Below are 139,691 nucleotides of genomic sequence, written 5' to 3'. Positions count from 1 at the left end.
TGTCGGATCGTGGGGTACAGTTCACCTCACGCTTCTGGAGAGCCACTTGTAAACTACTAGACGTCACCCTGGACTTCTCTTCCGCTTACCACCCACAGTCCAATGGTCAAGTGGAGCGGATCAATCAGAACCTGACCAGTTACCTCCGGCACTTCGTTAATGCCCACCATTCTGACTGGGTGGATCTCCTACCATGGGCCGAGTTCTCTTACAATAATCACGAGAGCGAATCCTCCTCCAAATCCCCGTTTTTTGTAGTCTTTGGTCAGCATCCTCGGATTCCTTTTCCTGTCTCCACCTCGGTGGACAACCCGGCTGCGGAATCTCTCGTTAGCAAATTTTCCTCCATTTGGGAGAGTACCCGATCCGCACTCCTTCAGTCGTCCGAACGGATGAAAAGACACGCTGACAAAAAACGCCTGGATCCTCCACAATTTCGTCCAGGAGATAAGGTCTGGCTCTCATCTAAATATGTCCGACTCAAGATACCTTCTTACAAGTTAGGGCCTCGGTTCATCGGCCCCCTGGAGGTCATCAGTCAGATCAACCCGGTGGCCTATAAATTGAAACTCCCGGCCAACTTACGGATCCCTAACTCCTTCCATGTATCTCTCCTCAAACCCGTGGTGCTTAACTCTTTTTCCAAGTCTACAGGTACGCCTCCTGCTCCGGTTTCTGCTGAGGACGAGTTTGAGGTAGAGAACATTCTTGCCACCAAAAGGGTAAGAGGAAAGACCTTTTTTCTGGTAGATTGGAAGGGGTTTGGTCCTGAGGAGAGAACGTGGGAGCCCCGGGAGAACATCCATGCCCCTCTCATCCTAGCTAAATTTCTGTCTGGCCTAAAAAAGGGGGGGCCTAAAGGGGGGGTACTGTAGTGCCGGCGTCCCTGCCCTCTGCTAGGCAGGGACGCTGCTCCCCTCACCGCTCTGCTCCGTGCCCGGCGTCCCTCTCCCGCTCTGCTGTCAGCGCGCGCTCCTTCCCGGCGTCCTCCCCCCGCTCTGCTCTCAGCGCGCGCTCCTTCCTGGCCCCTGTGCTTAGGGCGCGCGCGCGCGCGCTCCCCTCCTCTTAAAGGGGCCGCGCGCGCCGTCCTAAGGAGTCCCCGGCCTATGGCCGGAGGACTTCATCATATATAAGGCACCTCCTCCAAAATGGAGGTGTCCGAGCAATGTTGTTTGCACCAGTGTCTCACCTGTGCTTCAGCCCTCAGGTCCCGTTGCCAGTTACCTGCCAGTTACCTGCCAGATTCCTGCCTGACTACTTGTTACCTGCCTGCTAGTCCGAGGTCCGACGGTCTGCCTTACCATTCCTGTCAGTCTGTCTAAGGACCAGCCTGTCCGCTCACCTGGGAGCGCACATCAGCAACCTGCCTGCTTGCCTGAGGTCCGACGGTCTGCCTTCCAAACTCCTGTCAGTCTGTCTATGGACCAGCTTGCCCGCTCACCTGGGAGCGCACATCTGCTACCTGTCTGCTAGCCTACCTGGAGGCTCCGCCGTCACGTGCTGTGACCACCCGCCTGTCCAGAGACTTCTGTCCGCTCACCTGGGAGCGCTCATCTGCCGCCTGTCTGTTGGTCTTCCTGGAGGCTCCACCGTCACATGCTGTGACCACCCGTTCATCCAGGGACTCTCGCCTGCTCACCTGGGAGCTCACGTCTATCATCAGCCGCCACAGGTCGTACCAACCCTTTACCTAGAGACTTCCCCGGTCACTTGCCGTGACCACCAGCCCGTCCATCCAGAGACTGCCTCGGTCACTTGCCGTGACCTCCAGCCCGTTCACTCAGAGACTGTCCTGTTCACCTGCTGTGACTTCCAGCCCGTCTTCCCTGGTCGCCACCCGCTCCCTTACAAGGACCGCCCCCTTGTATAGAAGCTCAGAGGTCCCGCCTCCCAGACCCGTTACATAAGCCTAATGCCTAACAAAGAGAGTGAATCCCTACAATTGGTGGAGAATGCGGGTGTGAAATCCCAGAGAGCACAGTCGATTGCAGTGTAAAGATTGAATGTCCTGGGTAAAGGCAGCTACAGCATTGTGAACACAGTGTGAAAGCATGGAGGAGCTTGTTAAGCAATTAGTTCAGGTGCACCAGCAAACCTAACAGGAAACCAACAAACTCTTGATCCAGCAGTATAAACAGCAGCAGGAGTTAAAGCAGCAGCTTATACGGCAGGTTCAGCAGCAGCATCAGAGGGCTCTCCTGGCAGAAACTATCCAGGCCAGGGAGATGATATCATCCACCAGCCAAAGTGAAGGTATCCGGGTGAGGCAAACGATACGGGAGGCCTTGCAGAAGATAACTCTGGAGGATGACGTTGAGGCTCTCCTGACTATATTTAAGAGGTTGGCAGACCGAGAGAAACTGCCCCCAGAGCAATGGGCAGAGGTCGTAGCTCCATACCTTACTTGGGAACTGCAGAAAGCGCACTATTCCAAGGAGTATGACAAGCTGAAGGCAGAGATTATGGCACGTGTGAGCATCACCCTGGCTTTCTGAGCGCAACGGGTGCACCTCAGCCACTACCAAAGGGACAAGCCTCCCCGATCCCACATATTTGACCTGTTAAACCTGGTGAAAAAATGGCTGCAGCCCAAGACCTGTTCTCCAGCACTGATGGCGGTAGTTATACTATATAGAGGACTATGGGGAGTACATTATACTATATGGAGGATTATGGGGAGTGCATTATACTATATGGGGGAGTACATTATACTGTATGGATAACTACAGGGAGTGCATTATACTATATGGAGGACTATGGGGTGCATTATACTGTATGGAGAGGACTATGGGGATTGCATTATACTGTATGGAGGACTATGGGGCCTATTATATAGAGGCTATGTGAGAGACTTGATACTTTATAGAGAGCTATGTGGGTGCCAGTATACTGTATGCAAGCAATCCTACAGTGGCAGGGTTTGTGTGGGGGCCATTATACTGTTTGGAGGGCTATTGGAGGCCATTATACAGTGTGGTGAGGTGTGGGGCCATTATACTGTATGTAGTCCCATTATACTACATGGAGGGCTGTGTGGGGGTCATAGTTGAGGGATCATACTGTGTTAGGGTCACCATACTTTGTCGGGGAAGTTGAGGTCGGGTACAGTAGGGTCATCTTACTGTGCATGAGGAGAGTAGTGTGGAGGAATTCACTGTGGGGGTATCATACTGTGTTTGTGTGGCACTTTTGTTGGCATCATACTTTGGCTAGGGATTTATGTTTAGGAGTTTGTTTTGGTGCTGTGGAAAGCAATAAAAACTGCACGTGTTTGGACCAAAACTGTATTGCCTGTGTGAACAGTACTTAAGGCTTACCAGAGAGAGTGAATCCCTACACATATTACAGTATTTCAACCTTCAGTGATGACAAAATACTGCTCTGGAATAGAAAATTTGCCCATCAGCCAAACACCTATCTACTCATGAGCTCAAATTTTAACACCAGAAGGAGTACCTAGAATTTATTTACCCCAGTGGTAAAATCAAGAGACTGTAAAAGTCCCCCCCCCCATCTACTTATACTCACTATGAACATTTTCTACATCATCAAGTCTCTAGTTATGTGGCTCCTTCTCCCAATTTGTGTTGATCGATATGAGGGGGCCCATCAGAGGTCTTTGAATTTGTGACTCCGCAGCTGTAAATTTCCACCTACTGCTACACTACAAATCCCAGCGTTTTGATTTCAAACTCAGCCATTAAAATACATCTGTTCAATTTTAAATATAAACCTATATCGGACTTAAAATAGCCAGAAATAAAAGGGAGGAGACATAAAAGAGGTAAGAAAATTCTTCAAAACAATCCAAGATTCAAGGTCTATAGGTCTATAGACGGCCAAGCCTGGCGGGGAGGTCAGCAAGTGTCACAAGAGACCTACTACCAGGGTGTGAGCTGATTCGGAGCCGTCATTGGGGATAAGTTCTAAATATAAAGGCAGTTCTCATCTTGAAAAGGTGCAGTTAGAAAAAGATCCTGTTTCCATGCCAGGCAGCACAGATGGCTGCTCAGTATGAGATACAGTGTGGATGAAAAGAATATCTCTTCTGGGGAACAATGTGGAGATAAATATGGTGGGTCTGTTCCCCAAGCCACGGAGCTACATGACGTTTCTGGTCTATGGATGTCTAAGGCTATGTTCACAGTTCACATCAGTGGCTCCATCGGGGCTTACATTAGAAGCCATTGAAAAATGGGATTCAGGCGTTTGCGTCTTGGAGCCCGTCTCAAATAGGCGCATACACCCGAAAATGATGCCAGTGAGAACTCAATGTGACTCTGTCTGCATCATTACAGTCAATGGCCCCGTGAGCGTAAACATCCGAATCCCGTTTTCCAGGGTTTCAGAGTCCAATTCCTTGATTTTTTGTTTTATGCACCGGTCAACTATTATCAGAAAGCGAGAAGCTTGGTGGTGGTGACATAAAGAAGGCCACCGTTATGTGTAGGATGAGAGGCACAAGCTATCCAAGTTGATTTACATGCCGAAAAATTATTATTTAACATGGATTTCGAAGTATTAATTTTTTTTTTTTTGCTATTATTATTTTAATGGTTTAAAATAACAAATGTGAAATGCGTAGTACAGGTTAGAAAATGCTGGCACATCAAAGAAAATTGCGCTAATTACAGAAGCTTGAAGCTTATCTGTTTAACCAAGTGACATTAACTACAGGGTGATAGATGAGGAAAGCTGGAATATATCATCTAGATCAGGGGTGGGCAATTAATTCTCCCAGGGGCCACATGAGAGACTGTGACTGTTGTGGAGGCCGAACCAATAGGCTGAAATTAATTTTGATAAATATTAACATTAATTATAATTTTTATTTTATATTAATATTGTGTCACTTAATTTTAGCAGAATTAAATATGCTGACATCCACCTATATACACAGTGTGAGCCCCCACATAGCCCCCTACATACAGGATGAGCCCCTACACAGCTCCTCTACATACAGTATTATCCCACTCACAGCCCCCTATATACAGTAAGAACCCTCACACAACCCCGTATTTATGGTATAATCCCACACAAAGCCTATATGAGCCTCATGCCCACACAACCATACACATCCCTCTATATACAGTATGATCCCACAAACAGCACCCTCTATATACAGTAAGAGCCCACACACAGCTCCCCCTATATATAGTATGAACCTACACAAATCCCCCTATATACAGTATGATCCCAGAAACAGCATCCTCTATATACAGTGTGAGCGCACACACAGCTCCCCCTATATATAGTATGAACCTACACAAATCCCCCTATATACAGTATGATCCCAGAAACAGCATCCTCTATATACAGTGTGAGCGCACACACAGCTCCCCCTATATATAGTATGAACCTACACACATCCCTATATATAGCATGAACATACACACATCTCCTATATACAGTATGAGTCGACACACAGCCTTCTATATTAAGTATTACCCCACATATAGGTCCCCCCCTTATGTATGGTATGAGCCCGCACATAGCCCCCTATATAAAGAACGAGCCGACACACAGCCCCTATATAAAGTATGAACCCACACACACAGGCCCCTATCTGCGGTATGATCCCACATAAAGGTCCCTCCCCCCTTATATACAGTATGCGCCCCCTCATAGCCTCCTGTGGATGCAGATAGCTGTGAAATCTGGACTCTGGGCAGCCGCATGGTGCGGCCCTGGGGCCAGTGTGTTCAGCCCCCCGGCTGTGGCCCGCAGGTCGCAGTTTGCCCAGGTCGGATCTAGATAATAAAATACATGAGGAGCACCGGTCTCGCAGATGGACACCCCATAATAGAATCAAATACATCTCCCAATGCTTTCCAACACAAAACCTAAATGACAACCTGCGACAAAACTACAATTGCAAACTCTAGGAGCTATACTTTTATCACGGATGGAGAACCACAGGTTGGAGCCTACTGCCCTAATATGACGAGACGCCTAAATTGGCTGGCCTGTGGATTATTACGCGCCTCCTACTGCCATCACGCAACTTGGGGGTTGAGCTGGATTATGATCCAGTTAGAGGGGCAACAAAAGGCAACGTAGCCACATGACTTGTTTCGGAAATGTGGAGTCCTGGTGCCTTAGCAACTCATAAGGTAAAATTATTTTTTATAACCAAATCCATAATTTTTTTCCTGTACTTACAACTATTTAGAACTTGTTCATGTATCCCTTGATGAATCTTCCAGACTGGCGATACGTATGGCAAATCAGAACCCACATGGAAATTTGGAAATACCCTCAAGCGGGGTCGGACAGCGGCACCGGGACACCGGAGAATTCTCCGGTGGGCCCCCGATCACAGCGCACGCGGGCCCACTGGTTAACATGGCCGCAGGTGCACCTTCACCGGGGGCCTCGCTGTGCGCCTGATGAGGGTACTCCACTGCTGACAGGAGAAAATGGCAGCGGAGCGGAGGGATCTGTCCTCTGCTTCCTGCCTAGCGCTTCCTCCGTGACACAGGCTCATCATGCAGCGTGGGCCTCTGTCAGGGAGAAACATGCAGGGCAGGTAGCCGAGGACGATGTTGCGGGGGAACGAGCAGACAGTGTAGGTTTTTTTTTTTTTTTTTACCTAGAGCGATGGTGCTGGAGCAGGTGGGGGGAGAAGGGGAAGAGCAATGGTGCTGGAGGAGGTGGGAGATATGGCAATGGTGCTGGAGGAGGTGGGGGGAGATATGGCAATGGTGCTGGAGGAGGTGGGGGGAGATATGGCAATGGTGCTGGAGGAGGTGGGGGGAGATATGGCAATGGTGCTGGAGGAGGTGGGGGGAGATATGGCAATGGTGCTGGAGGAGGTGGGGGGAGATATGGCAATGGTGCTGGAGGAGATGGGGGGAGATATGGCAATGGTGCTGGAGGAGGTGGGGGGTGATATGGCAATGGTGCTGGAGGAGATGGGGGGAGATATGGCAATGGTGCTGGAGGAGATGGGGGGAGATATGGCAATGGTGCTGGAGGAGGTGGGGGAGATATGGCAATGGTGCTGGAGGAGATGGGGGGAGATATGGCAATGGTGCTGGAGGAGGTGGGGGGAGATATGGCAATGGTGCTGGAGGAGGTGGGGGGAGATATGGCAATGGTGCTGGAGGAGGTGGGGGGAGATATGGCAATGGTGCTGGAGGAGGTGGGGGGGAGATATGGCAATGGTGCTGGAGGAGGTGGGGGGAGATATGGCAATGGTGCTGGAGGAGGTGGGGTGAGATATGGCAATGGTGCTGGAGGAGGTGGGGGGAGATATGGCAATGGTGCTGGAGGAGGTGGGGGGAGATATGGCAATGGTGCTGGAGGAGGTGGGGGGAGATATGGCAATGGTGCTGGAGGAGGTGGGGGGAGATATGGCAATGGTGCTGGAGGAGGTGGGGGGAGATATGGCAATGGTGCTGGAGGAGGTGGGGGGTGATTTGGCAATGGTGCTGGAGGAGGTGGGGGGTGATTTGGCAATGGTGCTGGAGGAGATGGGGGGAAATATGGCAATGGTGCTGGAGGAGATGGGGGAAATATGGCAATGGTGATGGAGGAAGTGGGGGAGATATGACAATGATGGAGAAAGTGGGGCAGAGCAATTATGGGGAATTATTTGGACGCTGTATGCTGTTAATATCTGGTCTGGTCACGGTGTGGTGGTAATATGTGGTCTGGTCATGGTGTGGTGGTATTTCTTCCTTGTATGTGGTATTATTCGGTCACTATGTGGTGGTAATATGTGGTCTGATCATGGTGTGGCCGTATTTTTTCCTTGTATGGTACTATTGGTGTTGTTATAGTGGATTGTGTTGTGTATGGCGGTCATTTGCTCTCTCTGATATTAATTAGAAGAAGATTCTTTATTTCCATTAGTGATTAAATACTTGGAACAAGATGCACTTACAGGGGTTCTCCGGGGAAAACAAGTGATCACCTCTCCACAGGATAAGTGATAAATTATTGATTAGTGGGGGTCTGACTCCTGGGACCCGCACCGATTGGTAGAATGTGGAGCTTTTATCCCCATTAGACTGGAGCTCATGTGCGACGTGACCACTGATCCATTCATTCACTCAGTGGCTGTTCTTGTTTTTTTTTCTGGAAGACCCCAAACAGAATGAATGGAGCTGCGGTCAGACGTCCCACCTGCCGCTGCATTTTAAAATGGGGATAAGTGTCCTGACAGGGATAAAACTTCCCCATTCTTCTGATAGGTGCGTTTTCCAATGTTCGGACCCAAAAGATCAATAAGTTAGCAACGATCCTGTGGATCGGTGATAACATGTTTTAACCAAAGAACCACTTTAAATACAAATTACCGTAATTGTACATCCCAGTTATAGCATGTGCACATTTTAGTGCAGGAGCCGCCTGTGATTTAAAGTCGACGCTCCACTATAAGGCCATGTGCCCACGATGCAGAAATGAACCAGAAAATTTCTGCATCTCCCTGGCAGAAAAAACGCATGAAGATTGTGCATGCGGATTGTACATGTGTTTTTCCTGCCAGGGACATGCGGATGTGAAGCGTTCTTCACATGCATTTCTGCATGCGGGTTGACAAGCGATTTTAGCATCACTTGGAAAGTGCTTGACAACTAGGTCACACTATATAAATCCATGCAAATAGCATGGATTTATATAGTGTGACCGTAAAAGAATGTTTAAAAATAAAAAAATAAACCTATACTTACCCTCCGATGGCCCGGGGTGTGTAGCTGCGCTCGCTCCTGTCTGCCAGCTGATCGCAGGACACTGCACTGAAGGGCCTGCAGTCACATGACTGACATCACCGCAGGTCCTTCAGTCTGCTGGCAAGCACAGGGAAGGAGACCGGGGGCCGTCGGAAGGTGAATATAATCTTTTAAAATTTTTTTTTTTTTTTTTCCCCCTCACAGGTACAATGGTACCCAGGTCTGGATGAGAGTCTTCTCTCCTCCAGAACTGGGTACCATCCGCACATTGAAACGCATATAATCCGTGAGTAATGTACAGACACGGATTATGTGCGTCTCAATGCAAGTCAATGGCGGCGATTACGCCGCGCTTCCGCAAATTTAATGGACATGCTGCGGATTTTTGAGCGCAGCATAAACGCTGCGGAAAAAGCCGCAGCATGTGCATTGACATTGTGGAATTGCATAGGGGGCCATGGCAGAAGGCTTACCATGCGTTTACGCTGCGGAAATTTCCGCACCAAAAACGCATCGTGGGCACACAGCCTAACAGGGATAACGGCTAACAGGTATTTGCATATAGCTGTAGGGTGGGCCGCAGACACCCCGCTCTGACACTGCCCTCAAGTCTCGGTCAGGTCTTCTCATCAGTACATTGAATTATTTTAACAATTTTGTTGCCGAAGTTTTATCACTTGCAGAATAAGGCCTCATTCAGATGTCTGGGTATCATGGTCCGGGTATAGACCACCTACAGGTCTCCTAAACCAAACGTCATAGTCTCACGAGGCTGCCAAGTTCTGATCAGGAGATCCGCAGCCAGTTAGTACTCGGATGGTGATATAAAGCCTCCTTCAGACGTCGCTGTACGTATTTTACATGTGGGATCTTTCTTATACGAGTATTACTGAGGTGTCTTCTTTTGGGGGCAGCTTGACAGCATTATATCCTCAGCTAGGCGTTACTGGCACATGTCCTCTTCTAGACTATTTGTCAAAAGTCCTGTAAGTCCTTGACCAACAGTGTCTTCAGGTCCTGGGCCGCCATTACCAAGTTTGTGAATTAATTTTAGGAAGTGAAATGGAGAGGTTAGTATCAGAGAATGTAACCCAATTGGACATGCACGCCTTTGAAATATAAATCTATCAACACCTTTGTATCTTCTATCTGTTGCTGCATTCCTGAGTAATTAGCATTTAAATTGAAGTTTAAGTGAGGTGTTACGTGCTCTGGGTGTGACTGAGCACTCACTTTTCCCCCACACAGCACCCAGCACCAGACTCTTTAGCTTGATCGATCACTCATTGTCCGGCAACTGATGTCACAGACAGAATCAAGCTAAAGAGGATGGTGGTGGGTGGGGAAACAATGGCTCAGCAAGTGCTCTTCCATGCCCTTAATATCGCAATCGGTAATTAGTCAGGAAGGCAGCAACAGATAGAAGATATAAAAGGCATCGATGGATGTACATTTAAAAGACCTACACGCTCATATATGCGCTTTACACATCCCCTTCCCTCTGGCTATTGGTCATTCAGACATTTGTGATTTATATATGATTTCTAGCCTTAAGTTTCACGCACACCCTGCCTCTAGTCGATGGGGTTCTTGACATGACCGCTTGCTGAGGATCAAGCAACACTATTCCCAACACACACGTGTCTTATTCTTTATTTAAATTGTGTGCCTGTATTGAAGGGTCATGCAATTTTGAAAAAAAAAAAAAAAAAAAACGCCTTTTGGATTATATAGGGCAGTTCATCAGAAACCGCTTAAAGGGGTTGTCCGGTCCAAATCGATAAAAGTCTGCAGTCACTCTGTGTGACTGCACACTTATGAATCCCCCCCAGCGCAGGCACTTTGCACTGCAGAGATTCACTGGTTTCTGAGCCAGGACCGCAGGGTATGTATGAGTTATACATACTCCCGGCCAATGGGGGCACAGTCTCACTTCCATACACTTGTATGGAGTGAGGTCATGGCCTCTAGCCAGCCATGCCCACTGGAAGGCCGCATCTCTAGATGGGGCGCGGCCTCGCTCAATATAAGTGTATAGAGTGAAGCCCTGCCCACATGACTGCTTCTGCCCGGGAGTATGTGCAACTCATATATACCCTCGGGTCTCTGCTCAGAAACTGGCAAATCCCCACAGAGCACAGTACGTGCACTGGGAGTGGGGTGGGGAGTCATAAGTCCGCAGTGACACAGACTTACCGGTTTGGGACCAGAAAATCCCAAAAAATCCCTTTAAGTGACTAATCAAAAAAGCTGGTCTCCAGCGGCTTTTCCCCGCCTGCTCCCTTTGAGTGACAGGTCTCTCCATATGAATGCAGAGACCTTTCAGCCATTGGTAGAGGGCAGGGAGGAACTCCTGGGACCATCCTTTTCGACCCATGTGGCTTTTAAAGATTGTTAACATAAACACCCCCCCCCCCCCCCCCCCCGAGACCCCGCATCGTTCTGGAGTCATACAGCCAGTGTCTGATGCATGTTCCCCGTGGTGTCAGGTTCCTTTAAATCCTAAGTCAGCTGCAGTAATGTCATTCCATATGTACATGACCACTGCAGCCAATCACACTGCAGTGTCACGTTTAGACATGACATCACTGAAACCAAGTAAATAAATAACAGTCGGGGGAACACCAGCACATCTTTTCCTAGTTCTCAAATAGTGGGTCTTTCCCCCCCCCCCCCCTTGATCACAGAAACCTCCTTGATAGAACTTGGGGAGTTTTGTTAAGACAGCTACTATGTTCCTGTTAAATATGGAAAATTCACGATGCATTACAGCAAGTGACCGAGCATGAAAGGAATCGGATACATGAGAAGTAGGTTATTTATCAAACATTTATTGTGGTCAATGATGGTAGAAAAAAGTTCTACATAGAATGCACATGACCAGTTTGTTTTGTTTTTTCTTCAAATAAATAAAACATCTGAGCAACTTTTAAACTGCACCGTACCCTCCCTCCTCCCAAAAAATTCCTGAGCCCACCCCCCAGGGGAAGAAACCGAACAAAAATAAATGATCCAAGTGAACAACTGCTAATGAAAAGCAGTAAACAGCCATAATGGCTTATTGTCTCCACCGGGAAGTGAAGAATCCACAAGAACATTAGAGTTTTCTGCGTTCCAATATTCTCACAAAGTTCTCGAGTCCAGTATTTACAGAATTTTAGCAGCTAAAGATCGCTCCCACGCCTATAACTCATCCTTCTCAGTCTCCTCTCCTTCAGGAGGAGGTCCTCCTGCTCCACCATATAGTTTGCCAACAATCGGTTGTACAATATCTTCTAATTCCTTCTTTTTAGCTTTGAAATCTTCTATGTCTGCATCTTGGTGGCTTTCCAACCATTCAATCTTTTCTTCTACCGCTTTCTCAATGGTTTCTTTATCTTCAGAAGACAACTTGCCGCCAAGCTTCTCCTTATCACCTATCTGGTTTTTCAAGGAATAAGCGTAGCTCTCAAGCTCATTCCGAGAGTCGATCCGTTCTTTGAGTTTCTTATCGTCTTCGGCGAATTTTTCAGCATCGTTGACCATCCTCTCGATTTCCTCTGGCGTTAGCCGGTTTTGGTCATTTGTAATTGTGATCTTATTTTTGTTGCCAGTGCCTTTGTCTTCCGCTGTAACTCGAAGGATACCGTTTACATCTATTTCAAATGTTACTTCAATCTGAGGGACACCACGAGGAGCTGGAGGAATACCTGTAAGATCGAATGTGCCAAGAAGATGGTTGTCCTTTGTCAGTGGACGCTCACCTATAAAAAGATAAAGAACATAGTCTTTATTGACCTGTCAAAAAAGCTTGGGTGCCTGGATACCCCAACTAAGAGGTTAAAGAACTCAAATGATCGTCAAAGCAAACACTCAATGTGGATCTGCCCTTTTGTTTCAGAGCAAGATCAGGGAGGTATGTTAGGAACCAGACATCAACATTTCTAAATGTTACTAGGAAAACGTTTCCCGAAGTTTAGTCAACCTTTAACATTATGTGACCCAGCACCCCCAAAAGCTATTATATGGATGTTAATAGTTGTAATATTTATCATGAACTTATGTTGAAGGCTGGAGAATAAGACTGTCCATTTAGGTGTCAAAATGGTTTACCTTCATAAACCTTGATGGTGACCGTAGGCTGGTTATCAGAGGCTGTAGAGAAAATCTGGGATTTCTTTGTAGGTACAACAGTATTTCTGGGGATCAGCTTAGTCATGACTCCACCAACAGTTTCAATACCAAGAGTCAGAGGGCACACATCAAGCAAGACCAAGTCACCTGTAAAGAGATTATATATTTCAGTGATCCATCCTGGGCAACCTGGACTGGACAAGCATCGAATGGAAAATAATCTCAAATTTTCTTACCAGTGTCTTGGTCTCCAGAGAGTACTCCAGCTTGTACGGCAGCACCATAAGCTACAGCCTCATCAGGGTTGATGCCACGGGATGGTTCCTTGCCATTGAAGAATTCCTTCACTAGTTGCTGGATTTTGGGAATACGAGTGGATCCTCCAACCAATACGATTTCATCAATGTCAGATTTCTTTAGGTCAGCATCCTCCAGAACCTTCTGGACTGGTTTCATTGTGGAACGGAAGAGGTCCTACAAGCAGTAAGAAGTAAATTAGAGAGGTCCAACAACTTTCTACGTTCAACATACAATTGTATTTCTGGAATAAACTTTTCTTACCATGTTCAGTTCCTCAAACTTGGCACGGGTTAGAGTTTCAGAGAAGTCTTCTCCCTCAAAGAAAGATTCAATCTCAATTCTGGCTTGATGTTGAGCAGACAGGGCTCTCTTTGCTTTCTCTACTTCACGACGCAGCTTCTGCACTGCTCTGTTATCCTTGCGAACATCTTTGCCAGTTTTCTTCTTGTAAAGCTTGATGAAATGCTCCATGACACGCTGGTCAAAGTCCTCTCCTCCCAGATGGGTATCTCCATTGGTAGCGACTACTTCAAAGACACCGTTATCGATGGTGAGTAGGGACACATCAAAGGTACCACCACCAAGATCAAACACAAGGATATTCTTCTCTCCTTCCTTCTTGTCCAGACCATAAGCGATGGCAGCTGCAGTTCTGAAAACCAAAACATCCATTTTAGTACATAGGAGTCGGGGCGAAGCAGTAATAAACCAAACATGAAGACCATCAAGAAACAAGTAAAAAAGGAGACGTACGGCTCATTGATGATCCTCATCACATTCAACCCTGCAATGGTACCAGCATCTTTCGTGGCTTGACGTTGGGCATCATTGAAATAGGCAGGCACAGTGACAACAGCATGAGTAACCTAGTAGACACAAATAAAAACAAAGTTAGAAACAGCTGGAAAGAGGCAAACCCACCCACACAAGCTTGTAGACCCCCACACACCAAATTTCAATAGTTTATCTACCTTTTTGCCAAGGTACTGTTCAGCAGTCTCCTTCATTTTGGTCAGAACCATGGCAGAGATTTCCTCTGGGGCAAAGGTCTTTCTCTGATCTCCTATATCCACGTCGATGTAGGGCTTAGTCTTCTTTTCTGCAACCTAATCGGGATATAAACTAGAATATTCAATATTTTGTATGTGAGATTAAGAAAAAGTCAAAAGCTGAAGTGGCTGCTCCCGTTTACTTCCAAAGGCTTTAAGGATAAGATTATGTGTCAATTCTCTACCAAGGCACTCATGGTTTCAGGATTGGTGAAGGTCCAAGAAGTGATCAATCACTTATTGGTTTATCGAATCAATATGCCTTGAAGGTCTGTCATAAGGAAACCCCCTTTAAATGATTCAGTATACAAGGCCCAGATATGAATTACCCCCTTTTGGTCAATATCAGTCGGTGACTAGTTGTATGAGAAGCCTTGGACCCCCTTGTGATGAGTAGGGTAACATTTGACAACACTTACCTTGAAAGGCAGATATTTGATGTCCTGTTGAACGGACGGGTCATTCCATATGCGACCAATGAGACGCTTGGCATCAAACACCGTGTTTTCGGGGTTGGACGTCAGCTGATTCTTGGCAGCATCTCCGATCAATCGCTCACCTTCTGGGGTGAAGGCCACATAGGATGGGGTGATTCTGTTACCCTGGTCGTTGGCGATGATCTCCACACGCCCGTTCTTGAACACACCAACACTGGAAAACAAGAGCAAAAGTTATCAATAAAGTGGTCAAAATGTAATAGTCACCAAAAAAAGATAAAACATTCAGGAATAATTATTATGAAATGCAGGAGATGTAAATGTTCTACACATCATTAGTTCTGCCCATAGTATTTGGGAGAGGGGTTATTGAAATAGATTAGGCCTAAAGGGATTGTCCACTACTTTGACAACTTCTTAAAACGCAATAGTGCCCCACAGAAGATAAAAAAAAAAAGTATTTTGCGGATTATAAGATGCATCCTACATTTTGGGAAGGAAAATAGGAAAAAAAAATTTAATGCGTCAAATGGGGGGTCTGTCTTATAGTCCGAATTTAGCCTACTTGGGAAAGGGGAGGGGGCAGAGTAGGGTCGCTGATGCAGGAAGCCGGCGGCAGCAGATCAAGATCCCTGCATGCGCTGCCTCCGGCGGCCATTTTCCTAAAGTCTACCACTGAGAAATCAATGAGCAGAGCAGGGACTCCTCGTTGACATTTTCTTGAAGCCCAATGACCGCAGCCTAGCACCGCCAGGACAGTCCCTCCTCTCAGCCCAGGGCCTACAGCAGCTCCCCACTCCTGCCACCGTCAGCTTCCTGCAGCAGCTAGAGTTGGTGCAAATAGATTTTCAGGACCCGGTCCAGCAGCCAAGTCAGTAGTCTATGGCCATTGGGTGAGAGCCCTAAAAAAAACACATCTTACACTACAAAAGCTGCAGCTCTTCCTTTGATTAGCCAGCCTGGTAGAGCGTCATATGTGCGCACAAGGCTGGCGAATCAAAACAGAAGCCATGGATGCAGTCAGGTAGGAGCCGGATCTCAGGGGTCCTGTTCAGCGGCCACAGATTACAGACTGGGTCCTGAAAATTGAGTCACACCATCTCTAGTTGCAGCGCTCACATAATTATTATTATGCAATTTATTCCATGGCGCTTTACATGTGATATGGCCTAACATCATGCCATAGTCAGCAGACCCAGGGTCAAATTGCTGCCAGTGTGGAAGGAGAGTATCAGTTTTTCGGTTTTCTATGGGGCACTACTGCATTTAAGAAGGGATTGTCAAAGTAGTGGACAAACTTTTAAAGAGATACATGGGTGCAGTTTTACTAATAGAGGTTTGCCACTTTTTTTGTGGCAAAAGTTGACACCAAAAGTTAGGTGAAAGCTCTTTGAATGCAAAGACATACCTGTGTCTTTATGGAAAAGTTTTCAATGTGCTCGAGGCTTTTCAAAAGTGTCCCCTGGGGTGTGGTGAAAGGGTGTATAACTTAAAAAAATGACAAAAATGCACTCAAGCTTTGGTACTTTAAATTTGCCCATCCCAGGAGAGGATGTGCCACTGGTGCAAACTGTGCAGCCACCCAAGAGCCCACAGGAGGCAAGGGGACCTACATCCACCCCCAAAGCAGCATGTGTCACAGTGGTGCATTATGAGAAGCTACCGGACTGCAAATGACCCATTTACTGTTCTTGCACAGGGCCCTCCTCTTAGGTCTGTGTCCACCCCTGGCCGACACAGAGAGAAAAGGGCCCCTATGAAGAACAATATATGGGCCTTTTGCAGTACAAGAGATCCTATAAATGCAAAATGGCACCTGCTTTGGGTGTGGTAGTGGCCCCCTTACCTCTCGGGCCCCTGTGCGGCTACACAGGTTGCACCAATGCTATGTCCGCCCCTGCCTGGCCCATCTAATAGGTGGAGAAAAGCAAACCAAAAATGCATCTGCAGAACACCATCACTGCATGAGCCGCAGTTATAAGTATTGGAGTTTTGTATTGCAGCTCTAGTCAAGACGGGCCTCTTTTTTTAGCAGAGAATGCTTCTTTAAATTCCTATTTCCATGCAAACTATATTCAATGGGACAGGTATTCTAATCCTGCACGTCAGGTTTTCAGATTGCCTAGAAAAGTTTCTGCTACATAAATGTTACAGGATTAGACATCCTGTCCCATTGAATACAGTTTGCATGGAAATAGGAATTTAAAGAAGCATTTCTCTGCCCAAAAAAAAGGAGGCCACTCTTGAATAGGAGCTGAGCTGCAATACCAAACTCTGCCCATTAACTTAAGTGGCGCTGTTGCTAATCATAACTACACTACAAACAAATCATAGATCACAAATACAGAAGTGGGAGATGCCATATATAATGCCAACGTGTAAAAAAGTTATAGGCCACATCCAGTATTTGTAAGCCATCACTTACCACGAGTACGTCGTTCCCAGATCGATTCCGACCACGGTGCCGACATCTTCCCTCTTGTCGTCATCGTCAGCATAAGTGCTGGCCACCACCAGCAATACGACCGCCAATAGCTTCATCCTGACCATCAGATGACGTCCTCTAAACCAAACCGAGAAAATCCCGCTCTGAACAATAGTATCGCCCTGTAGAAAGAATAAAAAGCGATGCTAAATATCTCCAGCAGATCGATCCTATAATAAACCCTGCATGGATGCAGCAGGGAACCTCGCCACCGGACAACAGGAATAAAGCAGGGTGGTGCCACGCTGACAGCCCGCCTCCCCCGACCAATGGGGACGCAAGCTGGTGAATCATGGGCGGCAGGAAGGAGGGAGAGAAGCTTCTAGAGAGACAGCACGGTACCCATTCTTCCTTTGCAAAGAAGGGTGAGACCCAGAGAATAGTGTCCACGTAGACTGTGAGGCCACCCCCGAAAATGAAGAGTGCACGAATAACACTGTAGGATCTCATGGGAGGGGACAGGATGAGAGACTAGGCAAGAAGAAGTGTCCACCCGCCATATAATGTAACAATAAATAATCACTAACATAAAACAACCGCACATCTATGTATCAAAGGAAGACATAAAGGTAAGAAGCAAGTGACAGATGCAGAATGATCATTAGCCACAACCGATGCCCCATACAGAGGCCATACAGTCTACTGCCCCATACAGAGGCCATACAGTCTACTGCCCCATACAGTCTACTGCCCCATACAGAGGCCATACAGTCTACTGCCCCATACAGAGGCCATACAGTCTACTGCCCCATACAGAGGCCATACAGTCTACTGCCCCATACAGAGGCCATACAGTCTACTGCCCCATACAGAGGCCATACAGTCTACTGCCCCATACAGAGGCCATACAGTCTACTGCCCCATACAGAGGCCATACAGTCTACTGCCCCATACAGAGGCCATACAGTCTACTGCCCCATACAGAGGCCATACAGTCTACTGCCCCATACAGAGGCCATACAGTCTACTGCCCCATACAGAGGCCATACAGTCTACTGCCTCATACAGAGGCCATACAGTCTACTGCCTCATACAGAGGCCATACAGTCTACTGCCTCATACAGAGGCCATACAGTCTACTGCCTCATGCTATAACATGGGGGAATAATAAGCATAAAACCAACAGATCCGGTGTCAATGAATGAGATATCAATGTCTAGTCACCGCCTGCACCCACATAACGCCACCAGGGGGCATCAGCATGCAAAATCCCAATATTAAATCAGCCTTATAGTCACTGCCAAGGACCCAGAATCCCCCAGCAGCCATTGTAGGCACATACCGATCGCAGGCCGCTCCCAGTTCTCTCACTTTTTCTACGTTCTGTGCTCGCCGGTTGCTGTCAGACTGACGTACCATGCGCCGCTTCCCGTCTTTTATACCTTCCCGGCCGGCCAAAGTCGTGGAGGGCCGTGATTGGTTGGAGCGCCACGCGTTGGACTTTTCTAATTGGTCTGCTCATCCTAAGCTGTCGGCACCGGATTCGCACACGTTCTGATGACGTCACGCCTCCACTCTGACTAACAGCCCCGCCTGGGTCTTTAGGGATGCAGCCAATCAGAAGGCTCGTAGTGGCAGCTCGAGCGGCTGCGATTGGCTGGGCGGATTGTCAGTCGCGGGGTGGGTGCCACTAGTTTCTGGAGGAGCTCGGCGTCTCCCCAGGCCCCCCACCTCCTGGTCTGCCAGTATCGTCAGAATGTCGTCAGATTGCGGCCCGCTGGTGTACGCAACACGGCTGTAATGTGAGGGGCGCCGGTGTGTGAGCTGTGGATGGGGCGGCACACAGTACTCCCTGTAACTGGCGCCTCTCTGCACACCGTGCCCATTCATTCCTACTGTACCTACCTGAAGAGGTTAACTCTCTGGCAACGTCTACCACCTACCAGTCTTATAGTACCCTTCACACAGTATGATGCCCCCACAGTGCTCCTCACACAGTATGATGCCCCCATAGTGCCCCTCACACGCTATGATGGCTCCACAGTGCCCCTCACAGGGTATGATGGCTCCACACTGCCCCTCACAGGGTATGATGGCTCCACACTGCCCCTCACAGGGTATGATGGCTCCACACTGCCCCTCACAGGGTATGATGGCTCCACACTGCCCCTCACACGCTATGATGGCTCCACACTGCCCCTCACAGGGTATGATGGCTCCACACTGCCCCTCACAGGGTATGATGGCTCCACACTGCCCCTCACAGGGTATGATGGCTCCACACTGCCCCTCACAGGGTATGATGGCTCCACACTGCCCCTCACACGCTATGATGGCTCCACACTGCCCCTCACACGCTATGATGGCTCCACACTGCCCCTCACACGCTATGATGGCTCCACACTGCCCCTCACAGGGTATGATGGCTCCACACTGCCCCGCATACGCTATGATGGCTCCACACTACCCCTCACAGAGTATGATGGCTCCACACTGCCCCTCACAGGGTATGATGGCTCCACACTGCCCCTCACACGCTATGATGGCTCCACACTGCCCCTCACAGGGTATGATGGCTCCACACTGCCCCTCACAGGGTATGATGGCTCCACAGTGCCCCTCACAGAGTATGATGGCTCCACACTGCCCCTCACACGCTATGATGGCTCCACACTGCCCCTCACAGGGTATGATGGCTCCACACTGCCCCTCACAGGGTATGATGGCTCCACACTGCCCCTCACAGGGTATGATGGCTCCACACTGCCCCTCACAGGGTATGATGGCTCCACACTGCCCCTCACAGGGTATGATGGCTCCACACTGCCCCTCACAGGGTATGATGGCTCCACACTGCCCCTCACACGCTATGATGGCTCCACACTGCCCCTCACACGCTATGATGGCTCCACACTGCCCCTCACAGGGTATGATGGCTCCACACTGCCCCTCACAGGGTATGATGGCTCCACACTGCCCCTCACAGGGTATGATGGCTCCACACTGCCCCGCATACGCTATGATGGCTCCACACTGCCCCTCACAGGGTATGATGGCTCCACACTGCCCCTCACACGCTATGATGGCTCCACACTGCCCCTCACAGGGTATGATGGCTCCACACTGCCCCTCACAGGGTATGATGGCTCCACACTGCCCCTCACAGGGTATGATGGCTCCACACTGCCCCTCACACGCTATGATGGCTCCACACTGCCCCTCACAGGGTATAATGGCTCCACACTGCCCCTCACACGCTATGATGGCTCCACACTGCCCCTCACACGCTATGATGGCTCCACACTGCCCCTCACACGCTATGATGGCTCCACACTGCCCCTCACACGCTATGATGGCTCCACACTGCCCCTCACACGCTATGATGGCTCCACACTGCCCCTCACACGCTATGATGGCTCCACACTGCCCCTCACACGCTATGATGGCTCCACACTGCCCCTCACAAGCTATGATGGCTCCACACTGCCCCTCACACGCTATGATGGCTCCACACTGCCTCTCACACGCTATGATGGCACCACACTGCCCCTCACAGGGTATGATGCCCCCACAGTGCCCCTCACAGGGTATGATGGCTCCACACTGCAAGTCACAGAGTATGATGGCTCCACACTGGCCCTCACACGCTATGATGGCACCACACTGCCCCTCACAGGGTATGATGGCTCCACACTGCAAGTCACAGAGTATGATGGCTCCACACTGCCCCTCACACGCTATGATTGCTCCACACTGCCCCTCACAGGGTATGATGCCCCCACACTGCCCCTCACAGGGTATGATGGCTCCACACTGCCCCTCACACACTATGATGGCTCCACACTGCCCCTCACAGGGTATGATGGCTCCACACTGCCCCTCACAGGGTATGATGGCTCCACACTGCCCCTCACAGGGTATGATGGCACCACACTGCCCCTCACAGGGTATGATGGCACCACACTGCCCCTCACAGTGTATGATGGCACCACACTGCCCCTCACACGGTATGATGGCTCCACACTGCCCCTCACAGGGTATGATGGCTCCACACTGCCCCTCACAGGGTATGATGGCTCCACACTGCCCCTCACAGGGTATGATGGCTCCACACTGCCCCTCACAGGGTATGATGGCTCCACACTGCCCCTCACACGCTATGATGGCTCCGCACTGCCCCTCACAGGGTATGATGGCTCCACAGTGCTCCTCACATGCTATGATGGCTCCACAGTGCCCCTTACAGGCAGGGGCGTACATAGGAATCATGGGGCCCCATAGCAGAAGTTCTAATTGGGCCCCCCCCCCCAAAAAAAAAAATGTAAATAATTGTCGGGGTCACAGAAGAGCAGATCTCACAACTTTCCAGCCTTTGCATAGCAATTTTCCTCCTTGCTGAACTCCTAGATTCCTCTTTCATTGCCCCATAAAATGTGATGCCAACAAAAGTGTCCCCCACCTTAACACAGTATGATACCCCCATGGTGAATTCCTCCTCATTAGCCTCCACATGCACAGTGTAATGACCCTACTATCAGGGCTGTGGAGTGGGAGTCGGTATAAAATGGACCGACTCCTAAAATATATAATAAATTGGGTACAGTAGTTCAATGCAGTTTGTGGGGAATATTTTTTTCATAAGAATTTGGGAAAGTTATGAAATGTCCTATAAATGTCTGTCCTATTCCTGATCTAAGGGTCTAGACTTTTAGCTGAGATGAATCTGCTACAGTAAATTTATCACTTAAACATGAGCCGTGTATGAGGGAGTCGCAGTTGGAGTCGGTGTCATGGAAATTGAGTAGTCGGAGGTTTGGCTTACTGACTCCACAGGCCTGCCTACTGTACCCCACCTCAACTCTCAGGGCAAAGTATGGTGACCCCAACACAGTATAATCCCCCAACTGTGACCCCCACACAGCCTTCCATGCAGTATAGTGGGCCTACATACAGTATAATGGCCCCCACACCTCTCCACACTCCACTGAGTATAATGCACTCCCCATGGTCCTCCATACAGTATAATGCACTCGCTAGGGTCCTCCACACAGTATAATGCACTCGCTATGGTCCTCCACACAGTATAATGCACTCGCCATGGTCCTCCACACAGTATAATGCACTCGCCATGGTCCTCCACACAGTATAATGCACTCCCCGTGGTCCTGCACACAGTATAATGCACTCCCAATGGTCCTGCACACAGTATAATAAACTTGCCATGGTCCTCCACACAGTATAATGCACTCCCTATGGTCCTTCACAGTATAATGCACTCCCCATGGCCCTGCACACAGTATAATGCACTCCCCATGGTCCTCCACACAGTATAATGCAGTCCCTATGGTCCTCCACACAGTATAATGTACTTCCCATGGTTCCGTATGCAGTATAATGCAGCCCACCATAGGGTAAAAGGCAGCCCCCACCATAGGGTAAAAGGCAGCCCCAGTCCTCCTGTATTATCAGCACTCACTGTTTTACAAAAATAAATAAATACATACTTACCGCTCCTCGTTCCCCGCTGCTTCAGTCTCTGCAGCGCGTCTCTCTCATCACCTCAGCAGCTGCCAGCTCCACTGTCTGACAGAGTGTGGAGCGTCATCACACCACTGCGTCAGAAGCAGAGGAGCAATGATGGGAGATGGACTGTCACATGACGTTCCCTCCTCCATCATTGCTTTCAACCAGGGCCGGCTCCAGGTTTTTGTGGTCTGGTTGCCACAGTGGTAGTAATGCCATGTCAGAGAGCAAACAGGGGTTTCCTGGTCAGGAACACAGTACATGCAACACCTCCTGCTCCAGACCAGAAAGGGGAGGATCCTGCCCTTTATAACTGGGTCCGGAGGCGGGGTTAGGTTAGTCAGAGTCTAGTGTCAGAGTTGAGTAGTAGACACCCAGTAGCAAGGGCTGAGGACTGGAGCTGGAGATAGCTCGTCCTAGCCAGAGCATACACGGAGAACCGGACACCGGAGTCCGAGGCTGTGGGGATTGCATACCCAGCAGCAGATACCTTAGGGCAGGAGATTGCAGGTCTCCTGGCCCCATCAGAAGCCCGGAGGCTCAGCAGCACCAAGGGACCAGTACCGCCACAGAGGAGCGAGGAATCCACAAGGCCCGAGTTGCCAGCCATACGGGTGAGCACAGCACGTTACACTCAGGGACGTGGGCTACAACACAGCTGCAAGCAGAATAGTCAAAAGAGTATAGTCAGAACGGCAGACCTACAACTCCACCTGGCCAGGAGGACTCTATGCTTGCTCCTAGACTGACCAGGCCCTCATCACTAGCCAGTACTCCCGTTGGGGCCTGTATAATTGCCACCAGTAAAAGCCCTGGGACTTTACCACGTTGACTCCGTGTGATTACTGACTACCTGCACCATAACCACCATCATCTACACACGCTGCCCTGAAGCTACACTCTTCCTGTGGGGAGTTACACTACCTTAGCTGCTATACCACCAGCTTCACAGGACTGTTCCGCAGCGGCGGTTTCTATTGACCGCATTCCACAGGTGGCGTAGTCGGACATTAACACTTATATCCAAATACTACCCCTTTGGTTTGACCACCTGGGTCACGGACCGGGTCACAGCCACTGTGACTACAACCCCCAGCATCTACCGGCCCGGCTCCGGGTATCCCACGGCCCAGGGGGCGCGTCAACTTTGGCGTAGTTGGCAGGATTTCGTGCCCGTTGCCACCAGGTACTGTGCGCCTTCACGAACTGTGTCGCATACCGTGGTGAAGTTTTCCCGCCAATTGCCGCTGTTTCCCGCCATTGTCCGCCATTTTAGGGTCGCCGCGCGGGAAGACGCAGCGCCAGGACCTGGAAGGAGCCCCAGCGAGCGCTGACGTCAGACGCGTGCGACGCCAGGTCCTACAAGGAGACCATCACCTGCGGAACTGTGGCCTACGGAAGAAAAGTGAAAGAAGGTAGGCCACGGTTCACTAGGGGGGAAGAAGACGCCCAATATGGAGGGAACCTCAGCCGCAGGCGTGGCCTATGCCGCGGTAATGCCATTCTCCATGCCATATATACCGGGGGCTGCGTGGTTGCCCCAGTACTCAGGAGAGTCACACACCCTGAGTGACTTTAAAGAAAGACTGAGCAGCTTATTTAAAGTATACCCCCTGCCCGAGGAGCAGAAAGTGAGCATCCTCATAGGCCAGTTGATTGGTGCAGCCCAGAGAGAAGTATAGTCCTGGTCAGCCAGGGACAAAGGTACTGTAAAAGAGATACTGGCCCGCCTAAATGACACTTTTGACACCCGCACTACGGCCGAGATAAAAATGAAGTTTTACGGGTGTAAACAGCGGGCGCAGGACAGTGTACGGGACTATGCTTTAAACCTGCAGGAGGCGCTGAAGGCCATCAAACAGGTAGACCCCGACAGTGTGCGTGATGAAAACAGACTATTAACTGAGCAGTTTATTGAGGGTCTACTGTCCAGCACCCACCGGACACAGCTGCGCATAATGGCTCTGCAAAACCCTGATCTGGACTTTGCTCAATTTAAGGACAGAGCCATCCGGGTGCTGCGAGAACCGGCACCAGGTGGCGCTATATCTCACCGGCGCCCAGCTATCACCTACCACCAGGAGGTGGCTCACTTTTCCCCAGAGCCTATAGGAGCTGATGCACAGACTCTGGACAATGCCCCGTCTACAGACCTGCACCATCAGGTCCAGGAGCTAACTAAAAGTGTCGCTGCGCTAACCAAAACGGTGCAGTCCTTGCAGGTGTCTCCCAAAGGAAAGCTCCAGCTGGCTTCCAGTCCTGAGGACGTCCCGTGGTGCCGACAGAAGAGGATTCCACCATCCAGAGGGAGGAACAGCGACCACTACGACCAGGACGGACAACCCATCTGCAGCCGCTGTAACCAGCCAGGACATTATGCAAGGTACTGTAATTTAAATGAGCAAAACCTGGGGCAGAGGGCCAACCCCCAGGCATAAGATCACCAGGCCCACGCAGCTGGCGAGACAAGTACGTGGGAGGACGACCGGTCCTACCAGTCGTGGTTGATGGCTTCCCCATGAGCGCGTTGCTGGACACTGGATCACAGGTGACCACTATCCCCCACGTTCTTTACCAACGATACTGGACTGATTCAGATATCACCCGCCGTCCAGATGAACATTTGAGTATTTATGCCAGCAATGGTCAGCCCGTACCTCAGGTGGGGTACAAAGAAGTGACCATAAAGGTTGGCAAAGTGGAACTGCCACCGCAAGGAATGATAATTGTTGACATTGATCGTCGAGAAAGTCATCCCATGATAACCTTAGGCATTAATGTCATTGAAAATTGTCTTTCAGAAATAATTGTATTGTTACAGCAGGTTGCGGAGACCGCCAGATCCAGTCAGCAGCGGGTTCTACAGAGAGAGATCAGAGCCCTGATGAAAAGACAACAGGTAGAACTGTCTGGTGGTCAAATTGGCAGTGTTAGGTTGAGTGACCCATTCCCTATTGCCATGCCCCCAAGAAGTGAAATGCTGGTATGGTGCCGTGCAGCCATTGGCCTCAGAGGTAGAGATTACCAGGCCCTGGTAGAGCCCGTCTACTCTGACAGTAGGCCCACCATCTTGACAGCCCGGGGGGTGGTTGATGTCCACCATGGAAGAGTGCCCGTCCGCATCCTGAATATTGGGGAAAGAGAAGTCCATTTGCCCCGGTATGCTACCCTGGCCAAACTATTCACTGTCAGTCAAAATTCTATAAAAACAGTGGAACCCTTGCCTCCATCCAAACAGGTGGAGGATAATGGCTCCAAGGGACAGATGGAGGACTGGTGTCAGAAGCTGCATGTGGACACTGACTCTACCCCTCAACACCAAAAACATGGAGTATACCGGGTGTTCTAGGAGTATGAAAGGGTCTTCAGTAAACACCCATTAGATTTCGGGCAAGTAAAAGGGGTTCAACACCATATCCCCACGGGAGACCACCCACCAATCAAAGAAAGGTACCGGCCTGTACCACCAGCACATTACCAAAATGCCAAAGGGATGTTAAGAGAGATGAAGGAGACTGGGGTAATAAGAGACAGTTGTAGCCCCTGGGCAGCTCCATTAGTTCTTGTAAAGAAAAAGGATGGCACAATGAGAATGTGTGTAGACTACAGGCAAATTAACTGCATTACACATAAAGATGGATACCCATTACCCAGGATTGAGGAGTCACAAGCTGCATTAAAATCTGCTAATTGCTTCTCTACTTTGGATCTTACTAGTGGGTATTGGCAGGTTCCTGTAGTAGAGGCGGATAAAGAAAAGACCGCGTTCACAACCCCGATGGGCCTCAGCGAATTCAACTGCATGCCGTTCGGGCTCTGCAACGCCCCAGGAACCTTCCAGCGTTTGATGGAGTGCTGTTTGGGACATAAGAACTTCGAGACAGTCCTGTTGTACCTGGATGACGTTATAGTATACTCCAGGTCGTATGAAGATCATCTGAAGCACCTGGCAGAAGTGTTTGAAGCCCTAGCTGGTTTCGGCCTGAAGGTGAAGCAGTCAAAATGCCACCTGTTGAAGCCCAAGGTACAGTACTTAGGTCACGTGGTAAGCGCTGAAGGTGTAGCACCAGACCCTGACAAGGTCACAATAATCTAGGACTGGCCAAGATCCTCCACGATCAAGAAAGTGCGGCTACTACCGAAGATTTATCCCAGGCTTCACCAAGATGGCAGCACCCATGCAGGACCTCCTAGTAGGACAGTCCAGGAAGGCTAAAAACCTGAAGCCTCCATTCAAGTGGGACAAGCTGGAAGATGAATCCTTCACCAGACTGAAGATGGCCCTCACAGGAGAGGAGATCCTGGCCTACCCCAACTATGGTCAACCCTTCATCCTCCATATGGACGCGAGCAACGTGGGACTAGGAGCGGTGCTGTCCCAGATCCAGGAAGGCAGGGAGAGAGTAATTGCCTACGCCAGCAGGAAGCTCCGGCCTACAGAAAGAAACCCCGAGAACTACAGCTCCTTTAAGTTGAAATTCCTTGCCATAGTCTGGGCTGTGACAGAGCACTTCAAGCATTATCTCGCCTCCTCCAAATTCACCGTCTTCACAGATAACAACCCGCTGACACACCTGGACACTGCAAAACTTGGTACCCTGGAGCAAAGATGGATGGCCCGACTGTCTAATTTTGAATTCACCATCAAGTACCGGGCTGGGCGCAAGAATGCAAACGCTGATGCGCTGTCCAGGATGCCTAACCTACCAGATGGGGGAGAAGATCTGGAGGGGCTGGAGGAGATAGAGATCCCCGCTTTCCACCGTCATGGGGTAACTCAGTGCTCCCACTGTGTGAAGAACAGGTGCTCTGCCAACAGGGAGGCCACATTTAATCCATTGCCCCACCATGGATGGGCAGAAACACAAGACAGTGACCCGGCTGTCCGCCTAGTCAAAGAGTTGCTGATCCGAGCTGACGCACACCCTGATCCAGATGCTCCTGAGGAGACCAAACAGCTGTGGAAAGATAAAGGCAAGCTGTTCATCTATGAAGGGAAGCTGTGTCGAAGAGCCATCAACTCCCGGACACATGAACTGCTCTGACAGGTGGTAGTCCCGAGGCGGGATGCGTCTATGGTCTTGGAAGCGTACCACGATGGAGCAGGACACTTCGGATGGAAAAAGCTGGAAGTCCTGCTACGTGAACGGTTCTATTGGGCTGGCATGAGGAAAGCAATCGAGAGGTGGTGTCGGGAATGCGGACCATGCAACCTGAGAAGAAAAGACCGTGACAGCCAGAGGGCTCCCCTGCAGCCCATCATCACCAAACAGCCACTCGAACTGGTAGCCTTGGACCACATGAAGCTAGCCCCAAGCAGGTCAGGCTATGTCTACGCCCTCACCATCGTAGACCACTACTCCCGGTTTCTGGTAGTAGTGCCAGTAAAGGACCAGACGGCTCAGACAGCAGCCAGAGCTTTCCAGCAGCACTTCTGCCGCCAGCATGGTTACCCAGAACGTGTGCTAACTGACCAAGGTCCGGCCTTCGAAGCGGAGGTGCTCCAGGAATTCTGCAACCTGTACTGGCTGCAAGAAGATCAGGACAACGCCTTATCACCCCCAGACCAACGGGTTGTGTGAGAAGATGAACCAGGTGGTGATAGACCTGTTGAAGACGTTGCCCCTGGAAGAACGCAGTCTGTGGCCGGAAAAGTTGCCAGATCAGGTGGACCTCTACAATCATATCCCAGTGAATTCCACCAACTGCACACCTGCTTACCTGATGAGAGCCAGACCTGGTAAGCTGCCCATTGACCTGGATATGGGAGTCCTAACACCAGAGACCGTCTCACCAGATGCAGATTGGGATACTGAGCGGCAGCAGCAATACCGCAAGGTACAGGAAAGTGTTGAAAGAAGTCTGTCTCAAGCAAGACAAAGGCAGGGGAAGACTTACAATCAACATGCACCTGCTGTTCCCCTGTCACCTGGAGAGCAAGTCCTAAAGAGGAAGAGGCGACTCCACAAATTGGATGACCAGTGGGAGGAAGAACCGTACACCATTCTACCCTCAAGCCATGGTAACCCCAAGGTGTACCTCATTAGTAAGGATAGAGGAGAAACATCAACAACAGTTTCCAGAGACCACCTGAAGAAATGTCCCGAGCAGCTGCAACATCCTAAAGAAGACCAAGATAGCCCTCAACCCGCAGAGGAAGTGGAAGAAATGGTCAGCACGGTACTCGGAGAATTTCCCCGGTCATGGACACAAGTGAATAATGCAATAGTTGTGCCAGTCCTTACATTTCTCCAACCAGCCCCTCAGGAAACTGCAGAAGTCCCAGTAGAGTTGGAAGAACAGTTGGCCCCGGAGGCAGAAGATTCCTCATCAGCAGACCAGGAGAATCAACCCTCTGCTAGTAGTGAACCTGTCGTACCCACGGTAAGCCAAAGAGTACGTAGGAAGTTGCCCAACCTACCAGTGTCACCTCAAAGTACCTGTAGTGCAGTTCATGCAGAACCCACTACACCAGGGGTAGATACAGGGGACCAAGATAGAACACAGACAGACAGTGTGTTACGTAGGTCTACCAGAATTACCAGAGGTCAGATCCCTGCTCGATGGAGAATTTAAAGTGTAATGTATAACTGTATTATTGCAAATGTTGAAATGTTTATGTGTGTACTAAATATGTTTTTCCAGTTACCTGACAGGGTTCAAAGACTTTCAGTTTATGGACAGTTGATAACCAAAAACTTTACCTGTAAATAGTTGCACCTGTAAAGTGCCCCTTTGTGCTAGACCACTGAACAAAAACACGTGGAGGTGGCTGAAGACGTGGTCCAACTTCCGGATCATCAATGCCCTGCAGCCACCCCAGGGCCCCCGTGGAGGGTTTGGGACGGGTCCCTCAAATTACACTTTGCCCAGTGGAATGGACACCTGGTTACGGATTATGTCGTGACCTCTAATGATTATAATGCCTTGTAAATATTTCTAATGTATCCTCATTGTTGTTGTTACCTGTTATTTTGAAAAATGTGCTCAGTCCCGGAGTACTGAAATTTACTAGGGGGGAATGTGGCACCCCAGAGGGTCTGGTTGCCACAGTGGTAGTAATGCCATGTCTGAGAGCAAACAGGGGTTTCCTGGTCAGGAACACAGTACATGCAACACCTCCTGCTCCAGACCAGAAAGGGGAGGATCCTGCCCTTTATAACTGGGTCCGGAGGCGGGGTTAGGTTAGTCAGAGTCTAGTGTCAGAGTTGAGTAGTAGACACCCAGGAGCAAGGGCTGAGGACTGGAGCTCAAGATAGCTCGTCCTAGCCAGAGCATACACAGAGAACCGGACACCGGAGTCCGAGGCTGTGGGAATTGCATACCCAGCAGCAGATACCGTAGGGCAGGAGATTGCAGGTCTCCTGGCCCCATCAGAAGCCCGGAGGCTCAGCAGCATCAAGGGACCAGTACCGCCACAGAGGAGCGAGGAATCCACAAGGCCCGAGTTGCCAGCCATACGGGTGAGCACAGCACGTTACACTCAGGGACGTGGGCTACAACACAACTGCAAGCAGAATAGTCAAAAGAGTATAGTCAGAACGGCAGGCCTACAACTCCACCTGGCCAGGGGGACTCTATGCTTGCTCCTAGACTGACCAGGCCCTCATCACTAGCCAGTACTCCCGTTGGGGCCTGTATAATTGCCACCAGTAAAAGCCCTGGGACTTTACCACGTTGACTCTGTGTGATTACTGACTACCTGCACCATAACCACCATCATCTACACACGCTGCCCTGAAGCTACACTCTTCCTGTGGGGAGTTACACTACCTTAGCTGCTATACCACCAGCTTCAGAGGACTGTTCCGCAGCGGCGGTTCCTATTGACCGCATTCCACAGGTGGCGTAGTCGGACATTAACACTTATATCCAAATACTACCCCTTTGGTTTGACCACCTGGGTCACGGACCGGGTCACAGCCACTGTGACTACAACTCCCAGCATCTACCGGCCCGGCTCCGGGTATCCCACGGCCCAGGGGGCGCGTCATTTTCATGGGCCCGGGCGAAAGAGTCTCAGTGGCCCCTTTAATACATACACCATTCATGATGCACAGATACGGCAGAGAAATGTAGGTATACAACACAGTGCCCAGCCTGCCCCCTCATCCTTCACATATACAGACATGCACGTACACGCACAAACATAGTATGCAGACATGCACGTACACGGACACAGCAAGCAGACATGCACACACACATGCATGCACACACACAGTACGCAGACACGCACACATGCACACACACACAGTACGCAGACATGCACGCACAGTACGCAGACAAGCACGCACAGTACGCAGACATGCACGCACAGTACGCAGACATGCACGCACAGTACGCAGACATGCACGCATGCACACAGTATGCAGACATGCATGTATGCACACAGTACGCAGACATGCACGCATGCACACAATACGCAGACATGCACACACACAGTATGCACACATGCACACACACAGTACGCAGACATGCAGATGGTACACAGATATGCACACAAACATATGCAGACAAGCACATACATTGATACGTACATATTTGAACACATTCTTAAAAACACATAAAACAGACATAAATATATATATATATATATATATATATATATACACACACAGTCATACACACTGACATACACACAAGACACATTAGAAATATATTTAATATGGGGATTGGGGAATCTGGCGTCAAGCCTCACTCACCTGCCCCTTGGCCTGTGTCCGGTCCAGCTGTGCAGGGCCGCCGGCTTGTCTGATGGCCATCACAGGCCCTGGACCATCAGAGGGGCCAACTCGCCGTAGGGGCCCACACCGCTTCCCCAGCATCTCCGCAGGGAGGACACTGCGGCACTTCATCAGGGCCCCCCTCCTGCTCCACAGGCGCTGCTTAATTGATGGCACTTCATCAGGGCCCCCCTCGGGGCCTCCCTTCATCAAGGCCCCCCACGGGGTCTCCCTTGAACAGGGTCCCCATGGGGCCTCCCTTAATCAGGGCCCCTCACAGGGCCTCCTTTCATCAAGGACCCCCACGGGGTCTCCCTTGAACAGGGCCCCCATGGGGCCTCCCTTCATCAAGGACCCCCACAGGGCCTCCCTTCAACAGGGTCCCCCCGGGGCCTCCCTTCATCAGGGCCCCTCACAGGGTCTCCTTTCATCAAGGACCCCCACGGGGTCTCCCTTCAATAGGGACCCCCTCGGTGCCTCCCTTCAACAGGGACCCCCTCGGGGCCTCCCTTCAACAGTGACCCTCTTGGGGCCTCCCTTCAACAGGGTCCCCCCTCCATCGGGGCCCCCCTCCTGCACCCCCCGCTCCGCTGTTTGATTGCCGCTGCCCGCTGGCACTGTGCTCAGGCATGGCCGCGCGCAGTGCGCTATGCGGCTGTGTCTTGTAGTAATGACGAAGCAGGGGCGACACAAGCACAATTAAAGGTGCAGTGTGGCCCCTGCCGTCATTACTACAAGACACAGCCGCACAGCGCATGGCCATGTCTGAACACAGTGGCGGTGGGCGGCGGCGGCAATCAAACAGCGGAGCGGGAGTTGCAGAAGGGGAGCGACTGCTATGGGGCCCCCCCGGCTCACGGGCCCCATAGTAGTCGCGTGGTCTGCCACTGCTCACAGGGTATGATGGCTCCACAGTGCCCCTCACACGCTATAATGGCTCCACAGTGCACCTCACAGGGTATGATGGCTCCACACTGCCCCTCACACGCTATGATGGCTCCACAGTGCCCCTCACACGCTATGATGGTTCCACAGTGCCCCTCACAGGGTATGATGGCTCCACAGTGCCCCTCACAGGGTATGATGGCTCCACACTTCCCCTCACAGGGTATGATGGCTCCACACTGCCCCTCACACGCTATGATGGCTCCACAGTGCCCATCACATGGTATGATGGCTCCACACTGCCCCTCACACGGTATGATGCCCCCACAGTGCCCCTCACACGGTATGATGCCCCCACAGTGCCTCTCACAGGGTATGATGGCTCCACGCTGCTCCTCACAGGGTATGATGGCTCCACGCTGCCCCTCACACGCTATGATGGCTCCACACTGCCCCTCACACGCTATGATGGCTCACAGTGCCCCTCACACGGTATGATGGCTCCACACTGCCCCTCACATGGTATGATGCCCCCACAGTGCCCCTCACAGGTTATGATGGCTCCACACTGCCCCTCACACGCTATGATGGCTCCACAGTGCCCCTCACATGGTATGATGGCTCCACAGTGCCCCTCACATGGTATGATGGCTCCACAGTGCCCCTCACATGGTATGATGCCCCCACAGTGCCCCTCACAGGTTATGATGGCTCCACACTGCCCCTCACACGCTGTGATGGCTCCACAGTGCCCCTCACACGGTATGATGGCTCCACAGTGCCCCTCACAGGGTATGATGGCTCCACAGTGCCCCTCACACGGTATAATGGCTCCACAGTGCTCCTCACACAATATAATAGCTCCACAGTGCTCCTCACACAGTATAATGGCTCCACAGTGCTCCTCACACAGTATAATGCCCCCCCCCACAGTGCTCCCCTCACACAGTATGGTACCCCTCACACAGTATGACGCCCCCACACTGCCCCTCACACAGTATGATGCCCCCACAGTGCTCCTCACACGGTATGATGGCTCAACAGTGCCCCTCACACGGTATGATGGCTCCACAGTGCCCCTCACACGGTATGATGCCCCCTACAGTGCTCCCCTCACACGGTATGGTGCTCCTCACACAGTATGATGCCCCCACACTGCCCCTGACATGGTATGAAACCCGCACAGTGCCCCTCACACCGTATGATGCCCCACACTGCCCCTCACACAGTATGATGCCCCCACACTGCCCCTCACAGGGTATGATGGCTCCACACTGCCCCTCACACAGTATGAAGCCCGCACAGGGCCCCTCACACCGTATGATGCCCCCACAGTGCACCTCACGTGGTATGATGCCCCCACAGTGCTCCTCACACGGTATGATGCCCCCACAGTGCTCCTCACACGGTATGATGCCCCCACAGTGCTCCTCACACGGTATGATGCCCCCACAGTACCCCTCACACGGTATGATGCCCCCACAGTGCCCCTCACAGGGTATGATGGCTCCACACTGCCCCTCACAGGGTATGATGGCTCCACACTGCCCCTCACAGGGTATGATGGCTCCACACTGCCCCTCACAGGGTATGATGGCTCCACACTGCCCCTCACACGGTATGATGGCTCCACACTGCCCCTCACACGGTATGATGGCTCCACACTGCCCCTCACACGGTATGATGGCTTCACACTGCAAGTCACAGAGTATGATGGCTCCACACTGCCCCTCACAAGGTATGATGGCTCCACACTGCCCCTCACAAGGTATGATGGCTCCACACTGCCCCTCACATGCTATGATGGCTCCACACTGCCCCTCACACGCAATGATGGCTCCACAGTGCCCCTCACACGGTATGATGGCCCCCACAGTGCTCCTCTCACACGGTATGGTGCCCCTCACACAGTATGATGCCCCCACACTGCCCCTCACATGGTATGAAACCCGCACAGTGCCCCTCACACCGTATGATGCTCCACACTGCCCCTCACATAGTATGATGCCCCCACACTGCCCCTCACAGGGTATGATGGCTCCACACTGCCCCTCACACAGTATGAAGCCTGCACAGGGCCCCTCACACTGTGTGATGCCCCCACACTGCCCCTCACACAGTATGATGCCCCCACACTGCCCCTCACACTGTATGAAACCCGCACAGTGCCCCTCACATCGTATGATGCCCCACACTGCCCCTCACACAGTATGATGCCCCCACACTGCCCCTCACACGGTATGATGGCTCCACACTGCTCCTCACACGGTATGAAGCCCACACAGGGCCCCTCACACCGTGTGATGCCCCCACACTGCCCCTCACACCATGTGATGCCCCCACACTGCCCCTCATACCATGTGATGCTCCCACACTGCCCCTCACACAGTATAGTGTCACTCACACAGTATGCTGCCCCCACAGTGCTCCCCTCCCATAGTATGATGCCTCCACAGTGCCCCTCACACCGTATGATGCCCCCACAGAGTATGAAACCCGCACAGTGCCTCTCATACAGTATGATACCCACAGGTGCCCCTCACAGTCTGATGCCTCCACAGTGCCTCTCACACAGTATGAAGCCCCCACAGTGCCCCTCACACAGTATGAAGCCCGCACAGTGCCCCTCACACAGTATGAAGCCCGCACAGGGCCCCTCACACAGTATGATCCCCCCCACAGTACCCATTACACACTATGATGCCCACACAGTGCCCCTCAAACAATATGAATCCCGCACAGTATTATGCCCCCACAGTGCCACTCACACAGTATGATGCCCCCATTGCATCCCTCACACAGTATGATGCTCCCACAGCACCCCTCACACGGTATGATATCCCACAGTGCCCCTCAAGCAGTATGTAGCTGTCACGCACGCAGGTGAAGCACATGGTTCGCGGACCTACTGTGCCACTGGGCCAGGCTTACCTAGGAGGGGTTTACCTAAGCAGCTATCTGGTGTTCACTGGAGCTCTTGATGGTGAAATCAGACTTGAGCTGCAGGTAGCCGCCAGGTTCCACTCCTAGTCAGTCCCCGTTACTGCAGCTGCTGACCACAAGGGTCACGCACGCAGACATGGAGTCGGGCTCCGTTCAGACTACTCCTCTAGCAGGACAGATACTGACACAGAGTCATAGACAGGACAGCTATAACTGTCGGGATTCACGAAGTACACGTTCAGACACATGGGTCTCAGGAAACTGATTCAGGCACTGGCCAAACACAGACCAGGGGAGCAGGTTCAGACAATGGCTGCACAAAGACCAGGGTTCGGGGTTCAAGCACTGGCCACACAAGGACCAGGGGTTCCGCTTCAGCCACTGGCCGCACAAGCAGTGGCGTACCGCCAACGGCGGCAGGCCTCGCCACTGCTATGGGGCCCGGTATCAGCGCCCGCACCAGGGTCCCCCCCGTCGGCACCTGTACCACCCGCACAGAATGATGGGGGTGGAAGCGTCTGCTGACGCTCCCTCCTACATCATCATTGCTCGTAGAGGGGGCCTCCGGTCGTCAACTCGAGCAATGATGATGGAGGAGGGTGTTAAGGATCCGGATGGTGGAACCTCTGTGCTGCGGTGCAAGGAGGGACCAGAGGGGCGTAACTAGGTATCAACTCGGACTGACCAAGGTCGCACGGCGGCTCAATCGACTCCGTGAACCAGGGAAGGACCGAGCAGAGGGACTAGGTGCTACTCTGGACCAGTCCTTGTATGAGAGCAGGTGACTCCCACGGGTCAGAAGGCAGGAACTGACCGGTACAGCAGATGAGCGCGGCAGGAAGGCTGACGGGTGATCCGGGTAGATGGACAGGCAGACACCACGGGTAACTGGCAGGAGTCTCCAGGTAGGCAGGCTGATAGGCACGGCTGGTAACTGGTACGTTCTCCAGGTAGGCAGGCAAGCCTGGCCCATAGACTGGCGGGTTTGGACCGTAGGCAGACCGTCGGGCTGGAGAGTGTACTTGACTGGCGGACTGGACTGGTAGTCAGGCTGGCGGGCTGGACTGGTAGTCAGGCTGGCGGGCTGGACTGGTAGTCAGGCTGGTGGGCTGGACTGGTAGTCAGACTAGCAGTGGGACCTGAAGGCTGAAGCAGAGTTAGTACACAGTGCTACAACCTTGCACGGGCACCTCCATTTTGGAGGAGGTGCCTTTTATATGAGAAGTCCTCCGGCCGTTGGCCGGGGACTCCTTAGGACGGTGCGTGTGGCCCCTTTAAGAGGGAGGGAGCGCGCGCGCCCTAAGCACAGTGCCCGGGAAGCTGCGCGCGCCGGCAGCAACAGCAGCAGGAGAGCCAGAAGACGCCGGGCCAGGAGCGCGGCGGTAAGGGGGACGGCGTCTCTGCCTGTCAGGGGGCAGAGACGCCGATGCTACAGAGGGAGCGTTAGCTGACGCTTTCACCCCCATCTTTCTTCCTCGGCGTCTGATGTGTGGGGTGCATTATATTGTTTACATGACCATGGGGGTTGCATTATATTGTATGGAGGACCATGTGGGGCGCATTATATTGTATGAACGACCATGGGGGCGCATTATATTGTATGGAGGACCATGGGGGGTGCATTATATTGTATACAAGACCATGGGGGTGCATTATATTGTATACAAGACCATGGGGTGCATTATATTGTATGAAGGACAATGGGAGGTGCATTATACTGTATGGAGGACAATGGGAGTGTATTATATTGTATGGAGGACCATGGGGGCTGCATTATATTGTATGGAGGACCATGGGGGGGGGGTCACCCCCTGATGAAGGTACGCACTGAAACGCGTGTCGGGGTGAGCGCCAAACTCTCTGCAGGACTGCATCATTTCCAGGTACGATTACACCATTTTCTATAACCATGATGGATCAATGCATTATATACTAACACTGGTGATAGGTTGGGCAATACTTTATATGTGGATGTGCAATATATTCATGAACACTACTGTGATTTTCCAATAGGCTAAGGGTTTTTTCAATTATTCACAGCATACTACAGGTTAATACATTACTTACCATATATAAAGATATGCAAAATATCTTTGAACATTACTGAGACTCTCCATTAAGCTAAGGGGTTGTGCAATTACTTCATAGCACACTATAGGCGTATACAGTACTTGCCATATACTTAATAGTCACTCATTAAACGTTTGCAAATTTACTCTTGCCAAAATGTAGGCTATACACTCAGCCCAATATTCCTAGCACTCTATGTCCCAATTGATTTACATACATGCATTCAGGTCATACCTTATCAACAACTTTTGCTAATCAATTGATTTGCCATGGCCTTGGGCCTTGTTTCTACCCCTTTTTGGGCTTTTTGTTACTCAATTCATAGTGTGTGTACACACTCTTTTCTCTTTGCCACCATGTACCCACTTATAAATTATAATAACGGTATTTTATTTATTATTATTTATGTTTAAACCACTCTTTCGGGCTATTCAGTTTTGGTTGTCCTTTATATTGTATAGAGGACCATGGGGGGTGCATTATATTTTATGGATGACCATGGGGGTGCATTATATTGTATGGAGGACCATGGGTGGTGCATTATATTGTATGGAGGGCAATGGGGGGGGTGCATTATATTGTATGGAGGACCATGGGGGTGCATTATATTGTATGGAGGACGATGGGGGGTCCATTATATTGTATGGAGGACCATCGGAGGTGCAATATATTTCTATGGAGGACCATGGGGGGGTGCATTATATTGTATGGAGGACCATGGGGGGTCCATTATATTGTATGGAGGACCATCGGAGGTGCAATATATTTCTATGGAGGACCATGGGGGGGTGCATTATATTGTATGGAGGACCATGGGGGTGCATTATATTTATATTTTATGGGGGGTGCATAATATTGTATAGAGAACCGTGGGAAGGTGCATTATACTGTATGTAGACGCATTATACTGCATGGAGGGTTGTGTGGGGGTCACAGTTGGGGAATCACACTGTGTTGGGTCACCATACTTTGCTTTGGGAGTTGAGGTGGGGTTCAGTAGGGTCGTTATACTGTGCATGTAGAGGCTAATTTGGAGGAATTCACCATGGCGTATCATACTGTGTTTGGGGGGGCACTTTGTTAGGATTATACTTTATGGGGGCAATGAAAGAGTAATCTAGGACTTTAGCAGGAGAAATATTACTATGTAAAGGCTGGAAAGTTGTGAGATCTGCTCGTCTGTGACCCCGACAATTATTTATTTAGTTTTATTTTTTCTCTTAGGAACTGAACTGGGTTGGAGAAGTGCTATTGCAACCACTACGGGCAGCACTGGTAGGTAGCGTAGTCAGGGAAGCAAGGAATCGGTACACAGAAACAGCAGTTTAACTTGAATGGTGTGGCAAGTAGCGTTGTCAGGGAAGCCATGAATCAGTACACAGGTAAGCAGTATAACTTGTATGAGGAAGCAGGAGAAGGGAGAGCTTGACTATAGGCAGGCAGCACAATAATGTTGCAAGGAAGGAGGTGCCAAGTCAGGTTTAAATAGTTTGTTCAATCAGGATGAAGACAATCAGGAACAACATAGGGTGGAGCTGCACAGGAACAATACAGATACTAGAATCTATGTTAGCCGGGAACTGTCCAGCGAGCTGAATAGCTCAATGAGAAGAGCTGTCACCTGGTGCACCAGAGCTGCTGGGTTCGAGTCCTGACAACTTTTGATATGGAGCCCCATGATTTCTATGTACGCCCTTGCGCATGAGGACCAGGGTTTCGGATACCAACTAATGGAGAATGTGCCTTTTATACTCAGAAGCCTCCCTGCTATTGTCTGAGGGTATTTTAGCATGTGTACGCGCTGCCCCTTTAAGAACAGGAGAGCGCAAACACTAGGTGCGCCGCAGGCAAGTGTGGCGAGCACAGACACAGGAAGCAGGTAGGACGCCGAGGACCAGGTCGCACGGCCGGGGCGCTGAGTATGCCAGCGTTCCTGCATGGAGGGAGAAGGGGAACCATGCTGAAACGCTGGCATTAGCATTACAGACATTGAGCATCAGAGCAAAATCATGGAGTATTGGACAAAGGTTAACTGGCAGGTACCTGAAGAAGAGATGGCACCAAGACGTGCTATGGAAATAAGGCAAATCAGGGGTTCTAACATTCGTGTGGATGCTACTTTGACAAGTACCACCCAGCCTAAACATTGTACAGTAGTGTTCAAACTAATAGCTGTGTGTTAAAAAACATGAGTTAAACAAAAATCTTTATACTAGTTTTTATGATAATGTATGTAAAGCGCTGCGGAATATGTTGGCGCTATATAAAAATAAAGGTTATTATTATTATTATTATTTCCAAGCATTGGGAACATTGCACACTGTTTTCTAATTCAAAACATGAAGAGAAATGTAGATAATTTTTAACTACTTTACAGAAAATAACTAAAAATGAACATTGGGCTGTTCTAAAAAATAGCAGTGTCTGCATTTGACTTTACAAACTCACAATAGGTCTCTCTTTTTGAGGATTTAGCATTCCTGGGAATCACTAACCTAATATTTAGTTGTTACCCACAGTTTTTAAGAACTGCTTCACATCTATGTTGCATAGAGTCAACCAATTTCTGGCTCCTGTCAACTGTTATTCCAGCCCAGGATGCTTCACTACTTCCCACAATTTTTTTGCCATTTGTTGGCTTTGCCTCAGAAACGGCATTTTTGAGGTCACCCTGTTAGGGCGAACATTTTGATATGTTCACTAGTTGCCTGCTCCTGGCCTAATGGATATGATCAAGTGCATGCAAGAAAGAATAGCATCAGACACACACACAGTCGGATGTAAGCTCTCCTTGATCAGCTATGGCACAGCTCCAAGTGTCCTTTATTCAACTCCAACATAGATTTATATAAACTCTGTATATGGGCTCGGTTAGCCCCAGAATGTGAGTAACCAGATGTATTGATTGGTTAATCCATGGGCACATCCATGAGGTCATCAGGGTGGGTTGGTCCATGAGGTCATCAGGGGGCGTGATCCATGAGGTCATCAGGGAGCGTGATCCATGAGGTCATCAGGGGGCGTGATCCATGAGGTCATCAGGGGTCGTGATCCATGAGGTCATCAGGGTGGGTTGGTCCATGAGGTCATCAGGGGGAGTGATCCATGAGGTAATCAGGGGGCATGATCCATGAGGTCATCAGGGGGCGTGGTCCATGAGGTCATCAGGGGGCGTGGTCCATGAGGTCATCAGGGTGGGTGTCTCCAAGCGATGTGTCGCTCTGTGGTTGGTTACTCCTTCTATAGAATTCAGCTTCCTCTTGGAACTTCCTTGTACGACAGGATGTAGTCATAAATAAAGTCTCCACCTTTGCCACATGTACAACAGGATGTAGTCATAGGTCCAGTTGCTATCTTGCATAACAGAGCCTGGTGTGATGAAACAGGAAATGGCAGCCATCTTTTGATCTAAACAAGCTTATGTAAGGTGAAATAATACACTTCATGGGTCTTTTCTCTCAATTTCCTATGTCTTAAGGTTAATTAAGTATTTGATCCTATGGCTTTCCTCAACAACCCCAACAAGTGTTCTCTCGGATTAACGTCTGGGGATTGGGTTGGCCACTCCATAACCTCAATTTTCTTGGACTGGAACCAAGATTTTGCTTGTTTACTGTTGTGTTTAGGGTCGTTGTCTTGTTGAAACACCCATTTCATGGGCATATCCTCTAAAGCCTAAGTGTCACGACTCTGTTGTCGGGTATCCCGGGACCAGGGGCTCCTTCCCTGTCCTTAACGCTAGGGGAGCTCCAGCCGGTCCTGTTCACTGTATTACTTGTGAAGGTGAAGTCGTCAGTGCCACGCACCTTGTGTGAGCTCCTCAATCCGCTCTCAGTCTGTTCCCTTCCCCCACCCAGGAAGAGGGGAGTTGTAGTGTATGGCAGTACACCAACCAGACTAAAAAGGTAATACAAACGGGGCTAAAGGAAAATACCAATCATACAAATATATGCACACAAACAGCAGCGGTTAACACCGGGAAGTGGAGGATGGGGAAAAACCAAAATAGGAGAACACACAATCTAAACTACACAACAGTCTTAGCTTAAATCCTCCAAACTCCTTCTCAAACAACAACTCTCCACAACACTCCTAGCACGATGCAGCATAATCTAGCTCTGGCAATAACTCCAAGCCAAAGCCCAGAATATATAGAAGTGGGAAGTGGCTACCACCGGACAGCTGAGAGCTTTAATGCTGGTAAGCTTCCAGGAACACAAAACTGAGCAGATTAACCTCTGCACTGCTGAAAGAAATCTGCATCATTTAATATGAAGCTGAAAGGCTTCTAGTGAGTGCAGGAGTGAGAGGAATCAGATGCTGCAGTCTTCTGGCTCCTCTCTGTTGCAGTAAACCAGTGACAGTAAGGCAACATGACCTCTTCCAAGTATTTTAATATATGCAAACTGGTCCATGATCCCTGGTACGCGGTAAATAGGTTCGACATCATAGTAAGAGAAACATGCCCATATCATGATGCTGGCACCACCATGCTTCACTGTCTTCAGAGTGTATTGTGGCTTAAATGCAGAGTTTGGCGGTCGTCTGACCAACTATCTGCGGCCCTTTAGACCCAAAAAGAACAATTTTACTTTTATCAGTCCACAAAATGTTTCTCCATTTCTCTTTAAGCCACTTGATGTGTTCTTTTGCAAATTGTATTCGCTTCGTACATGTCTTTTTTAACAGTGGGACTTTGCAGGGACTTCTTGCTAAGATATTAGCTTCACACAGGCATCTTCTAACTGTCAAAGTACTCACAGGTAACTTGAGACTGTCTTTGATCATCCTGGAGCTGATCATTGGCTGAGCCTTTGCCATTCTGGCTATTCTTCCATCCATTCGAATGGTTGTCTTCCGTTTTCTTCCACATCTCTCTGGTTTTGCTTTCCATTTTAAAGTCTTGGAGATCATTTTAGCTGAACAGCCTATCATTGTCTGCATTTCTTTATAAGGTTTACCCTCTCTAATAAACTTTTTAATCAAAGTACGCTGTTCTTCTGAACAATGTCTCGAACGAACAATATTTCTCAGGCTTTCAAGGAGAAATGCATGTACAACATGTGCTGGCTTTACCCTTAAATAAGGGCCACCTGATTCACACCTGTTTCTTCACAGAATGATTGACCTCACTAATTGAACTCCACACTACTATTATTCCGAACACACTTCCTTTCAAATAATTATTCAGATACACAGACTCAAAAACATGCGGATCATGAATGCAGATTCTGGTGGTTTTCTGAGAATCTACTGCACCAACTGGTAAATTGATTGGCATGTGGTAATATAATTTACACCAAAAACAGTGATACTGCTATTATTTTGAACACTACTGTACAGGCCAAGTACACCCCCTTCATGTCAGCGGTATTCTCTAAGGGCAGTTTCCTCTGTCACCAACATAATGTCCCGCTCCCCAACTGCAAAAATTAATCAAGGATGGTTTGAGGAACATAATAAATAGTCCAAGATATTCACTTGTTTACAAATTCACCAAATCTCAATCTAATACAGCATCTGTGGGATGTAGTGGGAAAACAAGTCCGATCTATGGAGGCCGCACTGAGCAACTTACAGGACTTATTAGATCAGCTGCTAATGTCTTGGTGCTAGATACCATAGGAAACCTTTACAGGTCTTGTGGAGTCCATGGATCGAAGCCAGAGCGGTTTTCGTGGCACAAGGGACCTACATAATGTTAGGCAGGTGGTTCTAGAATTTTTGTTGATCGGAGTTTAAAAAAAAAAATAATATCAAGATGTTATTTCTAGTTGTAAAACATTGTACAATAGCTTAATGTAAGTGTTTTTTTACTGGATACCATTGTTTGGAAAAGTATAGTCGAATGTGATTTGCAAACAGCGAAAGCCAGTAAAAAAAAGAGTAACGTAAATGGATTCCTATGCTTACAGTTTACATGCATCCGAGTATATATGTTAAACGCGTGCATTAAATTTGTACATGGCCTAGAGATAACTTTGTATGACATTCATGTAAGACAAATGTGGCCCCTCTATCATGCAGGTGGTGGTGAACATCAGAAAAACCCTAAAATGCTAAACTTAAAGGGGTTGTCTAGGCTTGTAACAAAAGTCTGCAGTCACTGTTTGTGATTTGCACACATGCAATACAAGAGAATTGAGTGAAGCCGGACAAGTCTAGTTGGAATGTGGAGGGAACTATACAAATCGCATATTTTCGGTCACATGACCGCCCACTCCCCGCTTCTGCCACTGGAGAATCCTGACAGCGTGCATGCTGCATAAAAGTTTGCAGGCACAGAGTGACTGTAGAGCGTAACACTAGTGATAATGCCCCACCATGGTCGCTCTTCCCCCTCCATGCAGGGATGCCGACATACTCACCGCCCCGAATGCACGGTGACCTCCCTGTCTCCTGGGGACACACAGTGTGCGTGCCCTCCCCTTTTCTTAAAGGAGCAGCGCACGCACCTTGTAAATGCCCCCAGCTAATAGCTGGGAGGCATCTAGTATAAAAGGCACCCTCCTTAGTTGGGAGGTGCCTGAGCAACCCCTGTAGTTTCCCTACAACTCTTGTGTGTGCAACTATATGTTACCAGGTCCCCTGTGCAAATCCATTGAAGTTAGTTTGTTATCCTTATTCTGTTCCTGTATAGTGTGTACGTTACCCTGAAGCAGATCCGGCGGTACTTGAACTCTGTAGCTACACCGGCGAACCCTGAACCTGCAGCCGCGCCAGCGGTATCTGAACCCTGAAGCCACACCTATCTGAACAGGTTCCGAATCCAGCGTTGTCTGTGACTCCGCGTCGTGGGGTCGGCAGATGCTGTAACGGGGACTGCCTAGGAGTGTTACATGGCGGCTACCTGCAACTTAAACCTGACTCCATCAGGAGCTCCAGTGAAGACCAGATAGCCGCTTAGCTACGCCCCTCCTTGGCAAGCCCAGTCCCGTGGCACAGTAAGTCCACAATCCATGTGCGCCACCCGCTTGCATGACAGAATTGTATTCCAAGCCCAGAAAACCCCTTTAACATTAAATAAATATACCAGTTCCTGTGCTGCTTAGCAAGCGTGATTATAAAGGGTCTTTTTTTTTTTTTTTATTTACAATTAAAGCGTGTACCGTTATTTTAATGCCTGAAAAACTTATTTAAAAAATTGAAACATGCATGGAGTCTGCACAGCAGAACAAAGCATCAAGTATACAAAAGTAATGTAACGGTCCATATACAAAATATAGTCATGTGTAAGGGTCCGCATGTGACCCTCACACTCTTTTTTAGAGTTGTAAAATGCTTGTAAAAAACAATTTTCATAGCGTTTGTATCAATGTTTTTCAAATCCCATAGAGTATCCTATAGAATTTAAAAAAAAAAGCAAAAATGCCGCACATGGAGCATGTCACATAAAAAAATGAGTCAATAAACCTCACTAAAAGTCCACAAACCATAACACTATAGAATTCATAGTAACATAGGAGTGCACCAATAAACGCTAAATAAAAACAGCCTTTAAAAACGCCATGTAAAGTGTGGAGATTTACAAAACGCACTGTAAATCCAGAATTAATAAGATGACAAATGCAGTCAGGTGGCAGCAGGTTACTTTCAACTATCTGAAAAAAAAACAAAAAAAAAACTTTCCCTTTCCAACCATAGAGTGACAGCGGTGCGAAACCAGCCTGGCATCATTATAAGCGGAGGTTTCTCTTATTACACTATCATGTAAGTGGGCATCCAGCAGGTGGTGCTTGTACACCAGGAAGCAAAATCATTGCCGGGTTTTACAAAAGCAAAGCCAATCTGGAGTATAGTCAGTGTGATGTGTTACACAAGAGGGACGTATGACGAAGACATAATCAATGCACAGCATAAGGTTAGGAGGTTAAGCCTTCCACTGTATGTCAGGGATACTATTTTCTCAAATCACAGCATTAGGGCATAAACTAAAAAAAAAAAAAAAAAATCACAAAAACAGTCATATTTGCCAATATTAATAATATTAGAATATTTTATTTGAGCTAAAAGTTCTGGATGGTTGATATCACTGGATCAGAAAAATTGCAAACTCTTAAAATGGAACCTGTCACCAGTTTTGTCACAGAGCAGCTAAAAATATCACCTTATTCAGCGTCTGCGCTGCTTTCCCTAAATCCTTATATAACCCCCTGACTCCCCCCGTATGGCCCCGAAAACCCCTTTTAATTTCTCTTGCGCTGTATGCTAATAGGGTCCGATGGGCGTGGCTTCAGGCCTCTCCACCCCTCCCCCCAGCTGCTGCCTCCTGCGTCATCCTCATCGCCTGCACAGACAACTGACTATATATTAACACACAAAAATTGTAAGGCTCGTTTTGAGTTTGCTAAAAGACATATGGGAGACTCCACAAATGTACAGAGGAAGGTGCTGTGGTCAGATGAAACCAAAATTGAACTTTTTGGCCACCAAGGTAAACGCTATGTTTGGCCAGGGCTGTGGAGTTGGTGTCCATTTTGGTGGAGTCAGAGTCGGTATAAAATGGACAGACTCAGACTCCTAAAATATATAATAAATTGGGCACAGTAGTTCAATGCAGTTTGTGGGGAATATTTTTTCATAAGAATTTGGGAAAGTTATGAAATGGCCTATAAATGTCTGTCCTATTCCTGATCTAAGGGTCTAGACTTTTAGCTGAGATGAATCTGTGTTACAGTAAATTTATCACTTAAACATGAGCAATGTATGAGAGAGTCAGTCGGTGTCATGGAAATTGAGGAGTCGGAGTCGGAGGTTTGGCTTACCGACTCCACAGCTCTGTGTCTGGCGCCAAACCAACACAGCTCATCACCCCACGAACACCATCCCCTCAGTGAAACATGATGGTGGCAGCATCATGCTGTCTCTGGGGGTGTTTTCCGGCAGCAGGGACAGGGAAAATGGTCCGAGTTGAAGGGAAGATGGATGGTGTGAAATACAGGGATATTCTTGAGAAAAACCTGTTTCAGTGTGTCAGTGATTTGAGACTGGGATGGAGGTTCACCATTCAACAAGACAAATATACAAAGCCTACTGCTAAAGCAACACTTGAGTAGTTTACGGGGAAAAGTGTAAATATTCTGGAGTGGCCAAGTCAAAGCCCAGACCTTAATCCAATTGAGAATCTTTATTCAGACTTGAAGATTGCTGTTCACCAGAGGAAACAATCTAATTTGAAGGAGCTGGAGCAGTTTTGCCTTGAGGAATGGGCAAAAATCCCAGTGGCAAGATGTGGAAAGCTCCTAGAGACTTATCCAAAGCGACTTGCAACTGTAATTGCCGCAAAATGAAGTTGACTTTAGGTGGGTGAAGCGTTATGTACACTGAAGTTTTCAGTTACTTTGTCCTATCTATTGTTTGCTTCACAAAATATGAAAAACAAAATGTTCACAGTTTGTTACTATACTGGCATAGTACTGCTGGAAACCAGTGGCCGAAGTATCACAAGCAGGAACAGCAAGCGGTAGTAGAAGTTCTTGGAGTTAGCAAAAGGAGTTGTAGGAAACAATCTGTAGATAGGTGAGAACAGTCTAGGTAAGAATGTTCAGGAGCTGGAGATTGGAACTAGACTAACAGATAGACACAATAAGTAGGCCCAAACAGGAAACAAGATGGATCCCACAGGTTCAGAATCTGCCATCTTAGTAAAGGGCAGAACACAACAGCAGCCTCCAGTAGTAAGGAGTGGGATTGCAGCACAATTATTAAGGTGAACAATAGCAGCCACTAATGGTCAAACTGTAGAAGGACAGCAGGAATTCTCATTACTCTCCCCTTTCAATAGTGGCCTCTGGATGATGCTTGGCTTGGTTTATGAGGGTATTTTTGGTGAAACTCTTTAAGCAGTCGAGGAGCATTGATATTTTCTACAGGTTCCCAGGGCCATACCGTGGCCACTTTATTAAGTACTGCAACTTGTTTCTGAATATTCTGGAATCCAGGACGACACTGTCACGCAAGGTGTGGGAAAGACTTAGAGCAACACAAAGTGAAGAGGGAAAGGGAGCCCAGACTCTAAGGAAAGGGGGAAGAGGAGACCTCCTAGGCTGATTTACTATCACCCTGTCTCCACTAACGTCCCTGTATTGGCTCTTCACCAATCGCCGAACGCGAACCTCGCCTGTATTTCCCGGGCGTTTGGCCCTGGCTATGGAAGAGAGGGGGATGAGCGCTAGTCGATCCCCACTGACCACTAAAGACAACAAGGGGGAACAAACAAGGGAAGATAGTTTAGCTTTTAGTCAACTTCAGAGAGATTAAACCCGTCCTCATAGCTCTAGAGAGGATGAAGTAAATGCACTTGCTCCGAGCCTTCACAAAGGGTAATGTGAGTATCGCTGGCACCTTCCTCCAGCAGACAGCAGGTATTTATACACCCAGGCCAGGGTGTTAATTAGCCAGAGGAAGGTAGCCGCTGGATCTTAGAGAGACAGCCTCTAAGAAGATGTCTGTAATGCGAAACGTAGAGATCTCCAGCAACCAACTGCAGTGCGACTGTTACTTCTGACACTCCCGTGACAGACACCCTGGAAAAGGATTTGGAACAAATGGCTTTAGTAAGGAGACATGGAACACTGAATGTATCTTCATTGTTCTGGGCAGTTGAAGGAGAAAAGCTACTGAGCTAACTTGTTCAATTATTTTAAAAGAACCAATACATTTTTGACCCAGTTTTGGTGAGGGTATATGGAGTTTCAAATTCTTGGTGGAAACCCATACTTCATCACCCACTTGGAAGCTTGGAGAAGGTCTGCGAGATTTATCTGCTGCTTCCTTATAGTTCTCCTAGGCAATTCTTATAGTGTCTTTTAGTATTTCCAGATTCAGTTGCAGGGACTGTATTCTGTCGGTGACAGCAGGGATAGGCGTTTCTCTGGGAAAATTAGGAAGGATACTTGGATGATACCCAGAATTTGAGAAGAATGGTGTTTGGTTGAAGCATTTTGAGAATTCTTGTATGAAAATTCTGCCATAGGAAGCAAATCAACCCAGTCATCCTGGAGATGAAAAATGTAGCATCTGAGATATTGCTCTAAGGTTTTGTTTGTCCGTTCAGTCTGACCATTAGATTGGGGATAGAATGCAGAAGATAAACTGACATCAATGTCCAATGCTGCACAAAAATTCTTCCAATGTTCCAAGTTCAGAGACAAATTCATCTGGAACCCCATGAAGACGAAACACATTTTGAATTATAAGATCAGCAGTCTCTTTAGCAGATGGTAAACCAGTGTAGGGGACAAAATGTGCTGCTTTGGTGAGTCGGTCTACCACTACTAGGAATGAACTCTTTCCCTTTGAAACTGGTAGTTCCACAATGAAGTCCATAGATATAGAGCCCCAAGGATGAAATGGAATTTTCAGAGGCTGCAATAATCCAATTGGTGATGTGCGGGGAATTTTATGCATGGCACAGGAGTTACAGGAAGATACATATTGTTTAACATCTTTTTGGCAATTGGGACACCAAATGAAACGAGACAAATTCTTGTGTTTTTTTAATTCCTTTGTGTCCTGCTAACTTGGAGTAATGGATTAGTTTTAATACTTTAAGTCTCACAGTTTCTGACACATAGATGCAATGATTGTGAGTCATTACTTTATTTTGAAAGGTAATGTAGTGCCGGCGTCCCTGCCCTCTGCTAGGCAGGGACGCTGCTCCTCTCACCGCTCTGCTCCGTGCCCGGCTTCCTCCCCCCGCTCTGCTGTCAGCGCGCGCTCCGTCCCGGCGTCCTCCTCCTGCTCTGCTCTCAGCGCACGCTCCTTCCCGGCCCCTGTGCTTAGGGCGCGCGCGCGCGCGCTCCCCTCCTCTTAAAGGGGCCGCGCGCGCCGCCCTAAAGAGTCCCCGGCCAATGGCCGGAGGACTTCATCATATATAAGGCACCTCCTCCAAAATGGAGGTGCCCGAGCAATGTTGTTTGCACCTGTGTCTCACCTGTGCTTCAGCCCTCAGGTCCCGTTGCCAGTTACCTGCCAGTTTCCTGCCAGTTTCCTGCTAGTTACCTGCCAGTACCTGCCAGTTACCTGCCTGATTCCTGCCTGAATACTTGTTACCTGTCTGCCAGTCTGAGGTCCGACGGTCTGCCTTATTACTCCTGTCAGTCTGTCTAAAGGACCAGCCTGCCCGCTCACCTGGGAGCGCATATCAGCTACCTGCCTGCTTGCCTGAGGTCCGACGGTCTGCCTTACTACTCCGGTCAGTCTGTCTATGGACCAGCTTGCCCGCTCACCTGGGAGCGCTTCTCCGTTATCTGCCTGCTTGCCAGCCCGGAGGCTCCGTTGTCACGTGCTGTGACCACCAGCTACTCCAGACTCTTGCCTGCTCACCTGGGAGCGCATCTCCGTTACCTGCCTGCTTGCCAGCCCGGAGGTCCCGTTGTCACGTGCGGTGACCATCAGCTATTCCAGAGACTCTTGCCCGCTCACCTGGGAGCGCTTCTCCGTTACCTACCTGCCTGCCAGCCCGGAGGTTCCGCCGTCACGTGCCGTGACCACCTGCTATTCCAGAGACTCTCGCTTGCTCACCTGGGAGCACACATCTACCACCTGCCTGCTAGCCTACCCGGAGGCTCTGCCATCACAGGTCGTACCTACCCCTTACCCAGAGACTGCCCTGATCACTTGCCGTAACTCCCTGTCCGTTCACCCAGAGACTGCCACCCGCTCCCTTACAAGGGCCGCCCCCTTGTATAGTAGCTCAGAGGTTCCGCCTCCCGGACCCGTTACAGTCCGCCTCCCGGACCCGTTACAGGTAAGAGATATATCATTTGGTCATCAACATGGTCATCATCATGCTGGTATATGATCTGGTCATCAACATGCTTCAGTATATCTTCCAGCAAGTCTTTGTTATGGATCACCCCCAGGAAGTTGGACTCGTGCAGAATAGTTGTTGGTGGTGCAGCTGTAGAAGGATCTTTGGAGAAGATCCTAGATAAAGCATCAGCCTTACCATTACGGGAGCCAGATCTGTAAGAGATAAAGTTAAATCGCTTAAGAAAGACTCCATCAAGCTTGGCAGGGGGACAAACATTTGTCAGACCTGAAAAATTCAAGGTTACGATGGTCAGTTAGAACAACAATTTGTAGAGCTGCTCCTTCTAGATGTCTCCATTCTTTGAAAGCAGCAATGATAACTAAGAGCTCTTTGTTCCAAACATCATAATTCTTCTCTGACATGGTCAAACTTCTGGAGAAATAAGCACAAGGATGAAGCAAATCTTTTGTTCCTGTTCTTTGTGATAGAATGGCCCCTACTGCACCATCTGAAGCATCCACTTCTACAATAAAGGTATGTTCAGGATTGGGATGAATTAGTATAGGAGCTGTGTTGAACTTCGTCTTCAGGCAAGAAAAAGCATCTTGTGCTTGAGGAGACCAAACAAACGATATGCCTTTCTTTGTTAACTCGGTGATTGGTGCAATTATAGCTGAAAAAATCTTAATGAAACATCTGTAAAAATTTGCAAAGTCCACAAATCATTGGACTTCTTTCACGTTTTTTTGGCATTGGCCACTCAGTGATAGCTTGAATCTTGCTAGAGTCCATTTGCAATCCTTGAGTAGAGATTATATTGCCCAAGAACTGGATCTCTGTTAGATGGAACTCACAATTTTACAGCTTAATGTAAAGATGATGGATTCTTAGATGCTCTTGCAGTTTTCACATGATTCTGATGCTCTTCTGCAGAATTAGAAAAGATTACTATATCATCTATATAAATAACTACAAATTGATCAAACAAGTCTCTGAAAATGTCATTAACAAAATGCTGAAATGTTGCAGGAGCATTGCACAGTTCAAATGACATGACTAAGTACTCATAGTGTCCATAACGTGATCTGAATGCAGTTTTTCATTTATCACCTGGTCTAACACAAACCAAGTTGTATGCCCCTCGAAGATCCAGTTTTGTGAACAACTTTGCATGACGAACTCTGTCCAGAAATTCAGGGATCAAAGGCAGAGGGTAATGATTCTTTGCACTAATTTTATTCAATTTTCTGTAATCAATGCAGGGTCATAAGAAACCATCTTTCTTTTTATCAAAAAATATAGGCGCACCTGCTAGTGATGGAGATGGACGAATAAACCATTTAGCTAAATTTTCATAGATGTATTCCTTGAGTGTTTTTAATTCTTGCTCTGCCAGTGGGTAAATGATTCCAAAGGGTATTGCTGCTCCAGGCAATAGATCAATTGGACAATCATATGGCCGGTAAGGAGGGAGTTTGTTGGCGGTTTTTTTGTCACATACATCATCAAATTCCCTATACATAGATGGTAGTTTAGAAGATTGTTCAGGATCCTCTACAACCTCTTCATTTGGTGAAGCCTGTGGGAAGTGTACAGTAGATGGAAAAGACACTTCTTTGGTTTCCCAATTGATAGTGGGATTCTGAGTCTGTGGCCATGGCAACACTAGGATTATTTGAAAATTCGGAGATGAGATTAGTAGGAAGGATAAAACCTCATGATGATTAGGTTCCATAAATATCTCTAGGTGTTTAGTCTCTTGATTCACTGGTCCCGAATTTAGTGGAGATCCGTCAACAGTTTCCATGATAATGGATGAAAATCTGTTTTGAATTTTTACCCCATGTTCCTTTGCGAAAGAGATGTCCATAAAATTTACGTTTCCTCCTGAATCAACCATAGCAGATGTGGAAATCCATTAAGAATCAACTTGAAACTTGATAGAAACGAAGCAATGAAAGTACTTGTTTTCTTTTTTAATGTTGGGTGCAATAGAAGAAATTCAATGGATGACAGCATTCACTGTTGGTGCTGGTTCAGACAAGACTGATTTTTCATCGGAAAAGTTGGGATCCGCTACCACTGCCATTGTTTTACGTAGTCAAAAAGGACAATTGACGAGAAAGTGGTCAGTCTTGCCACAATAAAAACACTGATTTTCCAGAAGTCTCCGTTTGTTTCTCTCAGCACTTTCACGTTTAATAGGCTGTCGACCTGCATCGATTTAACTTCAGATATGTGAGGACTCTTTATCTCAACATCTGGGACTGGTGGTTGAAACAGGTGGATAAAGATTACTGTTGCGGGACCAGTTTGAATTCCACTTTTCCAATCTTTTCTCTGATAATCGGTTGTCTATACGAAGACATTGGTGAATGAAGTCATCAAGATTTGTGTGAGCATCGACCCGGGCTACTTCATCTTTGAGTGCGCTGGAGTGTCCGTTCTTAAAAATATATATAATTTTGCAGCATTACAGTTACTATGTTACTATTCCATTTGGTATCAATCACCCATCATCTGAATTTTGTTACGTACTCTGTATCAGAGCGTTTACCCTGACATAGCGCCATCAGTGTAGCTGAAGCTGTTGCACAACGATTAGGGTCATCAAACACCTGGCTCATAGCTGCTAGGAAGGCCTCCAGATCATCATGAGTTTCAATAAGAGGGCTGGCCCAAGCCAAAGCTTTATATGTCAGTAGCATAATGATATACAATACTTTTCAGAAATAAGTTTCAGTTGATTCTATAAATAAATTAAAGGGATTTTCAGCCTTCTGGATAATAAAGAATCAATAAACTTTTCTTCAACTCCAGAGTCCACAAAGACTTGACTTGAAAACTTTGAATATTTAAAGCAAGACATAGGTACAACAATTTTATCTTTAGGATTAAGGTAACTTCAAAGTCATCCCTTCATTCTCAGCCAGGGACTGGGATTTCTCTGTTTGGCCTTAAGCTTGAAATATTCCCTTATAGACTAACTACTTTCTCGAAAATATAACAACAATGCCTCTGTCAGGTGAAGGAATCTATCAGAAGAAGACAGTTTTTTACAGCCATTTTGAATAGGCTCATGTGCAGTTGCTCTGAAGGAAAACTTAGAAGGATCTCTGGTTTAAGGAACTTGAAGATCCTGAACCTACTCCATTGGTCTCTCCTTTGAAAGTAAATCCACTCTGGTAGCTGGACAAATCAAGTGGTCCAAGGAAGTTGGCAAATTCCTACCAGCAAGTTTATCCAGCTAGACAAACTGGCATAGTAGTTAGTCAGTAAGGTTTTGCTGCTTCAAGCTAACGCGGATGCCACGGTACCGATATTTAATGTGACCAACTTTTGTCTTCAAAACAGCATCAAAGCATCAATTCTTTTAGGTAACACTAGCCTACCGTTTTCAAAGGAACTTGGCAAGTCGGTTGTTCCATCCATTACATCTTGGAGAACTAACCACAGACCTTCTGTAGATGTCACTTGTGCAAATGCTTCCTTCTCTTTAATCCCACACAGACTCGATGATATTGAGATCAGGGCTCTGTTCTTCCTTATGCTGAAGATAGTTCTCAATGACATTGGATGTTTATTTGGGGTGCTTGTCCTGCTGCAGATTAAATTGGAACCAATAAGACACCTCCCTGATGGTATTGCATGATGGATAAGTATCTGCCTGTATTTCTGAGCATTGAGGAAATTACAGGAGAGCACAGTAATAGCAAAGCTGGATTTGATAGGTAGTTCAGTTAGGATGACCACATGTGGTAGAGGCGTGGGCTTACTACCTCAATACTCATGCAGCGTGCTGCCACCTGAGGTGCCATTAAAAGGTCTGAAGCAGAGAATGCCGCATGAAACAGAAGTAATTAACAGTAATAAAACATCCATATTCTCTGAAGAAAAACATTTTTTTCTTTTCCTCAGTTAAACCCAGAGTTACTAGTTCTTCATCTTCTAAGTTATCGTCTGAGTAGTATGAGCCACCTTCAACCTCCCCAGAACTGGAATCAGTCTTGGTCTCTTCTGACTTGCCACCGTGGTCTCGAGCTCTTCTCTTATTACTGCTCTCATTTTGGCCATAAAGGAGGATTGTTCCTCTTTCATTAGTTTAGTTATACAATCAATGGATAACTGCTTCTTATATGACTCTGAGAGCTTCTTGCCACATGCAGTGCATTTCTTAGCTTTCTTTTTAACATTAGAAGATGACTTCTGAGAATTCTCATAATCCTCCTAAAGTAAAGATGAAGAAATAATGTAATGTAATGTAATGTAATGAGAACCTACAGCCAAGATAAATAGTAAAATCATCCATGGAGAGTTCAGAATCGCCAGGTTTTTGCACATCCATGATGACCCTATAATCTGGACACTGTAGGTGGCGTAAATAGAAGCTTATATAGTCTAATTGCATCCACCCACCATGGAACTTGCTTTCACCCTTTTCCATGGGAAGAAGTTCCCAGCATTTTTCCCCCATGCCTGTGCACCTGGAGTGACATTTTCCCATCTTGACATGATCTCTGCTATGCACAGAACCAAACAGAAAACTGCAGAGGCCAGATCAAGAGCCTGTTGCTCCTCCTGTATCACTAGATGCTGCTGCCTTGGTTGCAGCAGTTGATTCACGTAGAAAGACCTGCAGCCAATCACTTCCTTCGGTTGATGGTGCCATCAACATCGGCAAATCAACTGCGTTCAGTGATTGGCTGCAGTGCTGTTGATGTGAAGTCACCTCTGCAGAAAACAACAAAGTCTGGAGCAGTGAGTAAGACATAGCAATGGACCCAAGGAGTTCTTTTTGTTTTGCACCTGAGGTTTGTTGAAAGCGGACAAAAACTTATATTTTTCCTTTGTTACAAGTGCTTTACATCATTCGTGGAAGGGGACAGGTCCTGAAACTCCCTCTAATCACTGGAAATTAAGAACTCTATTAAAGGCATAGTTAGAATTAAAGATCTTTCTGCTGCTCTCTTCAGTAGATACTCTGTATCTGTTCCCTTGTAGACTGATGAATAAATGGAATGTTCTGATGGTGAAATTTTTGTTTATCTTCCTTATCATCCTTTGATGAGTGTGAGAGAGGTTGTTCTTTCTTTTTTTGTGGAAGACGTGGATAAGTTGGTGAAAGCTGTCAGATACACCATGAACATTTAAGAGCAAAAAGCCCCTAAATCCATGCAGGATTATTATGTTTGGGACATCGTAAACGCAGACCTTTTCCAGTTCATAAAAATGTTTTCTCATTAATTATGTGTGAGTAGAAAAAAAAAAAACAAGAAAGGTTTTTTTCCCAGAAGCGTAAAAAATAAATAATCTTTTTGAAGAAGAAACATCAGTAAATTGAGATAGACCTTCAAAAATTGATGTAGCGGTTTTCAAAGTGTCTTGGAAATTGTTGCTTCCTTTTTGATGATATGGGCCTATTAAAAGATCCCCTAGACAGGAAAGCAGGCGGGTTGCTGAAAAAAACGTGGGAAGACTCGGCTGCTATCTTTAAACAATCAGTTGCAACAACTAGTATGGATACATCTTCAATTGTTTGACTTGAACAACTAGAAGCTCAGATTATGGGTAAACCTATTAAGAGAAAATATTCTAACACGTCTACTTATTATTCAAAACGCGGCTGATTTCCATGCTGATGCTTCTGCAGATACGGTCCACTTAGCAGATAGATCTTTGGCTGTCTAATACAGTCCGTCAAGCTTTATAGCTAAAATGTTTATCAGAGGACATTTAAACAAAATCAAGACCCTGCACATTTCCGTGTCATGGTGAAGATCTCTTCTGTCCAGCTATAGATTAAATTTTTGGAAAAAGCGGGTTTATCCCAAGATTCAGATGATCATTTTGGTCCTGGAGAAAAATTAGTCAAAGAAAGTGGTCCAAAAATAAAGAAATTAAATGGAAAAGTTTCAGGATAAATAATAGAATTTATTATTGATGGTTCCACTTAAGAAAACAAAAAGTGTAACCAACAATGATGCCATCCTCAAGGTGGGTGGAAAACTGAAGTACTTTCTCTCTGCCTGGACAAATTTTTTTTTTTTATAATCATTGGACCCTGGACACAATAGATTTAGGCCTAAAACTAGAATTTCTCTCAGCTAAACCAGACACACTTGAGGTCGCAAAAGATCAGGATTCTTCTTTAGATCAGTTCGCATTAGAAAAAGAAGTATTAGACCTAGAAGACAGAGCAGTATTAATCCTGATCCCAAAACAAAAGGAAGGGACAGGATTCTATTCACCTCTCTTCCTGGTGAAAAAAATGGGATCACTCCTTCAGTATTATCATAAACCTTAAAAGTCTAACATTTCTAAAATTCAAGATGGAATCCATAACATCAATAAATCTCCTGTACCCAGATTGTTTCGTGGCAGTCATACATCTATTATCACATCCTAATTTTCAAAGATCATCAAAAATAAATAAGGGTAGGTGTAGTGCTATGGCCAGCACCCCTGCATGGTGTCCCCTTCCCCCTCCATGCAGGGAAGCCGGCTTACTCACCGTCCCGCCCCCCTGGCGTGTTCCAAGCGTACTTCCTGTCTTCCTCTATGCACGCTGCTCTGTCTCCCGGCGGCGCGCCTAGTGCTCCCCTGCTCTAAAAAGAGCAGCGCACGCATGTGGACAGGTTCGCACTATGCAGACTGGACGGCCACTGGTTCGGAGTGTGCAGACAGGACGGACACTGGGACAGGTTCGGAGTGTGCAGACAGGCGGCCACTGGGACAGGTTCGGAGTGAGCAGACAGGAAGGCCACTGGGACAGGTTCGGAGTGTGCAGACAGGACGGCCACTGGGACAGGTTCGGAGTGTGCAGACAGGACGGCCACTGGGACAGGTTCGGAGTGTGCAGACAGGACGGCCACTGGGACAGGTTCGGAGTGTGCAGACAGGACGGCCACTGGGACAGGTTCGGAGTGTGCAGACAGGACGGCCACTGGGACAGGTTCGGAGTGTGCAGACAGGACGGCCACTGGGACAGGTTCGGAGTGTGCAGACAGGACGGCCACTGGGACAGGTTCGGAGTGTGCAGACAGGACGGCCACTGGGACAGGTTCGGAGTGTGCAGACAGGACGGCCACTGGGACAGGTTCGGAGTGTGCAGACAGGACGGCCACTGGGACAGGTTCGGAGTGTGCAGACAGGACGGCCACTGGGACAGGTTCGGAGTGTGCAGACAGGACGGCCACTGGGACAGGTTCGGAGTGTGCAGACAGGACGGCCACTGGGACAGGTTCGGAGTGTGCAGACAGGACGGCCACTGGGACAGGTTCGGAGTGTGCAGACAGGACGGCCACTGGGACAGGTTCGGAGTGTGCAGACAGGACGGCCACTGGGACAGGTTCGGAGTGTGCAGACAGGACGGCCACTGGGACAGGTTCGGAGTGTGCAGACAGGACGGCCACTGGGACAGGTTCGGAGTGTGCAGACAAGACGGCCACTGGGACAGGTTCGGAGTGTGCAGACAGGACGGCCACTGGGACAGGTTCGGAGTGTGCAGACAGGACCGCCACTGGGACAGGTTCGGAGTGTGCAGACAGGACCGCCACTGGGACAGGTTCGGAGTGTGCAGACAGGACGGCCACTGGTTCGGAGTGTGCAGACAGGACGGCCACTGGTTCGGACTGTGCAGACAGGACGGCCACTGGTTCGGACTGTGCAGACAGGACAGCCACTGGTTCGGACTGTGCAGACAGGACAGCCACTGGTTCGGACTGTGCAGACAGGACGGCCACTGGTTCGGACTGTGCAGACAGGAAGGCCACTGGTTCGGACTGTGCAGACAGGAAGGCCACTGGTTCGGACTGTGCAGACAGGAAGGCCACTGGTTCGGACTGTGCAGACAGGAAGGCCACTGGTTCGGACTGTGCAGACAGGACGGCCACTGGTTCGGACTGTGCAGACAGGACGGCCACTGGTTCGGACTGTGCAGACAGGACGGCCACTGGTTCGGACTGTGCAGACAAGACGGCCACTGGTTCAGACTGTGCAGACAGGACGGCCACTGGTTCGGACTGTGCAGACAAGACGGCCACTGGTTCAGACTGTGCAGACAGGACGGCCACTGGTTCAGACTGTACAGACAAGACGGCCACTGGTTCGGACTGTGCAGAAAGGACGGCCACTGGTTCGGACTGTGCAGACAAGACGGCCACTGGTTCGGACTGTGCAGACAAGACGGCCACTGGTTCGGACTGTGCAGACAGGACGGCCACTGGTTCGGACTGTGCAGACAGGACGGCCACTGGTTCGGACTGTGCAGACAAGACGGCCACTGGTTCGGACTGTGCAGACAGGACAGCCACTGGTTCGGACTGTGCAGACAGGACGGCCACTGGTTCAGACTGTACAGACAGGACGGCCACCGAGACAGGTTCGGAGTGTGCAGACAGGACGGCCACAGGGACAGGATCAGAGTGTGCAGGCAGTGCAGCCACTGGGACAGGTTCAGAGTGTGCAGACAGGAAGGCCACTGGGACAGGTACAGAGTGTGCAGACAGGACGGCCACTGGAACAGGTTCAGAGTGTGCAGTCAGAACGGCCACTGGGACAGGTTCACACTGTGCAGACAGAACGGCCACTGGGACAGGTTCAGAGTGTGCAGACAGGAAGGCCACTGGGGCAGGTTCAGAGTGTGCACACAGGACGGCCACTGGGGCAGGTTCAGAGTGTGCAGACAGGACGGCCACTGGGGCAGGTTCAGAGTGTGCAGACAGGACGGCCACTGGGACAGGTTCGGAGTGTGCAGACAGGACGGCCACTGGGACAGGTTCGGAGTGTGCAGACAGGACGGCCACTGGGACAGGTTCGGAGTGTGCAGACAGGACGGCCACTGGGACAGGTTCGGAGTGTGCAGACAGGACGGCCACTGGGACAGGTTCGGAGTGTGCAGACAGGACGGCCACTGGGACAGGTTCGGAGTGTGCAGACAGGACGGCCACTGGGACAGGTTCGGAGTGTGCAGACAGGACGGCCACTGGGACAGGTTCGGAGTGTGCAGACAGGACGGCCACTGGGACAGGTTCGGAGTGTGCAGACAGGACGGCCACTGGGACAGGTTCGGAGTGTGCAGACAGGACGGCCACTGGGACAGGTTCGGAGTGTGCAGACAGGACGGCCACTGGGACAGGTTCGGAGTGTGCAGACAGGACGGCCACTGGGACAGGTTCGGAGTGTGCAGACAGGACGGCCACTGGGACAGGTTCGGAGTGTGCAGACAGGACGGCCACTGGGACAGGTTCGGAGTGTGCAGACAGGACGGCCACTGGGACAGGTTCGGAGTGTGCAGACAGGACGGCCACTGGGACAGGTTCGGAGTGTGCAGACAGGACGGCCACTGGGACAGGTTCGGAGTGTGCAGACAGGACGGCCACTGGGACAGGTTCGGAGTGTGCAGACAAGACGGCCACTGGGACAGGTTCGGAGTGTGCAGACAGGACGGCCACTGGGACAGGTTCGGAGTGTGCAGACAGGACGGCCACTGGGACAGGTTCGGAGTGTGCAGACAGGACGGCCACTGGGACAGGTTCGGAGTGTGCAGACAGGACGGCCACTGGGACAGGTTCGGAGTGTGCAGACAGGACGGCCACTGGGACAGGTTCGGAGTGTGCAGACAGGACGGCCACTGGGACAGGTTCGGAGTGTGCAGACAGGACGGCCACTGGGACAGGTTCGGAGTGTGCAGACAGGACGGCCACTGGGACAGGTTCGGAGTGTGCAGACAAGACGGCCACTGGGACAGGTTCGGAGTGTGCAGACAGGACGGCCACTGGGACAGGTTCGGAGTGTGCAGACAGGACCGCCACTGGGACAGGTTCGGAGTGTGCAGACAGGACCGCCACTGGGACAGGTTCAGAGTGTGCAGACAGGACGGCCACTGGTTCGGAGTGTGCAGACAGGACGGCCACTGGTTCGGACTGTGCAGACAGGACGGCCACTGGTTCGGACTGTGCAGACAGGACAGCCACTGGTTCGGACTGTGCAGACAGGACAGCCACTGGTTCGGACTGTGCAGACAGGACAGCCACTGGTTCGGACTGTGCAGACAGGACGGCCACTGGTTCGGACTGTGCAGACAGGACGGCCACTGGTTCGGACTGTGCAGACAGGAAGGCCACTGGTTCGGACTGTGCAGACAGGAAGGCCACTGGTTCGGACTGTGCAGACAGGAAGGCCACTGGTTCGGACTGTGCAGACAGGACGGCCACTGGTTCGGACTGTGCAGACAGGACGGCCACTGGTTCGGACTGTGCAGACAGGACGGCCACTGGTTCGGACTGTGCAGACAAGACGGCCACTGGTTCAGACTGTGCAGACAGGACGGCCACTGGTTCGGACTGTGCAGACAAGACGGCCACTGGTTCAGACTGTGCAGACAGGACGGCCACTGGTTCAGACTGTACAGACAAGACGGCCACTGGTTCGGACTGTGCAGAAAGGACGGCCACTGGTTCGGACTGTGCAGACAAGACGGCCACTGGTTCGGACTGTGCAGACAAGACGGCCACTGGTTCGGACTGTGCAGACAGGACGGCCACTGGTTCGGACTGTGCAGACAGGACGGCCACTGGTTCGGACTGTGCAGACAAGACGGCCACTGGTTCGGACTGTGCAGACAGGACAGCCACTGGTTCGGACTGTGCAGACAGGACGGCCACTGGTTCAGACTGTACAGACAGGACGGCCACCGAGACAGGTTCGGAGTGTGCAGACAGGACGGCCACAGGGACAGGATCAGAGTGTGCAGGCAGTGCAGCCACTGGGACAGGTTCAGAGTGTGCAGACAGGAAGGCCACTGGGACAGGTACAGAGTGTGCAGACAGGACGGCCACTGGAACAGGTTCAGAGTGTGCAGTCAGAACGGCCACTGGGACAGGTTCACACTGTGCAGACAGAACGGCCACTGGGACAGGTTCAGAGTGTGCAGACAGGAAGGCCACTGGGGCAGGTTCAGAGTGTGCACACAGGACGGCCACTGGGGCAGGTTCAGAGTGTGCACACAGGACGGCCACTGGGGCAGGTTCAGAGTGTGCACACAGGACGGCCACTGGGGCAGGTTCAGAGTGTGCACACAGGACGGCCACTCAGACAGGTTCGGACTGTGCAGACAGGATGTGTTAGAACCCTCCTGTTTGTTTTTTTTTCCATCTGGTGTTTTGCGGTCACGTGACCATCTGCCTTTATATTCCAGCTCTGCCTTTTTTGCTGTGCTGAACTTCAGTGTTGTTTGACTGTTTTGCTAGCCAGGCGCTTCGGTGCCTTTATCTCTCAGTTCGCTTGGTCCTTTGGGACCTCTAGTACCTTTTTGTCAGTTTATCTTTTGTTCTCTGCAACAACTTTCTCTGTTCAGGAGGTGTCCCATTTTTGTTCCAGTCCTTAGTTCTTTTAGGGACCCCTTCCCTCTATTCTATAGGTCTTCGTTCAAACTAGCCTAGGACTTAGGCGGATCGTAGGGATTCAGCTTAGTTTTACTATAGGGAAAGCTTTCCCCTTGTTTCCTTAGTTCTTGTTTGCAGATCATAACGGGATGGCCACTGGGACAGGTTCGGACTGTGCAGACAGGACGGCCACTGGGACAAGAACAGACTGTGCAGACAGGACGGCCACTGGGACAAGAACAGACTGTGCAGACAGGACGTCCACTGGGACAAGAACAGACTGTGGAGACAGGACGGCCACTGGGACAAGAACAGACTGTGCAGACAGGACGGCCACTGGGACAAGAACAGACTGTGCAGACAGGACGGCCACTGGGACAAGAACAGACTGTGCAGACAGGACGGCCACTGGGACAAGAACAGACTGTGCAGACAGGACGGCCACTGGGACAAGAACAGACTGTGCAGACAGGACGGCCACTGGGACAAGAACAGACTGTGCAGACAGGACGGCCACTGGGACAAGAACAGACTGTGCAGACAGGACGGCCACTGGGACAAGAACAGACTGTGCAGACAGGACGGTCACTGGGACAAGAACAGACTGTGCAGACAGGACGGCCACTGGGACAGGTTCAGACTGTGCAGACAGGACGGCCACTGGGACAAGAACAGACTGTGCAGACAGGACGGCCACTGGGACAAGAACAGACTGTGCAGACAGGACGGCCACTGGGACAAGAACAGACTGTGCAGACAGAATGGCCACTGGGACAAGAACAGACTGTGCATACAGGACAGCCACTGGGACAAGAACAGACTGTGCATACAGGACAGCCACTGGGACAGTTTCAGAGTGTGCCGGCAGAACGGCCACTGGGATAGGTCTTGACAAAGAACGCAAGTCCCACGTGTTGCCCTGGCTATAAAACATGACTGTGGAATCTGATTTTAAAAAGTTTTTTTCTACAATAAAAGAATTTTGGACTATTCATGAAGCTGGAAATCTTCTTCTTTCATGCCTTGTGGAATTACTGCGAGCAGTTCCTCGCATCCGTGCTTCAAGACGGTCTTGCTCAGGTGAGCTGGTGAAACTTCCTTCTTTCTATCAAGAACAGACTGTGCAGACAGGACGGCCACTGGGACAAGAACAGACTGTGCATACAGGACAGCCACTGGGACAAGAACAGACTGTGCAGACAGGACAGCCACTGGGACAAGAACAGACTGTGCATACAGGACAGCCACTGGGACAGGTTCAGAGTGTGCCGGCAGAACGGCCACTGGGATAGGTTCAGACTGTGCAGACAGGATGGCCACTGGGACAGGTTCGGACTGTGCAGACAGGACGGCCACTTGGGAAACAGTTAGATGCGGATGCGGCCACAGGGTACAAATACCACAGACACGGTTTCAGGATAACGTATAACCTAGACAGGACTACAGGGACAGTACAGGATCGGGAATCACTATAATAGACTATGGGAATACAGGATACGGAAATATCTTTAAAGTGGTTGTCCGGTCAAAAATGATAAGTCTGCAGTCACTCTGTGGACTGCAGACTTATTAATTCTCCAAGCACATGCACTGTCCTGGGAAGACAACCCCTTTAACAGACTAGGGATTGGGGACCTGTCAAAATACAGTTGCACACACCAAATGACCTAACAGTAATTATAGGGGTTGCTCAGGCACCTCCCAATTGGGGAAGGTGCCTTTTATACAAGATGCCTCCCAGTTATTGGCTCGGAGACATCTTGCAGGTGTTCATCCTGACCTGTCTAGGAATTTGAGTTAACATCTCTGACCTTTGGGGTCCGCTGCTACTACCAGACGCCATCCTGGAGTGGCACCTGGCAGCTACCTGCCGCATAAGCCTGACCTCACCACTAGAGTCTCCACTGAACACCAAGGTAGCAGCTTAGTCACACTCTGTGGCACAGTGGGTCCATGAACCACATGCGCCACCTACGAGCACAACAGTAGGTATCAGGATGAAAGGGGTGATTCATCATTTTCACTACCAGTACTTACCCTTAGAAATTTCCATGGAATTTACAAAAAATATTACTAAAACGTCAGCTCATTTGAGAAGAGAAATATAGTTTATAGGAAAATAGTTTTAGTATAGACTATAGTATACAGGAAAATAGTTTTTATCCCTTAACTTGATGACTTTCTGGTAGTGGAAAAGTCACCTCTTGATTGTCAGATTCAAGTAGATTCAGTCCAGACAGTTCTGACCCAGTTTGGGTGGACTGCCAATCTAAAAAAAATCATGGTTGTACCCAGAAAAAGTTCAGACCTTTTTGAGGGTTAGATTAGACTCAAAAATGTTATTTGCCAATACAAAAAATAGAAAGTCTATTCTCGAATTTTTGGCTGTGTTTAAAATCCCCAGGTGTCCTTAACATGTCCTTTTTGGTCACCTTGACATCTTCCATCCCAGCTTTCCCATGGTCCCAAGGACATTCTTATTCTCTTCATTGGGAAGTTCTGGCAGCTGATGAGGAACTTCAGGGCCATTTGGAGAATAATCGTAAAATATCTTTCAAAAACTCTGCACAAGTCTTCACTGGTGGCTAGTAGAAGAAAATCTTTCCAAGGGGATTGCCTGGAGGAATGTCTATCCATTAATTGTAACTGCAGATGCAAATCTACATGGTTTAGGCACATGTATGGGAGACATTTTCGGTCTAGGCGCTTAAGATGTCTTGGAGTTTTCAACTTGAACAAATCTACAGTTGCTTGCGAAAGTATTCACCCCCTTGGCTTTTTACCTATTTTGTTACATTACAACCTGTGAGATATTTTTTTGTAATCCGATTTGTGTGTGATGCATCAGCGCTAAATAGTCTAAGTTGGTGAAGTGAGAAAAATATAGGCATAAATTAAATGTATGGGATTAAATAACTATAAATTGGCATGTGCAAATGTATTCATCCTGTTTGCGATTAAGCCCAAAAAAATTCCTTGTGCAAGCAATTAACTTCATAAGTCCCATGCTTAGTGACAGGATGTCCTCCTGTGTGCAATCTGTCACATGTCTGTCAGTATATACACTTTACCTCTTCTGAAAGGCCACAGAGGCAGCAACACCATTAAGTTAGAGGTACCACTAACCAAACAACACCATGAAAACCAAGGAGATCTCCAAACAACACCATGAAGACCAAGGAGATCTCCAAACACCACCATGAAGACCAAGGAGGTCTCCAAACAACACCATGAAGACCAAGGAGGTCTCCAAACAACACCATGAAGACCAAGGAGGTCTCCAAACAAGTCAGGGACAAAGTTGTTGAGAAGTCCAAGTCAGGGTTGGGTTATAAAAAAAATATCCCAATCTCTGATGATCCCTCAAAACACCATGAAATCCATCATCATCAAATGGAAAGAACATGGTACCACAACAATCCTACAAAGAGAGGGCACCCACCAAAACTCTCTGCCCAGGCAAGACGGGCATTAATCAGAGAGGCAGAGACCCTGAAGGAGCTGCAGAGTTCCCAAGCAGAGACTGGAGTATCTGTCCATAAGACCACAATAAGCCGTACACTTCATAGAGCTGGCCTTTATGGAAGAGTGGACAGAAAAAAAGTCTTTACTTACAATTTTTGCGTGGAAGGCTTGTTTTGAGTTTGCCAAAAGACATGTGGGAGACTCCCAAAATGTATGGAGGAAGGTTCTGTGGTCAGATGAGACCAAAATTGAACTTTTTAGCTATCAAGGTAAACGCTTTGGCTGGCACCTAACCAACACAACTCATCACCCCAAGAACACAATCCCCACAGTAAAACATGATGGTGGTAGCATCATGCTGTGGGGATGTTTTTCTGCAGCAGGTACAGGGAAATGGTCCAAGTCGAGGGGAAGATGGATGGTGCGAAATACAGGGATATTCTTGAGAAAAACCTGTTTCAGACTGTCAGTAATTTGAGACTGGGACAGAGGTTCACCTTCCAACAAAACAATGACCCAAAGCATATTGCTAAAGCAACACTCGAGTGGTTAAGGGGAAACGTGTAAATGTTTTGGAGTGGCCTAGTCAAAGCCCAGACTTTAATCCAATGGAGAATCTGTGGTCAGACTTGAAGATTGCTGTTCACTAGAGGAAACCACTTAACTGGAAAGAGCTGGAGCAGTTCTGCCTTGAAGAATGGGCAAAAATCCCAGTGGCCAGGTATGGAAAGCTCATAGACTTATCCAAAGTGACTTGCAGAGGTAATTGCAGCAAAAGGAGGCTCTACAAAGTACAGACTTTAGAGGGGGTGAATAGTTATGCACACAGAAGTTTACAGTTACTTTGTCCTATTTGTTGTTTGCTTCACAATAAAAAGAAAACCAAATGTTCACAGTTGTCATGTCCTTTATATGAACTGATGTCAACCCTCAAAAAAAAAAACAGTGAAATTCCAGGTTGTGAATAGCAAAACACGAAAAATGCCAAGGGGGTGAATAGTTTTGCAAGCCACTGTAAGACAACTTTCATTAGTAAGATATGTGCTATTAGAATTGCATCTCTTTGTAGTTTGGAGACATGGAAAGATTCCATCAGACAACAAAATCATTCTTTCTTGTTTGTAGTATACAATGGGGGATGTGGCCCCCTCCAGGGTACACTTATCTACACATCTATCCTAGACAAGGTTTTAATTGCGTGCAATGCCTTGATTTCTTGCATTCCCCATTCAGATGAGGCCTGGTTTGGCACATGGAGAGGTATAAGTGGTATGGTCCATCCATATTTAGGCACACCTCAATGTGGTTGGATGGCGTTTGCGCTCTTTGATCAAAAAAACATTAAGTACCTTACATTTTTATCATTTACAGCAATAGTGGAGTTCATGTATTCATTAATAGCAGTGTGCTAACACATAAGGAAGATCAGAGAATATCAAGTGAGAATTATACTTATTGGCCCTTCTAGCCAAGGATAACTCGTTCTTCGGGGGCGATAACTCTCTCTGTCTCCTACTCTTGGATTCTTCCAGAACTCCAGGACCTGTTATCTCAGGGATCAATCCTTCATTCTAAAATACCCAGTCTGCATTGACCAGTCTGGCATTTGAAAAGGACATCTTAGCATGGATTTTTTTCCCAAAAATCTTATCTTTACCCAGCAAAACACTAACCCCTCATATCTATGGTAAAATTTGGAAGAAATGTCTACCCTTTTCTAAATTAGAGCTTAGGGAAGTGCAGACTATCCCTCTGAAGCTCATTTTAGAATTTTTTCATTGAGAGGTCGAAATATGGATTGGCTACTAGTACTCTCAAAGTTTAAGCTTCTGCCCTAGGAGTCTTGTTTGACTATAACCTGGCAGATATCCCCTGGCAAGTGGGGTTTTTGAAAGCATGTTCCATTGTCAGGTCCACAAATCCTTCCTTGAGACTTAAAGAGTTTGTCCAGTAACTTGCTGATCCCTCCTTGAAATTTAAAGGGTTTGTCCAGTAACTTACTGATCGGTAAATGTCCCACAAGGGACCCGCACCGATCAGTACATCGGAGAACTTTTATCTCTGCTACAAAACAGAGCATCAGGTTGGACACCCCATGACCATTCCATTCATTCTCTATGGGGCTGCTGGAAAAAGCTTGGCATCCCCATAGGGAATGAATGGTGCAGCAGTCAAACAAGAGGACAGTCGATAAATGTTCCCTGTTCAGCTGATTAATGTTAGTCTCTCCTATCAATAAGTTATCACCTCTTCTGTAGATCAGTGAAAACAAGTTATCACCGAGCATCCACTTTAACTCTAGACCTGGTGGCTCTTAGTAAAGGTCCATTTGAGCCTTCGAAATTTGTCCCAATCAAAACCATTTTTGCCATGCTCCACCAAGGAGCCAGATGGCGCACGGTGAGGAGGATAGGAAGAGGAGCACTACCACTAGGGGAAGATAGGGGGGGGGGGCAACCCCTAAAACTTGACCTGCGCAATCCTGAGCTCCCTGACATCCCTAGACGGGTTATTTCACCCCGTGCGGCGATAGCGTTCCTATCCCTGTCTAACCCTAAGCTCGGCCCTGACTAGAGCGTGGAGCAGCAGGGACACTAATCTTGCTCTATGATAAAGACACAAAGGGAAACAGACAAGGGTAACAGAAAGCAGCAATCACTCAATGCGCATCCAGACTACAGAAAGGTATAAAGGGAAAGGAAGGGAGAAGAAAACTAAAAGAGAGATAAAGAAAAGGAAGACACCAAACAAACTTCCAAATAGCAATCGCGGGTGACGTCTCCTAGAGGACTTCTCTTTCCAGGGCTCACACTTCCATACCAATATCAAGATATAGCAAGCTATAGAGGTGAGTATTATACCAGAGGGGAGTGGAGAAATCAGAACAGCTGAGATAACTCAGGACAGAAAGCTTTAGAAGACAAGCAGGAGTGTTTAACCCTTGCAACAAAAGAACAAGGGAAATCTGCACAGCTAAATGGAAAGCAAGGTAGATCTGACCAGTGCAGACATGCGTGTAGCCAAACACTGCAATCTTCTGAACCCTGACCACTCTCTGTCACAGTATCCCTGTGACAATTTTACAGTTAGCTCGATGATCTTCTGACCACCACCAATACTGGAGAACATATATATACATATATATATCTATATATAGATATTGATATACATACACATACACACACACACACACACACACATACAATAGATGATACTCTTTTAAAGTGGCTATCTGGGTATTTAATACTAATGACCTATCTTCAGGGAATTAGACTATCTGATCTGTAGGGTCTCTGACACCCCCACTGATCACCTGTTATCAGCTCTGACCCGATGTAAACAATGAATGGCGCTCAATTGCATGCCTCCGCTCACAGTCTAGCATGGCTTCGCTCAGTCTAGCATGCCTCCGCTCACAGTCTAGCACGCCTCCGCTCACTGGCTCAGCTCACAGTCTAGCAGCATCTGCTGACGAGAATAGGAGCTGGTATACAGCTCTAGGCAGTGGTCACTACACATTGAATGAAGCCGTGGTTTATATCTGGAGCCCCCAGAGCTAATAATAGCTGGTCGTGAGGGTGTCGGACCAGAACTGATCTAATTCTCTGAGAATAGGTGATCAATATTAGATGCTATGGACAACCCCTTTAAGGGTAACACTAGATTAGTGGTTGAACCTCCACTGCCCAGAAGTGGCCACAAATAATAGCAGGTGGTCGGAGTTTTGACAGCAGGCGTCCAGTCGTTGCGTTTGGGAGAGAAGATATTTAAACCAGACGATTAAGGTGACATCCACACAGAAAAATCTGCAAAAACTAAGTGTGAACGTGCTGCAGATTTTCTGCCTTTTTATATAGTGTCACACAGTCATCCAGCAGACACTGTATACTGCAGTGGCCTCGAACCTGTGGCTCTGAGAAACTACATGTCCCAGAATGCAGTGCAGGCTGGTAGTTGCAGTCTCACACACGCAACTCTTACAGTACTAAATTCATACTAATTATAGAACCGCGGTGACAAGTGCCTCTTATGTATGACATAATGTTAGTACGCATGCGCTTACCACTTGGCCGACTACTTCCGGGTTACCGTGCCCTCTACGCTATCGAATTTCCGTCAGGATGTTAATTGCGCGCATGCGTAATCGCATAAACACTAAGCAGCCGTACTGCGCATGCTCTCGGAGTATACGACTCTTCTGCACATGACCAACGAGTAGTGCGGCGCTTCCCATCTAGCGCATGCGTCATGCGGTCTTTGCCTTTGGTTCCCGCGCATGCGCGGAGCACCGTGTCTGGGAGGTTGCGGCTGACAAGGATTCCGGCAGCACCGGAGGGCGGAGATCGGGCCAGAGAGATCCGTGTGAGCGCTGCTTGTTGGCTCGGGCTGACTGCGGGGGGCATTGCTGTAGTTTTGGTAGCTGCGGTGCTTGTGTTTCCGTGCAGGGGCAGGGTGTGTAGTGATGGGACACGGGTGTTGTTAGGGCAGGGCACCGTCAGGGTTGTCATAGGGCAGTGACCAAGCTCCATATGTGAGCACAGGTGCCTGGTTACAGTGTATATAGCCGGGGACTGTGTATTCTCCACCCTCCGCTGTCTCCTGTGCCCTGCGGATGATGGGGGTGGTAGTGGGGAATGATTTCTGTGTGCACCGCTGCCTTATAACGCCCTGACTGCAGTGTGGGTCGCTCCATCTGCCCCTCCTGGAATATACAGGGCATAGCTGTTCCTTACATAGCGCCACCATAGTCTGCAGCGCTGTACACTGCTTGTGTAGTCGCCATAACTATATATCTGACCTGATACGGCGGAGAAAGCTGCGGATTTTACCTGCAGGTGATAAAATCCGCAGCCGAATCCAATAAAAGCCACATAGATGGGGCTGTAACAACCATACGTTGACCTGCTTTCTTTTTTTATTTGTTAAAAGGGCTTTTGGCTTTCCCCAAGCTTAATGGAGCTTTATTCACCCTCCCCAGGTCCAAAACTTGAGTCTCAACCTCTGCTCCCTGTGTCTGTTATTGTCTGCAGCTCTGACCTCACACTGCCTAGCTCATGCCGTCTGCTCGGGAAGAGCTGCTGAGCTCACTGATTGGCTGCAGTGCTTTTGACGTGACGTCAGCACTGCAGACAATAACAGGCACTGGGCGCAGTGGTGGAGGCTAAGCGCTGGACCTGGGGAGGGCGTATAAACAGTTTTTTCACCCCTTTTAAATCTGCGGTATGACAATGTGTGTTGTGGGTTTCGCCTCCTTTAGTGTCACAGAGGTGAAACCTCATGTGGGGTTCTGGTCACGTGTCCGCTCGGAGTTGCCGCTTTAGGAATAAGTGATGTAGACGGGACCCATGGATTATTTTGGGGTTTGTCTTTGTTTTTCTGTTTTAGAACGGAAGGAAAAGTTCTGCATGCAGGATGGTGGACCCTGTAATAATCAGGGCAGCTCCTCTGCTTCCGCTTGCAGAACTGATCCAGCAGATCGCTTATTTCGGGTCTTAATGGAATGTCCAAGTGAACATGAGAACGACGAGCAGGGGGAAGGCCTGGCGTATATGCACCCCCAGACTAAGGACGGGGAGCCCCTCTGAGTGCGGTTAGATGGCAGCTTTATTACTTGACTGGTTATTTGTCCATACGCGGGGGCCATGTAATAACAGGTCTGCAATGTCAGACCACGACCTCCAGAGTAGGGACCAGCTGCTCACTGGGGGTTCTGTCTGATTGCTGTCTGAGGTCGCGCTCTTTGCATTAAAACCTCTTTTGGTTGTAATAATTACATGGTTTTCAGCTCTGCGGTGCCAGATCTGCTGGGGGCACTTGACTTTTATATCCAAGTCAGTGATTATTTTCGCATGCAAAAACTGACCGATTTTCTTCAGTGTGTCAGTTTCTACTTTCAGTATTTCATCAGTTTTTCTTGTATGCAGGAAAAGTCAGTGAAAAACAGACTGCTCACAGGCTGGCATCCAAGTGTTGCATTACATATTATATATACCGTGTTTAAATCTATTTTTCCCTGTTTTGGTGCGGACCACTCGATCTACAAAAATACACGGACATGTGAACAGCCCCATAAACTATGACTGATTACAAGTTGTATCTGTGAAAACCGCAGATAGAACTCATAAGTGATGTAAGGTCACACTTGCTAAAATTTTAGCTACAAATCTGGGGAAAGCTGCAAAGAAATCTACACTAAAATGTGCAGGTTTCTTGGGCGTGAATCTGAGTGACTTATAATTAAAGGGAATCTGTCCCCAGGTTTTTGCTATGTAATTGAAAGCAGTGGGGTGTAGGGGCAGAGAGCCTGATTCCAGCGATGTCACTTATTGGGCTGCTTATTGTTGTTTCAATAAAATTAGTGTTTTATCAGCAGGAGATTATCTCTACAGGACTAGGTGTCTCATTCCATGTAGTCTTCCTGCTTTGCTTTCTGCCTATTCACAGTGTACACAGAAATCTGCCAATCAGTTTTGTGGGCAGGGTTATACACAGCTCAGCATTTAGAGAACTTCTACAGCAAATTTTATCAAAACTTCACCAAGAAGCCCAATAAGTGACACATTGCTGGAATCAGGGTCTCTGCACCTACATCATGCTGCTCTCAGCTGACATAGCAAAAATCTGGTGACAGATTCCCTTAAAAGAAAAAAAATGCCACCAAAGACTGTACACTGTGCCCCTGGCTCTCCAGTGGCCATTGCTCTCCTGGTCCCCCGCCGGTCTCTGTACACCCTGTATTCTGATATAACCACTGCAACAACATGTCTTTGCTGTAGGTCGGGTTACTCAAACCGGTGGAAGATCGGGCTTGTGTTAGCAAGGAAGCGACAACAGGTGAATAATGGATTATTTTGCCCTTGGGATTCATCGGGTGGACTAGCCCCATAACATAACACTCTCTTTGGAGCCAGTGCCATTTTGGGACATCCTGCTCTGCTCCTGCCTTGCGCAGTATATTGGAGTGATTTGCTTTTGGGTTGTATTTTATATATTTATTACAATGTTGCACTTTTTTTTTTCTTTCTGGATCTCTCGGTTTTGCTAGTGTTTTTGTTGCAATCACAATAGTTACCCTTGTTGCAAACTTCAGAGAAGTGTTCTTCCTGCAGAAGTTTGAGAGTCTGCGGTCCATTATCATGGAGAGGAAGCGGAGAATTCCTCTGCTCTAGCAGCGGTCACGTTTCCAGCTCATCCATTATTAATAATGTGCACGTGAAGGGCCCGGATTTCGCTTCTCTGGGAATCGGCTGCATGTTGGGGAGCCGCTGTTTTGGCTTCGGACTGTGTGACTTGTGGGAGCGCTGGGCTTCTTTTTGTTTTTTCTTATTTTTGCAAGTTTGTTACGTGGGACATGGGATACGATGGGCTGAGCAACTTCAATTACTTGGAAGGAAAACATCAGTTTGTGGAAAAGTTGCAGCTTTGTCATTTCTGCTGATGTATCACAACATAACAGAACTTTCTTATCGTATCGTTTTATAGAGTACGGCCAAATGTCTGATAAGGCAGCGTTCACATGTCCAGTTATCTTTCCTGTTTTGGACAAAAGAAAATTTAAACAGTTTTAGTGTCTTCTGAATTCCTAATTCAAACAGGCGCGGAGGGGTCCCTTGATTTATTTGGAGATCGGCTGTTTTTGTTTTACTTTTAGGTTATGTTCGCACTAGGCTTTTTGTTAACCTTTTTCTGCAGCAAAAGCTGCTCTCTTGGCAGAAACAAGCAGGTTTTGCTTGGTTTTTCTTGCAGTTTTTGTCATGCTACATTTGTCTCTTGTGCATGCTGATAAAAGTTTAGTGCCAAAAAAAAAAAAAAAAAAAAAAAAAATATGATTCTATTTCATCAGGTTTCGGCACAAAAAAATGCTGCAAAACCTAATACCTATGTTTTTTTAAGTGTTTTTTTTCACCACCCATTACTTTCAGTGGGTGAAAAACGCTGGAAGAAATGACATGCTCTATTGTGGAAAAAAAAAACATGCAAAGCACCAGTGTGTGTGTGTATGAGATTTCTGAAATCTCATAGACTTTGCTAGTACTGTAAAACGAAGCTGAAACTTTGCATTAAAAAAAAAAGCTTAAGGCTATGTGCCCACGATGCAGAAATGCTCCGGATTTTTCCTGAGCGTTTCTGCATCTCCCTGGCAGAAAAAAACGCATGCGGATTTTACATGCGGATTGTACATGCGTTTTTCCTGCCAGGGACATGCGGATGTGAAGCGTTCTTCACATGCATTTCCGCATGCAGGTTGACAAGCGCTTTCCAAGCGATTTTAGCATCACTTGGAAAGCGCTTGATAACTTGGTGACACTATATAAATCCATGCATCCGGTATGGATTTATACAGTGTGACCCGAGAGAATGGTAAAAAATAAATATATACTTGCCTTCTGATGGCCCGTGGTGTCTTTATTCGATCCATCCTGGCTGCCGGTAGCTCTTGGTAGACTAAAGGACCTGCCAACGTCAGCGGCCGCGTGACCCGTCACATGACTAAATGACATCACCGCAGGTCCTTCTAGTCTACCGCGAGGTACCGGCAAGCAGAGACAAGGATACCGGGGGCCATCAGAAGGTAAGTATAATGTATATTTTTTATTTTATTCTTTTTTTTTTTTTTTTACAGGTACTATGGTACCCGGGTCTGGAGGAGAGTCTCCTCTTCTCCAAACCCAGGAACCATCCGCATATTGATATGCATGATATCCGCATGTGTACATGTAGTCATGCGGATTCCATGCGTTCCAATGCAAGTCAATGGCGGCGAAAAGGCAGCGCTTCCGCAAAATAATTGGTAGTGCTGCGGATTTCTCCGCAATGATAATCCGCAGCGGAAATTTCCTCAGCATGTGCACAGCACATGCGGATTATCATTGGGGGACATGGCAGATCTTCTACCAAGAGTTTTTTTTAAGCGTTTCTGCAGCGGAATTGCTTAAAAAACACATAGTGGGCACTCTGCCTTAAAAAACGCCTAGTGTGAACTTAGCCTCACCAACCGGACATATGAACAGAGCCTTGAATCTGCTGTACAATAAAGCTAATTTTACACCAATCTCTCCAATAATGATGGATCCTCCTGGCAAATGACAGGCTACCTGTCCATATACTGTTAAACCTTATTTTATCTTTTGATATGACTTTTACATACTTAACGATAACAATCCTCTAGTTTGAGTGCTTGTACTATATGCTGCACAATCACATATTGCGGTATATTGTAAAATGGCTAATGATCTATGAAGCCCATCCTGCAGCTGGGTTTCTTAGGAGAAATAAGATGGTGTTGGTGGGGGCCCCCAGTAGGCTCCTGGCTTCTGTGGCAATCTGTTGGCTCCCCGCCAACTATTTATGGGGTGGGATGATGGCCGCAGGAATTACTGGGCCACAGAATTGCGCCATTTAAATGCTACCGACATAGATTGACAGCAGTGCTCAGCTGTTAGAGGCAGGTTCTGGCTGTATAACACAGCCGGCACTTGCCTATTACTGAGCGGGCTCAGCTCCTACCCAAGCATGACGTTTAGTAAAATCTGGAACTATACGTTTATGATCACAAGTCGGGTAATACAAATCCAACTATGCAGTCTTCACCATGTCCAGGATGGATGTGGTCAGTCGTGGTACTAGTCAGCGACACCTAAGACCAGTGGAGGCTCCATATGAGAACCATTGATGACTGTTCCCGTAGCAGGAACTAGAGGAACCTTCCCAGGAAGAGAGAGTCCTCCGCACATTGATTATGATGGGGCTTCACAGGAAGGTTTTGTTTATCATAGGAGATATAATCTTCATGTAAATCTCCTCCCCGCGGTAAAGAACATTTCCTCTCGGAAATCCATTGTAAGAGTAAGTGACGATTGAGCACCAGTACTCAAGTCGGGCCAAAATAGCAATGTTTTTTTGCAAGATGTGTGTGTGTGTGTGTGTGTGTGTGTGTATAGTAAAGTGCAATACCTGTATCATGGGCTGTATGAAGCACAGGATCAGAACCGAAGCTTCATCAACTGCTCTGTGTAACATGCAGTTATTGCTGCTAATGAAAAATTTAAAGGGTTTTTTCCCACAATGGAAATGGTATCTGCATGACTCTTAATATTCAGTACAAGCTCATGTACCTTTTGTGTCCTATTTTTTCATCTTTCCTCTTTGTTCATCCAGATTCACATGGCTAAAGTGAGTCCTGTTCTTAGCTACTAAAATGAAATTTTCCAGCAGCACCCTGCTTCTCCTTTGTGCTGCATGCCCCTCCCTATGCTTTTCTATAGGTTTAGTAATCGAGATAGACAGATTTCAACATGGGCAATTTATATGGATGAGATGACCATTGATAGTTTTGAATGTACTGACTGTGACCCAATATTGCTGGTTCATGGGGCCCTTTAGCTTAGTATCGCAGATCTGTGATACAACATGGCTGGTAATGCTGTGAGAGTGTCTGTTTTATTTGACAGGGTCATGGGTGCATCTGTTTTTTTATGAATTGGATAAGATCATTAGGTGCAAATGTCATGATCGGTGGCATCTTCAGAGCCTATCCTAGCTGAGCTTGTTTTGTCAGATGTTTTATTAGACAAGGTCATTAGGTGCATCTGAGCATGTTGGACCCACAGCATTAGCACTACTTGAAGATGTTAAAGCAAGGCTTGGGGTATTAGTGGGGGTGATGGCTGCAAATCAGTGCAGATTTAATAGGTTGTAGTGACACGTGTAAGGCCCCCTTCAGGCGGTTAATCCAGCTCGGCACAATCCACTTCGGGAGGTGATCAGAGCCAGTTATGCCTTTTCGTGGTTACATCAGGGGCATGTATAGAACAGACTCACGCAGCCCCGCAGGTATCTGTAGACATGAGTGGTGCTGGATTACTGCTTTGATGCCGGCCATACACATTCGATAGCGGCAAGTTTCTGAATGGACCCTGTTGTCTCCTGCTCGTGTGACCTCATATGTTCTCCATGTGCTGGAGCAGAGGAGAGCTCCCTTTTTAGATGGGCCATTTTTGGCGAGTTAACTAGCACAGATTGACTGTACACAAGTTGATAAGCCAACAAATACTAACTGGAACAGAACAATTGTTAATGCGATTTTTCTCTATCCCCATTCAGCATCGTGTTTTCGGCAGTGCATGGCCTGTTAACACCGTGTGATGTGAAGCTGATATCAATGATTTTTTTTTTTCTTTTATGCCAGCATAAACGAACCAATTATTCAAGCTCCTCTGTTCAAATGATTTATCTGACTCTCTGGAGCCAGTGGTCAATGATGAATATTGGGATTTGCTTTGATCTGATATTAATGGGAGATATATTTTCGGCGTCGTGGCGAAAGGACTAACGTAATGTATTCGCGCACATCACCCTAAGGCCAGCCAACCTAATATTGGTCGGATAGATGATGGTATCCATGCCATGTTTCATCTCCATAGAAAGGTAAAATCGTGATAGGAAACATGACAACGATATCTCCCACCTGGGACCTCAATAGGCGAAGATATCCTAAAAGTCCTAGCACATCCCACAACCAGCCCCTATATGAGCTCACCAAGGGGAGGTATGTTCGCATAACCTTGATCTAATAAAAATCAGAGTTTGGGTTTTTGTCATTCCTGGAAGGTACAGCTTGCTATAGTTCTGTCGGTTTCCTAACGTAGTACCTCCCTCTGCTAAGCGCGGAGACATTTCCGTGACACAGGTTTAGTACTTTTTCTATTGTTATCCCTTTTATACTATGTAATTGAACACTGTGTTGTTTTGTTCCCATTTTGTATTATATATTTTTCTTTTTTTTTATAAAAACTGCGTACCTTTCTGGATTAAATATATAGAATTTAATAGCTCCATTCCTCTTGCTCTGTAAATCGCACCCCTAATATCATAGGCTACCTGCTACCTGTAATGGGTGTCCAATCTGCCTGTATAAACGATTGGTGGTGTCAGCTTTATAGTTCTTTTTGTTTTTGTGGAGTTGGCAGTGAACTTATCAAAGTATGTGTGATAATATATATTTATTCTCCATGCATTGGAATCGGAGGTGTATATACCATACGCTCACTGTGAGTTCACTAATAACCAACCTAGTAGTGGAGGCTGCTGCGGCCTCGTCCATCACTTGTCGATCAATTGGGTAATTGCCCTAACGATTTGAGGCAGCGGAGTTGCGTCCCCTGACAGATTGGTGAGATTTGTGTGGTCTTTCTAACAGGTGGTGACAAAAGGATTGGGCATGTTGAAATCTGCCTGATCCTTATATCACCTGACATTTGTTGTTGGGTGAAGAGTTCGAAGGCCGTTCTAATCGGTATGCCAAATATTTGCGTCCAGAAGGATAAGAATGTATACCAGGCGGGAATCTTTGTGAGACTGATGGTGCTGTGTGATTGGAGCCTAATATGGTACTGTGCAGTGACGCTGAGCACATGCACACCTCGCTACTATGTTCACCATCTCTTATTTTCCGCCTTCGATCAGAATGCTTGGTATAATGAGGGCAGGTGATATATTACTAAGTTACACCCTGTCCGGGCTCCATTCTTTCAGCGTTGTTTTATAGTATAGAACCCCTTTAATCTGACTAATAATCACTGGAGGAATTTGCTTGTGAAGTGTTGTGTGTGCTCCAGGCTGTTACGTGGGTTGGGTCATATAATGATCTGCTTGGGGATGCTGCTTTGTCATTGATTGTGTGTGTTTGAAGCAAATATTTTAGACTCCTGTGTAACTTGCTTTTAGGGTACATCCTGACCTTCAAATTTTCTGCTGCTGATTTTGCTGTTACATGCTGATTTCTAGTGTATTTTTGGTTTGCAAAGGGTACAATCTGCAGTGGAAATCCATTTAGTTTTTTAGGAGTGTGTGGGTAAGATTTGGTAAAAATCTCATCTATACTGCTGTTATAACACTCCGTGGACTTTCCACTCCAAAATCTGGTCATAAACTCTGCCGTGTATCCACCAGGTGTGGACGTAACTCTACAGCCGGACATCACATTAGATGACTGTCGGCTGGACTATGCTTCTGCCAATCACTTGACCGTCCGCCATGTCAAGGAAGATAAGGATCCGACTCTAGATGAGAGGATCTATTCCTGGGATTCGGGTCCTGGTCAGCGCTACCTGGCAGCTAGACGATGGGAGACTCCCAAATCTCCTACTTTTCGGCTTCTGTGGGGCACCTTTTGATTAGCTGGGGTCGGCACAACATCCTCGGTGCCCCAGTCCTGACAAATCATATGCCACGGTGGAAGGGAAGAGGTTCACTGGCCTCTCGCCTAGCTGCCAGGGACCACTGACCTGGACCTGGAGTCCAGGGAATCAATCTGCTCATCTCTAGATCTGACTTGTCCAACTTCTTGTTCTCAGCAAGATTAACGACCATCATCTTTCCCAGGAGCGCGTAGCAGAGAGAGCACCGTTGGCAGGACCATTGTTTTGCATTATTCATTGCTATTTTTGCTCCAAATTCTTCAAAAATGGTGCATGCAGGTTCATTTTTGCACAAAATTAACATTTTTATTTTCATTTTTTTTTTGTACTGTTTTAGAGCAAAAATTCACATTTTAAAATATGCGTTAATCTTCAACAATGCAAAAAATAAAATGAGATATTTGTACTCTTATCATGGTACTGTAGTACAATTGCACAAAAATTTTGTAACATTTCAAACATTCGCAATTAATGAATTGGGCTAAAACATCTGAATAAGGGAAAAACACGTTGTCAAATAGAAACAAAACAAAAGCGGACACCCAAGTAAAAAGTATTTAAAAAAAAAAAGGTGCAAATTAAATAGTAAGCATAAAAGTCTGAGCCTTGCCTACTCTGCAAAAGAAGGCGCAAAGATAATGATGTATCGGGAACATGATCTCCTTCAGGGGCAATATATATATATGTATATGTATTTTTGGCTAAAAATTCATACAATTGGGTTTCCTAAAATATCATGCATAGTTTGGCTACTATAGTTTCTCTATTCAATTGTCTATTTCTGGCTGCGGAATGAGTTGACTGAAAATCTGTCAGAGAGTTAGTTTAGGATAAGAATGTTTAGAACTTTTTTTTTTTTTTTCTTCTGATCTCGTCTTAGCGGAAGTTGAGCTGAACTTTGTGGTCCTCATTCTTCTGAGTGAAGCTTGGACAAATTTTATAAATCTACCCTTTAGAACCAGCTCACTGATGGATTATAAATTAACTCATTCTGCAGCCAGCAAATAGTCTTCTGAGCATACATAAATTTTATGTTTTTGTTTTTTTTATCTATTTATTTATTTTCTTCTTTCTGAGACTACCATTCCTGCAAAATTGAGGGTGTGCCCAAGATACTTAATGGAATTGCTCACCAGGTTTCTGTTGCCCTGTGTGAGGGTAACATAAAGTTACCATGATTGCAACACTGGATCACTTTTTTTTTTTTATGCACTATTTATCATGAAATCGCATCGAAAACTGAGTAGAGTCCTTGTAATCATGATCCGCCAGTCGGCCCGCCCTTCCAACGCTAATTGACATCCTTCTCCATATACTGTACTTGGGTAGTAAGCTGTCAATCAACAGGAGGTGGGTGTGGCAACTGCAGCTCATGAATTTAAAGGTATCCAATGCATACAAAGCGCTCGGCTGATGCTGTAGCTTTTAAAAAGAACTTGACACCAGAAAATTCCCAGTTTTTGCTCTTATTTTATTACCGCTGCTCCCCTGAGTATTCAATTTTTTGTTGTAAAATCCTTTCTACGGTTCCAGGGTTTAAATTGGTTCTGCTTTTTATGGCCATTGCCAAGAGGGCGTGGCTCAGACTAATTATGCGGAGACGCTTAGACACGCCCCTGAGGATCCTGTGAGAATCTCCCTCTTTGGTAAACCATAAAAATGAGTACAAAAAACCCCAAACAACTGAACACAAAAATAATCAGCGGGAATAAAATAAATAAAACTCACCACTGTTGATCTGGTGACGAGTCATTTTTTTGGGGTGTAATTTTATGAAAAGTACTTTGAGAACACAAAAAAAAAAGTGACGGAGTTGGGATGTTGTCACTACTTCGTTGCCCTCGGATGGAGCAGCGTGAACTTGGTGGCAGATTCTTCAATGTTTGTCTACCTGTAATGTGAACGCTTTTATTTTTATTGTGTTTCAAGAAGCTGAGATCTGCGCTGCTGTTTAGCAGATTCTTTTTCTTCGTGGGTCGCACATCGTTACCTTAATGTCACTCCATATTGGTCACAATAGTGGGGAGTATCCAGCAACCGTTCCAGGAGAGCGTGATTAAAAACTTTTTTATTTATTTTTTTTTTAATTATGAATTCATTAAAAGACAAAAAAGTAACAAATTTTGCGACTGTCCCGTTACTGCAGTAGATCTGACGCGTTTCGAATTAGGTAGTTCTTATTCATAGTCTGACATCCGTACCTAGTCCGAAACGCGTCAGATCTACTGGAATATCTGGGTATCTACATGTACAATACTGTCTAAAAGTTTTAAAGTAAGAATGCTCTCAAAAATAGAAGCGTTGTTAGTTTATTTTTGGTAGAAACCAGGAGATGATTGTGGACTTGTACACGCTGCTGATCATAGAAGACGCCAACTTGTATTGTACACTTCTGACTCAGGAAAAAAAAAGCAACCATCGTTTATTTTTATCAATTAACAGACTATAAAGTGAACCAAAGACGAATCTAAATTGCATTAATATTTGGTGACCACCCTTTGTGTTCACCACTTCTCATTACTTCTACAGTTTTTGAAGGAACTCGTTGAGAGGTTGTTCCAAACATCTCGGAGAACTGACCCCAGATCTTCTGTGTATGAGGATTGTACTAATCCTTCTGTGTCTTCATGTGATCCCAGACTGGATGATGTAACATCAGGGCTCTGTGGGGTCGGATCATCACTTCCAGGACTTGTTTTGTACTCTTAAGACAGCTAAATACCAGAACTGATGTGTCGCTGACATTTCAGGATTTTTTTTTTTTTTTTAAATGAGCATTATACCTTATGACATTTATTACTACTTTGTACAGGCGCTAATGGTATGAAGCAGCTTTATGCCACTCGTGGGTATTTATCGGGTCATGCAGTACTTTTGTGTGAAGATTTGCACGCTTCATTGGATTTTGTAGCACACATGTAAAAGCTCAGCTCCTATTCCTGCTGGCAGTGTCCAGTGCACAATGTACGGAGCTGTGCGGTCCAGCTCCATGCTCTGTCTACATCCAGCTGATCGCTGGGGTTCTGCGTTTCAGACCTGGACCGATCATTAGGCAGGATAGCTTCTTTAAGCCACACAAGCTCTTGAGAATTATCTTGTGTATCATATATACCCATATTTCTGCGGGGTCCTGACCAGACCAGTGAACACTTCGCCTCCCGTCCTAATGACCTCCAGCATTAGGCGGGCACAGGAATAGTGGCCGGGCACAGGAATGGTGGCCTGGCCTAGTCCTGGGGGGGAAGCGGGAATCCAGCTCCAGCTTTGCTTGTCAACATTGTGACTATTGGATGAGACAACGTGTTTGTATTAGCCCAATGCTAAAGACGTATCGTACGCTCTCAAGGTAGGGGAACTGTTCATATTGCCGTTGCTCCCATGAATAATCCGGTTGTTGTTTCTTTAAAATCCACCATATAGTTTCAGGTATATGGGCTTTTGTTTTAGTGAATTTTTATGGTAATTACAAGGTCAGTATAGCCCACCGGGTCCTCTGGGGTGTGGCTTTACGCTGCTTTGCATAATTACCCTGTGAATCATCGCCCCCCCTTGAAAAAAAAACGAAATTGAGTAAATTCTGCTTCACCTGCTGCGGCAGAACACTGCGCAGTTCACAGCGGCACAGTGACGGGCACTGCCCGGTAGTGCGGATTGTTTCCCTGTTATTCTGCATTTTGACACACTTCAAATTATTTCAACATCTTATTATTCTCAGCATTACTAATTGCTTTGTAGTAGGGGTTGCATTACTGAAAATGCAGAAATACAACCACCCTCTGCTTGGTCTGAAAAAAATTACCCTTACTGTGTACCACTTTTTTTTCTTCTTTATTTCTTTTAGTGTTTCTTAAAGCCCTAAAGTTGCCATTTGAAATGACTTTGTGCCAGGTCTGTGATCTGCTTGAATGAACATCCTCCGAGCCCGGTGATTCCATAATTTTTGCCAGGGGTTGTATGTGCTTGCTTCTTTGGTAAAAGGTTTGTCTCGCTTTCTATCTTCTGGAGCACACCGATCACCTGCCTCGGGCTTGCTGGGAGATGGTGCGCTCCTGATCATGGCCTATTGTGGGGGAGTTCTCATGATCATGGCCTTTTGTGGGGGAGTTGTCTGAATAGTGATGAATTGTTTGTGTTTGTTTCTTTTGTTGAAAGGTTTGCCTGCTTTCAATCTTCATGAGCGCACCGCTCCCCTGCCTCTCTGCTTGCTGTGAGATGGTGTTCTTCTGATGATCTTTTTCTGGGAAGGGAAGGAGGGTTCTCTGATTACTGCAATGTGTTATTGGATTTTGTCGAAGTATACCAGCCCCAGGGGTCACACTGATCCCACCACTGTTACCACTTTGTCACAGATGACACCGGAGAGATCACCTAGATCCCACCTTTGCCACCTGTTTGTCAGGGGAAGGAAAGCAACTCCGCTGCCTCCAATGGTCAGTCCAATTACGCATTTGACTGACGAGTGATGGTCGGGGCCGCGGCTGCTTCCCCTGCTAGGCCAATTATTGGGGAACTCTGTGAGTGTATGGTATGTACAACTCCAATTCCAAAGCATAAAAAATTATATATCTATATATTTACACACACACGTGTATCGTCACTGCCAGCTCCACAATAACAAAAAGAACGACAACCTGCCAGCACCAATCGTTTATACAGGCCGATTGGGCAAATGGACACTCACCTCGAACTATGACATACACAATGAACAACAACCCAAACCCAAATACCACCACATACCTCCCCTTGATGACGTCAGGTGGAGGCTGATTGTGGGATTTGCTATGTCTGTTAAAATTTTATGAGATCCCCCATCTTACAGGATATCTTCGCCCCCTGAGGTCCCAGGCAGTAGCTATCGTCATCATGTTTCCTACAGCAATTTTCCCTTTGCGATAGAAATGAAATATGGCATGTACAGTGGGGAAAATAAGTATTTGATATGTTGACGATTTTGCAAGTTTTACTACCTACAAAGAATGGAGAGATCTGTAATTTTTATCGTAGGTACACTTCACCTGTAAGAGACAGAATCTAAAAATAAATTCAGAAAATCAAATTGTATGATTTTTACATAATTAAATTGCATTTTATTGCATGAAATAAGTATTTGATCCCCAACCTACCAGCAAGAATTCTGGCTCTCACAGACCTGTTAGTTTTTCTTTAAGAAGCCCTCCTACTCTGCACTCATTACCTATATTAATTGCACTTGTTTGAACTCGTTACCTGTATAAAAGACACCTGTCTACACACTCAATCACACTCCAACCTCTCCACCATGGCCAAGACCAAAGAGCAGTCTAAGGACACCAGGGACAAAATTGTAGACCTGCACAAGCTGGGATGGGCTACAGGACAATAGGTAAGCAGCTTGGTAACAACTGTTGGCACAATTGTTAGAAAATGGAAGAAACATAAGATGACTGTCAATCTTCCTCAGTCTGGGGCTCCATGCAGAATCTCGCCTAGTGGGGTAAGGGGTATTGTGAGAAAGCTCAGGAATCAGCCCAGAACTACACAGGAGGACCTGGTCAATGACCTGAAGAGAGCTGGGACCACAGTATCAAACATTACCATTAGTAACACACTGCGCTGTCATGGATTAAAATCCTGCAGGTCACAAAAGGTCCACTGCTCACGCCAGCACATGTCCAGGCCCATTTGAAGTTCATCAATGACCATCTGGATGATCCAGAGACGGCATGGGAGAAGGTCATGTGGTCAAATGAGACCAAAATAGAACTTTTTGGTATCAACTCCACTTGCCATGTTTGGAGGAAGAAGAAGGATGAGGACAACCACAAGAACACCTTCTCAGCCGTGAAGCATGGTGGGGGAAACATCATACTTTGATGGTGCTTTTCTGCAAAGAGGACAGGACTACTGCACCGTATTGAAAGGAGGCGGGATGGGGTCATGTATCACAAGATTTTGGCCAACAACCTCCTTCCTTCAGTAAGAGCATTGAGGATGGGTTGTGGCTGGGTCTTCTAGCATGACAATGACTTGAAACACACAGCCAGGGTAACTAAGGAGTGGCTCCGTAAGAAGCATTTCAAGGTCCTGGAGTGGCCTAGCCAGTCTCCAGACCTGGCCCCAATAGAAAATCTTTGGAGGAAGCTGAAACTCAATGTTGCCCAGCGACAGCCCCGAAACCTGAAAGATCTGGAGAAGATCTGTATGGAGGAGTGGGCCAAAATCCCTGCTGCAGTGTGTGCAAACCTGGTCAAGAACTACAGGAAACATCTGACCTCTGTAATTGCAAACAAAGGTTTCTGGACCAAATATTAAGTTCTGTTTTTCTATTGTATCAAATACTTATTTCATGCAATAAATGCAAATTAATTATGTAAAAATCATACGATGTGATTTTCTGGTTTTTTTAGATTGTCTCTCACAGCTGAAATGTACGTACGATAAAAATTACAGACCTCTTCATTCTTTGTAGGTGGGAAAACTTGCAAAATGGACAGTGTATCAAACACTTACATTCCCCGCTGTATAGCATCATCTATCGGACCCAATATTAAGTTGGAGGGGTTAGAATGGCCTTACGGTGATTTGTCAATGCGTTCTCTTCAACCCTTCAGTACGACGTCGAAAATATATTTCCCATAAATATTGGATCGATGTAAACCAGGATATTCATCACTGGCATCGGCCAGGCTGTGAGCGAACCTTTGATCAAAGGAAGCTTATGCCTTTGCATAATGAATCCTAGCTTTACTGTCTCTCCTCACAGCATTTATCTGTTGTAATTACCTGGTCATTGCAGAATGTCCCTACTTTAAAGGAGGTTGAAGTATCTGCTCTTCCTCAATTAATTTCTCTCTTCCCTAGTTGTAATTAATTCCATATGTTCAGTGTGAGAGTGACCTGTCCCCTCCCTGAAGATGTCTGATGGATTTTTAATTTTCCTCTATGACAGATTTCAACCAGATGATAAAGAATATTGGATTTTACTTTCTCTAGTGCTCTTGATGATTGACAGTTTGGACCAACAACATTCATGAGCCACCGTCCCAAACTGTGCGTACTCCAATGACTTGTCAGCCAGGCAATGCTCTATGAGTACAAGGCACACCTGACAAACCTAAGTTTACTGTAGGTTTAAGGGGTACTATTTCTCCTTAGAGACAGCCAGCTGGTGTAGGGAGACTTATTGGCCTGGTAGTACGCCCCAGGCTTGCAAAATAGCTCTCCACCAGGAGGGAGGAGGAAGTTTGCTCTCTAATGCTACGTATTGAACTCTTCTCCAATTTTGGAATTTTTGGATATCCTAAGATTCATGATTTTTTTTTTTTTTTTTTATACCAAAAGGCCCCGTAGGCCTTTTGGTATAAAAGGAGGAGTACCACTTCTTATTGGCATCAGAATCTAAAGGGAAGCGGTGCCCGGCAAGAGTTTCCCGTAAGCTAAAGTTTACTTACTGACTGATTCATGAGAACGTTTGGTTTCTGTGGAAGTGATGAAAATAGTTTTCAGTTTTTGTAAGTGACCAATTTTAGGAACATTTAAAGCAGGTTTTTAATGTGCAAATCTTCACATGCACAAAGAGACCTTACATTACGTAGTCGAAGTATGAAAACCGATCCGTCTCCGGGGATCGTGATTCTGTACCCGATGATCATGCGCCTTCAGAGAGTGCAGACACTCATTATTCTCATTGCTCTATGAACATCCTTACAACCTATCAAAGGATATTAATTGTGATCCAGAAACTCGTTGAAGATTAAACCATTCCTGCCATTTCAGGTGACTTTTCAAAATAAGCTGCCCTGTGTGTACTTGAGGAATAACACTATGTCTGGCCATTATGTTACTTGCATCCTGCCTTCTTGTAACGGGTCTGGGAGGTGGAACCTCTGAGCAACTATACAAGGGGGCAGTCCTTGTAAGGAAGCGGGTGGCTCCCAGGGAAGGCGGGCAGGTAGTCACGGCTAATGACGGGGACAGTCTCTGGGTAGAAGGGCTGGAGGACACGGCAGGTGACGGGGACAGTCTCTTGACAGGCGGGTGGTCACGGCAAGTGACAGCAGAGCCTCCAGGTAGGCTAGCAGGCAGGTAGCAGGTGGTCACTCCCAGGTGAGCGGGCAAGAGTCTCTGGACTGGCCGGTGGTCACAGCAAGTGACTGCAGAGCCTCCAGGTAGGCTAGCAGGCAGGTAGCAGAGAGGCGCTCCCAGGTGAGCGGGCAAGAGTCTCTGGACAGGCAGGTGGTCACGGCAAGTGACGGCAGAGCCTCCAGGTAGGCTAGCAGGCAGGTAGCAGGTGAGCGCTCCCAGGTGAGCGAGCAAGAGTCTCTGGACAGGCAGGTGGTCACAGCACGTGACGGCGGAGCCTCCAGGTAGGCTAGCAGACAGGTAGTAGGTGAGCGCTCCCAGGTGAGCGGGCAGACTGATCCATAGACAGACTGGCAGGGCTGGTAGGCAGACTGTCGGACCGCAGATAGATAAGTAACAGGCAGGTGACTGGCAGGTAACTGGTAACGGGACCTGAGGGCTGAAGCAGAGTTGAAAGGCTTTGCAACAACATTGCTCGGGCACCTCCATTTTGGAGGAGGTGCCTTATATATGGGAGGTCCTCCGGCAATTGGCTGGGGACTCCTTAGGACGGTGCGCGCGGTCCCTTTAAGAGAGGGGAAGCGCGCGCGCGCCCTAAGCACACTGCCTGGGAAGGAGCGCGTGCCGGAAGCAGCGGGGAGAGAAGCGCTGGAGGACGCCGCGCCAGGAGCGGGGAGGTGAGAGGGACGGCGTCTCTGCCTAGTACGGGGCAGAGACGCCGATGCTACAGTACCCCCCCCTTTAGGCCCCCTCTTTTTTTGGCCAGAAAGAAATTTTTCAAGGAGAAGCGGGGCGTTTATGTTCTTCCTGGGTTCCCAAGTTCTCTCCTCAGGACCAAACCCCTTCCAATCTACCAGAAAAAAGGTCTTTCCTCTTACCCTCTTGGAGGCCAGAATACTCTCTACCTCAAAGACATCATCAGCGGAAACCGGAGCAGGAGGGGCACCTGGATTATTGGAAAAAGAGTTAAAGACAACGGGTTTGAGGAGAGATACGTGGAAGGAGTTAGGAATCCGTAGGGTGGCCGGGAGTTTTAATTTGTAGGCCACAGGGTTAATTTGCCTGAGGACTTCGAGGGGACCGATGAATCGAGGGCCCAGCTTGAAGGAGGGTACTTTGAGCCGCACATGTTTGGACGAGAGCCAAACCTTGTCTCCCGGACGGAATTGAGGCGGATCCAGACGTCTCTTATCAGCATATCTCTTCATCCGCTCAGAGGACAGAAGAAGAGCGGACCTGGTACTCTCCCAAATAGTAGAAAATTCGCTGACAAGAGACTCCGCAGCAGGGTTGTCCACAGAAACGGAGGCAGGAAGTGGAATCCGGGGATGTTGGCCACCGACTATAAAGAACGGGGATTTGGAAGAGGATTCGCTCATGGTTATTGTAAGAGAACTCGGCCCAAGGTAGGAGATCCACCCAGTCCGAATGGTGTGCATTAACGAAGTGCCGGAGGTAACTGGTCAGGATCTGATTGATCCGCTCCACTTGACCATTGGACTGTGGGGGGTAAGCGGAGAAGTCCAGGGTGATGTCTAGCAGCTTACATGTGGCTCTCCAGAAGCGTGAGGTGACCTGAACCCCACGATCCGACACGATGTGGAGGGGCAGGCTATGGAGACGGAAGATGTGGCGGATAAAGTCTTTAGCCAGCTCGGGTGCAGATGGGAGACCAGGCAGGGGAATGAAGTGGGCCATCTTAGAAAAGCGGTCAGCGACAACCCAAATGACTGTACAACCGGCAGAAATCGGAAGATCGGTGATAAAGTCCATAGCAATGTGCTGCCAAGGAGAAGCAGGCACGGAAAGGGGCAGGAGATGGCCGGCTGGTAGATGTCTGGGAACTTTGTTACGGGCACAGGATGAGCAAGCCGCGACGAAGTCTACCATGTCCTTACGCAGGGTAGGCCACCAGTAATGCCGGGTAATGAGTTGGAAGGTCTTCTTTTGGCCAGCATGGCCAGCTAGTTTAGAAGAATGTCCCCAGCGAAGCACCCTCTCCCGATCTGGTACAGCTACAAACGTCTTACCGGGTGGGAGATGAGTCAGATCCAAGGGGGCCACATTCATCACCTTGGAGGAGTCGATGATGTGCGTAGGCTCTTCCTCTTGATCGGAGGACAGGAAGGACCGGGACAAGGCATCAGCTTTGACGTTCTTGTCCGCTGGACGGAAATGAAGAATGAAGTCGAAGCGGGCAAAAAACAACGACCACCGGGCCTGGCGAGGATTGAGTCTCTGGGCATTTTGGAGATATGCCAGGTTTTTGTGATCCGTGTAGATAATTACCGGGTAGAGAGCCCCTTCAAGCAGATAGCGCCACTCCCCCAGTGCCAATTTGATGGCTAGCAATTCACGGTCTCCTATGGAGTAGTTGCGCTCAGACGAGGAGAAGATTTTGGAGAAGAAGCCGCAGGTTACCATTCTCCCGGTAGAAGATTTTTGGGTGAGTACCGCTCCGGCTCCGGAGGAGGAGGCATCAACCTCCAGGTAGAATTGTTTATTACAGTCCGGACGGTGTAGGACGGGAGCAGAGGCGAAGGCTTTCTTTAAGGAAAGGAAGGCCTCCTCGGCTTCAGGCGACCATATCTTGGGATTTGCCCCCTTACGGGTAAGCGCAGATATGGGAGCAGTCCGAGACGAGAAGTGTGGGATGAAAAGACGATAGTAATTAGCGAAGCCCAGGAATCGCTGTATCGCCTTCAAACCTTCAGGACGAGGCCATTTTAGAACGGAAGAGAGCTTCTCGGGATCCATTTGCAGACCTGTCTGGGAGATGACATAGCCCAAGAACGGTAGGGAGGTCTGGTCGAAGAGGCACTTCTCGTATTTGGCATAGAGGTGGTTCTGCCGAAGCCTAAGCAGGACATGACAAACATCCCTTCGGTGTGTGGGGAGATCCGGAGAGAAGACCAAGATATCGTCCAGGTATACCACTACGCAGGAGTACAGGAGGTCACGGAAGATGTCGTTGACCAGCTCTTGAAAGACAGCGGGGGCGTTACAGAGACCAAAGGGCATCACAAGGTACTCATAGTGACCGTCCCGGGTATTGAATGCCGTCTTCCACTCGTCTCCTTGACTGATACGGACCAGGTTATATGCTCCTCGTAGATCCAGCTTGGAGAAGATCCTGGCGCCCTTGAGACGGTCAAACAATTCGGAGATGAGCGGCAGGGGGTATTTGTTTTTCACTGTGATGAGATTGAGTCCTCTGTAGTCAATACAGGGACGTAGCGAGCCGTCTTTCTTTTTGACAAAGAAGAATCCGGCTCCAGCCGGGGAGGTAGATTTTCGGATAAATCCCCTAGCCAGATTCTCTTCAATGTACTCAGACATGGCCCGGGTCTCGGCTGCAGACAACGGGTAGATACGCCCACGGGGAGGAGTGGTGCCTGGTACCAGGTCGATCGGGCAGTCATATGGCCTATGGGGTGGCAGCGTCTCTGCTTCCTTCTTACCGAAGACGTCCGCATTGGGCCAGTAAGGAGCCGGGAGACCTGGTAAATTAGCTGGAGTAGGCGGAGGGCGAGCTGGGCGGACCGGAACCAGGCAGGTCCTATGGCAGTCTGGACCCCATCGGAGTACTTCACCGGATCGCCAGTTCAATACGGGTTCGTGTGTCTGGAGCCAAGGTAGACCTAGCAACAGGGAGTGAGAAAGTCCGGACAGCACATGGAATGAGATTTCCTCAGAGTGCAGCATTCCCACCTGCAGGGTTATGGGTTCAGTGACGAGCAGGATGGTCTCCGAGAGAAGTCTTCCATCCACGGAGGCGACTGACAATGGTTCAGCCAGGGACTTGGTGGGAATACAGTATCTCTCTACCAGAGACTGGGAGATGAGGTTTCCAGCAGCTCCAGAATCCAGGTGGGCGAGTTCAAAGTGACGGTTTTCTCCCCAAGCAATAGAGACCGGTAAAGTCAGAGACGGAGAGGGCTTACTTTTGTCTAGGACGACCTCTCCGAGCGGTCCTAGACACTGGCGTTTCCCGGCTTTTCCGGGCAGGAATGGATGAAGTGCTCCATACTGCCACAATAGAAACAGCTTCCCTCGGCTCGGCGAGATTCTTGGCGAGATCTGACCATCTTGGTCTGGTCGATCTGCATAGGTTCAGGCGAGTGCGCCCGTGGAGTGACTGGTTGAGAGGCAGGTCTCAGGGAAGTAGGAGCAGAGCGAGAAAAGTCTTTCTCCCAGGCAGTCTCTTTGGCACGTTCTTGGAACCGGATGCCAATCCGGGTAGCTAGTGACACCAGGTCATCCAGAGTGGTAGGAATGTCCCGACCAGCTAACTCGTCCTTAATCCGACCGGAAAGACCCTCCCAGAAGTCGGACACCAGAGCCTCATTTTCCCAGGCAAGCTCAGAAGCGAGGGTGCGGAACCGTATGGCATATTGGCCCACGGTGAGACTCCCTTGGCGGAGACGTAGCAGAGAGGAGCCAGAAGAGGTTTTCCGTCCAGGTTCATCGAAGACTTTCCGGAAAGCAGCGAGGAAAGACGGAAGGTCGGACACCAGGGGATCCCCTCTCTCCCACAGGGGATTTAGCCATGCCAGTGCCTCCCCAGTGAGATGGGACATGATGAAGGCCACCTTGGCCCGGTCGGAGATGAACTGGTATGCCAATAGCTCAAAGTGCAGGGTGCACTGGTTTATGAAACCCCGAGCTAACGTAGGTTCGCCAGCAAAGCGTGGAGGTGCCAGAAGCCGAGGTCCATAGTCGGGTACCATGAAGGGACTGGATTGCGGTACCGCAGGAATGGGCACGGCTGGACCAGAGGTAGACAAAGACGAGTCACACAATGCGCCTAGACGAGAGTTAACGGACCGTAGATAGGACAGTACCACCTCCTGCTGAGTTTTCTGACGTAAGACTTCCTGGTGCAGATCGGAGATCTGGGGGCCACCGGGTTCCATGGCCCGAGCAAACTGTAACGGGTCTGGGAGGTGGAACCTCTGAGCAACTATACAAGGGGGCAGTCCTTGCAAGGAAGCGGGTGGCTCCTAGGGAAGGCGGGCAGGTAGTCACGGCTAATGACGAGGACAGTCTCTGGGTAGAAGGGCAGGAGGACACGGCAGGTGACGGGGACAGTCTCTTGACAGGCGGGTGGTCACGGCAAGTGACGGCAGAGCCTCCAGGTAGGCTAGCAGGCAGGTAGCAGGTGGACGCTCCCAGGTGAGCGGGCAAGAGTCTCTGGACTGGCCGGTGGTCACAGCAAGTGACGGCTCCAGGTAGGCTAGCAGGCCGGTAGCAGAGAGGCGCTCCCAGGTGAGCGGGCAAGAGTCTCTGAACAGGCAGGAGGTCACGGCACGTGACGGCAGAGCCTCCAGGTAGGCTAGCAGGCAGGTAGCAGGTGAGCGCTCCCAGGTGAGCGAGCAAGAGTCTCTGGATAGGCAGGTGGTCACAGCACGTGACGGCGGAGCCTCCAGGTAGGCTAGCAGACAGGTAGTAGGTGAGCGCTCCCAGGTGAGCGGGCAGACTGATCCATAGACAGACTGGCAGGGCTGGTAGGCAGACTGTCGGACCGCAGATAGATAAGTAACAGGCAGGAATCTGGCAGGTGACTGGCAGGTAACTGGTAACGGGACCTGAGGGCTGAAGCAGAGTTGAAAGGCTTTGCAACAACATTGCTCGGGCACCTCCATTTTGGAGGAGGTGCCTTAAATATGGGAGGTCCTCCGGCAATTGGCTGGGGACTCCTTAGGACGGCGCGCGCTGTCCCTTTAAGAGAGGGGAAGCGCGCGCCCTAAGCACACTGCCGGGGAAGGAGCGCGTGCCGGAAGCAGCGGGGAGAGAAGCGCTGGAGGACACCGCGCCAGGAGCGGGGAGGTGAGAGGGACGGCGTCTCTGCCTAGTACGGGGCAGAGATGCCGATGCTACACTTCTCACAAGTCCTCCAGCCCTCTGCAGGCTCTGTTTCATGGCTAGTGAGTGGAGACTACCTACTGTGTCTCCCATACCCAGTTGAGTCTATGGGGTAACTTTTCTCCTTGTGGAGAGTGACGTGCCGAGGTTAGGAGACTTATAGGCCGTGCGATGCATGGCCTATAAGTCTCCTTATAACAAAATAAATTGGCTCCAGATCACCATTGATGTTCACCCAATCCGTTCGGGGCTCGGACACTGGCTCTGCAACGGCCTGTATGTACAAGTAGTAAGGAAGGAGATCCAGCTCTGCTGACAGATAATTCTTTATTCAAGCAAAGTTCATACAAAGGACATTGGTTAATATGAAGACAAATAGATTAGTTCTGCCATCTACACGTTTCAGGTGTGAGCACACCCTTAATCATGATCAAGGCTCACCTGAAACGCGTAGATGCCAGCACTATTCTATTTGCCTTCAAATGTTTGTAGCTCTGGGTCTCCTTCCTTACTACTGCTGTAAGTCTCCTTACCTTGGTATGTCAGGCATGTCACTCTCCTCAAGGTGAAACATTACCCACTTAGATAAAGGCCAAAAAACAATCTCAATTTGCAGACACGTGTTTTGGGGTTTTGTCCCACCTCAGTGCCAAGCATGAGATGTGATGAGAGGACTCTGTGTTATAAGAGGTAACCTTTCTCCTTGTGGAGAGTGAAATGCCTGACATGCCAAGGAAAGGAGTTGTATAGGCCATGCATTGCGTTGCATTGCATGACCTATAAGCCTGTTTACCCTGGCATGTCACTCTCAACAATGAGATAAATTACCCCTTAGATCCCAGTCAGAGTCCTCTCACCTAGCCAAATCAAATCTCATGCTTTGTACCAAGGAGGGGCAACACCCCAAAACACGTGTCAGCAAATTGAGATTATGGTTTGAATTTTATCCTAAATCATGTGGCAAGGCTCGTTTTATTGACTTTTTTAGGATTTCTACTTTCCATAGGTGGCACTAGAGTTCTAGTACTCTTCCTCACTGAAGAGGCATTTTGCATATCCCATTCCCAGCATGCAGAGAAGAGGATACCCACCTCCCCTATCTCTCTGCATGATACCTGCAGCAGCATGGAGGACACTGTGTAACAGAAATGTGCAATTTAGTTATAAATTCAGCGCTGGGGTGCGATGAAACACTTACGAGAAACCTGCAGCTTTGTATATCTTCCAGTCGATGTTCTTGCACTCCTCTCCATAGACTTCTACAGGCAGCATATAGTTGGGAGTCCTCACTTGCCTGATAATCTGATTATGTAGAAAGAGCCATTTTTTGGAAATAAAATATATTCCCAATTTTCTTCTATTCACTTTATATGATTGATTGACGAAAACTTTAAGATCACTCCTTTTTATAAACGTTGGAAATACTTTTTCGGCAACTGCCGATGGATGTTTTTTTCCATCCTTAAGTGATGGCACCCATCCCCACGGCATGACATTCCTTTATGATCGGAGTTTCGCCCTGTAATATCCCGACCGATCCTGAGAACGAGAGCGCGGCTTTAATGTCTTTTTGCCCTGCACAGCTGCGCTCCTGACCACTCACTGTGCAGGATACAGCAGCGCAACCCCCTTCAAGTAGGCGAGGACCGCTGCGTTTCGCGGCACAGCTTGAGGCACTGTCGTATGGGGAAAATGTTGATGATTTGCAATGGATGAATTAGGTTTTTAGTTACCGGTCAGCGTAGCATAGTCTCCTGTGTGTCATCGGCTGTGGAAAGCTGACAAACTTGAAACAAGGACTGGTCAATGTGAACAGAGCCGCAGACTCCCTTGGAGGTTCACCTGTAATGAACCTACACGGGTATTTTAGGCAATGACATAAATAGTAGATTCCTAATTTATTATCTTTGGACTGGCTTCAGATAACGCAGCAGGCCAGCTGGGAGAAGCTCAACGTCTATTTTTGCCGTTCCTTAGTATATTATTTTAGGTTCACCAAAGGTAAATGTGATAACCTTCTCGCTGACCTCAATACGCCACTGACCACCTCGGATGAATCCCATGTGTGGGAATTTATCAAGACTGGTGCAGAATAATGATCGTTGTGGATGATGAGGGACACCCAGCATGAGGTCTCCAGAAGTGGTCTTCTCGTACTCCTGCAAATTACCCGGCCTGAGGTTTCCAGAGGTCTTCTTCTCGTACTCCTGCAAATTACCTGGCCTGAGGTCTTCTTCTCATACTCCTGCAAATTACCCGGAATGAGGTTTCTAGAGGTCTTCTTCTCATAGTCCTGCAAATTACCCGTCATGAAGTTTCCAGAGGTCTTCTGCTCATACTCCTGCAAATTACCTGGCATGAGGTCTCCAGAGGTCTTCTTCTCATACTCCTGCAAATTACCCGGCATGAGGTTTCTAGAAGTCGTCTTCTCATACTCCTGCAAATTACCCGGCATGAGGTCTCCAGAGGTCGTCTTCTCATACTCCTGCAAATTACCCGGTATGAGGTTTCTAGAGGTCTTCTTCTCATACTCCTGCAAATTACCCGGCATGAGGTTTCTAGAAGTCGTCTTCTCATACTCCTGCAAATTACCCGGCATGAGGTCTCCAGAGGTCGTCTTCTCATACTCCTGCAAATTACCCGGTATGAGGTTTCTAGAGGTCTTCTTCTCATACTCCTGCAAATTACCCGGCATGAAGTTTCCAGAGGTCTTCTGCTCATACTCCTGCAAATTACCTGGCATGAGGTCTCCAGAGGTCTTCTTCTCATACTCCTGCAAATTACCCAGCATGAGGTCTCCAGAGGTCTTCTTCTCATACTCCTGCAAATTACCCGGCATGAGGTTTCCAGAGGTCTTCTTCTCATACTCCTGCAAATTACCCGGCATGAATTCTCCAGAGGTCTTCTTCTCATACTCCTGCAAATTACCCGGCATGAATTCTCCAGAGGTCTTCTTCTCATACTCCTGCAAATTACCCGGCATAAGGTCTCCAGAGGTCTTCTTCTCATACTCCTGCAAATTGGTCATAAGGAAAATAAATAATAAATTGCCTCCTTGGTCCTGATTAATCCTTTCCCTCCTCCGCTACTGGAATTTGCAGAAGAGGAACTCAAGTTCAGAACTTGTTTTGCTCAGCACAATGTCGTCTTTGTCAGTGGATTGCAGGGTTTATGCTAAAACACATCTTAGCACTGAGCCACAGTCTTGTGGGTCAGCGTCCTGCACAAGAAGCGTTCCTACTTGATAATGAGAGTTTGGTTTGTTTTTTTCCTTGGTCCTTAAAGGAGTTGTTCATTTTGCAGAAATGAAATCCTAGGCTTCATCTGCGATCAGTGGGTGTCTCAAAACGTCTGACACAACTGACATATCAAAAGTTCAAGGAGACCTCTTTTTAAAGAAAATGAGAGGAGAGGAACATTCTCTTTTCAGAACTTTTACTTCCTGTAAAATCTAGGGAGTGGAAGTGCCAGCAGTGTATACGCCCACGCGGTGCCCAACACTGCATACATATCACTTCTACCTTTATTCTACATAAATGTGTACAAGAAAAGTTTCTAAAAAGTTTATAGAAAAAGTCAAGTGTGAAAGGGGCCTTGAGAGGCAATTCATCATCATCCACCGATTCCAATAATGTAGTTATTATGGGATTCTCTGCTTCCACCAGATCCTGATGCTGTCACTGCCGCCCCCAGAGAAATGTCATAAACTCACTGGTAAAAATAAATACCGCCTCACACGTTCTCATATAAATATTTTTCGGTATTTTCATGACTATGAAAATTGTACATTCACACCGAAGGCATTAAAACTATGAATTAACACATGTGGAATTATATACTTAACAAAAAAGTGTGAAACAACTGAAAATATGTCTTATATTCTAGGTTCTTCAAAGTAGCCACCTTTTGCTTTGATGACTGCTTTGCACACTCTTGGCATTCTCTTGATGAGCTTCAAGAGGTAGTCACTGGAAATGGTTTTCACTTCACAGGTGTGCCCTGTCAGGTTTAATAAGTGGGATTTCTTTGCTTATAAATGGGGTTGGGACCATCAGTTGTGTTGTGCAGAAGTCTGGTGGATACACAGCTGAAAGTCCTACTGAATAGACTGTTAGAATTTGTATTATGGCAAGAAAAAAGCAGTTAAGTAAAGAAAAATGAGTGGCCATCATTACTTTAAGAAATGAAGGTCAGTCAGTGCGAAAAATTGGGAAAACTTTGAAAATGTCCCCAAGTGCAGTTGCAAAACCATCAAGCGCTACAAAGAAACTGGCTCACATGAGGACCGCCCCAGGAAAGGAAGACCAAGAGTCACCTCTGCTTCTGAGGATAAGTTTATCCGAGTCACCAGCCTCAGAAATCGCAGGTTAACAGCAGCTCAGATTAGAGACCAGGTCATTGCCACACAGACTTCTAGCAGCAGACACATCTCTACAACAACTGTTAAGAGGAGACTTTGTGCAGCAGGCCTTCATGGTAAAATAGCTGCTAGGAAACCACTGCTAAGGACAGGCAACAAGCAGAAGAGACTTGTTTGGGCTAAAGAACACAAGGAATGGACATTAGACCAATGGAAATCTGTGCTTTGGTCTGATGAGTCCAAATTTGAGATCTTTGGTTCCAACCACCGTGTCTTTGTGCGACGCAGAAAAGGTGAACGGATGGACTCTACATGCCTGGTTCCCACCGTGGAGCATGGAGGAGGAGGTGTGATGGTGTGGGGGTGCTTTGCTGGTGACACTGTTGGGGATTTATTCAAAATTGAAGGCATACTGAACCAGCATGGCTACCACAGCATCTTGCAGCGGCATGCTATTCCATCCGGTTTGCGTTTAGTTGGACCATTATTTATTTTTCAACAGGACAGTGACCCCAAACACACCTCCAGGCTGTGTAAGGGCTATTTGACCAAGAAGGAGAGTGATGGGGTGCTACGCCAGATGACCTGGCCTCCACAGTCACCAGACCTGAACCTAATCGAGATGGTTTGGGGTGAGCTGGACCGCAGAGTGAAGGCAAAAGGGCCAACAAGTGCTAAGCATCTCTGGGAACTCCTTCAAGATTGTTGGAAGATCATTTCCGATGACTACCTCTTGAAGCTCATCAAGAGAATGCCATGAGTGTGCAAAGCAGTCATCAAAGCAAAAGGTGGCTACTTTGAAGAACCTAGAACACAAGACATATTTACAGTTGTTTCACACTTTTTTGTTAAGTATATAATTCCACATGTGTTAATTCATAGTTTTGATGCCTTCAGTGTGAATGTACAATTTTCATAGGTCATGAAAATACAGAAAAATCTTTAAATGAGAAGGTGTGTCCAAACTTTTGGTCTGTACTGTATGTATGTGTGTATATATATATATATATAATTAGTAGCAGCAGCAGTATTTATTGGTACGGAGGGCGGGGTAGATGATCACGTGGCTTCATGCAAGGTGGTGTGTCCCATGATCCTGGGGAAGCAGTAAAACACGTAGATCTCTGCCGTGTGAACATCAGATAAGTAGGATCTTGCTGGAAATTGATAGAACCTTAAATGTTTCAAAGACCTTTATTTTACATGAAATGCTAAAAAATTTATTTTTGGGGGAAATTGGCTATTTTTGTGTCGCACTGGACCATCGTTGGTAATTGTGCAGGATTGTCTGCGTAGACTAATAGTCCTACTAATTGATATATGTATATTGTAGGTCAAGCGGTTCTCGTTGTGTCCCAAAATGGTGAAGCCGGATATCCACACACTTGCCCGCCATCTCAAACAGGAACGCCTCTACGTCAACTCTGAAAAACAGCTCATCCAGAGGCTGAATGCAGACGTCTTGAAGACTGCCGAGAAGCTGTACCGCACATCTTGGATTTCTAAACAGCAGAGAATAAATTTGGACAGACTGATACTCACTAGGTAAAGTATCCTGAATCATTTATAATCTCTCAATAATTTATATATTATATTCTAGTTCTCTGAGATAAAGGGTTTCAAGAGACCCTAAAATGTTTTTCCTCATCTGTCGGCGGTCCCCTTTTTGTCTCTTCGTCATCTGTCGGCGGTCCCCTTTTTGTCTCTTCGTCATCTGTCGGCGGTCCCCTTTTTGACTCTTCATCTGTCGGCGGTCCCCTTTTTGACTCTTCGTCATCTGTCGGCGGTCCCCTTTTTGACTCTTCGTCATCTGTCGGCGGTCCCCTTTTTGACTCTTCGTCATCTGTCGGCGGTCCCCTTTTTGACTCTTCGTCATCTGTCGGCGGTCCCCTTTTTGACTCTTCGTCATCTGTCGGCGGTCCCCTTTTTGACTCTTCGTCGTCTGTCGGCGGTCCCCTTTTTGACTCTTCGTCGTCTGTCGGCGGTCCCCTTTTTGACTCTTCGTCGTCTGTCGGCGGTCCCCTTTTTGACTCTTCGTCGTCTGTCGGCGGTCCCCTTTTTGACTCTTCGTCGTCTGTCGGCGGTCCCCTTTTTGACTCTTCGTCATCTGTCGGCGGTCCCCTTTTTGACTCTTCGTCATCTGTCGGCGGTCCCCTTTTTGACTCTTCGTCATCTGTCGGCGGTCCCCTTTTTGACTCTTCGTCATCTGTCGGCGGTCCCCTTTTTGACTCTTCGTCGTCTCTCGGCGGTCCCCTTTTTGACTCTTCGTCGTCTCTCGGCGGTCCCCTTTTTGACTCTTCGTCGTCTCTCGGCGGTCCCCTTTTTGACTCTTCGTCGTCTCTCGGCGGTCCCCTTTTTGACTCTTCGTCGTCTCTCGGCGGTCCCCTTTTTGACTCTTCGTCGTCTGTCGGCGGTCCCCTTTTTGACTCTTCGTCGTCTGTCGGCGGTCCCCTTTTTGACTCTTCGTCGTCTGTCGGCGGTCCCCTTTTTGACTCTTCGTCGTCTGTCGGCGGTCCCCTTTTTGACTCTTCGTCGTCTGTCGGCGGTCCCCTTTTTGACTCTTCGTCGTCTGTCGGCGGTCCCCTTTTTGACTCTTCGTCGTCTGTCGGCGGTCCCCTTTTTGACTCTTCGTCGTCTGTCGGCGGTCCCCTTTTTGACTCTTCGTCGTCTGTCGGCGGTCCCCTTTTTGACTCTTCGTCGTCTGTCGGCGGTCCCCTTTTTGACTCTTCGTCGTCTGTCGGCGGTCCCCTTTTTGACTCTTCGTCGTCTGTCGGCGGTCCCCTTTTTGACTCTTCGTCGTCTGTCGGCGGTCCCCTTTTTGACTCTTCGTCGTCTGTCGGCGGTCCCCTTTTTGACTCTTCGTCGTCTGTCGGCGGTCCCCTTTTTGACTCTTCGTCGTCTGTCGGCGGTCCCCTTTTTGACTCTTCGTCGTCTGTCGGCGGTCCCCTTTTTGACTCTTCGTCGTCTGTCGGCGGTCCCCTTTTTGACTCTTCGTCGTCTGTCGGCGGTCCCCTTTTTGACTCTTCGTCGTCTGTCGGCGGTCCCCTTTTTGACTCTTTGTCGTCTGTCGGCGGTCCCCTTTTTGACTCTTCGTCGTCTGTCGGCGGTCCCCTTTTTGACTCTTCGTCGTCTGTCGGCGGTCCTCTTTTCTCTTCCTCATCTGTTAGTCATCACATACACGGGTCTGAAAGTCAATTGACTTATTTCTTCTTCCTAGTGCTGAAGCGTCACCTGCAGAATGTTGTCAGCACGCCAAGGTGCTGGAGGACACCCAGTTTGTGGACGGCTACAAACAGCTCGGATTTCAGGAGACCGCATATGGCGAGTTTCTTAATCGACTTCGGGAGAACCCAAGACTGATAGCATCTTGTCTTGTGGCTGGGGAGAAGCTCAACCAGGAAAATGCTCAGAGCGTTATCCACACGGTCTTCACGTCTCTTTATGGAAACTGTATCATGCAGGAGGATGAAAGCTACCTGCTCCAGGTGTTGCGTTACCTGATTGAGTTTGAGCTGAAGGAAAGCGACAATCCTCGTCGTCTGCTCCGGAAAGGAACCTGTGCTTTCAGCATCATCTTCAAACTTTTCTCTGAGGGACTGTTTTCAGCCAAGCTCTTCCTAACCGCGACTCTGCATGAACCCATCATGCAGCTATTGGTTGAGGATGAAGACCACCTGGAGATAGATCCAAGCAAACTGACAGAGCGCTTCTCCCCAGCGCAGCAGGAAAAATTATTCGGGGAGAAAGGCAGTGACCGCTTTAGACAGAAGGTCCAAGAGATGGTCGAGTCCAATGAAGCCAAGCTGGTCACTCTGGTCAACAAGTTTATTGGATATTTAAAGCAAAATACCTACTGCTTCCCCCACAGCTTGAGGTGGATTGTATCTCAGATGTATAAAACACTCTCATGTGTGGAAGGTCAGGACGTTGGGGAGGTGAGGTCAATGTGCACCGACCTCCTGCTGACATGTTTCATCTGCCCCGCCATAGTGAATCCAGAGCAGTATGGGATTATTTCTGATGCGCCAATCAATGAAGTGGCTCGATTCAACTTGATGCAGGTACGTACGTTTTTCCTGCTCATTGCAACATCGGGAGCCCAAGTGCCCCCCGATTCTAACCCTATGCAGGTCCGAGAGCATCTCCTTCATCCTCACCATTGGTGGAGCTCCTAGCCGTTATGAAATGGTAGAACCTCTTAAAGATTAATTACTGTCCTCATGATGTATAAGGGTCTGCCCCGTCCCTCCGGACAGTTGAGCGAAAAAGATTTGCACTGCTCTTGTGTGGTCCATCATAGTGCTCTTCACTTCTGCGACTGATATCTTCTGTGCCTTGTACCGGGGCTGAGGATGCCGGCTGCATTTTTGATCAGCACAGAATTTTGTGCCTAAAAACATGGTGGTAAATGGTGTAAAAAAAAAAAGTGTTTCTAAACCCACACAAAAATATTGGATCAGTGACGTCGCTGGGCTCCTGGGTGTATCACCTGGTGGTGTCTAAGATACATGGCCACACAAGTCACATTGGGTCTTAGCAGGCATGAAGACCCCCGGCTAATAAATCTAATCCCCAGTTCGCCATTTCCTTTTGATATTGTGTCAAAGAAATCATTATAGTGTAGCCAGGCTGGATGGGAGTCCTGTTGGCAGCGTCCGGGCAGGCAATGAATACGGCCATTCAGCTCCTTGTCTCCTCTCCCCCCGGTGCTCTAGGTCGGCCGCCTCCTGCAGCAGTTGGCTCTGACTGGATTCGAGGAAGGGGATTCTCGCAGCAGGAACAATCTCAGTAAATTTGACAAAGTAAGTAATGTAATGGGAAGACGAATGAAGAACTGACTCCTCAGCCGCTAATGACGGGAGATTTCCTTCAGAGTCCCGAATGCACAGAAAACCTAAAAATGATGAAATTCATATGAGTCGTGGTAAAGGATCAGTTCAGGCTGCAGGATTTCTCTACAAAATGCTCTCTGTGCAGACACGGGTGTTCATTTCCTCCGTGTTTGACTGGCAGACTAAGGGGGGTACGGCTTGGGACCTAAGGTGGTCATATAGCTTTTAGTAAAATATCGGCTCAACATTCACTCTGTTGACAGCCGTAGGGAAAGAGGAGTAAACTGCAGCCAAATACCACTATTTCCCTTGAGAGCAAGGATTGGGCATGTTGACATTCAGTATGACCAATCCCTTTTTTTTTTCTTTTTTTTTTATATATCCAGCATAGGTTAAATAAACATCTGTGACATGAAATTGTTGAGTTCAGCTGACCCAAGTTAAATGTGTATGGCCCCATGTGTTCCTGGTTTCTTGTTGCAGGCCGTGCAGTGGGGAGTTCTGCTGCAGGTAGTTATCGTACAGCCATACACACAGAAATAAAGTGTATTCACACTGCATGTATAGTGTCCCTGTGGTGGGTGCGCTGGGACATATGTTAAGTATTTTTATGGGTGCCTATACAGCGGCATACATTGGGAAATCTTCCGACACACACTACAAGTGCGCTCCTTTTCAGTTGGGCCCGACACGGACACAACGGTGATATTTTATCTATTACAAGCACCGTTAATTAAAATAATTTGGCAGCGACAGACTGGTGTAAAGGGAGCGAGGATCGTGCCCTGGCGAGCTTACAATCTGCACGGTATGGCGGTAGGAGACGGGAGGTTAGGGGTTGGAACCAGGGGATATAGTGATGAGGTGGCGCATCATTCTTGGAGGTTTTCTTCTGTAAAGGTTAGTTTTTGGGTTGTGTTTGAAAGCTTTAAAGGTTTTTTTTGTAAACCCCCCCCCCCCCCCCAAACTGCTTTTAAAGAAAACAAACAAACAAAAATCCTTTAATCACCATCTCCAGGTCCAGATCTGAGTTTCCTCCACTGCTCCCGGTGTGTTATTGTCTGCAGCGCTGACATCACGTCAACAGCACTGCAGCCAATCGGTGAGCTATCAAATCCGGCTGAGATCAGTGATGGGCTGCAGCGCTGTTGACATGGTGTCAGCGCTGCAGATAATAACACACTGGGAGCAGCAGCAGAGACCCAGCGCTGGACCCGGGGTTGGTGTTTTTTTTTAAAAAAGAAAAAGTGCTGTTGAGAAGGAAAAGTCCTTCAAGCTTGATGTGATGTGCTGATGTAGTTCATTCCAGAGCACATGGGAAGCACGGGAGAAATCTTGGATGGTTTGTGGGGAGCAGATATTAGGAGCGGTCTTGTGAGGGGTATCTGGAGAAAGGGTCATGGCTATAGAGGGGACAGATTATGGACAGCCCAGTAAGTCGTTATTAATATTTTGCCCTGAATTCTCTAGGTAATGGGTGACCAGTGAAGGTTTTAGCAGAGGAAGGTTAACCAGAGTTGAGAGGGTGCAGAGGTGTTGGACTCTGTTCACATGTCCATTTGTCTCCTGTTTGTAATGGGATAAACGTGGAACCCCTATAACACACGAAGTCTCCCGCCTGTATCTATATGTAGCCATATTTCTTTCCTGTCTCCCCATAGGGCTGCGTCGCGGCTTTCCTGGATGTAGTTATCGGAGGCCGGGCGGTGGAGACTCCTCCGTTATCTTCTGTGAATCTCCTGGAAGGGCTGAGTCGCACCGTTGTGTATATGACGTACGGCCAGCTGGTCACTCTGGTGAGCACCGCAATTGTTATTTTTCCCTACTTCATCAGTTTTTACTTGGTTTAGAAATGTAATTTTTCTTCCCGGGAGGTCTCGTGAGATTTTGGCTTCATCCTACGTTTGGATAAACATGGCCGCTAATTTCACCAAAACTATAGACCTTCCGAACGTCTGATCCTTAGCTTTGGCCCCAGGATCCGTGTGTGCCGTACGCTGCAGTTTGATATAGTGTTCTTCACACACCCTCCACCGGTCCAGTGCGGAGTCTCAACTGCTGCTCCCGCACCCTTTTTATTGTCTGCAGCCATGATTCTGCTGCAACCAATCAGTGAGCTTAGCGGCTCGTGCTGTCACCTCGACAGAGTTGCGGGGCTGTGGACATGACATTAGTGATGCAGACACTGGGAGCTGCGGCAGAGACTGTATTGGACCTGGGGAGGGTGAGTAAATGACTTTTAAGACAGAGTAATGTTGCTTTTTCTTACAGCTTGGCTTCCTGCGCGGTGTCATATCTGATCAGCTGCGAGACGAGGATAGAATGGCCCTGGAAAACCTACTGGCTACCGTGCCGCAAACAAAGCCGGGCAAGAACAACTATGACAGTACTCCTTACAGCACCCCACAGTTGTCTCCGGCCACCACTCCGGCATGTAGGAAGAACAGACTCCCTATAGGTAAGGGCGAGGTGTCGCAGTTCTCGATGCGCTTCAGAAAATCTCACTTTATGCGACATAAGAGAAAAATGTAAACTGGGGCGTCGATAGAGATCCATCCGGTGTGCAGGTAGCCTTATACAGATTACTTAAAGGGGTATTCCGCCTCAGTATCAGGAGGTAAAGACATGTCTAGCCCTTTAACACGTGGTTAGCTAGGTCTGTGTATATTAATCCAATAATCCACGATGTGTCGTAAACTGGCGTCACTAGTCCTTTTGTTTGGCAGCCAAAATCCTCATCTACAGCAATGACCGTATCCCGGTGGGGATCTTTTTGTTCTATGACAAAAATAGAGCACTGGTCACACCACATTATTTGGGATCTGTAGCACATAAATCCCGAATGTATGAAATTAAGTAACAAGCCTTTTTTTAGGAACACTCGTTTCACGCCAATCGCGCAGTGTAAACAGGCTGTCAAAAAGTTCGTTGGGTGAAACGATCTTTTGTGCTGTTGAAAACATCCTCGTTTTTGACAGCCTATCGTCCCTTGTAATCGGGACCTGCGATGGCAGCCTATGTTCACCCAATAACCTTTTACTGCCTGTTCAGTGTGGATCTGATGCCAGGGTAAACAGGTTGCCAAAACGCTCGTTCGTAGGGTGAAATGATCTATTGTGCTGCAGAAAACATCCTCGTGTTTGGCAACACATAGTCCTGTGTAATCAGGACCTGCGATGGCCGGCTATGTTCACCCAACAACTTGTTACTGCCTGTTCAATGTGGATCTGATGCCAGGGTAAACAGGCTGCCGAAACGCTCGTTCGTAGGGTGAAATGATCTATTGTGCTGCAGAAAACATCCTCGTTTTTGGCAGCACATAGTCCTGTGTAATCAGGACCTGAGATGGCAGCCTATGTTCACCCAACAATCTATTACTGACCGTTCAGTGTGCAGCTGAAGCCAGGGTCGGCTTGTTTAAATGGACTGTTAAATGGCGGTCAACCAGTAATCATGTGTTCTGTTCGGTGTGCACGCTGGGAATATGTTATACTTACAGGTGTTGATGTTTCATTTATGATTTTAATTTCATTCTTTCTTTTGCAAACTCCAAAATAAACCGGATTGACTCCTTAGGGCAACAGCTGGCAGCCATGACAGTCTGGGACACGTCCGCGTCAAACCTCTCCGCGCACATAAACCTGGTGACTCCTTTTGGTGTGTAATTCGGAAATCCTTCTGTCGTGGCGGGAGCTTGACACGTTTTCGGCATGTGACGGAGCTTGTTGTGGGGTGGGGGGGGGGGTGGGAGAAGTCTTTAGTAGTACAAATAAATGTCACTCGTGTGGCATCGCTTTTCATAGTCCTCCTCTCATTGGTCTGTGTACCTGCTATGCATGTGCGTGCCACCATCTGTGTCCCGCTACTTGTTCACCATAGCACTTCGCTTCCATTTCGTAACAGATCAAAGAAAAATCCCGAGCTAGTAATCTGTCAAATATATATCGCTCATGCAGATTTTTGGTGCCAAAATCCACTGCAGGTGGATCCAAGTTTGATCCAAGTTCTATGGATTTGTCCTGGATTTTTGAGGTAGATTTTCCCCACTTTTTGAAGCAAAATAATAGTGTTTTTTTTCTTCTTTCCCTTTTACCATAAAATTAACAAGGAAACTTTCTCCACTTCTCTATGGGGGAAAGTAACAACACCTCTTTGTGCCGGTTGGACATTTTGGAGGTGCCACATACAGTGGGGAAATTAAATATTTGATACTCTGCCAATTTTGCAAGTTTTCCCACCTACAAAGAATGGAGAGAGCTGTAATTTTTATCGTAGGTACACTTCACCTGTGAGACAGAATCTAAAAAAAATCCAGAAAATCACATTGTATGATTTTTACATAATTAAATTGCATTTTATTGCGTGAAATAAGTATTTGATCACCTACCAACCAACAAGAATTCTGGCTCTCACAGACCTGTTAGTTTTTCTTTAAGAAGCCCTCCTACTCTGTACACATTACCTGTATAAATTACTCATGTGCACACACTCAATCACACTCCAACCTCTCCACCATGGCCAAGACCAAAGAGCTGTCTAAGGACATCGGGGACAAAATTGTAGACCTGCACAAGGCTGGGATGGGCTACAGGACAATAGGCAAGCAGCTTGGTGAGAAGGCAACAACTGTTGGTGCAATTAGAAAATGGAAGAAACACAAGATGACTGTCAATCTTCCTCGGTCTGGGGCTCCATGCAGGATCTCTCCTTGTGGGATAAGGAAGATTGTGAGAAAGGTCTGGAATCAGCCCAGAACTACACGGGAGGACCTGGTCAATGACCTGAAGAGAGCTGGGACCATAGTCTCAAACATTATCGTTAGTAACACACTACGCCGTCATGGATTAAAATTCTGCAGGGCACGCAAGGTCCATCTGCTCACACCAGCACATGTCCAGGCCCTTTTGAAGTTTCGCAAATGACCATGTGGATGATCCAGAGGAGACATGGGAGAAGGTCATGTGGTCAGATGAGACCAAAATTGAACTTTTGGTATGCACTCCATTTGCCATGTTTGGAGGAGGAGGAAGTAGGATGAGTACAACCCCAAGAACACCATCCCAACCATGAAGCATGGTGGGGGAAACAAAATATTTTGAAGGTGCTATTCTGCAAAGGGGACAGGACGACTGCACCGTATTGAAGGGAGGATGGATGAGGTCATGTATTGTGAGATTTTGGCCAACAACCTCCTTCCCTGAGTAAGAGCATTGAAGATAGGTCGTGGCTGAGTCTTCCAGCATGACAATGACCCGAAACACGCAGTCAGGACAACTAAGGAGTGGCTCCATAAGATGCATTTCAAGGTCCTGGAGTGGCCTAACCAGTCTGCTGACCTGAACCCAATAGAAAATCTTTGAAGGGATTTTCGACAGCCCCGAAACCTGAAAGTTCTGGAGAAGATCTGTATGGAGGAGTGGGCCAAAATCCCTGCTGCAGTGTGTGCAAACCTGGTCAAGAACTACAGGAAACGTCTGACCTCTGTAATTGCAAACAAATGTTTCTGTACCAAATATTAAGTTCTGTCTTTCTATTGTATCAAATACTTATTTCATGCAATGAAATTCAAAAATAATACAAAGTGTTTTTTTTTTTTTTTTAAGATTCTGTCTCTCACAGGTGATGATAATTACAGACCTCTCCATTCTTTGTAGGTGGGAAAACTTGCAAAATCGTCAGTGTATGAAATACTTATTTTCCCCACTGTATTGACCTTGTGGTCATTTTAGTATTTGACTTTCTGAACGGTTTCAGAGTTAATAAGTGAAATCTTTCTGGAGAGATTTCAGTGTTTTGTCCGCAGTTCCACCTGGCATGCTCTTTGGCGCTTCTTAGTTATTTCTGGCGAGCCCAGCTTACGTCTGGTTTCTCTCTGCTGAATCTCATCATCCCAGCAACGGCAGCCTGCATCGTTCATCACATGCATGTGTCCATAGCTGTGTCATTCAGACTGTGAGAAATGTCTAAGTCCATGTGTCGGATCTTCAGTGCCCGCTTTTACAGTATATTGGCATCAGTCCGTGTGACTTTTATTGTGTTTTTGTGTACGTGGATTCTTCTTTTTTTCATACGATTTATATGGATCACAAACAATTAGATCACAAGTCGCTGGGGACTAAGAGCTCCAAAAACAAGTTCCTTTTAAAGGGATACTCCTACATTGTGTTACCACGTCTCGCTGATCTTAAAAGGGACCTGTGCAGCTCTCTATTCAAGTGAATGGGCCGGGGCTGCTGTGCCCTGGACAGCTGGTGCTCAGAAAATTTTTAAGGTTTCCATACACAAGCGAGCTGTCAACTGCACGCTCCTGACGCCACGCCGTGCGCCGCACGCTCCTGACGCCGCACCAAATTTGTGTTAATTAATGTAAAAAAAAAAAAAAAAAGATTGCCGCTAGCTAATGCAGGAAAATGAAAAACAGATTTTATTTTTTTTTTAATCATCTATCTTTACTTGTACAGGTTTCTTTCATTTGTATTGAAAAAAGAAGAAATGGCTTTTGTGTGTGGAGTATTGAGAAGTGGCCTGTTGTGCTGTGCGGGACTCTCCGTACTTTTCACCATGCATCATATTAGCAGTGATGAAGTAACGCTTATGTTCTCTGATGGCAGTGACTCGCAGCCGGAGCAAATCAAGCCTTCTGGAGGCTGAACACGAGGGGCCTCCGCAAGACGCTGCGCCCCAAGATCAACTCGAGGAAGTGCTTGTAATTTCACTGGGAACAGGACCACAACTTACACCTGGCATGATGTCTGAGAATGAGGTATGCACCGTCACCTTCTGCCTACAATTAGAAATGTAGTATAGTTCTTCTGATTCGTTATGTTGCTTACCCCGTGTGCAGGGCATTGCAGTAGCTTAGCTATCCATGGTTACTACCATTAGCGACTAACTCACAATGTGACTGGTTGTAACCATGGATATCTAAGCTACTGCAATGCCCTGCACATGGGGTAAGCAACATAGCAAATCAGAAGAACTATACTACATTTCTAATTGGAGGTATTTGCTAATGTTATTATTGTTACATCTACTACATATTGGGATAGGGTCTTGGAGATGGGAATACAACTTTTAAGTATCGGAACATTGCGTCTTCACGTTACCTTTCCTATACCAACAGTTTGGTTCTGATGTGTACATGGCATACAGGGCTCTTTTGGTTTTAGATAACTCATGTCGCTCAGCTGCAGTTTTTTTTTTTTTTAAACAATGTGCTTTACTCACCTTTTTTGGGTCCAGCGCTGAGTCTTCATCGCTGCAGCCCTGACGTTACTTGAGACAGCGCTGCAGTCAATAATTGAGCTCAGCGGCTCTGCCTGAGTTGACGGCACGAGCGGCTGAGCTCACTGATTGGTTGCAGCGCTGTTGATACAATGTCAGCGCTGCAGGCAATAAGACACCGTGAGCAGCAGTGTAAACTCTGCGCTGGTCCTGGGTCTGGTGAGTCGAGCACAGTTTGTTTTTTGTTAAAACCAACTGCAGCAAAGCGTCTAGTGTCCAGCGAATTATTGTGGGAGATAAACAAGATGCACGTCTTATTTTCTATGGTTTCAGGTTCTGAATATGCAGCTTGTGGACGGCGGACAGGCAGATGTTCCCGTGGATGAAACAAAGCTTCATGGAAAGCCGGACAAGACCTTGCGGTTTTCTCTCTGTAGTGATAACTTGGAAGGCATCTCAGAAGGTGAGGGCCTTAAAGGGCCGGTCTCATGACAGACATGTATGGCATATCCAGAGACAACCCTTTTTAGATGGTTTTTTTTTCTTCTTCTATAAAAAGCAATTTCCAGGTAATATATAATTGATGAATTAGCCATAAAACAAGCTGTTAGTGTTTGATCAACCCCCTCAGATCATCAGAGTGAGGTGGTCACTGCCTCCTCCGGACACTGGGGTACCCATGTGGTGCCCGGGGGGGCGTTTTCCCACCCTCTCCCCTTGACAGGTCTCTTACTGTGTGCATGTATAGGGAGACCTGTCATTCCTGGACAGCAGGTGGGGAAAAGCTCCTGGAGATCTGCCTTTCCGACTACTATGCCCCGTGACCTGCGGTAGGTCCCATCTTATGCTCCGATACCTGCAGTAGGTCCGATCATCTTATGCCCTGTTACCTGCGATAGGGCCAATCTTCTTATGCCCCGTTACCTGCAGTAGGTCCCGTCGTCTTATGCTCCGTTACCTGAACCAGGTCCCATCTTCTTATGCCCCGTTACCTGCAATAGGTCCGATCTTCTTCTTATGCCCCGATATCTGCACTAGGTCCGATCTTCTGATACCCCGTTACCTGCAGTAGGTCTGATCTTCTGATACCCCGTTACCTGCAGTAGTTCCAATCTTCTTATGCCCCGTTACCTGCACTAGGTCCCATCTTCTGATACCCTGTTACCTGCACTAGGTCCCATCTTCTGATACCCCGTTACCTGCAATAGGTCTGATCTTCTGATACCCCGTTACCTGCAATAGGTCTGATCTTCTTATGCCCCGTTACCTGCACTAGGTCCCATCTTCTGATACCCCGTTACCTGCACTAGGTCCCATCTTCTTATGCCCCGTTACCTGCACTAGGTCCCATCTTCTGATACCCCGTTACCTGCACTAGGTCCCATCTTCTGATACCCCGTTACCTGCAATAGGTCTGATCTTCTTATGCCCCGTTACCTGCACTAGGTCCTATCTTCTGATACCCCGTTACCTGCAATAGGTCTGATCTTCTGATGCCCCGTTACCTGTAGTAGGTCTGATCTTCTGATGCCCCGTTACCTGCAGTAGGTCTGATCTTCTGATGCCCCGTTACCTGCAGTAGGTCTGATCTTCTGATGCCCCGTTACCTGCAGTAGGTCTGATCTTCTGATGCCCCGTTACCTGCAGTAGGTCTGATCTTCTGATGCCCCGTTACCTGCAGTAGGTCTGATCTTCTTATGCCCCGTTACCTGCAGTAGGTCTGATCTTCTTATGCCCCGTTACCTGCAGTAGGTCTGATCTTCTGATGCCCCGTTACCTGCAGTAGGTCTGATCTTCTGATGCCCCGTTACCTGCAGTAGGTCTGATCTTCTTATGCCCCGTTACCTGCGGTAGGTCTGATCTTCTGATGCCCCGTTACCTGCAGTAGGTCTGATCTTCTGATGCCCCGTTACCTGCAGTAGGTCTGATCTTCTGATGCCCCGTTACCTGCAGTAGGTCTGATCTTCTGATGCCCCGTTACCTACAGTAGGTCTGATCTTCTGATACCCTGTTACCTGCAGTAAGGCCGATCTTCTTATGCCCCATTACCTGCAGTAGGTCTGATCTTCTGATACCCTGTTACTTGCAGTAAGGCCGATCTTCTTATGACCCGATTTCTGCAGTAGTGCCGATCTTATGCCCTGATACCTGTGGTAGGCGCAGATTGTTGTATGTGACAAATGCTGCTATAATGATCTGAATTCTTGCACGGTGCTCCTCACCGCTCTTGCGCTTCGCTCTGCTGCTCTTCTCTCCTGTTGCTGTTATGACAGAATACACCAGGAGTTAAGAGTTCTCCGCATGATTTAGTGACACATCAAGTCTCACCGGATCATGTTGATAATGCCTGTTTCTGATAGTTTCGGGGGCTTTTGCTTTTTTTTTTTTTTTTTTTTTTTCTCCTCCTGTATCACGCTGCCTTATGATTGGTCATAAGATGTCATAGAGGGGGAAAAGTGAATGCCTCCAGGAAAGAGTCTGTTACCACCCTCTTGGTTGAAGGAGACGTCTATATATTCGGTGCCCTGACCCTCAATAGCCCTCATCTCTGCAACACAGTGGAGAGAAAAAAAGTTAAAAACTTTGATAAACAGTGAAGGGGTGTTACGGCCATCGCTGCTCCTTCAAACAGCTGATTGTCGGAGGTGTCAAGCGTGAGTCCCTCCGTCCCCCACCAATCTAGTATCGATTGCTTCTTCTATGGATAGGCCATCAGTTCCTTAAAGTTCTAGACAAACCCTTTAAGATGTGTCTCCAACTCTTCAAATGATTTGGCTGTCAACTCAAATAACCTAAAAGAAAATTTGTCTCCACAGGACCCTCAAACCGATCCAACTCCGTGTCCTCCCTGGACCTGGAAGGGGAGTCTGTGTCGGAACTGGGGGCCGGGCCGTCGGGCAGCAATGGGGTGGAGGCGCTGCAGCTGCTGGAGCACGAGCAAGGTGGGCATCTGTCTTACCGGTATCCCTCTAACAACCTGGCATTATATTAGATGTCGGCTGAGCATCGTTATTCCTCCCTGCAGCCACCACACAGGACAATCTGGATGACAAGCTGCGCAAGTTCGAAATTCGGGATATGATGGGATTGACCGAAGATAGAGACATCTCCGAGACGGTCAGTGAGACGTGGAGCACAGACGTTCTCGGCAGCGACTTTGACCCCAATATTGATGAAGACCGACTGCAAGAAATTGCCGGTAAGGCAGAAATCAGGATTGTGTGTAGTTTGTAAGGCTTAAAGGGGTTGTCTGTCTTCACCGAGTCACTTATGACGCATTTATCAATCTGGCCACTTTGTATGATCTATCAATTAATGATTCGGAGACATGACACCTGGATAGTGAACTATAAGACATGGGAGATGAAATCACAACGTGTAAGAGACCTGACAAGTTCCTTAAGGGGCCCAAGGGCTTATCTTACCATTGAAGATATCAGTGTTAGAAGTCCATGCAATGCATCGAAGATGGTTTTAATAGGTTTTTAACAATTTTAAACATTTTTAGTGCCCTAGAATTATGACAAAGTGTACACATTGGCCTGTGGCAGCCTGTTTTTTTGTCAGAACAGAGTGACTGCATAATCTTTTTTGAAAGTCTCAACCTTAATCTATGCCCACCTAGCCCGGTAGGCAGCTCCTCTGTGTCCCTTCTCTCTGCTGCTCAATCTTTGCCCGCCTAGCCAGGTTGGCTTCTCCTCGGTGTCCCTCCTCCCTGCTGCTGAATCTCCGCCCACCCAGCCTGGTTGGCTGCTCCTCAGTGTCCCTCCTCCCTGCTGCTGAATCTCCACCCACCTAGCCTGGTTGGCTTCTCCTCGGTGTCCCTCCTCCCTGCTGCTGAATCTCCGCCCACCTAGCCTTGTTGCCTGCTCCTCAGTGTTCCTCCTCCCTTCTGCTGAATCTCCACCCACCTAGCCTGGTTGGCTGCTCCTCAGTGTCCCTTTTCACTACTTCTGAATCTTTGCCCACCTAGCCTGGTTGGCTGCTCCTCGGTGTCTCTCTCTGCTGGTTTTTGGGGCGCGGCGCTTGGCTGGCGTTGGGGCGCGGTGCTCGGCTGGCATTGGGGCGCGGCCGCAGAAATGAATGAAGTGGCAGTGCACTTGGTTGACCACTGCTCCATTCACATGGGGCTCGGGAAGTTATCGCCTGCCCCAGGATATGGGCATAACGTTTAAACTTGAGAACACCGCTCACCATATTGGCAGAATGAGGGGTGAACAGCAGCAATGAGAAATGTGCTTGTAAGCATCTCCAGATAGAAGTTCCATCTGCGGTTTCTGGTCGTTTCCCGTCTTGGCAGCTCTACGTACTGACGTCAGAGGATTTCTTGGGTGCTATTGTGCAAGGTCACGAGCATTGTGTACTCCGGGCTAAAAATAATTTGGGGAAGCGCTGAAGACAGGACGGTCAAGCTGCACCGCGTGGTAACTGCCCTGCTCCCTCTAGTGGTCACTTACAGGAATGTAGACTGGCAGAAGTTTTGTTTAACCCCTTGGAAAAGAGCCTACTGTGGCCTTAAGGATGCAGAGGAGGATTTTTTTTTATTTATTTTTTTAATTTTGTGTTTACATCAAGGTACGTGAAAGGTAGATTTATACAGTTTTTTTTTTTGTTTTTTTTAAAGACGTTTTAAAAAAAATAACATTTTGCTTTATTCTAAAAGCCATGACTCAATCACTGTATATTTTTAATCCTGGCAAAGGTTCGTGTTCTGCCGATACCTTATCATTAATAGCGACCGGATTAAAATGAATGTACATCTCCATCTTATTCCAGGTGCGGCTGCAGAGAACATGCTGGGTAGTCTGCTGTGCTTACCCGGGTCCGGCTCCATACTGCTAGACCCTTGTACTGGATCCACCATCTCCGAGACCACCAGTGAAGCCTGGAGCGTGGAGGTCCTGCCCAGCGATTCGGGTGAGTCTCAATACCAGACATCACATGCGGATTATATATCGGTCCACTGTAAGAATGTGATCATTTAACACCCACAGAAAAGTTTCCTCTAACTTTGAGTACAAAATGTTTCCAGATTACATCGAAACTGATTCCACAGCTTTTAATGGGATTTCATTTGTAGGATACTGGATGATGTAAAATATATAATTTTTTTTATTGCAAAACAAATAAATCTGTGCCCTTTTTTTGCAAATTGTAAAATAGCTTCATACAGGTCTGTGTTCCTGAGCCAGTGAGGGGCAATCTGCGGGATTATTGCTGCGACTTCCTACTGGAATATCAGAATCTTCAAGGGCTAATTTTGTACATCTATGGCCAACTGCTATCGTTTTTTAATATCTCGTTAAGTCAAAGTCTCAGACGTCTTGATGACGCAGCAGCTTTTTTCCCAGAAGCACCAGACTTGAAGCAGGAAGAGCGGCTGCAGGAGCTGGAGAGCTGCTCAGGGGTGGGGAGTACGTCAGACGACACGGAGGTGCGAGAGGTCAGCTCCAGACCCAGCACGCCAGGCCTGAGCGTCGTGTCCGGTAAGACCCATATTCTCCTACCTACATGTCCGATCATATTCAGAAGAGATTAGGAACCAAATAGCTGACATTTTTCTTTAAGGCATCAGTGCAACGTCTGAGGACATCCCCAACAAGATCGAAGACCTCCGCTCCGAGTGTAGCTCTGATTTTGGAGGAAAGGATTCTGTAACAAGTCCTGAAGTGGAGGACTGTGTTCACAGTAAGTGATGTCGCTCCTATGAGGTTTTTGTATTTTTTTTTTCATTATTACAATGTATGGTATGGGGGAAAAAAAAAATTTGCTCTCACCAATAACCTTCTTTAAAAAGCTTGAAAACTAATATATGTGTGTATGAATGTATGTATGTATGTATGTATGTATGTATGTATACACTGCTCAAAAAAATAAAGGGAACACTGAAATAACAAATCCTAGATCTGAATGAATGAAATATTCTCATTGAATACTTTGTTCTGTACAAAGCTGAATGTGCTGACAACAAAATCACACAAAAATCATCAATGGAAATCAAATTTATTAACCAATGGAGGCCTGGATTTGGAGTCACCCCCAAAATTAAAGTGGAAAAACACACTACAGGCTGATCCAACTTTGATGTAATGTCCTTAAAACAAGTCAAAATGAGGCTCAGTATTGTGTGTGGCCTCCACGTGCCTGTATGACCTCCCTACAACGCCTGGGCATGCTCCTGATGAGGCTGAGTATTGTGTGTGGCCTCCACGTGCCTGTATGACCTCCCTACAATGCCTGGGCATGCTCCTGATGAGGTTGCGGATGGTCTCCTGTGGGATCTCCCCCAGACCTGGACTAAAGCATCCACCAACTCCTGGACAGTCGAGAGCGAGACATGATGTCCCAGATGTGCTCAATCGGATTCAGGTCTGGTGGACGGGCGGGCCAGTCCATAGCTTCAATGCCTTCATCTTGTAGGAACTGCTGACACACTCCAGCCACATGAGGTCTGGCATTGTCCTGCATTAGGAGGAACCCAGGGCCAACTGCACCAGCATATGGTCTCACAAGGGGTCTGAGGAGCTCATCTCGGTACCTAATGGCAGTCAGGTTACCTCTGGTGAGCACATGAAGGGCTGTGCAAACCCCCAAAGAAATGCCACCCCACACCATTACTGACCCACTGCCAAACGGTCATGCTGAAGGATGTTGCAGGCAGCAGATCGCTCTCCATTGCGTCTCCAGACTCTGTCACGTCTGTCACATATGCTCAGTGTGAACCTGCTTTCATCTGTGAAGAGCACAGGGCGCCAGTGGCGACTTTGCCAATCCTGGTGTTCTGTGGCAAATGCCAAGCGTCCTGCACGGTGTTGGGCTGTTAGCACAACCCCCATCTGTGGACGTAGGGCCCTCATACCACCCTCATGGAGTCGGTTTCTAACCGTTTTTGCAGACACATGCACATTTGTGGCCTGCTGGAGGTCATTTTGCAGGGCTCTGGCAGTACTCCTCCTGTTCCTCCTTGGACAAAGGCGGAGGTAGCGGTCCTGCTGGTGGGTTGTTGCCCTCCTACGGCCCCCTCTACGTCTCCTGGTGTACTGGCCTGTCTCCTGGTAGCGCCTCCAGCCTCTGGACACTACTCTGACAGACACAGCAAACCTTCTTGCCACAGCTCGCATTGATGTGCCATCCTGGATGAGCTTCACTACCTGACCAACTTCTGTGGGTTGTAGAGTCAGTCTCATGCTACCACGAGTGTGAAAGCACAACCAACATTCAAAAGTGACCAAAACATTAGCCAGAAAGCATTGGGGCTGAGATGTTGTCTATGGTCCCCACCTGCAGAACCACTCCTTTGAGTGTGTCTTGATAATTGCCAATAATTTCCATCTATTGTCTATTCCATTTGAACAACAGCATGTGAGATTGATTGTCAATCAGTGTTGCTTCCTAAGTGGACAGTTTGATTAACTGATGGTCCCAACCCCATTTATAAGGCAAGAAATCCCACTTATTAAACCTGACCGGGCACACCTATGAAGTGAAAACCATTTCTGATGACTACCTCTTGAAGGTCATCAAGAGAATGCCAAGAGTGTGCAAAGCAGTCATCAAAGCAAAAGGTGGCTACTTTGAAGAACCTAGAATATAAGACATATTTTCCGTTGTTTCACACTTTTTTGTAAAGTATATAATTCCACATGTGGTAATTCATAGTTTTGATGCCTTCAGTGTGAATATACAATTTTTATAGTCATGAAAATACAGAAAAATCTTTAAATGAGAAGGTGTGTCCAAACTTTTGGTCTGTACTGTATATAATGTATGTGTATCGATAGATATAGTGTGTGTGTGTGTGTGTGTGTGTACATATATGGTATGTATAATTTATTTTTTAATAAAGGGTCTTAATCAAAATTTTCCAACAAATTTTTTAACAACTACATAATCAAAACGGCATTGAAATAAAAAGAAAACCCAATGAAGGGAGGGGAAGGGCTTGAAAACTTACTTGATTGGTGGGGGTCCGACAACAAATTTTTATCACCGACTGGGCACTTTTATCACGGTTATAAAAAGGGGCGGCAGATCAGATGCCCAACTGCCACTCCAATCATTTTCTATGGGGCTGCCATAGAAAAGCTATTGACAGTCCCATAGAGAAGGAATGGAGCAGCGCCGGAAAAGATCTAGTCAGCCCCATAGAGAAGAAATGAAGGTGGTCGAGCATGCGCACTGTCGCTGCGTTCTAACAGGGATAAAAGTTCCCCATTCTGCCAATTGGTACAAATCCCAGTTGACACCACCTTTTGGTTAGGGTGGTCATTTGTTTTCCCCCGACAGCCCCTTTAATATTAATCTGACTCTTCCTCTTCTGGAGAAAAAACACTTTCAGTAGTCTCCTCTTCCCAAGTGAGATTACAATGAAAGGTATCGCCTATATAGATAATATTCTAGGTGGTGGCCTCCACCTCCCTGCCCAGTGACTTCTGCACGGACCCCAGAGCGTGCCCGCGACGCTCGCACGGACCCCAGAGCGTGCCCGCGACGCTCGCACGGACCCCAGAGCGTGCCCGCGACGCTCGCACGGACCCCAGAGCGTGCCCGCGACGCTCGCACGGACCCCAGAGCGTGCCCGCGACGCTCGCACATAGAAGCCAGTGCGTCCTCTACAGACTCTACTTTCCTATGTCCATGTGGCTGATGCAAAGTGAATAAGTAATACGTTCCAGCACTGTTGTTCTTACTTGCCTCTGTTCTTCAGTGTTTTCGCAGAGATCATCTACGGACCCCGTGCAAAAAAAGACGAGTAATATGCCTTGTTTATTTCCAGGCATCCATCATACCACGTCTCCTCCATCCCAGGCAGAGTCCTTGTTAGCCATGTTTGATCCTTTAGCCCCAGCATCTAATGAAGGTAACAGCAGCGTTTGCAGACATTTATCTTGTAAGCTCCGTTTTCTTGTTTTTGTGAAACTCGTATAAAAAAAACTGATTTTTTTCTTTGCATAAGTGAATTGCATAGACACCTGTTCATTATCCCCTTAACCCCCGAGGGTGGTTTGCACGTTAATGACCAGGCCAATTTTTACAATTCTGACCACTGTCACTTTATGAGGTAATTACTCTGGAACGCTTCAACGGATCCCCCTGATTCTGAGACTGTTTTTTCGTGATATATTGTACTTCATGATTGTGGTAAAATTTCTTCGATATCACTTGTGTTTATTTGTGAAAAAAAATGGAAATTTGGCAAACATTTTGAAAATTTTGCAATTTTCAAAATTTGAATTTTCATGCCCTTAAATCAGAGCGATATGTCACACAAAATAGTTAATAAATAACATTTCCCACATGTCTACTTTACATCAGCACAATTTTGGAACCAACATTTTTTTTTGTTAGGGAGCTATAAGGGTTAAAAGTTGACCAGCGATTTCTCATTTTTCCAACAAAATTTACAAAACCATTTTTTTAGGGACCACATCACATTTGAAGTCACTTTGAGGGGTCTTTATGACAGAAAATACCCAAAAGTGACACCATTCTAAATACTGCACCCCTCAAGGTGCTCAAAACCACATTCAAGAAGTTTATTAACCCTTCAGGTGCTTCACAGGAATTTTTTGAATGTGGAAGAAAAAAATGAACATTTAACTTTTTTCACAAAAATGTTACTTTAGACCAGGGGTCTCAAACTCGGCTGGGTATATGGGCCGCACATGGAAAAAATTTGAATTTGGGGGGCCGCATTCTTTGTTCAATGTGACATTTTTAGTGATACTGTAGCACCCTGAGGATTCGGCTGCTACAGGGGTATTGCACCTCAACCCAGAGGTGTGATATTCCACTCCCGGGTAAGGATGGAGTGTGGAACTGAGCTCGGTAGGCTGCATGCACTACACACATCCCATTTCCGAGGAGCAGACCGACGGTACTCCCACTTAGAAATGTGCAGGTACGACCGAGTCTGTTCCTGGCTGGAGTGGGAGGGGGGTGGTACATCCCAAGTAGTGTAGGGGCAGATAGGGGGAGCAGCCTGGGTAAAGTTAGGAGCTCATTGGGTGCTGGTCACCTGAGCTCACACATAGAGGGTGTATATAAGGTGGGCACCAACTAAGAACAGGGTCAGATGCAGAGAACAAGTCAGCGAGCAGAGGAGAAGGAAAGACCCAGAGTGAGAGAGGAGAGAGAGAGACCCAGAGGCACAGAAGAAAAGGACTCCAAGATCCCAACTTAAACCCCCGGGTGAAGAGTCGGCATCAGGGTACCGGAACCCAAGCTGGTGGGGGTAAAAACATTCCCCAGCCAGAGACCGGAGACCGTGGGCAGCGTTTGCCACGGTCACCCACCACATCCACCCCGAAGGCACACCACATGAAGGGTCAGGGAACCCAAGGCCAAGGGTGTCCCAACAGAAGGCCCGAGGGAGCTGGACCTACGTGGATCACTGGTGGGGACGGCCAGAGAAAGGACTGAAGGAGAGCTCAGGGTCACGCTCCGGACTTATTTGGGAGTTGGCTGGATCCAGAACCTGGTGGACGCAGCACGGCTCGGGAGGTCACTTGAAGCTGGAGTGACCAGAACATCAGCAGTGAGTAAAACATCCTAAACTGCATAACCCGACTCTGTCTCTGATTGCCGTCTACATTGCATCACCACAACTCCCATCCTCTGCACCTGATCCCCCTGAGGCTATACCCCACCCGTTGGGGGTTATACCATCACAAGCTGCACCTACACCATCAGCCTCAGCGGACCCTGCTGCAGCGGCGGCCACAGTGACCGCAACACAACGGGTGGCGTAGTCGACAATAAAGAACTTATAACATCTGTATGACTGCCACATAACACTGAGCTTGACGCCCTGGGCACGGGCCGGGTCACAGCCGCTCGGAGACTACAACCCCCCATCTGATCCGGTGCCGGGTATTCCCCTCAAAAAGGAATATGTCCCAGGGGGCGCGTCAATACCATTTTTTTGTATACACCTTTTGAACATTTTTGCCGTGTTTATTTTTTTATGGCTTGGGTCGTTATGGATGTGGCGATAATAAACGTGCACTTTTTTGTGTTTACTTTAGTTTACATATAAAACAGCATTTTTAGTGCCCAATATTTTTTCATGCTTTATTTTATTTTTTTTACAATTTTATTTCCCCCAATTGGCCACATACAGTAATATTGTCTTACAATTAGCATCATATAGTAATAATGGAAAACATCTTGTAGTAATGTTCCCCATCCAAGTCCCCATCTTGTACTAATGTGCCCCATCCAGGTCCCCATCTTGTGGCTATGTGCCCCATCCAGGTCCCCATGTTGTGGCTCTGGTCCCCATCTTGTGGCTCTGTGCCCCATCCAGGTCCACATCTTGAGGCTATGTGCCCCATCCAGGTCCCCATCCTGTGGCTATGTGCCCCATCCAGGTCCCCATCCTGTGGCTATGTGCCCCATCCAGGTCCCCATCCTGTGGCTATGTGCCCCATCCAGGTCCCCATCCTGTGGCTATGTGCCCCATCCAGGTCCCCATCCTGTGGCTATGTGCCCCATCCAGGTCCCCATCCTGTGGCTATGTGCCCCATCCAGGTCCCCATCCTGTGGCTATGTGCCCCATCCAGGTCCCCATCCTGTGGCTATGTGTCCCATCCAGGTCCCCATCCTGTGGCTATGTGTCCCATCCAGGTCCCCATCCTGTGGCTATGTGTCCCATCCAGGTCCCCATCCTGTGGCTATGTGCCCCATCCAGGTCCCCATCCTGTGGCTATGTGCCCCATCCAGGTCCCCTCTTGTGGCTATGTGCCCCATCCAGGTCCCCTCTTGTGGCTATGTGCCCCATCCCGGTCCCCATGTTGTGGCTATGTGCCCCCTGTGCTGTTCTTCACACACATAAAATAGAAAAAAAAAAAAGATGATTCTCACCTGTCCTCCGTTCCCTCGGTGGCCTTCCTGCAGATGTGGCCCGCAGGCACCACAGAGTCCGACCCCTTGACGATCCCGACCTGGTCCAGCAGGAGCCGCCGACAGCAGCGCTGCATTGCCGCACAGAGACTGTCTCCCAGCACAGCATTTTCAATGTCAGCCGCCGGCCAATCAGAGGCCAGCTGCTGACATCTGCATATGGCAATGACGTCATACTCGCTGCGCCGACATTGAATAAATTGTCATTAGTCTTGAGCGCAAGTGCTCGTTACTTGAGTTTGCATCGGGTACTCAGGTATGCACCATGTATCCTGGGTGTTCGAGTGACATGCTCGAGTCCCTGCCCCGCATGTTTCACGGTTATTAGACACCCAAAAAAAAAACATGCAGGGATCGCTCATGCATGGCAGGCAACCCCGCAAAGTTTTTTTTGGCCGCGAAGCATATGGGGCGGAGACTCGAGCATGTCACTCAAATACCCACGATACTAAATGCATACCAGAGCACCCCATGCAAACTCAAGTAGCGAGCACTTGCGCTCAACACTAGTCGCCATATCGTCATCTTTTTTTCTTACTTTTGAAAAAAATCACAACCCCATCACAACCCTAACCCCTACCCTAACCCCAACCCCAGCCCTAACCCTAGCACAACCCTAACCCTAGCACAACCCTAGCCAGAGAGTTTATTTTTGACGCCGTTCCTTGTGCTGTATAAGTGATTAGACGACTTTATTCTTCGGGTCGGTGCGACTACAGCGATACCAGAATCATATGGGGTTTTTATGACTGACAGCTGTCACACACTAAAAGACGCATTTTTTATAAAATCTAGTTTTTGCATCGCCATATTTTGAGAGCTATAATTTGGCAGACAGTCATGTGACGGCTCGTTTTTTGCAGGATGAGTTGACGTTGTTATTGGTGCCATTTTCAGGCACGTGACATTTTTTGATCGCTTTCTATTCCGATTTTTGGGAGGCGGAATAAACAAAAACCAACAATTCAGGAATTGTTTTTTTTGTTTTTTTTTTATTCTGTTCCGCGTGTGGTAAAATTGATAAGGCAGCTTTATTCTTCGGGTCAGTACGTTTACAGCGGTACCATATTTATATCGTTTTTCTATGTTTTGCACTTTTACATAATAAAAGCAATTTTATAGAAAAAAAATATTTTTTAGCATCGCTTTATTCTGAGAGCGATAACTTTTTTATTTTTCGGATGATGGAGCTGTATGGCGGCTTGTTTTTTGCGGGACGAGATGACGTTTTCAGTGGTACCATTTTTATTTATATTCGTCTTTTTGATCACGTGTTATTCCATTTTTGTTTGGCGGTATGGTGATAAAGCATTGTTTTTTGCTTCTTTTTTTTTTTTGTGTGTTTTTTTACCGTGTTCACTGAAGGGGTTAACTAGTGGGACAGTTTTATAGGTCAGGTCGTTCCGGACGCGGCGATACCAAATATGTGTACTTTTTATTGTGTTTTTTTTTTTTTTTTTTTTTTTATATATATAATAATATTTATTGATGGGTACATTATATTTTTATTTTTGGTGGATTCTTTTTTTTTTTATATTTTTATCTTTTTTTTTTTTTTTTTTTTTCACTTTCTGACAGTTTTTTATACTTTTTTACTTTGTCCCACTATGGGACTTTCACTTTTTTTATTCTGATCGCCTGCATGGCATAGGAATGGAGCACCATCCCTGTGCCATGCAGGCTGTCAGCGCTGGACAGGGAGAAGATAGTTTGGAGATGCACTGCGCATGTCCAAAAAATCTTCCTGCTGTCTGGTGACCCGGATGTTGTCATGACGACATCGGGTCATCATGGCAACATCCTGGAAGCCACGGCAGACAGCGCTGGAGGCCGGAAGAGGAGGTGAGTATCTGCGATCACCTCCCCTTGCCACCGCAATGCTGCTATCGACTTCAATCGCAGCATTGCGGGGGTTAATGTGCTGGGAGCGGTGCGGGACCGCTCCCTGCACATAGTACCGGGTGTCAGCTGTGACAATCAGCTGACACCTGGCGGCGATCGCGCCCGCACAGCATGTGTGCGCGCGAGATCGCGATGAAGTACTAATACGGGTCTGGCTCTTAAGTCCCAGGGCACAGACGCGTATTAGTACGTCTAATGTTGTTAAGGGGTTAAATTAAGGAAGTGCTCCTTATGTAATTCCCCTTTTAAAGTAATGGGGCCAATTGCCAGCCGCTATCCAGATAAATGCATCTCTCCCACCTGATGCGCGTGTCTGTTGGGGGCGTCCTCCATATATATTTCTATCTTTATAAATCACTTCTTATTTTTGGGTTTCTTTCAGTGGTACGGCCTAAAGTACACTATGCCAGACCCTCTCACCCACCTCCAGATCCACCCATCATGGAAGGCGCTATAGGAGGCAATGAAGCTCGGCTGCCCACATTCGGCTCCCATGTCTTTGTTCCCACTGACTCTGATGCCTATAGACAAAGGCACTCTTGCCCCGAGAGGCTCGTGCGTAGCCGCAGCTCTGACATAGCCACATCCATACGGCGGCCCATGAGTGATCCTGGCTGGGCAAGAAGAGCAGGGAACGAAGAGCGAGAGCTGCCGCCCGGGGGAATGGCATTGGGGGCATATACGGGGATCAATGCTTCGCAGTCCTCGTCCTCCTCGCCAAGCAAGGACTCTTCAAGGGGAGAGGTAAGTCCTGTCCGAATTTTATTTATCCATGCATCTCTTATGTGTGATGCATGGGGCAATTTTTGGTTTTGAGGGGCAGGGCTGATCTTTTACGTTTAGCGGTAGTGGCCACAGACCCACATCAGAAAGTACATATGTAAAAGACCCCTACCAAATATTTGCGAGAGCGTGCAGAAGTCTCTACAGACTCAGAGACAAGTTTTCACATCGTCATTTTATTATTTATCTAAAATTTGTAATTTTATTGATTTATACAAAAATGTATTTTTTTTGTAGCCAGAAGAGAGGAAAGACAGTGATGACGAGCGTTCAGACCGTAACAAACCTTGGTGGAGGAAACGCTTTGTGTCAGCAATGCCAAAAGGTACATTGTAATTCTGCAGGATATTTTAGAGCATCTGACACAGTTGTTCAAGTCAGGCAGTTGTGACGGCCGTTGCAAGACTTCGGCAGTGCCTCCAAGCCCTTACCATGCTTCATCAGCAATGCCGCCGAGCCCTCTCCACGCTTTGTCGCAGGCGTCGCCCAGCCCTGTCCGCGCTTTGTCGCCCAGCCCTGTCCGCTCTTTGTCGCCCAGCCCTCTCCGCTCTTTGTCGCCCAGCCCTCTCCGCTCTTTGTCGCCCAGCCCTCTCCGCGCTTTGTCGCCCAGCCCTCTCCGCTCTTTGTCGCCCAGCCCTCTCCGCGCTTTGTCGCCCAGCCCTCTCCGCTCTTTGTCGCCCAGCCCTCTCCGCTCTTTGTCGCCCAGCCCTCTCCGCGCTTTGTCGCCCTTGGAGATCTTCTGGACCCTTTTTTGTCCTGTGTCAGGTTTTTAATAATCTTTGCATCAGTTTTTCTAATAATATTTGGTCTTCTGCTCAATCTCAAGATGGATGAATGCTCTGTAGGAAGATCGATCTTGTGCAGCCTAGATAGGTCCACCAATATCTTGATAGTATCGAGCCATCGGGTTGCTGGTTTTCCTCTTCACCTTGTTCCTTCTATTCTTCCTACCATGATGTCCTTCTCCGTTTTTATTTATGAAAACCAAAAAAATTCTTAGCGTCATTGAACAGTAAAATATGGACAGCAAATGGATGACCTACATCTGGGTGAATTTTTTTATATATTTTTTTGCAGTCTGTCTACAAAAAAATAAATTGGGCATAAAAAAAATCCCATAAATTACAATGCACATGCATTGTAATGGGCACATGTACCAAAAACTCTGTGAAGCCTTACTTTGCAAACTGATCCCTCCGTGCTGCTGCCACCAAATCTTGCTGCAGGTCTTTTGCAGTCACTGAAGGGTTTGTGACCACACCTGCCTCCTCAGGAATCTAGTGGCAGTCTGCTTCCTTTTTTCTGCCATATCCAGGTAGTGTCGCCGGTGTCATATAACGTTGTGCTTCCTACAGTATTTGTATTGCTTTTTCTTAACAAACCAAAAAATACTATTGAACCGGAAGCCATTGCCCATGAGGAATGGGTTAAGATTCCTCAGGAAAGCTGCCAGAAGCTGTTGTCACGTTTGCTGCAGGTTATAACAGCCAGAAGGGCTCAAGTGCTACAGATGCTTGTCATGAAGGGGGTAAATAATTCTGAGACTGCAGTAGTCAGTAAAAAGTGTCATTTTATGTTGAATTTAGAGATGTTCGTTGTTATATTACTTGTTTTAGCTATTTCAATTGTTGTAGTCAAAATTTACAAACTTTCTGCTGTTTGCAATGCAGGGGGTGGGGTTGATTTTTAATTTTCGATTGCGGCTTTATATGGCCTCTGGCGTCGCTCCTCCTAAGTGACTTTCTTTTCTCAGCTCCTATTCCCTTCCGGAAGAAGGAAAAGCAGGATAAAGAGAAGGAAGAACTGGGCGCGGACAGATTCTCCATGCCAGGTGCAGGTTCAGTTTCCAATTTCTGCCCAGTAATGTCCATTACAGGAGCCACAGAATACCTGACGGGATGATGGGTTTTGTACTTTTAGATGATGCAACCTCCAGACTTGGTCCCCATTCTCAGGCGGCAGAAGACATTCTTGATAAGTATAGGAACGCCATCAAGAGGACCAGCCCCAGTGATGGCGCTACGGGCTCATACGAGGGAGCAGGTAAAAGCAGCTTTCAATCATTTCTCCATCTACTATATATTACATTATATATTACAATCAACACTGAATTCCCTTTCTGTGTTGCTGACAGAGATAACACAGCACTACTGGGTTACCTCTGGCAGTCACCAGCTTCTCTGCATTACACAGCGGATTTTTTGCCCATAAATCTGCAGTTAAAAATCTGCGGAAACTTATCCTAAATGTTTCCCAATCTTCAGAGGAGACTGTCATTTATTGTGCCATTCTCTAATCTGTAGCTTTGATGTCTGCAGATGTGGTCGGTGATGGAGAAAGTCTTCACGATTCCCCTAGAGATGAAGCCTTGCAGAATATGACGTCTGACGATCTCCCGGATTCTGCCAGCCAAACAGCTCATCCACCAGATTCCTCCTTCTCGTATAGGTAGGTGGAATTACTCCGGGTATGAAGTGATTCCTCTCATCTTCAATTGGTTGTCTCCATGATCAATTAAAGGGTTATCGCCCGTCCCCGTCCTCATGGAGCGATGTCTGCACATGCACCATACATTGTGTGCCGGACTGCCGGAGATGGAGTACAAGCGCTTTGCTATCTCCGGCAGTGGCAGAGAGAATGAATGCAGTGGTATTCTTAGGGATCAGTTTGTGTCTGACCCCTGGGACCCCAACCACTCCTAAATTACTTTATATGTGGAGAATAACCCTTTAATTGGTCTTGAATGGAAGTGAAGAGGAGTGTGTTCACAAAGTTTCTCTATGTAGGTTCCAGCATCCTATTTCTGTTTCTTTAGGGACGCAAAAAAGAAGTTGCGATTAGCGTTATGCTCTGCGGACTCTATAGCATTCCCGATGCTTTCCCACTCTACGCGGAATGGCCTCCCCGATCATACGGACCCTGATGGTAAATCTTCACATATTCTAACTACCACTGCAACTAATATTGCATTTTCACAGTGCCCAAAGTCTATTATGTGACGAACTATGTGTAAAAACACTGGTCTCCAACCTGCTATCCTCTAACTGTTGTGGAACTACATCTTCCAGCATGTCCTGACAGCCATTGTAAATTTCTTTTTCTAAACTTTGTCCATAAGGCCAGATTCACACATGGATGTTTTGCAGTTCGTTTCTGGACCACGACACACGCATCTAACGCAGGTCTCTTCACCCAAACTCGGCAGCTTCACGTATGCCTATAACGCTGCAGAATTCGGATCAGGAGACCTGCAGCCGGCGCGTGCGTCGCTGTCTGTATGTGTGAGACTGTTGCGTGCATTGCTGTCTGTATGCCTGAGACCGCTGCGTGCATTGCTGTCTGTATGCCTGAGACCGCTGCGTGCGTCGCTGTCTGTATGCCTGAGACCCCTGCGTGCGTCGCTGTCTGGATGCGTGAGACCGCTGCGTGCGTCACTGTCTGGATGCGTGAGACCGCTGCGTGCGTCGCTGTCTGGATGCGTGAGACCGCTGCATGCATCGCTGTCTGGATGCGTGAGGCCGGCGCGTGCGTCGCGTCCTGGGTGCGTGAGGCCGGCGCGTGCGTCGCGTCCTGGGTGCGTGAGGCCGGCGCGTGCGTCGCGTCCTGGATGCGTGACGCTGGTCTTATTCTGGACTTAAGGAAGATTTTACTATTTAAGCAAATTTTTAATTAATTTTATGGCATCTGAGAAAGCTGTTTATAATTAAAAAAATTTATATATAATAATTATATATATTTTTATCCTGCAGACAATGAGATTGTGTGCTTTCTGAAAGTTCAGCTTGCAGAAGCCATTAATCTACAGGACAAGAACCTCATGGCCCAGATTCAGGAGACCATGCGCTGTGTGAGCCGATTTGACAGCCGGACTTGCAGCAAGATCCTTGCGTCCATAGCGGAGGATTACAGGTATGGAAGGGCTTGGGCACTTTGAAAAGCTGTCGGTTAAAGTGTTAATCTGACTCCGATCACTTGAACATCGGAGTTTAGCGGGGTTGGTGCCGTCACACTTAGCGATATCTACCCAGCTAACGAATAGGACAGGAGTGTGACATCTGCCGATTGTGCACACAAGCCAGCGGATATCTATAGTCGTGAAGTCACCGGCCCCCGATAACCTCCACGTGAGGAAGTGAGCGAGCCGGTTACCCCCAGGTTAATATTACTGTAAAAGTACGATTCCACCCAGCAGATCGGAATGGAAAGCCCGCACCATGTTTTCTGGGGGTTTTACGGGATCAGCAAAGTGGACAAGAAATTGACACGTGGTGCGGAGTTTAACTACACAGCGTGTCAATGTGTGTGAGGGATTTTCAATGCAATTGCTAGGAGTAAAATCCTCAACACCTCTCTGCTTTCTTCGCACATTTGTCATGTTTTATTTCCACTCCGTTTACGTCCTGTGTGGATTTGCAATAACAGGTGGTGGTAGAGGTGGTTTAGGGTCTGCAGGTTGTCTGTCTCCGAGCCGTCGCCTCTAGCTGAAGAAAGTCATATTGAGATCCAGACTGAGGATCCTTCACTCCATGCTTAGCAGAATGGCGTGGTGCTGATCAATAGCAATGTGGACTTGGCTCAGATTGTTCATTAGCTAACTACACTCAGGTAATTTAAATCCGCAACCTCTTTTTTTTAATCCCTTTTGGACCAGGCGATTTTTTTTTTTTTTTTTTTCGTTTTTGTTCTTTCGCGTTTTCCTCCAAGAGCCATAATTTATTTTTATTGTTCCACCGACCTGATCACTTTTTAAGTGTATTTTTTTTAGGGAGCAGTACCAAGATGGCAGCAACGAGGCCCCCGACTGCCATAGTAACTTATCGGTGCCCCTTGATCATGTCTTGGGAGGTCTCGATGGGAGTTGGAGTAAGGGTATGTGCACACGATGCAGAAATGCTCAGGATTTTTTCCTGAGCGTTTCTGCATCTCTCTGGCAGGAAAAAACGCATGCGGATTGTACATGCGGTTTCCTGCCAGGGACATGCGGAAATGAAGCGGTCTTCACTTTCATTTCCGCATGCGGGTTGACAAGCGCTTCCCAAGCGATTTTAGCATCACTTGGAAAGTGCTTGTCAACTAGGTCACACTATATAAATCCATGCAACCGGCATGGATTTATATAGTGTGTGTATGTCAAAAAATAAAAAATAAATATATACTTTACCCTCTGATGGCCCCCGGTGTCCTGCTTCGCTCGGTCCCGGCTGCCGGCAGTGAAGACTTTAGGACCTTCCGACGTCAGCGTCACGTGACCCGTCACATGACTCTGACGTCAGCGAAGGTCCTTCTTCATTCAACCGCGAAGTGCGGGGAACCAAGCAGGAGCGCTGCGCGGGCCGTCAGAAGGTGAGAATATATATATTTTTTATTTTATTCTTTTTTTTTAATGGTACCTGGGTCTGGATGAGAGTCCTCTCCTCCACACCCGGGTACCATCCGCACATTAGACCGCATGAAAAGCGCATCAACATATACAGTGATGCGGATTCCATGCGGTCTAATGCAAGTCAATGGCGGCAAAAGAGCAGCGTTTCCGCAAAATTAATTGACATGCTGCGGATTTTTGACCGCAGCGTTTACGCTGCGGAAAAATCCGCATCATGGGCACAGCACATGCGGATTTCAATTGGGGAACATTGCTGCCCTTCTACCATGCGTTTTTCATGCGTTTCCGCAACTGCAAAAACGCCGCGGAAACGCATGAAAAACGCATCGTGTGAACTCAGCCTAACCCAGCATTCAGTTAAAGAGATTTAGAGATTAACTGCAGAATGTAAATGGTTAACCACAGCGATCGGAACTTATATGTTATCAATGGCTGTAAGAAGTAATAGTTGTATCATATAGATAGATCAGGTCTACTAGAGCGGGGTCTGCTCCTGCTGAGCCCAAGGTCCATAGTAGGGGTAGATATAATCGGGTCTGAGCACTTCTTATTAACACTTGCTTTGTGCTGATTTTATTATTGATCCATTGTAGGAAAAGAGCCTCGTACATTGCATATCTAACGCGATGTCGGCAGGGGCTACAAAGCACACAGGCTCACCTGGAGCGACTGCTGCAAAGAGTTCTGCGGGATAAGGAGGTCTCCACGCGCTACTTCACCACAGTCTGCGTCCGGCTCTTGTTAGAGAGCAAAGAGAAAAAGATCCTGGAGTTCATTCAAGGTAAACCTGTTCACATCATGATCTCACCAAGTCATTTGTGTGTTGAGGGTAAATGTAAGACTTACCAATACTTCACCTACAAGACCACACAAGTGACCGGCGGGGCGGCCACATCTACATTTGTCCACACTATTGAAGTCGATTGGTCACAGATGTACATTTGTTTTTATTGCACATTTGTCAATTCATCATCTTCTTTTTTTTTTGTTAACCCTTATTTTTGTGTTTTGAGTATTTATTTGTTTATGTCTACGAGTCTCATAGGCAGGATGTGATCAATAAAGTAATTTCTAGCCCAAATACATACTTATTACCATATCACACCCCTAAAGACTTCCATTTCCCTAACATTAATACGCAAGAAGCCTTAACTCCTTATTGCAAGCCGGTCAGGGTGTGCGGAGCTGAGCCCACTCCAGGTAAGGCAGGTACCAGCTATGATTGCTGCTGGTGACGCCTAAAATACCGCTGTCAATCACGGACGACAGCAACTTTTCAGCCGCACAACCCGGCCCATGCTTCCACTTGAGGAGCCCAAACCATGCAATTGGGAGGTGCCGATGTGATGGAAAAGGAAACCGCTCCAGCTTCGGCCTCTGCTATTACCAAGGTGCCGATGTGATGGAAAAGGAAACCGCTCCAGCTTCGGCCTCTGCTATTACCAAGGTGCCGATGTGATGGAAATGGAAACCGCTCCAGCATTGGCTTCTGCTATTACCAAGGTGCCGATGTGATGGAAAAGGAAACCGCTCCAGCTTCGGCCTCTGCTATTACCAAGGTGCCGATGTGATGGAAAAGGAAACCGCTCCAGCTTCGGCCTCTGCTATTACCAAGGTGCCGATGTGATGGAAATGGAAACCGCTCCAGCATTGGCTTCTGCTATTACCTAGGTGCCGATGTGATGGAAAAGGAAACCGCTCCAGCATTGGCCTCTGCTATTACCAAGGTGCCGATGTGATGGAAAAGGAAACCGCTCCAGCATTGGCTTCTGCTATTACCAAGGACCTGGTTGCCTGGAACGCGTCAGTGTGGTGTTTTTTTCCTGGATTTTATGCATTAATTTGACTTGCCCGGATGCTGGAGCTTTTTCCTTTTCCCTTGTATCCACGTGCCGCCTGGCCCCTCCGGACACCGTTCTTCACTCCACCTGCGGAGCTGGGACATCACCTTGCTGTGTATACAGAAGCTGAGCAGTACTAGGTGTGAGTGCCGCTGTAAGGGGTGCACTTTGTGTTTTTTTTTTTTTATCTGTAGACTTCCAGAAGTTAACGGCCGCTGATGATAAAACTGCCCAAGTGGAGGAGTTCCTGCAGTCTCTGTATGGAGCGATGGCCCAAGATGTGATTTGGCAAAATGCCAGCGAGGAACAGCTACAAGATGCGCAAATTGCCATTGAGAGGAGCGTGATGAACCGCATTTTCAAGCTCGCCTTCTACCCCAACCAGGATGCCGACGTACTACGTGACCAGTGAGTTGGAGGGAAAAAGAGGCAGATGGGAGAAGTGAGTGATGGCAAGAGAGGCAGAAGACTCTTGGGGTGTACCTCTGGTTTTAGGGCATATTATACAGGGGGTCGGTGAATGGGATAAATAGCAATACTCCAGTATATTATTTACATTTTTTTAGTTTGAGCGGATGGTGGGAGTAATCCTAAAAAAAAGTTCTTCAAAGACAATGAGACACTGGTCCTGCCTCTCTTACCCCATCAATCGGCTTCTAGGGAGATGTAGCCTAACATGGCCGGCTTTTAAACTAATGCCCGTGTGACATATGGATGGGCATGGGCCACCAAAGTGGGGGCTGCTCTTGTAGAGAGGCTCCTATTTCTAACACAGAGGGGAGTTGGGAGCAGGGTTCCCCTTCAGACAAACTGCATAGGGACAGGGTTAGACCTGATGAGAAAACATATGCCTTTGAAAACCAGAGGTACTCCTTAAAGGGATTATCCAGATCTAGGTAAATAAGCATAATCATCATAAAGTTCTGCAGCACTGTACTGTCCCTCAAAACCAAAGTATATTTGAAAGTTGCAGAACATTTCATTTAAAGGGAATAGATTTGTGCTATGGAATCTGAGAGCAGCATATAATATAGGGGCAGAGACACTGATTCCAGTGATTTATCACTTACTGGACTGCTTAGTACCGTCTTGATAAAATCCCTGTTTTCTCTGCTTTAGATGTAGCTGTGCTCAAAGGCTGAGCTGTGTAAAAACCCACCCACATCCTTGATTGGCAGCTTCCTGCCAATCAGTGGTGGGGGCGGGGTTACATAGATTAGCTGGACTGCCTTGCACGCGAGTCCTAGTCGGGCAGTGATAATCTCCTGCTGATAAAACACTGATTGTATTGAAACTACACCAAGCTCCTGAGCAAGTGACACATTGCTAGAATCTGTAATTATGCTGCTGTCAAATTGCATAGCAAACCCTGCTAACAGATTCATTTTAATGAATAAAAATTACATTTCTCTATTTAAATAATAGGAAAAAAAAATTAATTTTAATCCTTTAGAAAATGAAAATTGCTGTTACACTTGTAATGGCGCCCCCTGGCGCTTTCTTGGTTTTCTACTTCACGTCCGCCTCGTGTCCTGTGCAGGGGGCAGCACAAGCATCTTATATCCTCTTCTATGCTGACGGCATAGTGATTCCTGATATTGTGTAGACCGGACAATAAGAAGCTGCTCTAGAAGCAGCGGCTTCTCTTCATATGAAGATACAACAGCATTTTTTTTTTTTCTTTTTAAATTAATTCAATTAAAAAATATTTAGTTATCCAATAAAGTAACTGAAAGTATAACCACAGAACGGCCCCTTTATATCTCTCATGAAACAACTTGTCCAGCTTCTTCATTTTTATTTTTATTTAAATTCTCAGAATGGTGTTCAGTAAAGTTCCCAGGTTTCCCTACTGCTCTCTGATATTCCAACTGTGTTTAGACAGACATGACCTCTGCAGCCAATCACTGTCCGCAGCAGTGACCCACAACCAGTGAATGGCTGCAGTGGCCACATGTCCGTCCAGCATGTGATTTTTTAATTGTCCGGACCCCCTTATATCATAGACTGATTGCTCATTGGTAATTATAGGTTTTATTATCATTAAATCACTCAAAAGGGGAAGATTGATCAAGACGAGTACAGAATAAATGTGGAGCGCGCGAGCGAGCAGTCTGTGGGGTTCTGTCTGATTTACTGTGACTTGTACTGAATTCATTCATTGTCTTTGTTCCCCCCCCCCCCCCCAAACAGGGTCCTGTACGAACACATCCAAAGACTGGCCAAAGTGGTGACCGCCAACCACCGAGCGCTGCAGATCCCCGAGGTCAGTTCCCAGATCAGATGTCAAGTGCAATCATATTGGTGGAAGCGTAGATGTCCGCTGTCCAGGCAAATAACAATCTGCAGTGATGAGATATAGGGGGGCAGTTATGAGGATTGTGTGTTGGTTCCACTTGCAGAGTCCTTCATTGTCTGCAGCTGAGAGATGAAGGGGCTGCCAGAATAAATATCCATAAGTATGGTAGGGGGAGGTGGTGTGGCGCGGCGTAGGGGGAGGTGGTGTGGCGCGGCGTAGGGGGAGGTGGTGTGGCGCAGCGTAGGGGGAGGTGGTGTGGCGCAGCGTAGGGGGAGGTGTTGCGGCGCGGGAGGGGTTTAGCGTATGGAGGGGAGATGTGTTGTTGAGCATAGCGTTGGGGGAGGGTGGTTTTATTGTAGAGGGAGGGGAAGGTTAGTGTGGTGGGAGTGGGGGGTTTAGTGTATGGCAGCTTCCTCCACAGGCACTGAATAATAATTACGGTTTCTCTTAGGTTTACTTGAGGGAGGCTCCCTGGCCCTCGGCGCAGGCTGAGATCCGTACCATTAGCGCATACAAGACCCCCAGCGATAAGGTGCAGTGTATCATGCGCATGTGTTCTACCATCATGAACCTTCTCAGTCTAGCCAACGAGTACTCCGTCCCCGGAGCGGATGATTTTGTCCCTGTTCTGGTGTTTGTCCTCATTAAGGTGAGGATCTAGCGGGCTCATGACTGGGGCTGCTTTGGTTTTGCCACTTTACTTTACCTTGACCCAACACAGAATACCTAAATTACACTATTTTTATATCTCCTGCAATGGCTCATTCTTTTATTTCCCTTAATGAGGGGTCCAAATTGTGCGCTGTCCAATGAGACCACTTTGGCTTTGCAACTTCCGAGGAGCGCAGTGGACCCGAGGCTGTTTCAGAGCGTCGCTTGCAAGATCTATAGTAACGAGCTTGTAAGCGCTGCACTCCTTGCCTAGGAGATTGGCCACTGCTGATAGACTGCAGAGGTGATTGGTACCTCGTCAATGAGCAGTTTGCTATAGAATTAAAAATTCCTTTGTTATAATAAATCTCTACTTTTAATTACTGGTAAATTGCAAGGCTACTTGCTTTTACAAGAACTTTGCAATGTCCGCTATATATTCCAGCCAGTTCTACGTTCCAAAAGTCAAATGTCGCTCCTTCCCTGCCATGCGCCCAAACAGTAGTTTTCCACCACATCTGAAGTTTATGCATACTCCGAAATTACACAACAAATGTTGGGGTCCATTTTCTCCTGTTACCCTTGTGAAAATAAAAAATTTGGGGCAAAAGTAACATCATTTTTTTTTTTTTTGTGATAAAAATAAACACTTTCATTTTTTCCTTCCCCATTGCTTTAATTCCTGCGAAGCACCTTAAGGGTTAATAAACTTCTCAAATGTGGTTTTGAGCACCTTGAGGGATTCAGTTTTTAGAATGGTGTCACTTTTGGGTATTTTCTGTCCTATTGACCCCTCAAAGTCACTTGAAACGTGATGTGGTCCCTAAAAAAAAAAAAAAAAAAAAAAAATTGGTTTTGTAAATTTTTGTTTGAAAAATAAGTTGCTGATAAACTTTTAACCCTTCTAACTTCCTAACAAAAAACAAAATTGTTTAAAAAATTGTGCTGATGTAAAGTAGACATGTGGGAAATGTTAGTTATTAACGGGTTTAAAGGGATAAAAATTCAAAGTTTGAAAAAAATGTTCAAAAATTTGTCATTTTTTTTTTAGATTTTCATAAATAAACACATTGTATAGACCATAATTTAACCCTAATATGAAGTACAATGTGTCACGAAAAAACACTCTCAGAATTACTGGGATATTAGGTTTATTATATCCTAAAGTGACGCTGGTCAAAATTGTAAAATTTGGCCCGGTCAGGAAGGTGTAAACAGGCGTTAAAGACGTTTTCTCGGTATTATATGGATTCCTGATCCCTTATCTTTATGCAAAGTCTATCTATTCAAGCTCATGGGACTGAGACGCAGTAGGGGCAGCGATGACTGGGGTCCGTCACCCCACGTGGGGGGGCTTTCCATGGCTGCTTTTACCTGCATAGAACAAGTTCTCCGTTCCCTTTTCCAGGCTAACCCGCCCTGCCTCCTGTCCACTGTACAGTACATCAATAACTTCTACTCAAACCGTCTCACCGGAGAGGAGTCCTACTGGTGGATGCAGTTCACGGCCGCCGTGGAGTTCATTAAAACCATCGATGATCGCAAGTAACGTCAGCCGGCTGCTTTCAGAAAGGATGTGACATCTGCCTGCCAGCAGAGGGCAGCAGAGACCCGCGTCTTGTATCATAGCTGTACAGAGAGGCGTTCACGGACCCCTTTCTGGGTATGAGAGGCCTGCGGTGCATTCGTTTTGGGTTTTGTTTTTTCTTTTTCCTTCATTACATCCCGTCCCCATTTCTAATATTACATCCTTTTAAACTGAATACTAAAAAAAAAAAAAACAGAAATTTACATTTATTTTTCTTGGCTTTTTATTTATTTCTATTTGGGTTTTTTTGGTGGGGTGATAGAGGGGATTTCTAAATGCAAAAAAGGGACCATGTTTTCAAGTATTTTAGATTTAAGATCCACATCTTTATTATCAAAGTATCTATAGGGATAAGTGGCAATAACAGGAGAGTCTTGCTTTACTGCCTGTTGGAAGTAAAGTTTTGCGCCCCTAAACCCATGGATGCTCGGCTTTAAAGAGAAGCGGTTTACCATTCTTCCTCCTCCTAAATATTGCCAAAAGTAGAATGTGAACGGGATGTTATTATTTTTTTTTTTTTATCGGTTTCCTCTCTAGTCTTGAAAATATAAGATGGCCGGACTCTAGATTATTTAGTTGCCATCTGTAAATTAATATAGTCAGAATGCAGTTTAATGTTAATTATTGATATCCCTGAGGCACAATCTATAAAGATGTATAAAGATTACTCTATGACTAACCACATGCCTGCCGGGAGGTTTTAATCCGAGCACTTCTATGGAAGAACTATCACGGGGTTTGCTTTATTTGTAGATTCTCAATGGTCAAAAGCCCAGTCGGGTCCTATACAAAAGCCTTGTAAATCTTGTAACATAGGTGGATGTGTAGAGCGTGTACGTCTGGACATATGTACACATGGTAAAACTCATTTAATCCGGCATTACTTGATATTTCACAGTATCTGGATTTCAGACTGGATGAGGCTGGTGTACATACTTTGAAAATCCATATCAGAATGAATGTATTCATGAAAAAAAAAAAATTCATTTCATGCTGTATTATACGACCCATTCTGAGAAAGCTTTTCAAAGTAAGTACAACAGTTTCACAAGGTATGAGATCTATTTTAAAGGGGTTGTTTGTTGAAATCAAGTTATCACCTATACATAGGTTGATTAGTGGGGGTCTGACCACTGGGACATGCACAGATTAGAAAAATGGGGAATGGAGCTGCAGTGTGCATGTTCGACCACCACTCCATCCATTAATTGTAGGGGCGTGGAGCTGCGCTCGGCTTTTTCCGGCAGCTCCATAGAAAATGAATAGACTGGTGGTCTTCCATTTTGTAACTGAGATAAAATTCCCGTTCTGCCAACTGGTGCAGGTTCTAGCGGTTGTTGCCCCTTCAGTAAGTTATCACCCATCCCTTTTTTTTTTTTTTTTCCACCGGACAACCCCTTTAATAATGTGTGCAGTTTATATTAGGAAATCTGGTGAAAGAGTCTCAAGATCCTTCGGGAAGATCTCAATCCAGGTAAAACTTAACATAAAGTTTGCTATCTGTCTTCCAACTTTAGACTTGCAAGAGTCTGGATTATTAGGCATGTTGGGTTAAAGGGAATCTGCCCGCGCCCCTGACTGCTCCCTAGCGCTGCATTGTCTGAGAAAGGACTAGCCCAGCAGGTCGTCTCACCCCACCCTGGACTAGTCTTGCCTTAGCTCTTTTAATCACGCCTTCCCTGGTGTGATGGATCGTTATGCAGGCTGCTGATCACACAAAGCAAGGCAGGACTAGTCCAGGGGGAATGCACTCCTTGCAGGACTAGTCCAGGGGGAATGCTTGCTTTGCTGGGCTAGTCCTGCTTTATTGGTATATGAAGATTAACTTTAATCTGCCAGTGTCAAAGCCTGCAGAGTTTATAAGCCCCATGAGACACCTGCTCAGATTACAGCAATCCCTGTGTATACCTCTATATTAGCACATGGGGCCCGGACAGGTTCTCTATGAGAGGCTTTACTGTGTTCACATATCTCTCTCTGTACACACACAATGCACAGTTTGTGTAACTTTTTTCTATATTATTACAGAATTTAACATGTATAATCCGTAAGATAGGGAAGAACAGATGGTTGTTTTCTGTAATGTTTCCTAAGAAGCTCCCAGTGTCTCCGCTTCTCTAATAAACATTCTGAAGGAAAGCCGTCCTGTCACCTACAATTCTTTTCTCAGTTGTGAAAGATGTCTGCTGTTTTTCAAGGAACTGTCCAGCTCTATCGTTCACTTGGTTGTATCTTAAAAGAGAAGCTGCAGTACCAGACATAACCTGTGGACAAGAGTGGTGCTGTCTATGGAGGGCAGTGGGGGGGGGGGAACTTTTTGTAATCCTGGACAATGTTTTTAATATCTCGCTACACTCACTGTCCTCTGATTCTCAGGCTTATATATTTGCAACCTATGATGCACTAATGTCACCAAAGTAGGTGGTATAGTTAAATTACCGTAACCCCCTCCTTTCAAGGGCTCATTGTAGGACTAGAAAGTGACACCTCTATGGGAGTCCACCAAGGGGAAATGTAATAAATAAGTCCTGTACCTCTTACTGCTACTTTAAATGATTCCTTGAAATAGGAGTTTCTATCTGCAGACAGCATGGATTAGAGCAGGAAGAGATTAATATAATTTCCCACATTGCTATAACATGTATTTAAAGCCCTACCCTTTATAAAGGAATTGCTAAGGAGGACCACCCACAGGATCTCTTTAAGTAAACTACAGGCAGTGTCGTGTTGGGGCTGTTACACTGATTAAACTGATACCTGAGGTGAAGAAATCCATCTTGTAGTTCTTGTGTAATCTGTGATTTAAATTTTCAGTTAATGATATGCTCGTGCTCTGGGGCGGGACTCTAGGCAGCGTCTTTTATTGGTGCTCTAGGCCAGAGAAAGCAAGAAAAGCCCCGCCCACAGTCCCGCCCTGGAGCACGAGCATATCATTAAACAAAAACTTCAATCACATATTACACAAGAACCACAGGACAGATTTCTTCACCTCAGGTATCATTTTAATCAGTGTAACAGCCCCAACATGACAAAGCAGGATTTTGCCAAGTAAACTACAGGCAAACAGGTTCTGTTAAAGCACATTGCTGCCATCACATAGGATGTGTTCAACTTGACTAGTTCTCTTTTAAGAGGGGGGAAGGCTAATTTCTGGCCGCAGATTGATACCGGATTGTAAAAATATCCTGATACAAAGTTGAACCAGTAGAACCCAATGAAACATTTTGCTTCATATTTTGTGGTGAGTTAGGCCGAGCGTCGCACATCTGTGAAACATGGACCGTGATCCGATAGGAAGGTTTAGCCCGACCGCCAGGTCTCCCGATCTCACCGCCATATATGAAGCATTTAGCTCATGGCTGGAGACCATGCAGTCTGGTCGGGTCTTCTAATCCGAGCACAGTCAATGTTTCCTGGACGGGTGGATATAGCAAAAGGATATTGTTAAGGCCGGTCTAATTCAGCAGCACACATGCTTTACATCTGAGCCAAATTGGGAAATCGGCGAACAGAAAAGGACATAAATTCAAAAAACATCACAGAAAAAAAGCGCCTTACACTCACCAGGTCAGATAACCAAAGCACAAGCAGGACGCGGCAGACCTCCATGATAAAGGCGAGGGGCAGCACAGGTGCAAAATACTGATGCCACAGCCACCCCCTCCACGAATTGGCAGATATGTGAGTGGCTGTGTAGTATAACAAATGCACACGGATGGGGCTTGCATAGGACGCCAGTCACACAGATAGGTGTGATGCACAGTGTCTGGCTTACAGCTTATTAATGACACCCATCATTTTAAATTGAGCGGGCTGCCCGGCACTATATACATGCACCCCACAAGACAAGTGCCCCAATTAACCCAATCAACACTAAAGGCTGCATCCTGCAAATGATGAAAAATGTGCAATAAAAAGATGAAAAATAATGTGTAAGACAAGCACATGTATATAGTGCTGGACAGCGTGGAGAGAAGCGCAGTGTGAATGCACCTCTGGAGACCAAACCGTTTCCATCATGCCTGCTCCTACTTTCCCCACTCATGTTCAGCACAATTGGGAGTCTGTCCACCCTCGTACATAGATGGTTGACCACTTCCACCAAACTTGGCAGGTCCAGGTGACATAGACAGAAAAGATGGCTCTATACCTAACGCTCTGTCACCTGAGCATAATAGTCCTGTCCGACACTTTCCATTTTGTCTTGGACAGTACTGTCCTCCAAACTCTGAAGGTTTTATAGTGGCCTAATTTTGAGAATAATGGTGCACAATCTTATCGAAAGAGCAATCGATCTAATAAGGGATTTGATGCTTTGGCTTTCACATGTTCACAAAGGCTTAGATAGGTTTTTGGTTTTTTTTATATCTTGTATCCGCCAAGAAGTATTTAATGTCTGGATCATATTCTCCCATAATCCTTCACAAAGGGTTTTTCGAGAGAATCTGTAAGTATTTCCAAACTAAACTGATTCCTCTGCTTTGCTGTAAAAAAACAAATATATATTTTTAATGATTAACATGAAATAAAAGCTGACCGGTCGTCAACGGTGTCATTATTTCACATGCGTCTGATATTTGTTTTATAATCTGGGGGAAAAGCCACAGTCCAAGAATGGGGGAGAAAGTAATATCGAAAGAAGATCACTGCATGCATACACTATTCTCCCGTGAGATTTTACTTTTAAAGAGAATTTATCAGAAGGTTTTTGCTATGTAATCTGACAGCAGAGACCCTGATTCCAGCGAGGTATCACTTTGTTTACTGGGTGCAGTAGTTTGGATTAGCTTTTTGTGTACACTGTGTATAGGAAGAAAGCTGCTGATCAGTGATGGGTATATAAAAATTTCCCAAAATCATGTTAGACTGGGGCGCATCAGCATGCATAAGCGAGAGTGCGTCCGTTTAACTCCAAAAATCATATAGGAAACCAGAGAAACTAGAAGTTTTTGTGCAAAAATATAACAAAGTCTTTATTAAATACAAGTGTGTACATAGAAAGAACAGACAAAATAGATAAAACCAGTGTACATGGGGGCCAGTGTCG

At 47.5% G+C, this 139,691-nt stretch overlaps 2 protein-coding genes across 16 annotated transcripts; one reads left to right on the top strand and one right to left on the bottom strand.

Moving 5' to 3' along the window:
* Nucleotides 1-11,489: 11,489 nt before the first annotated feature.
* HSPA5 (heat shock protein family A (Hsp70) member 5) lies at nucleotides 11,490-18,498 on the bottom strand. Its single transcript, XM_073639801.1, has 9 exons — nucleotides 18,345-18,498; nucleotides 17,003-17,184; nucleotides 14,560-14,791; nucleotides 14,063-14,197; nucleotides 13,845-13,957; nucleotides 13,353-13,743; nucleotides 13,028-13,265; nucleotides 12,771-12,938; nucleotides 11,490-12,421 (listed from the first exon to the last, which is right to left on the bottom strand). The coding sequence occupies exons 2-9, from the start codon at nucleotides 17,125-17,127 to the stop codon at nucleotides 11,862-11,864; spliced, it is 1,962 nt and encodes a 653-aa protein (XP_073495902.1). The 5' UTR covers nucleotides 17,128-17,184; nucleotides 18,345-18,498; the 3' UTR covers nucleotides 11,490-11,861.
* Nucleotides 18,499-68,949: 50,451 nt separating this feature from the next.
* Nucleotides 68,950-136,087, top strand: GAPVD1 (GTPase activating protein and VPS9 domains 1). 15 transcript variants are annotated; one of them, XM_073639785.1, is made up of 27 exons: nucleotides 68,950-69,114; nucleotides 97,571-97,782; nucleotides 99,455-100,298; nucleotides 100,953-101,039; nucleotides 102,731-102,865; nucleotides 103,341-103,527; nucleotides 104,646-104,726; nucleotides 107,681-107,832; nucleotides 108,627-108,756; nucleotides 111,110-111,235; nucleotides 111,319-111,492; nucleotides 113,070-113,210; nucleotides 113,633-113,779; nucleotides 113,862-113,981; nucleotides 117,001-117,153; nucleotides 122,482-122,843; nucleotides 123,120-123,207; nucleotides 124,636-124,713; nucleotides 124,803-124,925; nucleotides 125,186-125,330; nucleotides 125,698-125,807; nucleotides 126,632-126,791; nucleotides 128,859-129,046; nucleotides 130,301-130,514; nucleotides 132,300-132,372; nucleotides 132,857-133,054; nucleotides 134,465-136,087. In XM_073639785.1, the coding sequence occupies exons 1-27, from the start codon at nucleotides 69,001-69,003 to the stop codon at nucleotides 134,603-134,605; spliced, it is 4,683 nt and encodes a 1,560-aa protein (XP_073495886.1). In that variant the 5' UTR covers nucleotides 68,950-69,000; the 3' UTR covers nucleotides 134,606-136,087. The 15 variants fall into 15 exon arrangements, with proteins under 15 accessions (XP_073495886.1, XP_073495889.1, XP_073495892.1 ...); XM_073639788.1 differs by having other exon boundaries at nucleotides 68,951-69,114; nucleotides 113,648-113,779; XM_073639791.1 differs by having other exon boundaries at nucleotides 68,951-69,114; nucleotides 113,645-113,779; nucleotides 117,070-117,153.
* The last annotated feature ends 3,604 nt before the right edge of the window (nucleotides 136,088-139,691 follow it).

Source organism: Phyllobates terribilis, unplaced genomic scaffold (assembly GCF_046119375.1).
Source record: "Phyllobates terribilis strain yellow unplaced genomic scaffold, ASM4611937v1 Scaffold_7__3_contigs__length_470593459, whole genome shotgun sequence".
Lineage (NCBI taxonomy): Eukaryota > Metazoa > Chordata > Amphibia > Anura > Dendrobatidae > Phyllobates > Phyllobates terribilis.
The sequence above is the reverse complement of the archived record's forward strand: the minus strand, read 5'-3'. Positions and strand labels throughout refer to the sequence as shown.

Coding starts and splice junctions, on each gene's coding strand:
- HSPA5 (XM_073639801.1), bottom strand. CDS start 17,127: ATGGTCAGGATGAAGCTATTGGCGGTCGTATTGCTGGTGGTGGCCAGC. Junction 13,744..13,844: donor ATGAGGATCATCAATGAGCC/GTACGTCTCCTT, acceptor TTTGGTTTTCAG/AACTGCAGCTGCCATCGCTT. Junction 12,422..12,770: donor CACCATCAAGGTTTATGAAG/GTAAACCATTTT, acceptor ATCTTTTTATAG/GTGAGCGTCCACTGACAAAG.
- GAPVD1 (XM_073639785.1), top strand. CDS start 69,001: ATGCGGTCTTTGCCTTTGGTTCCCGCGCATGCGCGGAGCACCGTGTCT. Junction 101,040..102,730: donor ATCTCAGTAAATTTGACAAA/GTAAGTAATGTA, acceptor GTCTCCCCATAG/GGCTGCGTCGCGGCTTTCCT. Junction 130,515..132,299: donor GCCGACGTACTACGTGACCA/GTGAGTTGGAGG, acceptor CCCCCCAAACAG/GGTCCTGTACGAACACATCC.